Source organism: Phytophthora ramorum (genome assembly GCF_020800215.1).
Source record: "Phytophthora ramorum isolate Pr-102 chromosome Unknown Phyram_PR-102_s0001, whole genome shotgun sequence".
Lineage (NCBI taxonomy): Eukaryota > Oomycota > Peronosporomycetes > Peronosporales > Peronosporaceae > Phytophthora > Phytophthora ramorum.
The window spans coordinates 1,896,991-2,036,350 of NW_027150647.1; the positions used below are offsets into that span (position 1 = coordinate 1,896,991).

Sequence of the window (139,360 nt, forward strand, 5' to 3'; positions counted from 1 at the left end):
GGGGTGTCAATAGAGTGCAGCATCAAGTAGCCAACGCGCTCCCCGTTGGCGAAGTGCAGAATGCCCGACGCTTCCATGCAGATGAAGTCGCGGTTCTTGATGAGTCCCGTGGAGTTTAGCGGCAAGTCGATCTGAAGCCACTTGACCGTCACGGATCGAAACGGATCCGCCACCGTGGGGGTGATGAGGCTGGCCAATACGGCGCCGTCATCGTAGTCGTGTACGTATGAGGCCTTGACGTGCATGATGTCGTTGGTCGGGTTCACCGTGCCAAACATGAGGTCGTCCAGCTGCCCCTTGAAGGAGCCCACACTCAGCACCACAGGCTTCACGCCCCCGCCATCGTCACAGTCGTCGACCTCAGACTGGCAGCACGGACGGCATAGCTTGTCGCTCACCGGTTTCGCACGTTTGGCGTAAATGTGGAGGTCATCCTTGGATTTGATGTGCCTCCAGCGCTTCGTGTTAACTTGCGAGTTGCTTGTCACGTACGCCTCGTACTTGCGGAAGGTGTCCTCGACGAGCTCGTTCTCGAGCTCCAGTAGCGTCCTTTGGTCCTTGAGCGTGAGTGGCAGCATGTGATAGGGGCTCATGTTGAAGCGGTCCTTTGGCATCGTCCACGACACGGCGAGCGGTTTGCGTTGTGGTTGACAAGACTGCGAGTGTCGCGCGTCTGCTACCGCGTCAAGCTACACCACGGGCGCCGCTATCGACCGCAAGTGTTTGCTGACAAAAAAAAACTAATGTATGGAGCGCGTCGATAGTTTTGTGTAGCTCGACCAGCTCGCTGGCGTACCAGCTCGATCGAAGCTGCGTGCTACAGTCCAGACGCTGTTTAACGCTGCAAGTATGGCGCAGCACGGAGGAGAAGCAAGAGGAGCCGCTGGCTGCAGCCGCGTCCGCTTTCGATAGTGCGGACTGAGGCCACCACGAGGGACTCGCTCCGTCTGTGGGCGGGGTGTGGATTTGCATTGATGGCGCAGATTGATAGAAGATGCACTGCAGCGTCTTGAGGACCATTCTCAACCGACCCAGAGTGAGTCTGTAGGGGCTACAGATCTGGTACGAGGGAACTCGACGGCGTGTGCACCTGCTAAGCGCTTGCAAATGCCCTCTGGACCACGGATACCTCGCAACGACTCGACCAGCACGACCGACACCTACAGTATCTACATTTGGCAAACGAGTTGGTGTCTGCAGCTTGAAAGTTGTTGAGGGCAACTCAAGCACCACCGTCGACTTGGACTGCAACTACTAAACGCTCTGCACGATCGATACATCCTGTTTGTCCGTCACTGTTCGCTTCTATTCGAACATGGCTCTGATTCTCCCGCGACGCACCGACATCGCTGATCTGTGCCATCAAAATGATGACCCGAGATTGGGGATGTGCACCTTGCCCGTCTACCAATTGAGGTGTGACTGCCGCCCTTCACCACTGATTTCAACGGCGTCGGAGATTGCCCACAGCTTGCGCTTTTCTACGCTAGCCCCCAATTCGAGGAATATGCTCACGATACCAGCAGCCAGCTTAGTGATGTAGCCGACTGCTGCTCGTGGTGAGCATCGTGCTGGCAGCTTCATGATCGTCACAATCAAACCCCGCTTCAGAGCAACACAACACCTTCCTCCGTGCTACGAATCACCACCATGCTCTTGTGGTTCCTGGACAGTGACGACCCACTCAAGAAGTTCGGGCTGCTGATGCTCGGCGTCTTGATCGGTGCTGCGGTGGCCTCGCAATGCCTGCCAAGTGACACCACGGACAAGAAGCTGATAAAGCAGCAACAGAGTGTGACGCCTGGTGCGCACGGACCCGTCAGGGTGCCCTTCTTACCGTCGATGATCCCTGTCGTGGGCCACGCCGTCTTGATGGCTTACCACGCCGGTCGGTTCTTGGACTGGGTGACGGACGTCTTCGTATCGCGCGGCGGGGCTCCATTCACGCTCCGGCTGCCGTTCCAGCGCGACATGATCCTCACCGCCAATCCAGAGCACTACGAGCACGTCATGAAGATACAGTACGACAACTTCCTCAAGGGCGACCACATCTACGACCTGCTCGTGGACCTGCTGGGCGACAGCATCTTGATCGTCGAAGGCGACGAGTGGAAGTTCCACCGCCGTGTGTTCGTCAACCTCTTCAGCTCGCGAGCGCTGCGAGAGCACATGGCTCCAATCATTCAAAAGCACGTACGTGTGCTGCAAGGCGTATTGTCGAACGCGGCCCAGTCCAAGCAGGCCATCGACTTCTTCACGTACTCGGGTCGCTTCACGCTCGACGCGTTCGGAGAGATCGCGTTCGGCTTCAACATGAGCACGCTCACGCTGCAGCACGAGCACCCGTTCGAGCGCGCGTTCGTGGACGCGCAGCACATCACCGCGGCGCGATTGGTTGTGCCCACTTGGTACTGGAAGCTCAAGCGCTGGCTCAACGTGGGCAGTGAGAAGAACCTCCGCGAGGCGCTCACGACGGTGGATCAGTTCGTCATGGACGTCATCTCCAAGACGATGGACAAGCGCAACGCGCCTCCCAACGACGCAGAAGACAAGACGCGCAACCGCGACATTGTGTCTCTCATCCTCGCCAACGAGACGGTGGACGGCAAACCTGTCGACCCCATTCTGGTGCGCAACGTGGTGCTCATGGCGCTCATCGCTGGGCGAGACACCGCCGCCGACGCAATCGCGTGGCTCTTCCACCTGCTCACGCTCAACCCGCGGGTCGAAGCGAAGCTGCGTGCGGATCTCCTCGCCCGACTGCCCAAGCTTGGCACCGACTTGGACTACGTCCCAGACTCGCAGGACGTGCAGGGTCTAGCGTACTTGGAGGCCACCATCTGCGAGGCACTGCGTCTGTTTTCGCCCGTGGGGCTGGCCCAGAAGCTATGCGTGCACGACACGGTCTTCCCCGACGGGACGTTCGTCCCGAAAGGAGCCAACATCGCGCTGGTGTATCACGCCATGGCTCGGATGCCGAGTGTGTGGGGCCCTGACGCCGCTTCGTTCGTGCCCGAGCGGTTCCTGGACCCTGAAACGGGTGACCTGCTAAAAGTGTCGTCCGGCAAGTTCAGTGCCTTCAACACGGGTCCGCGCGTGTGCGTGGGGCGTAAACTGGCGATGCTGGAGATGAAAATGGTCGTCGCTTGTGTCGTGGCCCGCTTCCATTTGGACGAGGTGCCAGGCCAAGACGTGGCCTGCTCGGGTGGCATCACGATTGGCATGAAGAACCCGCTCCTGATGCGTGTGAATGAGCTGCTCCCAGCTGCGAAAAGCGACGAAGTTGCTGTCGGCGTGGCTGCATGATCCCGTAGCAATAGCTCTGCAACCAAGTGCATCGCAATGACGTTAGTAGGAAGCAAATACATATTTTATATACTAATCAAGTGCTTCGTCTTAATGTTACCTTTGCCACGCTTCATCTTAGCTTCACTGCTAGGACACTGCTCGATTCCGTGGCTCCTTCACTTGCAGATCGACATCGGATAGAATCGACTTGCGATTGAGGCAACGTCTTCTGGAGATTCGCCCTCCGTTCAGCATAACATTGACAAGCTGACGCATACCGCAACAGCTTTCCTCAAAATGTCGGCCATCCACTGGCCCACCGACGCTCTCGCGGACACCTGATCAGCGCTCGCCAGCGGATCCAGCTCGGGCAACTACTGTAGCAGAGGCAAATCGTCAACTAGCTGCCGCTGCATCAACTGCAGACTTTTTTCCGCGCGTACATTTTCACTGCGTTTGACTCATCAATCGAACGCGAAAACGCTGTCGACCCGAACCAAGCAAAGACGAAGCTGCTCCAACGCATTCATTCAAGGTTATTGGACCGTACATCGCGCTTTTCGCACGCATCGGTTGATACATGGTGCTGTCCTGATCACATTGCCGTCCGTCAAACGTTTACCAGTAACATTCGTCCATTACCAGCCCTGACTGCATTTTCTTCTCCTTCTGACGCAGGTTCCAGCTTTTCCAGTATTGACGGCGCCGAAATTCACCACATCTTGAGCCAGCGAGTGTCTACGCGCAACCATCAGTTGACGAAGAAGCTCAGTCATCTACTATGGCTCACAGCTGAACTACAGCGCTCCAGCACTCCAAGTCGTAGCCAGTTAGCCTTCATCAACTTTAAGTCACCAGCACCTCGTACTCATTCACATCAGCGCCGACGTTTCCAAAAGAGACGCTATTCGGTTCACTAGCCATGGAGACCAAGTCATTGATCTGAAGTCAAAGCTCCCACTGGGTCAAACAAGTAACCTGTGAGCATCCTCTTCGGCAAGTTCGTCACAGTTACCGCAGTTGCCGACAGATTCCTAGGCAAGAGCTGCAAACTGTGGACTGGAAATCTTCGTGCCTGCACCAGCGTGTATTGGCACTAAGCCAAAACTGCCACTTCGACGTACGCTGCCTCAAGCCCCAATACGCGCAGCGGTACGAAACGCACTCGAGGTCGTACTCAGTAACCGTACGCTTTTAATCAATTTTGTCTTGGTACACTCTGCACATGATCATATCTCAGCACCACGGGCCAGCGACGGTCTTCTTAATTAAGACGCTTCCCGGTGCAGTACTCACCTCAAGTAGCCTGCGAGCATCTCCTTCAACAAGTTCGTCACAGCTGCCAAGACCCAGTTCCCGACCGGCGACCAAGCAGCAGCACGTGAAACGCAAGACGCGGCGGACCGTGGACGACGCCGCAGTTCCAGGAGTTGGCGTGACATCGTGCTTGGCTAGCTGCAGAAGGAGGTGGCCGGCTGCTTCTCTCCAACTCGATTGAGTCTTGTAGTTCCCAACAGATTCCTTGCTCACCCGTTGCAAAACTCGGACTGGATAGGCTTCGTGGGTCGTGGGCATCAAAGACCAACAAGTGGCAGCGACGTACGCTGTATCACAACCCCAACATGCGCAACGATCCTTCCCTCGCGTCTCCAACCGCAAGGAGCAGCTAGAAGCGCTGGGCAGCCTCTGTTCAGGAATTCTTGGCGCATTGACGGCGTTGGTACCAGTATGTTGGTACTTGGTGTACAACACACAACTCATTGAAGTGGACAAAACTGGGGAATGGTGTATCTGACGAAGTTGTGCACTCGTCAAACGCTATGCCAGACGCTTCGTGGCCCGTGAGTCGCGGGGCTTCTGTGTGTCTCTCGTGTCGCTTCTGGTGCAAGAACTTGGTTGTACGAGGTCACAGGAACGAGCTGGAAGGCGTCACCGCGCTGATCGTCGTCATCGATACTTAGCCCAGTACCTCACACGATGAGAGAAGCAACAAGGCGCACGTGATGTTTCACGGCGAAGGACGAGGGGCAGGCTACGAACAAAATGGCGAGAAGCCGACCGCTTTCCTTGGCTGAAGCAGTTCCTCGCCTCCGTGCAGTTGTTCAGCGTCGGCAGCTTAGGGTTTAAGTGTTTGCACCGCCGTCGCTGTTCCTAAAAGTGAACATCAAAATTCGCGGTGTAAAGCGTGCGATCAAGACCTTCACGTACAACGTCTGTATCTCGTGCTGGTCTCATGAGAATGTAGCGGTCATAAAGCAAACGCTGCTTTGAGCGATTATGCCGCTGCGATTACTCTCATATTGGTTTTGGTCATCGTGGGCTGGTACGAATTGTTGAGGTCTCCTTCCAATCTCAAGCAGGGGCTAGTGGCAGAAGGTCTGCACGAAGGGCGAGATGCCGCCGTGTTGGTAAGAAAGATCTTCTGCGTAGATCAGTCGTAATAAGCACCTTCAGCAGCGATACCGAGAATACCGGGAGTAAAAATGTGGATTCTGTACATGGCCGTAGCGGAGGAAAATTTCGTTCGGCGCGCTGGCGAGGCACCTGGAGCTGCAGATTTGTATTCTTGCGAATTAGAGCAACGGACTTACCCATTGCTGTTCATGGATAAATCGTCTCTGCCAGCGAAAGTGAATGGCGACGACTAAAGTGCATTAGCAAAGTCGGTCTCGTGGAACAGAACGAACAAATACCAGAGCTGGACGTCATCTGCTCCTTCCTCTAAAAGGATGTGGGACTCCTCTTCACAATGATCATAATTGTGGGCAAGATGCACCTGTTTGTTTGGAGCTGCTCAAGGCCTGAACTTGTGCAAGCGCAATTGCCTCGTCAGTGTACGTAACCCGGAAATTGATGTGCCGTTTTACGACGCTCGCCCCGTCACGCATAAATTCTACTGTGAATTCCAATCATGGACCCTAGCAAGTTAATGATGAGCTCACATGTCAATGTGCGGCATTCTTTGCTGATATTACACGCTCGCAGTTCGACGTGTTGAATCGGTTTGGCTAAGTCGCCACTTCTTTCCTACAGTGGCCACGAGTGATCCGAGTATGAATCTGAAAAAGACGATGAAGTAGCTAGCGATGAAGCGTGCAGCAACTTGCTGGGATCGTACGCCTTGGTCATGTCACGCGCAACCTCCATCGCATCTAGACTCGATGCTTCACTTGCACACGAGGCGCAGAATGTGATCTTTGGCTGCAACATCTTGCCATCAGGAGCGATCATACTAACACGCTTCTGGATTTTACAGGAGAAACAGATCGCGTTGAAGCAAATCTTGCACGTACTGGACCCGATCCTGCCCAACTTTCGAGAAAAGTTTCTGGTGCACGTCACACAGACTGCGGCCTTCGTTGTGCTCCGGGACCTCTGGGCGCGTCTGCGTTGCATCAACCACGTCAACTTTGTCATCTGACCGCACGGCTCGTAATTTGTCGCCGAAAGGAGGCACTCGGCGGCGATGGGGAGCATCAGAAAACGCAAAAGCTCGCCACCGGGCTCCAGCGTGCTGAACGAGTGGTTGTCAATCACATGCTCGCATAGTTGTCGAAACATGCAGCAAATGGAGAGATTGCCTCGCACCACGTTCCGTAGTGGACGCGTCTGGGGGAAATCGATCGAGTGCATGAGGTGGTAGCCTACCCGTTCACCATTGGTGAAGTGCAGTATCCCTGTAGCTTCAACGTAGATGAAGTCTCGGTTCTTGATCAGGTTCGTGGACTCGAGCGGTAGATCTCGCTGCATCCATTTGACGACCACCGACAGGAATGGGTCGTTCCCGGTGGGTACGATGATGGGGGCGAGAATGGCGGCGTCGTTCACATCGTGGACGTAGGAAGCCTTCATGCGCATGGTGTCCAGTGTCGGGTTCATTACGCCCAGCATGAGATCATCCATCTTGCCAGGAAACGTCCCGACGCTCAACATGACTGGAGTATTGGTGCTTTGACGTGCTTGAAGTACCTGAAGCTCTTCCGGGTCTTCTCGGCGCACGTGAATGTGGATATCGTTGCGGGACTTGACAAGCTTCCATCGATCAAGATCAATCCTGCGCTTGTCGTGCTGTACGAAGTGTTGATACTTTTCGAAGTTCTGCTGAACCAGCGTGTTGGTCAGGTCCAGTAGGAGCGCGTGGTCTTCCTTAGAAAGCACCAGACCCGGATACGGGTTTGACTGGAAACGCTCCTTCCCCATACGTCTCCACTCAATTCTCTTTGTGTCAGAAGATCGCCGACGTCGGGAGTGGATAAGGCTTCAACGAACTTTGAATCCTCGGCGAGGTCCACATTCCGATCAGATCATGACGTGCGGTCTAGCACTGATGTCATCACTGCTGAAGAAAGTATTCTAATGCTGGTGTGCAATCGATGACCTCACCGTGCACGAGTTTGATAATAAGCTAGGTAAATATTACACGTACACCTTAGGACGCTTTGCTTTGCCCATGACTTCGTCGTATGGCTACCACGAGCTGGATAGGTCAAAGTGCACGTCGCTACTACCCTGTTGCGTTGAGATTTCGTTTCTCCGACGGTTTTATAAGCGCGCTGCAATTCAGGTTCAGAAATGATTCGCGAGCAGTTGTTTTCGTGGCGGTGCTCGCAATCTCGGTGGGTAGTGCTGTTGTCGGGACCCTAGACGTCCAGAGTCGGCAAGTCGACGACCCATAACACCGTCACTCTTTCGAATTAAGATGCAACAGGTTTTTTTACGGGCGCTGTTAAACCTGGATAATATACCTGGAAACGCTAGAATGAAGGCCTGCTGCCAAAACAAACGCTGCGCCGACATGGCCAGTTGGTGCAATACCAACGACCGATAGGCTCGGCTTCTACGTGTCTGCTAGCAGCACAGGAAGGCTGAAAGGAAGGTTTACTCATGGCACAAGTCACTCCTTCGATTTGGTAGAGGCCACATTCAATGAGCTCCTCCGTCGAATATCTTCTCCTCTCTTTGATTGGCCCCAGCATAATGTTTTTGTCCAATAAACGGGCTCGGACCGTCTGGATGACAAGCTAGCTATAATAACGTCGACGTCGACGTCGGCGAAGTCCAGTTTTCACTCCGACTCTTGACGTCGACAGCACTATCGGTGGGGCCACGCTGCACGAAGGCATTAACACTGGCCTGTGTTTGCCTAATGTAGATGCACGGGCTATTGGCTCGAATACTTCGTGACACAGCAATCGGGACCGGGGACTGACCGATACAGCTAGGATATTACGGTCTCACCCAAATCGCTGCCTACAAACACGCGAAGCCCGAGCTGCATTGAAGCATTCACCGCCGTCGTGACCTGACGAGAGTACATGTCCTTGACCAGTCTTCTTACGACAGTCAAACACAGAACTTCCCGAACTCCAGCACGCTCTACACCCTCGCCCACTGAACTGAACAATTGACCACATCTACTCGGTGACAATCGACGAAACTCCGCTTTAGCTCGTCATGACTTATTGAACACAGATTCTCTATGACTATCGACCCTTTTACAACATGCTGAAGAGCTCTTTCGTAGCCACATCTACCTTGGATGCAGGCCTACAAGACTAACCTTACTTGCTCGAATAAGACGCATCCACGCTACTGTCATCTGAAGACAACGTCCTTACGAAGCTGGCGCGCTGCATAAGTTCTTGCTTTCTGGTCGCAATCTGAGCTCGAGCGACGTCAATCGCGCCCATACTTGTCACCTCGCTGATGCATGCCGTACAGAACGTCACTTTGCGCTGCGACAAAAGGAGATCGGGGTCCACGAAACTCAACTTCCGGGTGATCTTGCACGCGTGGCACACGAAGCCGAAGCACAGCTTGCACGTGCTGTTACTCTTGCCAAAGTCGCCCAGTCCGCGGCTCGAGATGGGCGATGAGCACGTCATGCAGATGCGCTTTCTGTTGGGCGTACCACGCATCTTGGACTCTGCGTATTTCTTGTCCAGCATGAACGATAGCTTGCGCATTTGGCCGCAGTAGGCGTACTTCAAAGTGGACATGAAGACATCTGCGATGCTTGGGATCACGAGCTTTCTGATTAGCCCGTTGTCGACCGGATCCATGACTCCCGTTGCGTACATTTCCATCGTGTTTGATCCAATTTGGCGCCAGAAGCCAACAATGGACATGTTACCACGAACTCGGTTTGGGAGCTGGTGGGTTTGCGCGAAACTTACCGAGTGCAGCACGTGGTAGCCCATACGTTCTCCTTGCTCGTTTCTGACGTAGCCTGTGCCCTCGAGGTAGACGTAGTCCCGATTCTTTACCAAACTCGTCGAGTGGAAAGGGATATCAAGCTCCATCCACTTGATCACCAACGACTGGAACGGCTTCTCCTCCGTAGGCAAAAAGACGTCGTCAAGCACTGCAGCTCCGCTGATGTCGTCCACGTACGATGCTTTCAGGCGCATCGTCTCGAGGTTTTCACTGATGAGGCCGAACATCAAGTCATCCAGTTTTCCCTCCATGGTTCCGTTACAGAGAAGCATCGGCAGACCCGATCCCGTCGGCTCGTCGCCCGCAGCCGAGGCTTTCGTCGATACGCCTGGTCGTTCTGAGTAGACTTTGAGCTTTTCGCCTTCCTTGATCAACTTCCAGCGCTTCGGGTCGACTGTGCGCTTGGCAGTCGACGTGAACTTCGTGAAGAGCTCGAGGTTGCTCGTGATGCACTGGTTCGCCAGGTCTTCGAGCTGGGCACGATCATTTAGACTGAGTTTTAGCTCCTGGAACGGGTTAACGATGAATCGGCCTTTCATAGCGATTTGGACGTCAGAAAAGGAAGTGACAGCCCAAAAGCAAATACTGAAGTGAGAGAGATCGACAATACATAGCGTCCAGCCAGACAGCTACTGCTGGCTGCCATTCACAGTAACGTACATGTAATGATGGACGACTGGATGTAGCTCCAGCTGGCATGACGCCGCAACCTGTTAAACGAACCAAAAACGAGCCTAGATAATCCCTATGAGGCTTCAGCAAGTACGAACAATGTGCGTCGTCAGTGATTCAGGGCCTGAACGCCAGGCTAATTCATGGCTGTCTTAAAGCTTACCCATGGGTGATGACTCTACAACAAAACGTGCTCATGAGCTTAATGCCCACTGGTACTCGAAAGCACGTGCGTGTCAATAATGATACATGTAATACCAGAACTCGCTGTGCGACCACTTTTGGAAACAAGTTGAATGCAACAAGCCAGAGCTTGTTGGTGCATGTACCGGTACGTTGGCACCTTTGCTCACCTATCAACACCGCAAATCTCTCAGCTGGCGACCGAGAATCAGCTGGGATAGATTTTCGAGCTCCGATACAGTCATTTGAGCGCGTACCGAACATGGTTGTAAGTGAGCCGATGCTGTTGGCACCGCCAGCCTGGCAGTGTCGTGACAAGTGAAATGTCAGCTGTGGTCAGTTACACGATCAGCCAAGCAGAACGCCATGGCAGCATCACCCACTTCGAGTCGAAGTCGAAGTTCGACATCAATGAAATTTGGGGTGTATTGCTTGTTGTTTTATGGTATTTGCTGAAGGAGCTAATACTTTATGCATGTAAAGCTCATTATTATGCCGAGTTTTTCAGCATCGGACTGGGAGGGTGTCGATGAGGCTTTGTATGCCTGTATAGCTCACCGTTTCGTATATATTCTAGCTGCTTCTATCGCGTCACTTCTGGTAGATTTGTTCATGCTAGTACAGAAAGTGTGGGAGTGCTGCTACAACGATGAAGTCGATATTTCCACCAAACCCGCATTACTATGGCAGCGTTAGATCGCACAGACTCGGAGACATCCTTGTCAAGAAGTCACTCCTATGAAGGAATGAAACCCGTGGGAGATGGAGTTCAGGGGTAAAACGCAGGCTACTCTTAAAACGCCAACCGTGGGGAGGGTTGTCATTTCGGTGTAGAAATACTTGTTGTTAAACACAGCGCCCAATAGAAATCAACTTCTTCGATCACTAGCACATGATGAAATTGCCTCACGAACAGCAGATTGAAGCACGAATTCTTCGCTTCTATTCAGACGAAAAAAGGGAATGTATTAACAACTACAACTACAATACTCCACTAACCTTAGACAAAGAGCGATGTCTCTGTTGTATCAGATTGCGAAGAGGTCGAAAACGCTTTGTAAGCTCGATAACCCGTAGTTTGGTCCCTAGCAGCTACCTTTGCGTCACACGTGATAGCCTTGCTAATACATTTGGAGCAGAAGGAAATCTTGTGCTGAGTTAGCCGGCCGTCCAGCTCAATAAAGCTGATGCGTCTGCTGATCTTGCACGAGTAGCACACGCAGCCATAGCACAGCTTGCACGTACGCGAGCCAATGGCACCTCTAATTCCAGAAGCTGTCTTGCGATCGCACATCACACACCTCCCTTGGATTTCATGTTTGGAAACTGAGTTCTGCTGCTGCAGCATCCACGATAGTTTCTTCATCTGTCCGCAATATACCAGCTTGGTTGAAAAAAACAGAGCATCCGCAGCTACTTTGACTGAGAAGAAGCGCATAACGTCTCCTCCGGGGGCTATGGTATTGGACGCATACATGTCGATAGCATTGCGATCAAGTTGGCGGTAGCAGCCGAAGTACGAAAAGTTTCCGCGAATGGCGCCAGGCAGTGGCTTAGTTTGGGGAAAGTCAATGGAATGGAGTAACTGGTACCCGACCCGATTACCATCAGCGAGCTGTACGATGCCCGTTGACTCCATGAAGACAAAGTCACGGGCCTTGACAATACTCGTGGATTGCAGCGGCACATCAATCGTCATCCATTTAATGGCGAGCGAACGAAATGGGTCGTCCTCGGTTGGTTCCAGTAGTGTGTGCAGTATCGCAGCACTGTCAAAGTCGTGAACGTACGAAGCCTTGATTCGCATGGTGTCCAAAGTCGGATTTACAACACCGAACATGAGGTCGTCAAGCTCACCGACAAGTGTCCCGACACTCATTACCACCGGTACGTTTTCCAAGGTTTGGGTCGCGCTTGCTGTGTTTCCGGGTATGGCGGTCTTGCGATCGAATTCTTTTAGCCGTCGTTCTGCGTACGCATGCTGGTTGCCTTTGGACTTGACGTATTTCCACCGCTTGTCATCGATCTGGCGCTTGTCGACGACGACGAAGTCCTCGTACTTCTGGTATCCGTCCTGCACAAACGCGTCGGCGAGCTCAATCAGCTGCTTGCGCTCTTCTTCGGACACGCGAAGGCCTGAGTAGGGGGTTACGGCGAACCGGTCCTTCGGCATGGTTGGATTGCCCCCGCCGTAACAAATCGACAACTGAATCGAGGCCTAGCGTGCGATGGTACGGCGACTTGCCGTAACTCTTCCCATCATGAGGAGATTTGTCCCGTATGTATTGGTACAGCAAGGTGAATCCAGAATACACTGCCGTAAACTTGTGCTTTGGAAGCGCCTATCGGGTTGAGCAAGAGGAACCAGGAAGTTGCTAACGTTGGGCCCGTGGATTATACACGTAAAATGCTATTGGTATCAAATGGATGCAGCGATAAAGTCCTGCTACATTTCTCTAGTATCTTCGGAGACGAAAGCATGTAGACGACTTTGACGTGGTGTCCAAGTCGAAAGCATCCTGCAAGTTTGAACTACCGGTATTTGTCGTGCCTCCAGTCATTAAATAACTTGGCAAATCACACCTAACCCCTCTTGCTTAGAACCTACTTTTTGGGGTCAGATTGGCCAAAAGTCGGGAAAGGCACAAATATTTGTGCCCCCCCCCCCAAGGTGGACCTTATCGAAACCTGAAATCGATAAAGTTGAGTGGACACGATAGGCGTCATCACAGCGTCGATTTGATCATGTTTTGCCGTTTATTAGATGTAAGTGGTGGCGAATACGGACAAGCAACCTTCTTCACGCATTTTATACAGAAGGAGATCTTGCGCAGATTGTGGCTTCGACCTATGCCATCTCGGACCTTAGTTGCAACCTTCTTCGCGCATGTATTACACTTGTCACTCTGGATCAAGGTTTGCCGTTCAAAGGCCGAGTGTTGTCTGCAGTATCCATGACAGTTTCTTAATCAACCCACAATATACACATTGGTTGCACATAGCAGACCTTGCATGGCAATGTAAAATGCAAAATGGAGCTGTGGTGCTGGACCCGAAGTCGTCGATAACGGTGTGGTCCACTTGCCGGAAGAAATCAACGTACCAAAGGTCCTCAGTGGTAGTTTGGTGTGCGGGAGTTCGATAGAGAAAAGTAAATCGCTGCCGATGCAATCATCATTGGCGAAGTGTAACATCCTAGTCGCCACGATGTACACGAAGTCTCGGACCTTGGCCTGACTGGATCCTTGTTTATTGGGAGAGCCACAAATATATTTGGAAGGTAGTTTGACTAGTCAAAAAGAGACGATTGTGACGCAGTATCCGATTGTGAAGATGTCGAAAACGCCTTGTATGCTCGATACCCCGTCGCTTGGTCTTTAGCAGCTTCTTTTGCATCCCGTTTGGTCGCTTCATTGACACACTTGGCGCAAAAAGAGATCTTGCGTCGTATTAGCTGGTCGTCTAGGGTGATAAAGCTGATCCGCCTGCGAATCTTGCACGAGTAGCACACGCAGCCATAACATAATTTGCATGTGCTTGACCCTATGAGTCCTCTGATCCCCGAGGTCACGTTCTCCGTGCACATAATGCACTTCTCGTTATTCATTTGCGTTCGACGGTCAATAGCCGAGTGTCGATGCTGCAGCATCCACGATAATTTCTTCATCTGCCCACAGTACACGTAGTTCGTCGCAGACAGCAGCGCCTCAGCAGCTACCTGAATCGACAGGAATCGTGCGATCTTGCCTCCAGGAACCACTGTGCCTTGCGCATAAATGTCGATAGCATTTTGCTCGATTTGCCGAAAGAAGCCGAATACTGAAAGGTTTCCTCGAATCATGCCCGGCAGCGGCTTGGTCTGCGGGAAGTCGATAGAGTGCAACAAGTGGTAGCCCACTCGCTCACCACTGGCAAAACGGAGAGTACCCGTTGCCTCGATGTACACAAAGTCGCGACATTTGACAAGACTCGTAGACTGCAACGGTACGTCAATTGTCATCCACTTGATAACAAGCGAGCGGAACGGTTCTTCCTTGCTTGGTGTCACCACGGGACACAGAACTGCAGCGCTGTCGAGGTCACGCACATACGAAGCCTTGATGCGCATCACGTCCAGCGTGGGGTTCACGACGCCAAACATGAGATCATCCAGATCACCCACCAGTGCTCCTACACTCAGTACAACTGGTACATCTTTCTTGGGCGTGGCGCCATCCTTTGCGTTCTCCGGATTCCATGACACGACTCCTGCATCTCGCTTCTCTTTCCCACTGCGTTCTGCATACACGTGCTGGCTGTCCTTGGTCTTGACATGTTTCCAGCGCTGTTCATCCACTTTGTGCTTGTCCACGACTACAAAATCTTCATATTTCTGGAAATAATCCTGCACGAATCCGTCGACTAGCTCAATCAACTGCGTGCGCTCTTCCTCCGACACATGAAGTTCCGGGTACGGATTAACGGCGAATCGGTTGCTTGGCATCGTCGGCGGCTCGGACCTACGTGAGGTCGTTGGTACCGGAGCAGCAAATTGACGACTGCCTCCAACTTTCACGTCAGTTGCGGCAACGGTCCCCATCGTTTGATCAACAGACTGGGAACGTGCGCGAGGTTCGACCGAGGACCCATACGATGTTGACGACCAGTCTGCTGCTGGTAAACTTTGATCACTCTGTCAGATGGTGAAGACTGATCTATCGTACCCGACTGGGGGACTTGTTGCCCGAGGTAAAGTCTACTTGTTTCCAAACAGAAACTTTGATAATTGTGTAGAAAACACAATTATAAAAGACAAAAATAACGTTAGTCAAAATGCGGCCCCAAGTGTCCCCACTACTCTCCGTGACTCTTCTCTTTCGGCTCCAGGACGGCGTTCCTTGATCTGCCTCATGTCGTCGACGCTGTCTCCATCTACCTGGACACGTCGGTGGAACTGCGTCTGAATAAAGCCTGCGAGTTTGAATCTGTGAGGCTGCTGGGCCGCATCTGGGACAGCAGCCAGGTATACGCCGATGGATACACAGACGACTCCTGGACGCTGAGGAAGTTCCTCCGCACTGATAACCACTATAAGCAATACCCATTTTAATTGTGTCTGGAGGACGCCGTCCCTCGTAACAATCTGGAGATGGTCAAGTGGCTCTCGACGAAGCTTCAGGAGCTCACGGTCAAGTCGGAGGTGGCGATGGACATTTTACAGTTCTTTTGTGAGAACGGGGTGATTGGAGTGGGGCATCCGGTTGAGTGGGGAGGATTCACCATGTCGGCTGCTGTCCAGAGTCGACGGAGTGACATCGTGTGGTGGCTGTATCGCCACATTCCAGATGTAAATGTTAACTTTTGTGCGGCCTTGATGTCTGCAGTGACAACGGGGGATATCGTCATACCGGAATGGCTGATCCAACACGGTGCTGAGTGGCCAGAGGAGACGGATCTCCGTAATGTGGTTCGTGGTGTTGCGGCACAAGGGAGACTGGATGTGCTAGACTGGCTAGAGGAGCGCGGGCTTGTGACGGTATGACTGGGTTGGTGGCGTCTGCCGCTGGGAAGGGACAGCTCGAAACCGTGCGCTGGCTAGTGGTGCGTACTGCTCAGAATAAAGGCACCGACGATCATCACCTGGATTCAATTGAAGACACCGTCCTTGATATTCATGCTGCTGCCGTCCATGGTCATTTAGACGTGGCAAAGTATCTGCGTGAACGGACGAGGACTACGGGTGTAGCTGCACAGCGTTTAACACAGGATAGAAGGTAGCTTCTTGAGAGTCGGAATTTGTTGGAGCAGTGGATGGAGACTTCAGCAGTCAACGTGTGTGGTAAAACAATGGTGAAAGCTGCACAGAACGGCTATCTCGATGTTGTGAAGTGGCTGTACGCAGAGTATGGCGATGATCCTGATCTGAACCTTTTTGAGATCGGGGAGAAAAAGAAGCGGCCGCTTTCGATGCGATGGATGCAGCAGCACACTACGGCCACCTTGAAGTAGTAAAGTACTTGCATAACCTGCAGGCGTCGATCGACGCAAGTGGTAACAAGAGAAAGAGAGAAGGTGTTCAGCGGATCTCCAGACCAGCATGCACGAAGCTGGCAATGACTGGTGCCGCAACCAACGGTCACTTGAATGTCATCCAATGGCTTAGCAAGGAAGGGTGTTCTACTCAAGCTATGGATGTTGCAGCAACATTTGGACATCTTCAAGTGGTGCAATGGCTCCATGCGTACCAACCAGAAGGGGGCAGTACGTACGCTATGGACAACGCAGCATATAATGGGTACCTGAAGGTGTTAAAATGACTGCACGAAAACACAAAAGCTGGCTGCACAACGAGAGCGATGGATAACACGGCTGGAAGAGGTCATCTTGGTGTTGTAGAGTGGTTGCACGAGCATCGTTCCGAGGGATGCACGGTTAAGACCATGGATCGTGCAGCTCAGCAAGGCCACTTGAACGTCGTGAAATGGCTGCATGCAATCGACACGAAGGTTGCTCAGAGCTTGCAATGAGCGGGGCGGCCAAAGAAGGGCACGTTCACGTGATGGATTGGCTTCTTCGACAGGCTGCATGCCAAGTGCTATCGTCGATGCTGCGGCTTTTAACCAGTTCGAAGCTTTTCTGCTTCTCCACAAGCAACTGCACGAGAAATGCACCGAAGAAGTTGTTTCGTGGTCTTTTGAGAACCACTGCCCAGAGATCCTTGCTTGGATTCTTGATCACTATCCCGAACATCGAAGCATGTTTGATGAAGACGACTAAGGAACAGGGTTTGCGGACTATATCTCCATTTTCGACGTGCTGCCAATTGGCCAAGATGGAGATCTGTTCGTGGTGAGCTTCAGCGAACTTCTGGGTCTCCCCCATGTTCACTAATGCATTGGTGGATGCCTGGTGCATGTGATACAGTCTGGTGAAGGCAACTTCGCTGCCTTTGGGAAAGTTGGCCAGTATTGTTACTTTATGACGAGTACCTCGTTGAAAACAAAAAGTGATCAACTCACAAGTGCAACCGCCGATTGCGCTCGAAGACCCTTTCCAAACGCTCACATGGAGGTGGGCATCCCGTTCGTGTCGACGTGCCTCGTCAAGAACCGCGACTACGACTACCTCAAAAGGCACGGGTCACGTGAACGGTCCCAACGGGGAGCAGCTAGGCTTCCATTGATGCAATCGGTGAACTTCCCACAGACGCACGACGTGGCCAACCGCATCCTCGGCAACATTTCGGCGCTTGCCTTCAGGCAGCAAACCGGCCCCAACACACTCGGCATGTGGGGCTCTGCCGTCATAAACCCGGGTGGGGATCTGCCTCATCATCGTTCCGACCATGGTCGGAGTCTTCATGTCCAGCGTCAAGTACGCGTACTGCGGCCAGATGAAGAAGCTCGCGTGGATGCTGGAGCGGCACTACACCGAGTCCAAGCAGCACGGAGCCCCCAACAAGAGGAGCGTCTGCGTGACCTGTTCAGCACCGCTCACCGGTCGCAGACTTGGCGACTTCGGCAAGAGCAACAGCACGTGCAATTTTTTCTTCGGGCTTGTATGCCACGACTGCAGGATCGTCCGCAAGTTGAGCTTCGTGTGCCCGGACTTGCTGCTCTCCCAACGCAAGGTGACATTCTGTACCGGCTGCATAAGTGAAGTGGCGTGCATGAGGTCGCCCGATCCATGCTGTTGACCAGCAAGGGCCACGCCATCCCAAGCTCCGTGTCGTGGACGGGCAGCACGTCGTTAAGCATGAGTATCTACATGTAGCGCAGTTGTAGGTCCGCACTCCCCATAGTATGATGTCCACGCGTTCACTTCGGCTAACCGACAAATCCGGATGGATGACTATCGACGGACAATTGTGTCCAGTTTTCAACATCGTCTTATCTGGCCATGCGCTGCCCGAAAATCCACGGGGTCACCGGACTCAAAGTGCGGTGCAGTGCGGAGAGTGTCAAGCGTTCGTACTTTTCCACGAATTGCTACCTCTCCAAGCGCGCGAGACAGATGGCCAATCTCCTCTCTTGACTCCTTGACTGACGGCATTCGTGCCCGTCACTCACGGGTGCACGGAAGGCCGCTCACTGTCCAACCTTCCTCCCCTCGCCGACAGCTCGAGTAAGAAAACGATCACCCATGAAGGGCCGATTCATCGTCAACCCCTTCCCGACGGTGCCGTTGTCACCGTCGGATCAAAGCCAACTGCACGAATTGGCGAGCTCGCTCGTGAAAGCCGGACTCGAACGGTACACTGCGTTTCTTGAGACCGACCACCGCCAAGTGGATCTCCAGCGTTGGAAGCTGGTCAAGACCCGCGAAAAGGCACGAGTGTACTGCGAGAAACCTGCTGCAGGCAGCAACCAAACCGCGCAGGACCTGCCGTCGCTGTTGTGCGTTGGTACGGCGCCCGGGCAACTTGAGGACACCATGTTCGGCGTGGTGAACCCGACGCTGGAAGTGATGCGGATCAAGGCCTCGTACGTCGACGACCTCAGCGGCGCTGCGGTGCTGGCCACGGTCGAGGAGCCGACACTGGATGACCCGTTCAAGTCGCTCGTGGTCAAGTGGATGGAGCTCGACATCCCGCTGCACACGACCAGCTTCGTCAAGAACCGAGACTACATCTACGCGGAAGCGACCGACATCATAGAGCTGCCTAGTGGCGAGCGCGTAGGGTATCACTTGCTGCACTCCATCAACTTCCCACAGACTCACGAGCTGCCCAACCGAGTGCGGGGCAACTTGTCCATCTGCGCCTTCTTCCGGCAAGTCGCCGCGGACGTGACGGAGATCTACATCACGGGCATCATGGACCCAGCGGGAGGTCTTGTGCGCCACCTCGTGATCTCCAACATGGCTACGACGTTTCTATCGACGCTCAAGTACGCGCACTGCGGCCAAATGAAGAAGCTTGCGTGGATGTTGGAGAAGCGGTACAAGGAGTCTCGCCTGCTCGGTGCTCCGAGCAAGAAGGTGCAGTGCGTGACGTGTAGAGCAGCAATCACTGGCCGCAAGCTAGGCGACTTTGGCAAGACTGACGCCACGTGCAAGCTCTGCTTCGCCTACGTGTGCCACAGCTGCAAGGTCCACAAGAAGATCAGCTTCGTCGCGCCGGACATGCAGCTGACCAAGCGGAACGTCACGTTCTGCGGACTCTGCCTCGCGGAGATGAACAAGTCCGACGCGTTGGAAGCAGCGCGCGCGCAGATCCTAGACAACTACCCGGTGAACCACCACCACCACCAGTCATCCGCAACGTCAGATACGAGCAGTAGTAGCTGAGGATAAAGGAGGAGGTCGTTGACCACGTAAGTATGATAACACACTCGCTGTTTATTTCTCGAAAACCTTGACCAGACCAAGTACAATGAATGTGTAGAGTGAACGACGCACAGCCAACCATCCTTTTTCTCTGGGGATCAAATGACCCATAGGTCCAATGCGAACGCGCTTCCAATGGAAGTTTCAGCTGGCCTCGCGTGTCCGACGTCAGTGTCAACCTCTTAGAGCAGGTGCCTGTCGCGGGAAGGCACGACGGTCTTCTTGGCTGGGCAGTCAACCAAGTGAGCTGTCTTACGCCAGCATCCGAGTCAGCTTTAGGGAATTGCAGTCGTGTGGCCACCGCACCACACTGTGGTGCCGCTGCTCGAACAGCGATCCTCAAAAGATATCCTCGAAGATATCGATAGCAATCGTTGAAGCTTAACGCTCTCTGTATTTTCCGCCGATGTCAAACAACTTCAGACCTAACTGCAACAACGACAAGGTGCCGTCGGCTGATGGAGGCTCCATCGGGCTCGGACGCAGCCACGATCGAGGTCCGATCCTGGCGCCAGTCTTTCGTGTCACGAAGCGTGATGCTGACGTTCGATCATTTGCGCCACCATCTGCAAAGGTCGGTCCTACTCCACCAGCACGAGTGTACTCGCACGCGCGGAGAAATTTTTCTGCACGAAGTTCCGTTAGTTCTCTTGACTAGCAAATCCAGTTAAGGGCCACATAAACCGAGTGCTGCAATGCGAGAGCCAACATGGCGCAGCTCTTTTAGGCTATTTTGATATGGACATACAGCTACCGGCGCTCTGTGATCGCCGGCTCGTGGAGGCGCAGGGTCTCTTCCAAACCTGCACAACGAACCGTGCACATGTGACAGCTGGGGCATCCTCGTTGAAGCTGAAGCGCTTGACCGGCTTGCTGATAGACAGCGTGGACAGCGCTAAAGACAAGCTCGTCACACCCATTGCCACGTTTTTCGGAATGCCAGGGGCTGCAGACCACCCGACCGACGACGGCATTTGCGAATCACCTCGCTGTCGTCCAGACCATGAGGCACGAGCGATTCACTGCGAGCCCATTCGACGAGGTGGCGCTCACCATGGGGGACCGGTCTCAGCTGGAAGCGTTGGCGCAGACCTTCGTGTCCGACAACCTGCGCCAGTACTTGGCGCACTCGGCCATGGGGCTCGACAAGGTGGACGCGCGCCGCTGGAAGGTCGTCAAGGCCAAGGAGGCGCTGCGCGTGTACTCGGAGAGGTCGCAGCGTGACATGGCACGACGTACCAGGAAGCACGCAACGGAGACCAGAACGGAAGAGGAGGAGAGCGGAGACTACCTCGTCTCGGAGCTGCCAGTCATGTTCAGCGCCGGCACGTTGGTCGGTGACCTCGAGGAAGTCATGTTCGGCGTCGTGAACCCGTCACTGGAGCTCATGCGCATCAAGTCCTCGTACGTAGACGACGTGAGCGGCGCCGCAGTGCTCGCGTCCATAGTGGAGCCCACCATGGACGACCCGTTCTGCTCCTTGGTCATCAAGTGGATGGAGATGGATCTACCACTGCGCAGGTCGGGGCTCGTCAAGAACCGAGACTACGTGTACATGGAGGCCACCGGCATGGTGCAGCTGGGCCCTAGAGGCGACCGCATCGGCTACCACCTCATGCACTCGGTGCACTTTCCACAGACGACGGATCGCCCACACAAGGTGCGCGGCCGACTCTCCATGTGCAGCTTCTTCCGACAGACCAGCCCCGACGCGGTGGAGCACTACTCGTCGGGCACGATCGATCCTGGAGGCGCCATCCCGCGCTCCATCCTGGTGCGTTCTACTGCCACGCACATGCTGGCGCCACTACGCTACGCCTACTGCGGCCAAATGAAGAAGCTCACGTGGATGCTGCAGCAGAAGCGCGACGAGCGACGTCTGGAAGGGGGCGTCCCCAAGCTCCAGACGCCAGAGCACGTGTGCGTGACCTGCCGATCGAAGACCGGACACCTGTTTGGTACCAAGTGCCGTATCTGTCTTGGTGATCTGTGCATGTCGTGTTCGATCAAGAAGCGGCTGAGCTTCTTGTCGCCGAGCCGCTCACTTGTACGACATAAAGTGTCGGTGTGCACTTCGTGTATGGTGGAGAGTCTGCACACCAGCGCGGCCAAAGCAGCTCGCGACCAGCTCCTCGGACCGTCAACGTGCAGCGTGTTCGCCACGTGCTCCATGTCCGAGACGAGCTCCAACCTCTCGGCGTCGTCGACAGCGTTGAGCCGAAGTCGGTGCCCCAAGACGACAGTATAGGACAGGGTGCCGTCACAACCACACACTGCAAGAGCACCATCAACCACGATGGTCGTCGGTTCTTTAGTGCCGACGCTGTATAACCTAAGTATGAACAACTATCCGTACATTGGCGTTGCACTTCAAAGCAACATGGCCTCCCAGACAGGTTGCACGCTTATGCTAACGTTGGCAGTAGCACTTGGCTGCGTCCGACGAGGCGAAGAGGACGCGACCTGCTTGCTGCAACTTGACTAACGTTTGCAACATCATCAGAAGAATCCCGGCGGGCGTTGACAGCCACCAGCGAGGGGGAAATGTGCATTCAAAGCTGCTTGACGGTCAAGCCGTCCCACCGACCAGAGCCGTGCTCGGCCACGTTGAAGCTTGATGGATGAGGAACGTTCCCCACCACCAGGCAAATGCTGGGCTTGAGAGGGTCCCATTTCTTTTCTGCATAGATAACCAAGCTGTCACAATAAAGCCGCCGGCTGGCACTCCACCGGTCTTCTCCTTCGACACCCAACGCCACGGTGAAAAGGCGATCCCGTTCCCGGAGCGACCAACGGCCCAGTTAGAGAGACCTTGCGGGACTTTATCACCGAGATGAAGCTGATGCAAAAGGATGTATTATAACAGAGGCACGATTGCCAGTGCGTAGTTTACAAGGGGAGGGGATTTTTTTTGATAGCAGCCGTCAGTGCAGCAGCCTTTCATGGTGTGTCTGCAAGCAGGAGAGCTATTGTACTCGTCATTGAAGGTTGGACCATAACTTATTAACATGCCACACAAATGGCAATAGCTCTTCGAGTTTTTATCCGATCAGATTAAGACGGCCACAACACTGTTCCTTAGTGCGTTGTACGTGCATTACAACTTTTACTTCGCTAGCAACATGTCTGGGTCAAACACCAAGGCGCGAGAGCTGCCCCCATGTCCGAAGGGCTTTGCCGTACGGTGTTACGAGTTCATGACCATATCGAAGGAAGGAGGGCTCTTTAGGGGGAGGCGGGCCCGAGACCTTGTAGCTGCGTGTATGAAGATTGCTCGTGGCACCGCTACGACCGTAATAGACGAATACAGAGCCGACAACATTACCAAGTTCGAGGTCGGTGCACCATATTCGCGACGCCAGCACCTTATCAGGTGTATATCGTTAACCTGTGACATATGATACTGTCATCCAAGGCAAGCAAGCGTGGCATGAAGTGAGGACAAACTACCTCTGTAAATCGATGTTGGCTTAAATGATTTGAGCCCCTGGTTAAAATATCTATGGACGTTTTTTTACTACATTTGCACTTTCGCCTGTAAATCCATGTGTATCGCCCCCTCCTCCAATCAGAAGTGCTCCTCAAGAGCAACCCGTTTCCCGCAACTCTGAAGCCTCAGGAGTGCGTTTGTAAAGCGACCCGTAGCGCAGTAACGGCTGCGATTCAGCCGATTTTGACCTCATTTTTGAAATCTAGACCCAACTTTGCACCCTATATCTAAATGTCGCTATAGGTTTTAGGGCTGTGAATCTTCATAACCGATGGCTACATTTTGGTCCAACGACTTGTGACGAGTACAATAGTAATCCGATGCCATGCTGGCCGTACTGATACCTTCCGATGAAATCGAAGACTGCAAGGCTGAAGGAGCCTGGTGGATCTTACCAGTTGCCAACATTTGAGCACGAGCGACATCGATCGAGCTCATGCTCGTCACCTCACTGATGCAACCCGTACAGAAGGTCACCTTGCGCTGAGAGAGCAGCAAGTCTGGGTCCACGAAGCTCAGCTTGCGGACAATCTTGCAGGCGTGGCACACAAAACCAAAACACAATTTGCACGTGCTGTTGCTCTTGCCAAAGTCACCAAGTCTGCGACCGGTGATCGGCGCCGAGCAAGTCACGCAGACGTTCTTCTTGTTGGGCGCTCCATGCAGCTTGGACTCGGCGTACTTCTTGTCGAGCATGAACGCCAGCTTCTTCATCTGGCCGCAGTACGCGTACTTGAGCGTGCAGAAGAAGACGCCAGCCATGTTAGGGACTGCAATCATCTTGATCATGTCACCACCCGGGTCCATGACGGCCGTACCGAATAGCTCCATTGTGTTGGGACCCACTTGGCGCCAGAACGCCATCGCTGACATGTTGCCTCGGATGCGGTTGGGCAGGTCCGGTGTCTTCGGGAAGTTTACCGAGTGCATGAGGTGATACGCCAAGCGCTCACCGTTCCTCCAGCGAATGAAGCCCGTAGCGTCGATGTACACGTAGTCGCGATTCTTCACAAGGTTCGTCGAGGCGAACGGGATGTCGACCTCCATCCATTTGACAATCAGAGCTTGGAAAGGCTCTTCCAGTGAGGGCTCGACGATGCTATCGAGCACGGCAGCGCCGCTAAAGTCGTCAACGTACGAGGCCTTGATCCGCATGCCCTCCAGTGTCGGACTCACCAGGCCATACATCAAGTCCTCGAGTTTGCCCTCCTTGTTACCGATGCCCCAAATCAATGGCAAGCCGTTGCCGGTGAGGTTCTCCCCGGATGAAGCGGTTCCTTGTCGCTCGACGAACATTTTGATCCCTTGGCGTTGCTTGCAGAGCTTCCAGCGTCGTGAGTCGACTCCCTTGTTCTTCTCGTCCTGGTACGCCGTGTACTTTTCAAGGTTGGCCAAGATGAGCGAGTTGGCCAGTTCTCTGAGCTGCGCATGGTCGTGTTCTGTGAGGGCTAACTCGGTGAATGGATTGACGATGAATCTGCCTTTCACCATGGTTGCTTGAGTTGACGGGGGCTTGTTTGAAGAACGAGGTAATTCAAGAACTGAGTGTCCATCGAATCGTTTCGTGTCGAGTTCACGCGAAGCTCGAGCGGAGCTGTGTAATCTAGATAAGACAAAGAGGCTGCGGCCAGGACAATGGATAAGAACACGACTTCACTTTATGATTATGACCGTCCGCCAGTTTCTAAAACAAACCTGATCAGTGCATGGGGCTCATATCGTTCGTAAATCATAATAGCAGGAAGCTCACAGGCCAATACATTGTTTTTAAAAGCGAGAACAAAAGCGCTGTGCTCTGTGTACACGCAAAAAAAAAAATACTTTAGAAGTAATAAGCAGTACTTGGTTCTACCGCTGTGACAACCTTAGGCCTTAGTGGCTGCTAGCATACGAATACTCGGCACTGTTTCCGTCGGACGACAGAGTTCGCTCGAGACTGGAGTGGTTGACCTTGTGGCTCTTGAGCATTTGTGCACGTGCGCAGTCCACGGAGCTCACGCTGGTAACGGAACTGATGCACGCGGTGCAAAACGTCACCTTACGCTGGGATAGCAGCAAGTCCGGGTCCACGAAGCTCAGCTTTCGAACGACCTTGCACGCGTGGCACACGAAGCCAAAGCAAATCTTGCACGTGCTGTTGCTCTTGCCAAAGTCTCCGAGGCGACGGCCGGAGATAGGCGACGAGCACGTGACGCAAATACTTTTCTTGTTCGGGGCGCCGTGCAGCTTTGAGTCGGTGTATGCCTTCTCCAGCATGAAGGACAACTTGCGCATCTGACCGCAGTAAGCGTACTTCAGCGTGGAGAGGAACACGTTCGCCATGTTCGGCACCACGAGCTTGCGCACTAGACCGGCGTCGACCGGGTCCATGACGCCGGTGGCGTACATTTCCATCGTGTTGGGTCCGACCTGACGCCAAAAGCCGATGATAGAGAGGTTGCCACGCACGCGGCTGGGAAGGTTGTGGGTTTGCGGGAAGTTCACCGAGTGCAGCAAGTGGTAGCCCATGCGCTCTCCTTTGTCGTTCGTGACGTAGCCTGTGCCTTCGAGGTAGACGTAGTCGCGGTTCTTCACCAGGTTCGTCGAGTGGAAAGGGATGTCGAGCTCCATCCACTTGATCACCAGCGACTGGAATGGGTCTTCGAGGGTTGGCAGCACGACGGAGTCCAGCACGGCTGCTCCACTGAAGTCGTCGACGTACGAAGCCTTGACGCGCATCGTCTCCAGGTCCTCGCTGATCACGCCGAAAAGCAGGTCTTCCAGCTTGCCCTCCATAGTACCGACGCACAGGATCATGGGAAGTCCCGATCCGGTTGCCTCGTTACCGGCCGCAGCGGCTGCCGCTGCCCCCTCAGGACGCTCAGAATACACCTTGAGCTTTTCCTTCTCCTTGAGCGGCTTCCAGTGCTGTGGGTCCACAGACCGTCTCGAGCCCGACATGTACTTCATGCACAGCTGCAGGTTGCTGGAGATGCACTGGTTTGCCAGGTCTTCGAGGCTGGTGCGGTCGGCAGCTGTCAGGTTGAGCTCCTGGAACGGGTTGACGATGAATCGGCCCTTCATGGCAGTCGAAAGCGTAGACACCGAAGATAAGCTGGACTGGTTGTTGCCGAGCAAGAGTAGGAATGAAGAAGCTCGAGAGAGTACAAGACGGAGCAAATCACACGCACTTGATGGCTGGTTGACATATGCACACGCACTCGAAGCTGTATCGGGCGGGTAAGGTGCGAGGTTTGGATCAAACGCATCCACTGTCAGCTGGGGGCGACTTCCTATTCCAGCAGAGACGCTATCCGCCCCATAAAACGAGTCAAACGCAAGTACGTGACTCCATATGCTGCCTTTGAAAAGAGTCACTACATCAAGACTCTTGATACTCGACGAGCACGTGCCGTCCTACATAAGGTGGAGGTGGACATATACAGACACCCGCTGCTCAAATGCCTATCCTGGCGAGTGATCTTTCGGCTTCAACCTGGATGAGCGCTTCAAGCTCTCTATCATTGTCCGCGGCAAGCGTTAGAAGGGTGCCAGACACTGTTGATGTAGATCAGCCTTCGAGGTCGAGGGCGGCGTCTGAGAAATCGTTTAATGGCAGCTTCTTCGGAGCAAGACGACGTTTGCTTCCTAGTTCGGTTCGAGCTCTGAAGCACTGATCGAATGGAGAACTTATCGGCAAAACTCTTGAAATACACATAGATTACAGTTAACAGATCTACTTTTCAACCAACATCCAAATCCTTAGACCCAAGTCGCCTTAATGACTGCTCGTGGAGAGGTCCGTGCTGTTGCCACCTGAGGATAACGCCCTATCCGCGCTAGAGTTCGCGTCACGGTGGCGCTTTCTGGCCAGCAGATATGCCCGGGCGACATCCACGGAGCTCATGCTTGTGACCTCGCTGATGCACGCCGTGCAAAAAGTCACCTTGCGCTGGGAGAGCAGCAGATCCGGGTCCACGAAGCTCAGCTTACGGACGATCTTGCAGGCGTGGCACACAAAGCCGAAGCACAGTTTGCACGTGCTGCTGCTCTTGCCAAAGTCCCCGAGCTTGCGGCCACTGATCGGCGACGAGCACGTGACGCACACGGATTTACGGTGCGGGGCTCCGTGCAGCTTCGACTCTTCGTACTTCTTGTCGAGCATAAAGGCTAGCTTGCGCATTTGTCCGCAGTAGGCGTACTTCAAACTGGACAAGAACAAGCTCGCCATGTTAGGCACTACGAGTCTGCGTACGAGGCCATCATCGACGGGGTCCATGACGCCCGTCGCCCACATCTCCATCGTGTTGCTGCCGATTTGACGCCACACTCCGATGATGGAGAGGTTGCCGCGAACACGGTTAGGGAGGTGGTGGGTCTGAGGGAAGTTCACCGAGTGAAGCAAGTGGTAGCCCATGCGCTCGCCTCTCGAGCTTGTCACGTATCCCGTGCCTTCGAGGTAAACGTAGTCGCGGTTCTTTACCAGGTTCGTCGAGTGGAAAGGGATGTCGAGCTCCATCCACTTGATCACCAGCGACTGGAACGGGTCTTCGAGGGTTGGCAGCACGACGGAGTCCAGCACGGCTGCTCCACTGAAGTCGTCGACGTACGAAGCCTTCATCCGCATCGTCTCCAGGTCCTCGCTGATCACGCCGTACATGAGGTCGTCCAGTTTCCCTTCCTTGGTGCCAACACAGAAGATCATTGGTAGCCCCGAACCGGTCGGCTCGTCACCGGAGGCTGCGGCCGCTGCTGCACCCTCGGCCCTTTCAGAGTACACCTTGAGCTTTTCCTTCTCCTTGAGAGGCTTCCAGTGATTCGGATCCACCCTGCCCTTGGACTCGATGAACTTGACACACAGCTCGAGGTGCGACGTGATGCACTGGTTTGCCAGTTCTACGAGACTGGTGCGGTCGCCTGACGTGAGGTTGAGCTCCTGGAACGGGTTGACGATGAATCGGCCCTTCATAATGGTCGTATCTACTTGCACGCAGTCGCCGAAGGAAAGATAGTGGAGGCTACGAAGCAAGTGAAGAAGTGACCCTCAAGGCATGTTGTGCCCTTAAGGGGAGAGGTGGGGAGAGTTCTCAAGCCTCACGCACCCGCTTTTTACAGTAGCCGATCAGCTCGATAGGCGTTTGCCATATGAGATCAACACCAAAAGTCCTTGTTGTATCGGGTAAGACTCCGTGACACATTAGCGACTGATTTGCTCGACTCTCGAAACCTCAAAATCCTAGGAACGGCGCTGATGCGTGGATTCCCGTATGGTGAGAACTCTATCCGCACAACAGAACATGCTGCAACAAACGGTCAGAATGTGTCGCGATCACTGCTTGCACACCACAGCTCCAGCAAATTTGGGTGGGGCTCGCCAGCACCTTCAAATCAAGTGTATTGATCATGATGTTCACTTCAACATGCAGACGAGCTTCCTACTTATCAAGCGACGTTGGTGACAGTATGAAGAGCATCAAGAGTTATCAATATATGGACGTGTGCATTAGATTATGGAGCAGCGAGTTCGCCCTTACTGTTCGCAGACGATGACTGTGAATGTGTTGAGCTGCCGACGTCGATACTCCAGAGCAGAGCATCCTGTTCTGGCAGTGAGTCCGAGTCAGAATCTCGTACCGAGTGCGCGGCAACAAGCGTTGCGCTGGTATCTGACGCCGAGCGGATGCAACGTACGCAGAAGGTCATCTTCTCCGACGTCACGCCGGGCTTGCACTGCGAGATCTTCAGCATCTTTTGAGGAACGCGACAACTCGAGCACACGCGCGCACAACACACGCAGCAGATCTTGTGGATACCTCCAGGCGGGGCTGGCTTCACTGTGCGTTTACACAACGCACACTGCTTACAGCACGCTTCAGTCTTCAGTGGAGGGGTAGCATGTTTGACAAGGTACGCCAGCTTGTACATCTTGGCACACTCGAGGTTCTTGGGGATGGACATGACGATCTCCGTGACGGTTGTCACGACAAGCGACTTTGGCGCCTCGCCCATTGCACACACAAATCCACGCAGGAAAACATCCACCACGCGCTCGGAGCGTTGGCGGTACAGATAACAATACGACAATTTGGCACGCACGATGTTGTACTCGCTCAGCTCTCGGACGTCCGGGAGGTCGATCGAGTGCTTGAGATGGTACCCAAGCGGTTGTTTCCGACCGTCCGAGTCCGTGATAGTAGTGAACCCCGTCGTCTCGAGGTACACGAGGTCGCGCACTCGCATCACTGCACCGACGAGGAACGGGTGCGCTTTGACCGCCCATTTGATAGACACCTCGCGGAACGGCTGCGAAGGCGTGGCCTTCACGAGTTGACCCAGTACAGCCCAATCGGCGTAGCCGTCTTCGACGACAGCAGTCTTGAGCTGCATACTACGACCTGTGGGCGTTCGGAGACCCAGCAGACAGTCCTCGACGGTACCTTCGAGACTTCCGACCGCGAGCATGAGAGGGACCACTTGATCGCCCCGTTGGGGGTCACGCAGCCTCGATGCACTTTGCCGCTCCGCCGCCGCGGGCCCGTATTGCTTGTAGAGCGTGAACCGCTCGTGCTGCTTGAGCTTCTTCCATTCGCTCGCATTGACCTGTCCATGGCATGTCGTCAAGAAATCGTGATAGTAGTCGCGCGTCTCCTCCACCACGCTCGACGCGTAGTCCTCGAGGGCATCCGCCTCGTCCGGAGGGAGATCGATAGAGGGGAAGATGTTGCGGGGTAATGGGAGCTTCATGATCTGCTGCTGTGGTGGTTGCAACGCAAAGTCGCGAATGACCGAGCGCTAACGTGCTTCGGGTTCTTGCTCACGGACGGGACGCTCGGTCGCTGATGGCCTGCGTGCTCTTTGCGCTTCAGATGAAGAGACCGCCGCGCTGCGAGGGCTTTCAACAGACGAGGCCTGATCGTGAGCGAGGCTTTGGAAAAGAGCCAAGAGAGTGCAATGCAGTCGTGGCGTTAGTAGAACTGTCTAAGGCGCGCGTCGTGGCCGATGAAGACGGCGGAGGCTTCGACGAATGTTGGCCATGGACAGCACCGTCGTGCTTTCGCTGACCACCAGATAATGGATAGTGGGAGCCTCATTTCACCGCACGACCCTCGTGCACACGACAAAGGTGGCGACGGTATTCGTGTGGAGACCATCACGCGAGACTGCGTTCACCGTGATGTCGGTTGGCTGCTGTAGACGGCAGCAACCAAGGTGAACGCCTCGTTCAATGAGCAAGCCGGCGCTCTTGACGGACAAGAGCATCTTGTGTGCGCTAAATAATGTTGTCAACATCGTTGATTACCCTTCCGAAGCTCAGACCCGCCCCTCGAGGTGATCCAACGCCGGGTTTAGCAGGCTGAGTCGGTCATGATGCCCTGCCCAAATTACCTGCCGACAAGATTTGCTAAGTTTACCACCTCGCTTCAACTCGATCCTCGACTCTCTCCGGAGCTCCATAGCCATGCCTCGCCTCGATTTAGATCTTCTGGCTTGGACTCACAGAGACGAGAGCAGTGTGCAAGTTGCAAGCCAAGTAAAACTTCATCCAACGTCGACGATGACCCGGGTTGGAGAAAACAGTATCGCTTGTCCGGAGATGGACGAAAGACGCGAAGCTTCGTTGCCGGTCGATGGAGACGAGAATGTACCAGTCGCAGACGACAAGAGCGCTGTCGTGCTCACGACGGAGGAGTTGACGCCGCTAGCCGAAGTTTCAAGCGTCTCGGTGGATGACATCGTCCACATCCTGGCGAAATCTACGGACTGGCTGCAGCTGTACGACGCTGTCGTGACGCTGCGCCGGGTTATCGTGCACCATAGCGAGGTGATCTCGAGCAAACATATCGAGGAGCTCCTTCGACCACTCGCGCTAGAATGTGACAGTCTCCGCTCGTCGCCGTCCAAAAACGGTCTGCTGGCATGTGCCGAGTGTTTCCAGTTCCTACCTCGGTCGATGTTGGAGCGGCAGCTGTTCGGCAGTGCCCACCCGGAGGTCTTCGACGTTCTTCTCCGCCGCTCCGTGTGCGAGAAGAAGTTCCTGCGCGACGCCGCTGCAATTGCAGTGGATCAACTTGCTACCCACCTCACCGGTCTACCGCTTCTTGCAGCCGCTGCTCGATATGGTACAAACAAGAATGGGAAGCTGTGTGGTACGGCTGCCAAGACCATTGCGTTGAGTTTGCTACGCTTGAAGCAAGACCAAGACGGGGGTGGGCAGGTCTTGGCACTCAAAGGCGAGCCTCTGCGAGCAGTGTATCGAGCCTTGGCAGCATTTCGTGAAAGCAAAGATGGCACCGCACGAGCCGAAGCGACTGCAAGTTTCCAACGACTGGGCGAGTTACTCGGGCCGGAGGAGCTGGCGCTTGGCTTGAAAGGTGCTATGCCTGGTGCTGGGCAGGCTGGTATCGTGGCTCGCATTCTCAAAGACGCATCCCCCAAGTCAAACGCGTCCAAGGCCCGTCCTCGGAATGGGACTCTCCGAGACCGTGTGAGGCAAGACACCAACGGACGGACCGGAACTGTTGTAAAACACGAGCGTTAATACAAAACATTCTAATGCCTGTGTGTTGTTCGTTTATGAGGTTGTAGCACACTGCACGCTGTTCGTCTCAGTGCCATGAGAGCCTCAAACGTACGTCGCTTACTGGACGTCGGCAACGCCCATGACGATTTCCCGGCCGAGGTCGTCCGAGAGCTTGTCGCCGCTGATCACAACGACGCGGTCGCCCGAAGACAGCCATCCCATCTTCTTCGCCTGCGCAATGGCCTCCGCGGTGGTCGGGCGACGGGTGAGGTCGTCCGGGACCACCGGGTACAGGCCGCGGTGGATCTGGAGCTGACGGCCGACCTTGAGGTTGGTCGTGAAGCACATGACCGGCACGGTGGGCTTGTACTTGGCGACCTTGCGGGCTGTGTAGCCCGTGGCGGTCAGCACGATCATCAGCTGCGCCTTCATCTCGTCGGCGGTCTTGACTGCCGAGGACACGGCAGACTCGACGTCCGACGTGGGCGGCGCGAAGCGGAACTTGGCGCGGTACGTGGGCTGCAGCAGCAGCTCGTCGGCCTCCTTGATCACCGTGTTCATGGTGTTCACCGACTCGATCGGGTACTTGCCCTGCGCAGACTCACCGCTGAGCATGACGCAGTCAGCGCCATCCAGGACGGCGTTGCCGACATCCGAGACTTCGGCACGCGTGGGGCGCGGGTTGTTCTGCATGGACTCGAGCATCTGCGTGGCCACGATCACGGGCTTGCCGATGGCATTGCACTTGTCCACCATCATCTTCTGGTACGTCAGCACCTTCTGCGCGGGCACCTCGACGCCGAGGTCGCCGCGCGCGCACATGATGCCGTCCGAGGCCTCGAGGATCTCATCGAAGTTCTGGATGCCCTCGAGGTTCTCCACCTTGGAGATGATCTTGGGCGCGATGTAGTCGGGCTGGTGCGCCCAGTGCTTCTTGATGCACTCGTCCACGAACGCGCGGATCTTGTGCACGTCGCTGGCCTTGCGGATGAAGGACGCGGCGATGAAGTCGATGTCGTGCTGGACGCCCCAGTCTAAGTCGCGCTTGTCCTTGTCGGACAGCGCCGGCAGCGTCACGATGAGGCCGGGCAGGTTGACGCCCTTGCGGTTGCCGATCTCCTCCGTGTTCTCGATCGTGCACGTGACCTCGTCCTGGCCCACGGCCGTGCACGTGAGGCGGATGAGGCCGTCGGACAGCAGCACCGTGTCGCCCACCTGGACGGTCTGCGGCAGCTCCTGGTACGTGACGAAGAACTTGTCGGCCGTGCCCTTGAGCTCGAAGGCGGAGTCGGTCGTGAGCACCACGGACTTGCCCTTCTCGAGCCTGATCTTCTTGCCGTCCAGCATCTTGCCCGTGCGGATCTCGGGGCCCTTGGTGTCGTGCAGCACGGCGCGCAGGTTGAGCTGCGCCTTGCCCTCGGCGTGCACGCCGCGGCACGCGCGCAGGTTGTTGACGCGCAGCAGCGCCTCGTCGTACTCTGCGTGCGAAAAGTTGATGCGCATGATGCGCAGCCCCTCGTTCGTGAGCTTCTGCAGCATGTCCATCTGCTCGGACACGGGCCCGATGGTGGCCACGATCTTGGTCATGGAGAACTTGGAGCTGCGTGGGTTCTTGTACAGCTCCGAGGCAGACGCGAGGCCGCGCGCGTTGCGCATCGTCGTCTTGACGGAGCGGAGGGCCAGGCGACGCAACATGGTGGAGAGGTGGGAGCTAGACGGGGGAAGTCTGCGAATGGCACTGCGGTTAGTGGATCATGATGGAGCTCTGGTGCGTGTCTAGCATGTTGTTACCTGAGACTCGTTTTGGCTTGTGGTGGTGAGCCGTTGGAATCGTGCGGTGCAGCGTCTTTGGTGCTTGGAGAGGCGGATGACATGGGCAGTTGGCGATGTCTAGCATATAATGGACTAGATGTTGTGAAAGTGACCCCCTCTCCTTGTCTGCAGCGGCGGATCGCGACCCAATCACTGGACGGCGCCCATCTCTCGGGAGGTTGAACTTAGTCGATACTTATTCGAAATATGTGTGGAAGTATCATACCTACAAACGCGAGTCTAAACGATAATTACTCGAGGTGTGTATCTCGAACGATGGGGATGTTGAAGAGCGCTCCAAGCAGCACGAAAAGCGCGCCGTCAGCATGCTGCGCGTCACAAGCTCCAGTGCTTCACATACATGTACAATGAGCTTTGGCGTGGGTGCCTTCGAGGGAGTTGGCCATCACGTCGTTCAGCGTACCAGAAGTGGTTCATTGTTCTGTCGGCCTGGTGCTTGGTTTGGATAGTTTTGGTTAGGCTACCCTTCGTATATTCATGAGTACAAACACTATCCACGCGTCGCTTCCTTGGCTACGCGTACTCTGTGCTGCTCATCTCGTACTCGCAAAATCAACTGGTGCCTCTTTCTTCCTCGTGATACTCCAGGTAGGCGCCCGCAACGACCAAACCGAATGATGCGCTGGCCGAATCATCTCGGCGGCATCGTCTGTTTCCTCTACGAAGGAGAACTCGGAATCGTTGGCCACCATGACGTCGGTCAGACAGGAGAAGCAAAAGACGACCTTTCTGTTGGCCTCCTTTTGGTCTCGTCTTCGGAGCTTTATCTTCTTCTCGATCTTGCACGAGCTGCAAACGTACTCACGGCACAGTGTACACGAGTTATTGTAGTTCGTAAACCTTCGAAGACGCCACACGCGCTTGGTGCACGTGGTACAGTTGAGATATGAGCTCAGTGGTTTGCTGCTTTCCAGATCCCTGTAGCTTTTGCTGAGAACTTGTACCAATTTCTGCATTTTTCCTCCCCGAGCAGTGAACATCGACAGCAGCGCTTTCACAAAGCGAGGAGCAACCACTCGTCGGACTCGGTTGCTCATGGGGTCCATCATAGCCATAGCATACACCGATACCGAGTCCTCGTTAGTTTGACGGAAGAAAGAGCACACCGAAAGCTTTGCTCGCACTCTTCCAGGGAGGTCGTGGGCTGCTGGAACATCCACTGAGTGCATGAGGTGGTAACCGAGGCGCTCTCCGCTCGGTAAAGTCTCCACACCTGTAGCTTCGACGTACACGTAGTCGCGGTTCTTGACGAGCCTCACCGATCGACGACGAACGTCTAACTCCATCCACCTCACTGCAACAGACTGAAAAGGCTCGACTGGCGTCGGTTCCCTGATTGAGGAGAGTACGGCAGCGTCGCTGAAGACATTGGCGCCTGCCATCTCGATACCACTCGAGCCGACAATGCCGTACATCACGTCGTTGAGGCTACCTGGAGTAGACCCAACGAGCAGCATCGACTGCAAATCGGAACCATCGTCCACTTGGAATCGGTAGCTCCTTCTTTCCGTAGCCCGACTGCTGTAGACTCGCACCTGGTCCTTAAACTTGACAAGCTTCCAGATGTTCGGGTCCACGTCCGTGAAGCGCAGATATTGATCGAAGTTGGCATCGAGGATAGTCTTCGCGAGAACTTGCAGCTCTGTCATGTCAGCCAGCGACAACGACATAGGTCGGAACGGGCTGGCTGCCTCTCCCTTGATCATCTTTGCGCGGCAAGTCTACTGAGCGCGATGCCAAGTAAATGGATAAATGGCTTTCTTGTTGACGCAATTTTGTGAGCCGGAGGCGAACAGATCTTCATTTTTGCCCATGCGGACTGAAGAAAAGTTTTGGGGACACCGTGTCTCCACAATCCGTGGAGGTTCCAAAACCACATGCTATTGGTGTCGAGCATTACATCTGTATAGCTCGTGGTGAGTTTGGTGTCTCAAGTATCTGGGTCGATAGGGAGGATCCGAAATAAAAGCTCTGTTTTGCCTTTTGCGCTTGGTCGGCCAGTGGTTCGAACAAGAGCTTTCTGTTACCGCCACCGCTTAGTAGAGCTCATATCGTGCTTTATGTTGGTCCAAACAGGGGTCTCTAGCACGCTAAGACTTTCAGGTGCTTGGGTAAAGTCATCGTGTGCTCGAAAAGTCGATGGAGCCTCCAGACCGCTCATCACTGTCCACGAGACCCCAACGTGGAATCTTGGACGCCCAAACCGACCGATAGGCTGGACGAGTAGACCCAGAGGCGTCGCTTGCGAAGGAGAACTCGGACTCGTGTGCTGTCATCGCGTCCGTCAGACACGAGAAACAAAAACTGACTTTTCTTGTGGCCTTGTGTTGGCCTGCGGTCTGGACCTTCACCTTCTTGTCGATCTTGCACGCACTGCAAACGTATCTGGAGCAGACCAAGCAAGTGGCATGGCGTCTTGAGAATTTCCCTAGGCGCCACGCACGCTTGGTGCACGTGGCACAAGTCTGATTTGAGATCGAAGACTTGAGGTTGCTCACCTCCGAGCAACTCTTGCCAAAAGAATGTGCCAGGTTCTTCATTTTGGCATCTTCAGCAGACTTCACTACCGACAACAACGTGTTGGTGAAGCGAGGAACGACCACCCGTCGAACCCGGTCACTCATCGGAGCCAGCATCGCCATTGCGTACACCGACACTGACCTGTCATTTACTTCATGGAAGAAGAGACACGTCGATAGCATTGCTCGAACCCGCCCTGGTAGTTCACCAGCTCCTGAAATCTCCACTGAGTGCATGACGTGGTAACCAAGACGCTCTCCGGTAGCGAGATACTTGATTCCCGTAGCTTCGACGTAGACATAGTCACGGTTCTTGACAAGTCCCATTGATCGACGGCGAACGTCCAATTCCGCCCACTTGACCGTCAGAGCCTCAAAGGGATTCCCTAGCGTCGGCTCTTTGATCGAAGACAGTATCGCAGCGCTGCTGAAATCTGCCATGTACGACGGTTTAGCGTTCATTTCCTCGCTACTCCAGCCGAGAACGGTATGCAGTACTTCGTCAAGTGTGCTAGGGATCGACCCGACGCACAGTATCGACTGCAAATCTCCATCCGCTCGATCGCTTTGGAAAGGGTAGCGACTTCTTCGTTTCCTTTCTCGGCTGCTGTAGACTCGCATTTGGTCGTGAACTTTGACGAGTTTCCACTCGTTTGGGTCTGGACCCGAAAATTGCACGAACCGACCGAAGTTGGCGTCGAGGATTGTCTGCGCTATACCTTCCAGCTCGTTTTTGTCGGAACGAGAGAGGTGTATCGTCTCGAACGGGCTGTTGAAGAATTTGGTGTCCATCTCGAACAAGGTTTGGCAGTGCAGACCCAGCAGATTGGCGAATGGTCTCGGCGGTTCGTTGCCTATGGCAGAGCAGATCTCTCTTTTGCTCATGCGGAAAGGTGTCGGGTAGTGAACGCAGTCGATAGCCGTTCCAATCAACGCGCTGATAACCACTCCCTTTCGCCGCCCAACGCCGCCCGTCGATTCTGGCTTGGTAGGTAATACGCGCATGTGTACGCAATGTTTTCTACTCCATCCAAGAGCAGCGATCTACAGCACCCTGTTGGAGAAATGCGTGCATGCGTATTTTAGAGTGCCGACCGGGTACATGTAGTGCTCTATAGCGTCTACGGCGTTTACCAATCAGGTATGTTCTGTGTACGTCCAGCGCTTTGAAGCGCAAGTGACTATGGAGGCGCTGTTCTCGGCTCCGTAAGAGGACGACGAACGCAATATGCCAATTGTCTGATTACTGTTTTCATGCGTTATAGTACACCAACTTTTTACTTTGATTGAGAGTTCGAGTTTAGCTCCTCCGTTCTAGAATATGACTTTCCGTTGAGTCATCTTGGGCTCTTGCACGTGTAAATTGAGCAAAAGTTACACTGCGGTTTCCCAGTCGCCTTCCGGTGGGCGAGGGAGGGAGAGGTCTTCAGTTCTGCAAACGTTTGCTAAGAGTACGCGCCAGGCTTTGATCTTGCAGACTTGATAGCACCATCTTCGCGAAAAGAGGTAGAATCACCCGTCGGTCCCGATCACACATTGAATCTAGACGTCAGAGTTATGGCCGCCGTTTACTGCACTGAGACTGAGGTTCCATTTAGCGGAAGGAGCACACCGCTGCTCCGGATAGGACGTGGGCCGTCGTCGTTTTTGAGTCGGTGTGCCTTCTAAGGGGGGGGTTACTCGCCGAACCTTTTACTGAGCGATCTCAATTTACGGCGCAGTTTAATGGAATTTTCCGTCTTGGAGAATCCGTACGCGTCCGCGTCGCTCGCGCAAGATGAGCAAAAGATGGCATTTCGTTGAGTCATCTGAAGATCTGACGTCACGAAGCTGAGCTCCTTTACGATTTTGCACGAGCTGCAAACGTTGTCGGAGCAAACGTTGCATACACCGTGGTGGAGTGAAAAACTTCCGAATCGCCACAGCCGTTTACTGCAGGTAATGCAGGTATGACCTGGAGCTAGTCCCAGCATCTTCGAGTTGTTTTTTCCGGGAGTCTCTGTCACGGAACTCCGAGTTTTGTCGCAATGGGGACGCTTGGACAGCGACAACAGCATCTTGACAAAGTGAGGCACGATCACCCGTTGCGTCCGGCCATTCAGTGAATCCATCATTCCCATGACATAGATCGAAACTGAAGTCTCGTTCACTTGCCGGAAGAACGAGCACACTGATAGTTGAGCACGAACTCGCCCGGGTAGAGCGTGAGCTCCAGGAAACCCAATTGAGTGCATAAGATGATAGCCCACACGCTCACCACTTGGAAGACGCCGAACGCCAGCAGCTTCAGCGTAAACGTAGTCGTGGTTCATGACCAGCCCCATCGATTTCAGTCGAACGTCCAATTCTGCCCACTTTACGGCTACGGACCGGAACGGCTTCGTCGGTGTCGGTTCTTTGAGTGTGGAGAGTACGGAAGCTCGACTTAGGTCATTCGTAGCCCCAGGAGTCTGGGCCACAAGTCGGGGCATCAAATCCTCCAGCTTACCGGAAGTTAATCCGACGCACAGCATCGATTGCATCATGGTGGTATCGGCCTCAGGGACTTGAAATGAGGTGCGAGACGGCCAGACTTGACGCTTGTGGTAGACTTGTACTTGATCTTTGCTTTTCACGAGCTTCCAGGCGCTCGGGTTGACTTTTCCATCATCAGCGCCCCAGAAGCGTTGATACCGGTCGAAGTTCGCTTTAAGGATGGTCTGGGTGATAACCTGCAGCAGCTTCTTGTCCGTCGGTGAGAGCGAGATTGGCCGGAATGGGCCCGTGGAGGAGTCTTCTTTTGACATCTCCGTAGTGGTTTCTTGGGTGCCGTGACAGGAAGCTGTTCAATTGGCAAATAGCGTCCCCCAAAGTGCTGCTTCTTCGCTTTTGATGTGACGACCGACTATCCAAACCGCAGGTTCTGACCCGGTTAGTGCTCGCGTGCCACCTGTTTGCTTCTAGCCAACGCTGTAGGGCCATGGAAATGATATCCAGGTGTTCTACAATCAAGCGCGAACCACGTGGTCGACTTCAACATTATTTCGCGCCTATCAACAGCATAATGCTTGGAAGAACGAAGTAGTAGACTCCCAGCACCACCTTGAACATGCCTAGTGGCCACTCGTAGCCATACTTGCCTGTCTTGTGCAGCGGCGGACCGGCTCCCCGCTACGTCACATAGCGAGAAGCGTTGTGCGTCAGACGCGGTCAGTCCGACGGGGCTAAAGTTTGTCTTGCACGCAGACATCCGGTCCTGTTGCTTGTCCAACATGCGTTTCGTATCTTTTGTATACGTTACTCAGCCGTGACGTAACCACCAAAAGGCACCAATACCAATCAGCACCTGCACTTCCTGCTTCCGCAGCAAGCAACCTCACCAACACCTTTCTTCTGTCAACGTTTTTTGTTAAGAAATTACACAGCGAAGCTCTCTATGTGCGCGTGATTCACCCGCCTGCCGAGGCAACACCCTGTCCGACGTCCATTTACTTGGCCTTGGTCTGGTTGGCGACGCCGGCGATGCGTGCCTTGATCTCTTCCTGGTTGCCCACGTAGTAGCCCGAGAGCGGGCCGATGGCATCCTTGTGGGGCACGGGCTTGAAGTTCTCGTCCAGGTCGTACACGAGGGGCACGCCCGTGGGGATGTTGAGGCCCGTGATCGAGTCCTCGGGGATGTTGTCCAGGTGCTTGACCAGCGCACGCAGCGAGTTGCCGTGCGCGGCGATCACGATCTTCTTGCCCTCCTTAATGGACGGGATGATAGTCTGCTCCCAGTAGGGCAGCACGCGCTCGCCCGTGGTGGCGAGCGACTCCGCGAAGGGCAGCAGCTCCTTGGGCACGTCAGCGTACTTGGGGTCATTGCCCGGGTAGAAAGGACTGTCGGCCTCGAGCGACGGGGGTGGCGTCGCGTAACTGCGGCGCCAGACCATGACCTTGTCGATGCCGTGCTTGTCCACGGTCTCCTGCTTGTTGAGGCCCGTGAGCGAGCCGTAGTGGCGCTCGTTGAGGCGCCAGGAGCGCACCACGGGGATCCACATGAGGTCCGTCTCCTCCAGGATGTTCCACAGCGTCTTGATGGCGCGCTTGAGCACCGACGTGTACGCCAGGTCGAACTTGAAGCCCGCGGCGTGCAGCACCTTGCCGGCGTCGTGCGACTCGTGCTCGCCCTTGGCGGACAGCGGCACGTCGTGCCAGCCCGTGAACTTGTTGTCCACGTTCCACTGGCTCTCGCCGTGGCGAATGAGCACGATCTGGTACTTGGCAGCCATTGGCTTGACGATCTTTTGAGACTTGAGGGGAAGCTGGCAAATTGCGAACTGAGACTTGAGAGGAAAGATCGGAGGCGACGTGCGTGTTTTTACCGATTGCTTTAGTAAAAAGATGGAGTTTTGGGCCAATGATAACGCGTGATTTAGAGAAAGACCCGGCTATGTGATTTCCGTTTTTGCTTGCTCAGAAGAGCTATAGTGGGGGCAAGTGAAGTGCACGTGTCGCAGGCGGCGTTGTTTTTCTATGACATGGCTCCCAAGCGGAATACTTTAGTAAATCTTTGCGCTGATTGGCCACCCGCAGCGAATCAACGCCGCCCTCTGACGTGGCGGGGTCGCCAAGGAATCTGTTGCCTTGCTTGCACACCAATCGACACGCGCCACTGCCAGGCTTACTCGGAGGCTGGGTTCCCAGCGCTTGAATGAGCGGAATCGCGCGCGGCAACGAGCAGACCAGCGAGTGGAGGCAAAAAGACTGGAGTCATTGTGGCCTGAGGCAAAAGATAAAGATAACCATGAGTTGAAGGCTCCTGCTCACGACTGCGGTTCTCGTGAGGCATTCCAAGGTACGAGAGCTCAAGCAGGTCCCAGCGTGGTGGTGTGTCTGGCAATAACTTCAGTTAAGACGGACTGCATGAAGTTTGCCACTGTTCGAGATATTTCAATTGACGCAAGTTCTTCACCAAGAGAGCACTGAATTTGCTTGGCGTCGATTGAGGCTGCTCTAGAGAGGTAAGGAGAGATCAAGACGACGTTGTCGAAGACGTTGTGACGAACCAACCACGTGCTTTAACGGCGGCCTGTTGCCGGTTCGAATTGTTGTGACGAAGCTACTGCGCGTGGCTAAGATTGCAACTTCGGTTCGACTACGCAGTGAGAAGAAGGTGGGGTATTATATGTAGCCTAATTAGACCCGCAAAGCGACACTTACTTGCCGTTCGGCTGCAGCGAGGTTCTTACAGTTGATCAGCGATACAATTGTGATAGAAGATAAGGACTGTCAAAACGTTGCCAACTTTCCATCTGCATCGTGAATTGATCATGCACAACGAGGTAGTCATCACCACGAACTGCATTGCTGGTTTAAAAAAGGTGATGCACGAATATCCTGGGCCTCTTCCAACGAAGGCTCAACAGACGACTCTTACATCTGAGAGCGTTGACATCTTGCGTACGGTTCTAGATGCGCGAGATTTATTGCGGATCTGCCTTCTGCCCGCCTTATAGGCATCGCCATGCAATGCAACGTTCATGCACACAGCACAAAACTCCACCTTTCTCCGAACCAGGCGAAAGTCAGCCCCCACGAAGCTCAGTTTCATCTGAAGTTTGCAGGTGCTACAGATTTTGCCGAAACACAACTTGCAAGAGTCGCTGCATGTCCCCATGTCATCGCCTCGTCGAGAGACGGCCTTATTACATGTAACACAGATCTGCCCCCAATCGGGCGCTCCCACTCCCTTTGTCTTAGAGTACACAGTGTCCAGCGCGCAGGTAAGCTTCTTCATTTGACCGCAGAGGGCGTACTCAAGCGTAGAAAGTAAAGTGGTGGCCATGGTCGACACCACTAGACGGCGAACGTGGCCATTGCCGACAGGATCTACGGTCCCAGTGACGTAAATGCCTACTAGATCTGGACGCACTTGGCGGAAGAACGCACTGATCGACATGGTGGCGCGAACTCGGTTGGGCAAACTGTGAGTCTGCGGGAAGTTCACCGAGTGCAGAACGTGAAAACCAACGCGTTCTCCGTCGACTGTTTCGGTGATGCCGGTGGCTTCAACATAGACGTAGTCGCGATTCTGGACCAGTCCAGCCGATTGAAAAGGCATATCGAGCTCCATCCACTTCACCGTCACCGACCGGAACGGATCCTTCTCGCTCGGCATCACGACGTTTGCAAGAACGGCCTCAGAGCCAAGGCTGTCAGTGTACGACGCCTTGAGACGCATGCTCTCGAGAGTTGGGTTGACGGCACCCAGCATGACGTCGTCGATGGTCCCGGCAGCAGTTCCAACGCCGAGTAATGAAGGCAACGCGCAGCTGTCGTCGAGTTGCTGCTGGATATACGTGTTCATTGTTCGCCTGGACTTGATGGGCTTCCACTTGCTTGGGTCGAGCTTCCTCTTCTCCACCCACCAAAAGTTTTCGTACCGCTCCAAGCTCGTATCCATGGCGACGTTCACGACGTCGAGCAGGTCACTGGCATCGGAGGGTGCGAGCGACAGTCTCCTGAACGGACTTGCAGTGAAGTGAGCCTTCACCATTATGCCTGCGTTTTGGGGTGATATGGAATGAAGTGACTGGTTCGTGTCAAAATTGTGAATGAGGCTAAACCGCTAGCTTCTGTCAGATGGGTGTATCGACGCTGCATAGTATGTTGTCATTTTAGTAGACGCGCTCGGTACCTTGAACCAACCTTCGCCAGTCCTCCGGATATACATTTTATCCAGGTACCTGCGTGCATATGGTAAACTTATTATTTGATTTCGACCGCTGTTATCTAAACCCACACGGAGACGCGTTAACGAGCAAGGCGGAAATGATTCGTTTACAGGTTCTGGCCTTCCTTCCCTCTGAAGCTCACTGCTTCACTTCTCGTATTCACGGAGTTAACGTCCGAGTAATCCGAATATCGCTTGCTGCTCACACACAGCCATCTGCACAACGTCTCGCGGCTTGCAACCAACTTCCATCCACTCGTTCAATAATGTAAATGGAGCTCACCAACAGGTATCTTTTTTTGCAGAGAGCCGCTGAAGCAAGCCGCCAAGTGTTGTTGTCTGGCTCCGAATATGACGGGCGTACCAGGACCAACGATCGGCAGGATCACGCAGCGTGTATACCAGACCCCAAAATAATGGAGGGTGGTGTGGTTGGAACAGATTATTATTTACTTCACTTTGAAGTCCAGGTAACGAACTCCAATTGAAAAGCACATGTAGGAGAGCAGCTCTACAAGGTGAACTAGTTACCTGTAGATTCCCCGGAGACACGTGCGGCTTCATCGATCAGTCTGGCCTGTCCCGACTGCCAAAACAGTTGACTGGCTTTACTCAACGCTCCCAGCGCGGCGTCTGTCGCGAAATCGGATAGTTTTAATAATAAGGTGAGGATCTGCTTCCCGTTGGGGCGAAATCGGATACAGACGTCCCCGCCAAATCTGCAAAGGTCGGACCAATAAAGACTGCGAGGTTGCAAGATTCGCACAGGTGCCATATAGATGCAAAAGTACTAAGTTACTCTGAATTTATTGTTTCCATGTGCTAGAAGCTTCCCGCATCGCGACATTTTCCCTCCACGTTGCATCTACCTCAGTACATCCCATCCCGACCAGTTTCAAATCGCATGCGCATCTGTACTACCTGTGCGAGGTAAATTGCTGCTTGCAGTTGCACATTTGCCGGGGACATCTGTAGTTGGTCGGCTTTGCTGTCAACGCGTAGCTTGAGTACCGAGCGCACGACACACGAATGGAGCGGGTCAGCTGGTAGTGGCGTGATGGTGGTGTAGCCCTTTGAGCACAATTTCAGCCCTTACGAGCGCAGTAGCAGAATGTCGGAGCAGACCAGAGTAATCTTCTCTGGCTCGGAGAACTTTCGGATGTAGTGCAGCTTTTCGAACTGGAAGGTGTCTTCAAGATGCGTCACCGTCCATGGAACCATAATCTGTTACGCATTGGGTGTGCTCCCGGGTGTCTACGGTCAACAGCTGCAAAGTTAGACTGCGGATCAACGTGGGGAACCGATTAAGGGCATCCCCACCGACAAGTTCTGAGAACTCACCTGCTCTTTTTTGAGAAAGCTTCAAATCACGTCACAAGCATTAGCCACGGAGCAGGTCATCGGTGTTGCTCGAGCGCGTAGTGATGCCATCGCGACAGATTTTGCCCTCGATGATAAGAAATTCCGAACTGATGCTACTCCTGGTGAACAGTTTAGAAAATGGTTTCGTAGCAATGGTTACACTACTTTTCCCGCCAGATTGCCCGCCAAGAAAACGAATGGATGAACTTGAACTCAATCCGCAGATATTATGGCTCCAGCTTCAGTTGGCAACACCTGTCTGATTAATTGCGTGAGTTTTGGAGTCGTTCCCGAGCAACAATCACAGTGCGACCTCGCTGCCTACTTCGACTCGCTCTCGACTATGGATAATCCTTCCTTTTAAACGTTGTCGAAGATTCAAGGCGAAGATGCCGGGAATGTAGTACCTGCCCTGGTTGGGATCTCAATCTGGCGCGGGTAGCAACAGCAACCAGCGATTACTACACCGGTACGCTTAATAAAAGTTGCCTTGCATACTTGCAGACAGACTTTCGTTTGGCGGCTGTACCCTCTTTATGTTATGATGGAACAACAAAAGCAAGCAAAAATCAATGCAATTCTACAGGACTGGAGTAGCAGCTCCTCGTCGAATCGGCACCTACTCCTCTCTTTGGTCGGCATAAAGTCAGAGGGCGTAACTTGTGCAATTGGAGGCGGGTGCTGTTTTGGGGCGTACGGATAACTTGCTGTTCTAGCCACGGCTGATTACCCGTGCATGTTTGATACTACAATAGAGATTATCGGTTCACAGACGGATCGTTTTATGAAAGCAAGTTATTGTGTTGCTGCCGCTCAGCTTCAGCAGTCGTACAGTTTGGTTAAACTCAAACCAACGCCGTGGCCCCGGCCGAAATCGGGCTCTGGGTCAAAATCAGAGTGCATCAACCTCCCTCTTAAAAGGACGTTCGGAGATCAGAGTGAATGTCTATTACAGTGCAGAGTGATGGATGTTGAAGTGAATAGGCCTATCGTATACCTATATTGTACGTTCTTCTGACCGTGTGGTTGTCTCAGACTCTATAGATATGCACAAACTTCAGAAGAGCAAATCAAGACCGTACTTTTACAGGATCATTTCTATAGTACTCTCTATTCTACTTTCTTTCCAAAAGTAGACAATTTCAATAACTTTGATGATCGTATTCGACTTCATTCATTGACTCGGGATGTCGGTGGTTGCAGCGCTGGGTTCTCTTTTGGACTCGGCCCACCCCATTGATGAACGTCCGCTGTCGCTATTCCAAGGCAGCGTGAGTGAGTGGAGTGATATGAGAAGTTATTGCTACCCCTTCTTCCTTTTTTACTTTACCCTACAACAACTATAGCAACTACAGCAACCAGAACAATCTCCAACCATACTTTTACTCTACTTCGTACATGGAACCATGCCTACCGACACTTCGCCCCCTGTATACCACAGCTTCACCTGCTTCCGCGATCAAATGCAGCCAGCTAAGATACGTCGTCGTCAGGCTACCAAGCGGCTTGGTCCAAGCCTAACCGACAAGCTCGCCTGGAGTGAATGTATTTACTAGGCTTATGTATGAAAGTGAAGATCCCTCTGGTGCTGTGCTATAAAGCTGTTTGTTGCTGGGGCTACACGTTTAGCCTACAAAATGCTCTTGACTTCGCTGTAGTCTTCAGCTAAGGCCCATTCTCAACCGGACGCGAAGAAGTACGCGCCGATAGCAACCATTGCAGCTGCCGTCGCGATTCCCAATGTGGACGACACCTGCGACGCACTGCTCGAGCCTGACGCAGAAGCCGACGCCGCCGATCCCTTTAGTGAGCTCGACGAGGTCGATGTCGTTGAGGTGCCTGAGGAAGACGAGTCCAGCGTGGAGGAAGACGCAGTCGCCGCCGACGAGAAGCAGGTCGTGGTCATGCTGGATGCCTGTCGGTAGTAGCAGTCGACCCCGCGGTAGTAGTATCAATTCCGGACGCCGCCGTGGATGCATCAGCCGTCGCTGCTCCGGTGCTTGATGTCGCAGTGGAGGCGGCGACGAAGGTGCCGGGCGCTTCTGTGGTTGTCGCGGTGGCGCCCGCAGTCTGAGCAGAGGAACTGGCAATGGAAAGGGTGGTGAGGAGTATTTGGAAGACGTTCATGGCTGGGTAGATGGAGTTTGTTGACTCGGTAGCAAATGCGATATGGAGTCCATCGAGGCAGCGATCGATGCCGGCGCGATGACAAGCATCGGAAGCACTATAAGTATTCAATAAGACAACTCTCATTCGCTGTCGTAATTAAGCAAGAGCCGACAAACGGTATCTGATACGACGAGCCAGGCTGGTTGGCGCCTGCAATTCGGGCGCACAAGACACGACAGTGGTCTACAAAAATATGTAACTAGACATTCCTAGATGCTCAGCTACATCGATTGTTTCGACTTTTAAAACAGTCGAATGGCTCAGGTACATGTAGAAAATATTGCAAGGGAATACTTAAAAGTAGTTGGTGAAGCGATTTGTGGAAGCGGCGACCTTCTTTAATGCAGTGCAATTAACAAATTTAAGAGAGGAGGTGAGCTCTGTGCGACGGGCACGGTGTCGGCTACCTGCCTCGCGTTTACCACACAAGAATCAGCTTACCCTTCGCGTTCAAGATATCACTGCCAAGGCACAGAGGACCCGGTAAACTCTCTAGTGCTCAAGACTCACTATCAAGACGCAAGGACAAGTTGACCCCTCGCGCTCAGCTCAACACCAACGCATGGAGGGCCGGTGTCCTCCTCGTGTCCGAAATCTCATACCGACAGCGCTTCCGGCCTGGTGAGCCCTTCGCGTTTCCGTTCAAGCACCAAAGCACAGAGGACTTGATGGCCCTCCTGTGTACCTGCTCTCCACCGCGGCGAGAGAACTTGGTGACCCTCTTGCTTCCATACGTGACATGCCGAATCACCTGGCCTAGACAAAGAATTTCCGGGCTTCAAAAGCCCCCAGGGATCACGAGCTTCGACGCCGCAAGCGATACAGGAGTGTATAGCTAGCAATGACTGACGAAATAGATAATTCTCCCCCCCCCCCCCCCCCCCCCCCCCCCCCGGTGCAATTAACAAATGTGTCACGAATTACATATTATATTCACGTGCGAGTCGCCTATCCCCTTTGTCATACGATTTGACCTATTCCGCAGAATCTGAAGTAAACACGAAGCCACACAATCATAGGTTTCTAAACAGGGCCAGTTATCAAATACCTCACCAGGAGTAACGTTAGTTCGGAATTTCTTATCATCGCACCACTGGACGATGAGCTTCTTACCACAGGAAGGTGAGAACATCGTGACGCTCCAGGAAGCTTTAGCGTTCATCGAGACAAGCGCTGGCATCAACAGGGACAGTGCTACGTTCCCTCCGTTGGATGAGATCGACGAGTTCCTGGGCTCCATCATCGAGCATTCGCCGGAAGTGGTGAAGAGCCACGAAAGGAAGACACGAAAGCCACAAAACACCAGGCAGAAGAAGACGACGGAGAAGAAGAAGCGTGTGCGCAGTGCTGCCAGTTCGTCGACAGTGCTACAGCGTCGCAAGAAGGCCGAGATTTTGTCGCTACGGGAACAAGCAACGGAGATGCAGAACGTTTTGAACCAATTGCTGAGCCACGATGAGAACTCGAGAATTCCGAAACTGAACGCGAAGACATACGCCGACTTAAAGGCTCAAGGGCAAAATTTGTCCCGATGGCATCGCTGCGCGCTCGAGCAGTACGAAATGAAGTGCAACTCACACCAGGTGAATCGCCAACTCAAGAAATTTCTGTCCCAGCAGTGGAATACGTCTGAGTCCCTGCGCAGGATCCTTCAGAGACAATCTCTCGTCCAGGTGAGATGTTGGAGGTTTAGCTGTTGCGCCTGATATGCATACTCATTGTTGCTTCTTGATTGCAGGACATGGACTACTTGATGAAACACGAGTCACCAGCGCGTTTCCATGCATCGCTTGCAAATAGCGATGTAGGCAGGTGCATGGCACAGCTCGAGGACGCAGTGGATAATATGTTCCACCACTCTGCTTCACAGTTTGAAGTGGGCTCGGCTCCTTCTCTCTTGAGTCCCGCGCAGACGAGCTACAAGGAACAACGCAAGGGCGATCTCGTCGAGTTCATCGTGAGCACACCGATGACCTGCTCCATGGCTGACGCTTGTGACGTGATTTGGAATTATCTAAAACAAGAGCAGGTGAGTTTTAAAGGGCAAGTTCGGTTCCCCACGTTGATCTGCAGTCTAACTTTGCAATTGTTGACCGTAGACACCCGGGAGCACACCCAATGCGTTACAGATGATGGTTCCATGGACAGTGACGCATCTTGAAGACACCTTCCAGTTCGAAAAGCTGCACTACATCCGAAAGTTCTCCGAGCCAGAGAAAATTACTCTGGTCTGCTCCGACATTCTGCTACTGCGCTCGAAAGGGCTGAAATTGTGCTCAAAGGGCTACACCACCATCACGCCACTACCAGCTGACCCGCTCCATTCGTGTGTCGTGCGCTCGGTACTCAAGCTACGCGTTGACAGCAAAGCCGACCAACTATCCGATTTCGCGACAGACGTCGCGCTGGGAGCGTTGAGTAAAGCTATTCGACTGTTTTGGCAGTCGGAACAGACCAGACTGGCCGACGAAGCTGTACGTATCTCTGGAGAATCTACAGGTAGCCATCGCATCTTGTAGAGCTGCTCTTCCCGGACTGCGGCGATATTAAACTTCGAACTCCGCCGTCTGAATAATAACAGTCTTAGTATTTTCGTAATCAAAGTATCACTTTGCAGCAACACACGGACCATAAGAAAGACAGGTAAGGTCCGCTTGTGCAATTAATCGATGCCCTGCGAAACGCCAAAGCGACAAAATCGCTATTTGACGTTCATAGGCTGCTACAGTAGTTCCAATAACACCAAATCGAAGGCCAATTCTCATCGAAATAGTCCTAGAAAAAGTGTTATGTTTGTAATATGAGAATGTAACATAAATACTACCATATTACTAGTTATTTTAATATACACTGTACTGTTATTTTAGACAATTAATTGCGTTACGTACCAATTATGTTTCTCATCGTTCCCGCGCTTTTTGCTCAACAGCCACAACCGAAACTTTGAGGCAAGAATGGACTGGGATGCGGGTCGCGTGTCGGCCGTGGGCATGGAGAGCGCGCAGGCGTCAGACGATCGTCAGGGCGCGAGCCCTGCCGCGTTGCAGCGCCGCCTGCTGGCCTTCCTGCGCGGGTTCCGTGTGGGTCCGCTGTTTTACTACCGCGAGCAACTTCTGGCCAACGCGCGGCGCAAACACTGGTTCGTGACGGTGAACGTGTCACACGTAGCGGCTTTCGACCAGGAGCTGCAAGACCTTTTGCTCAAGAGCCCGAAGGAGCAGCTACCTCTGCTGGAGAACGCGGCCAAGGAAATGTTGGCACAGCTGCTCGTCACCGGCAACGGCAACCAAGAAGCTACTTCGACCGCATCTGAGAACCATTCCGCCAACTTGCCGGACATCCAGGCCATTCTGACTAGTGACCAGGCGCCTGTCGCACTTCGTCACGTGCACGCGCAGGAGATTAATCGACTGGTGAAAGTGCCTGGCATCGTCATCAGTGCCACTCGTGTCAGGACCAAGTGCGTGTCCGCGACGTTACGTTGCCGCAATTGCGGACACGTCAAGCGTGTTGCAGTCTCGGGGATGGGCGGCGTGAGCATCCCCCGCATTTGTGACCGCATGCGGGAGGAGGACAATGGCGTAGCTCCGGGAGACGCTTGTCCTAAGGACTCGTACATTGTACTGCCCGACAGGGGCGAGTACGTGGACCAGCAGACGCTCAAGCTGCAGGAGAACCCGGAGGTGGTGCCCACGGGCGAAATGCCTCGGAATCTGGCGCTGATTGCGGACCGCCACTTGGTGGACAGAGCGTCCCCCGGGACGCGAGTGTCAGTCGTGGGCATTACATCCGTCGTGAATGCGGGGGGCAAAAACGTCGGCGCTGTGGCTATTCGCACGCTGTATTTGCGGGTGGTAGGCATTGAGATCGACGAGGAAGGCGCTGGACGCGCGAAAGCCACGTTCTCCCCTGCGGAAGAGGAGAAATTCCACGAGATGGCACGAGATCCGAACCTGTACCCGAAATTGGCGGCCAGCATTGCGCCGTCGATTTATGGTGACTATACGGTGAATATGAAGAAGGCCATTGCGTGTTTGTTGGTTGGAGGATCGAGGAAGCGATTGCCGGACGGGATGATCTTGCGAGGTGACATTAACGTACTGCTGCTGGGAGACCCAAGTACGGCCAAGTCGCAGTTCCTCAAGTTTACGGAGAAAATCGCCCCCGTTGGCGTGTACACGTCGGGTAAAGGTAGCAGTGCAGCAGGTCTGACGGCGTCTGTGATTCGCGACTCCAAGGGCGAGTTCTATCTGGAAGGAGGCGCCATGGTGCTGGCTGACGGTGGAGTGGTGTGCATTGACGAGTTTGACAAGATGCGCGAGTCGGACCGTGTCGCTATTCACGAAGCCATGGAGCAGCAGACCATTTCCATTGCCAAGGCTGGTATCACCACGATTCTCAACTCACGCGCCAGTGTGCTGGCCGCTGCCAACCCCGTGTTCGGTCGCTACGACGACATGCGCTCGGCTTCGGAGAATATTGACCTCATGAGTACGATTCTGAGTCGTTTCGACATGATCTTCATCGTGCGTGATATCCAGGATGACGCTCGAGACAGACAAATGGCTGCACACGTCGTGCGGATGCACACAAACGCTTTGGCGTCGGCTGCTGGCAAATCTTTGGCCAGCGAAAACTCCTCCAGCGGCGGTGAATTCGAGCCGTGGCTGCTCAAGAAATTTATCACGTACTGCCGTACTCGCTGCGCACCGAGGCTGTCGGTTGGAGCTGCGCAGGCGCTTCAGGACTTTTACGTTGGTGTGCGTGACGACGTGCGTCGTACACAGGGCAGTGAGACCACGATTCCTGTCACTGTCCGACAGCTCGAAGCCCTCGTGCGTATTTCGGAATCGCTGGCGAAGATGCACTTGCTTAACGAGGCCACGCGCGACCACGTTCAGGAGGCGATCCGATTGTTCAGCGTGAGTACGATGAACGCTGCCAAGGACGGCGGCACCCAGGGACTGTTTGGCGGCTTCCACGAAAAAGCGCAGGAGGTGGAGCAGAGTATCAATCGCACGCTGCGTATTGGTACCCGCGTCGAGACCAGTGCACTGTACAGCCGCCTCGAGGCGCAGGGCTACAACCCCAACGCTATTCAACGCGCGATTCGAGCTATGGTGCAGAAGGGCTCCCTCCGACAGCTGAGCCAGTACAAGTTTGTATCCCGCGTCAAGTAGTCCTGCACTCGAGTCTAGCAGAGGACCAATGCTTACCAATAAACTATCTTTCGTGAACTTCCAGTCGGGTATGTTCTAACAGCTTCGATCAAAGTCGAGCGAAAGCATATGAAAAACGCTGAGACCACAATCTACGCAGCCACCGCATCAAGTCCACATGGCCGCAAATTTCTTGGCGTGAGGTCTCCGATCCCCACAAAGCTCGATTACGGTGAGAAGCTCAGTGCGACATCCTCGAGCAGTTTGGTTAGCGTACGTTGACGTAGCACAGCTCACCGAAAAGGCAAGTCATTCCTGAATCAGCTCACTGTTTGGCAGTTTGCTTTCGTGTACCAACAATGGTGAAGGGGAATTTCGCGAATCCGTTCCGGAGAATGTCTCTCACCCTCGCCGACATGAACGAACTGGAGGCCGTCGCCAAGACCATCGTCGAAGCCAACATGGACCCTTACCTGCAGTTCTGGGAGCTGGACAACCGTAGAGTGAGCCCGAACGACTGGAAGCTAATCAAGTCGAGAGATGGAATGCACGTCTACACCGAGCGTCGATGGCGGCGTCGTCCTTCTCTAGTCGACTCGGGTTCCGATCTGCAGTCAATCCTGTGCGTCGGATCAACTCCTGGCACGCTAGACGACGTGATGCTCGGTGTCATGAGTCCGACGTTGGACGTGACACGAACCAAGGCATCGTACATGAATGATCTTTGCGGGGCTGCCGTGCTCTCGACAGTCAAAGAGCCAACGTCAGAAGACTCGTTCAAGTCGGTGGCGGTCAAGTGGATGGAGTTGGACGTCCGTCGTCGCTCCATGAGACTTGCCAAGAACCGCGACTACGTTTACGTTGAAGCTACCGGAGTCAAGACCCTACCCAGTGGGGAGCGCCTCGGTTACCACGTCATGCACTCGGTGGACATTCCTGCTGCTCATGAACTGTCAGGACGAGTTCGAGCCAAACTGTCAGTGTGCTCCTTCTTCCGCCAAAAGCAAGGCAACTCGGTGGCGGTCTACGCCCTGGCAATGATGGATCCGATGAGCGACAGAGTACGCCGCGTTGTATTGCCATGCTTCATCAAGACGCTGTTATCAACTCTCAAATATGCGCACTGTGGAGAAATGAAGAAGCTCTCGCAGGCTCTTAGCGAGCGGTACGCAGAGCTGAAGCATGTCGGACCCCCGAGCCCGGACCACAACTGTATCAGTTGCATGAAACCAGTGCGTGTGTGGAAATTTGGGCAGTTGATGAGCATGCACGGCACATGCAAGCTCTGCTTCGGATACGTTTGTCACTCGTGCAAGATCGACAAGAAGCTGAGCTTCACGACACCAGACCTGAAAACGACTCAACGGAAAGTCACGTTTTGCTCGTCCTGCATCAGCGACGTGATGGCTGTCAGCCCGTCCGCGAGGCCAAAACCCAGCGATTATTGGGGCTACGGCGGTAGCTTCGGTCGACCACGCAACCAATCCGCTTTGTCGTCTGGCTGGGGCACCGCTCTGGAGAACGAGTCCTCAGCTGTGTCCTTCGACTTTGCCAATACAAGATAATGAGGACTCGATCGAAGAGTGTTTCGAAGATATTATAAGGTAACCAATATCATCGAGCTGTAATCTGTACGCTCGCTGCCTTTGGATATGATGCCACAGCGTTGCATGTGGACTTTGGGGCCCTCCTACATGTACTACGTTGTATGTCGCTCAGAGAAGCAGTTCGTCGCGAAAGAGAATGCGGAGAATGCACCGCGAGTCTTACCAGTACTGAACCTGAGAATAGAACAGTGCGCACAGTATCAGTGTCGACATGCAGCTGCAGTTTTCCACCAGGTGGACCAACAATAAAGTTGACAAGCAGGGCTTTCATCCAGACGATTCCGCCCAAACCCAGTCTGCCTTTGAGGAATCGTGTGTTCGTCTGCATATCTTGCACACAAATCACGGTTTAAGCATCGACCACACAACCAGAATTCAAGGTTTTGTCCTCGTTCCTCGGCCGAACATCCTACAAACCTGTGGACCTGGCACGTAAGCATATCAACGAAGTGCATAGCGCGAAACTTAACGGACTGTACGCAGCGTTCTACAGCTACAGATGAGCAACTTCAATGCTAACCAAAGCATGGAACATAGCGGAGACGTTCGGTGACCGGCTGTCAAGGTACACACAAGCACCTTCGCGCTTTGACTCCACATGGCCGCGTAGCTCACACCAAGGCGGTGCGACAACGACAATCGCAGTGCATTTTATCATGGTCCAGCCACCGAAAGCCATTCGTGCATTGTCTCGCTCTCTCCCATTCGATCAACGTCCAGCATGGCGAAGGAGGAATTCGTGCCGGGTCCGTTTCGACGTATGAAACTTGCTACGGGAGACGTCAAGGAGCTGCAAGTCGTCGCCAACGCGATCCTCGAGGCGAACCTCGAACGATATCAGCAGTTCACGAATGCCGAATTCGGCAAGGTTGATACGAATTCGTGGAAGTACATCAAGACCAAGGACCAAATCAAGGTGTACGCAGAGCGACGGCAGAAGCGCCGACGCTTCCAAAGCAGTCCGACGGCTGACTCGGACTCCGAGTTGCAATCGATGCTGTGTGTTGGATCAACTCCAGGGACGCTGGACGACGTAATGCTAGGCATCCTGGGCCCGACACTCGAGTCTGTCCGCACAAAATCTGCGTTCGTCGATGACCGCAGCGGATCCTCGGTACTCTCGGTCGCGAAAGCGCCAACAACAGAAGAACCGTTCGACTCTGTTGTCGTGAATTGGATGGAGCTGGAGGTCCGTCGACGCTCAATGGGGCTGGTGAAGAACCGCGACTACATTTATCTCGAATCTACAGGCATCCATTTATTGCCGAACGGAGGACGGCTGGGCTACCGTCTAATGCACTCGGTGGACTTCCCTCAAGCGCATGTCCTGGAAGGACGAGTCCGCGCGAAGTTGTCCGTATGCTGTTTCTTCCGCCAGGAAACTGAGTCATCGGTGTCAGTCTACATGATGGGGATGATGGACCCTATGAGCGACGGTGTTCGTCGCGTGATAGTGCCTCGGTTCGTCAAGAAGATGCTGGCCCCGCTCAAGTACGCGCACTACGGGGAAATGAAAAAGTTGACTCAAGCGCTTGGTGAACGCTACGCGGAGCTGAAAACGATTAAGACACGGGACCCAGACCACAATTGTACGGCTTGTATGAAGCATTTGGGACGCCTGGGAAAACTCGTGGGGCACCACAGCACGTGCAAACTTTGCTTCAGGTACGTGTGCAATTCGTGCCGAGTCGAGAAGGAAATGAGCTTCGTGACGCTCGACCTCAAGATGACCCAGCGGAAAGTCACGTTCTGCCCGGCCTGCGTGAGTGAAGCGACAACGATGAGTCTACCTGAGCTGCCTGACGTCGAGAATCGCACACCGGCCACCAGGTATAACCGCAATAACTCGGTTGGGTCGTCTGTATCGTCAGGGTGGGGTACACTGGTGGAGAACTCCCCACGATCAATTGCCTACGACTTTACAAAGAACCTCTAATCGATAGAAGAGGGTACAAGACTGCGTTTCATTGCCAATAAGCATTAAAGAGATCAATTTTTAAGTTCCCTAGGATCCTTGTTGCGTTCGTTTGTGGGTTCGAGATTGCATCGCGCAGAGCAATTGCCACATATGCTCACGGTAACTTCGAGGACTACGTCATGCCAAGACGAGCTAGATCACCATGGAGATCCCATTTATTGACTTGAGATTACCAGATCTGAAAATAGTGAAAAGATATTTTGCTGAGAACCTTGTCAGCCGTTGTCATTCACACCTGCAGACGTAAATTTGCTGTAAGAGGTAGTGCGATCTGTCGTTGACGCAAACCTGAACAGATTCCAGGAATTTTTGAACTAGGACAGCAGAAAAAAGGGACGTTTGTCAAGGCTAAGAGCCGAATGCAAGTCTACTTTGAACGTCAACAGAGGCAGTCCCGAAACGCTACCGGAGAGTGCCGATTTGCACACCTTCGTGCGCATCAGACCTACTCCAGGCGCATTGAACGACGGGATACTTAGAGCTGTAGGCTCGACTATTGAGGGCACATTTTCAAACTCATCGCACTTCCGAAACTTTTCAATCGATGGTGTTTAAATCGATGGAATTGAGTACCCGCCGTCGGTCGATGAGGCTGGTCAAGAGAACGTCGAAGCCACTGCCTGCCAAGTGTTCTACCATCCACACACTGAGCCTGATGAGCGGGGTCTGGATCAACAAATAATTGTCCCTCTTTTTGGGAATATATTGCAGTTAACGTTGGAGTGCGCGCACTCGAAAAATACAGAGAAGCTGGCACGCGGTATGAACGAACGCTGTGGACAGCTTAAGATCTTCCACTGTCTAATCTGGGCCGCACCTGCGTCGTTGCACGAAACAAGCACGACATCGTTTTGAAGTCGCCAGAGCGCATGCGCTCTTAGCTTTTGGTTTGCTTGCCGCTCGTGTAAGGTGAAGAAGAGAATGCCGTTCGTGACAGCAGATTTAAAGTTGACACGAAGGAAAGTAGCTCACCACTCAAATCATGGATGTGGACTTGCAGGCGATTGCTGCTGAGCTGTTATGAGAAAATCAACAGATTGAACCTCTTGGAGACATATTGGGCGTCCCATGAGGTTTTCCGCCACGTGGCTTGCCTTGGGGTTAGAAAGTAGAGCATATGCACTCACTAGTGGCCATGCCCAAGCGTCTGACGTCACATGGACGAATTGTCGTGGCTGAGAATCGAGCAGGCAAAACCAATCTGCAAATCGAGAAAGTCTGTACCATTGCGTCTCCTCTAACCACGCGGATGACCATCGACTACAGAGCTGCTCGAACGCTTCACGACCTCATTCTTGTATTTGACGCAGAGTTGGCGCATCGTTTTTTACTCTGTATCAAGCTCCATCGACGCGAAAATGGTCAAGGACAGATTCACAGAAAACCCTTTTGGCGCGCTAGCGCTTACCGCCCCTGATGCGCACAACCTTCTCGACATCGTCAATACCATTGTTGATACGAGTTTGGAGCGCTACGAGAATTTCTGGACCGTCGAGAAGGCGAAGGTTAATACTCACAAGTGGAAGCTCATCAAGGCGAGGGATGAAACCCACGTGTTCGTTGAACACCAGCAGAAACGCGCTTCCTCACGCAGCAAGTCGGTTGACTCTATCACGGAGCTACCTTCCCTTCTCACCGTGGGAACAACGCCAGGAAATCTCGACGATGTCATGCTCGGAGTCGTCAACCCCACTCTTGAGAGCACGCGTGTCAAGGCCTCGTACGTGGACGACCTCAGTGCGGCCGCTGTACTGTCAAATGTCGTGATGCCGAGCAAGGAAGACCCGTTCCGGTCCGTAGTAGTCAAGTGGATGGAGCTCAATATCCCATTTCAATCCACCGGACTCGTCCAGAACCGCGACTTCGTGTACGTTGAAGCGACTGGAATGACAGAGACGTTTGACGGCGAGCGCATTGGCTTCCACGTGCTGCACTCGGTCAACTTTCCACAGACTCCCAGCCTACCCAACCGAGTTCGTGCCAACATGTCGATCTGCGGTTTCTTTCGCCAAGTTCGTCCAAACCTTGTAAGCGTTTACGTCACAGGAATCATGGACCCGGTGGGCAACGACCGTGTTCGGCGTCTGGTGGTGTCGAACATGGCTAGCGCTTTTCTCTCGACGCTGAAGTATGCACACTGCGGGCAGATGAAGAAGTTGGCCTGGGCACTAGATGCCGCCTACACGAAGTCCAAGGTGGTCGGAGCTCCAAACCCAGAGCGGATCTGCGTCACTTGCAGAAAAGCAGTGTCTCGACGAGTTGGCGACTTCAGCAAGAGCGGCGACGCGTGTACACTTTGCTTTGGGCTTGTCTGCAGCACGTGCAGACTGCAGAGGAAGATCAGCTTCGTGGGGCCTGACCTCCGTCTATCTCAGAGGAAGGTTGTCTTTTGCGCCGTTTGCATGCACGCCACGGTGAAGGAAAACGCCTGCGAAGCCGCCAGGAGGCAGATTCGATCTGACGATCGTGCGTCCAAGGCTTCTCAAAGGCTATCGGTCTTCTCCGACCTCAGCACAGTTTCCTCAGGCGAACCACCAAGAGAGGAGCCTCCAAGAGTCTCCTACGGGTTTGTTATTTTTTAGATGTACAGTAGCGAATACTCGCTTAAACTAGCTGTGAATGAAAAGCACTTTTGAGTCACGCCTACCTTAATGAATTGGCCTCCCATTGAGTACTGCGTAATGGTTGGCAGTTGTTGTCTCCACTAGCTTTACACTGCTTCTAGCATTATAAGCGCTAGCCACTGTTACCCTTACGTTAGTCTCAATGGGTAAAAATGCAGTTGTACACGTGCGCAAAGTGTTGCATCAGTTCATTGTAAATGGATCATCTCGATTCAGGTTGACTGTCGTGGAGTTTTCCCGCAGAGGCGGCAGCTGAGCGGCTGGAGCTATCGCTGCGTGCTGATAGGTTGTGACTCCAACATTTTATCCACACAAGAGTCTTGGGGGTTTCCATGCCGTTGGTCTTATCCGAGTGAATGGTGGAGCGACGTCCGACGTAAGCAGGACGGAACGTGGCGACACTAAACCGGCTGCCGCAACCTTTTGCGCCTTTGTTCTGTGAGCTGCGGCGTCTTCGGCCACCTGAGCTGATGAACATGTGGCGCTGGTTTAACATGGAAGGCAGTTGATCGATCAGATCCCGGGATTCAGCACCTGTTTGACAGCTTCACCCTCAAGTTCGTCCGTGGGTTCTGGCACGAGGATCGAGGGAGAGTTTCCTACCAGGTGAAGCCATTCCGAGTTTTGCTTCATCCCTGACAAGTTCGGCGTTTCCTCCCAGTCAGATCTTCCTCGATCTCTCGCTCACCACGATGGTGAAAGGCCGCTTCACTGTCAACCCTTTCAAGGAGCTTGTCCTCACTGTCGAAGATGTCAACAACCTGCACGAAATCTCCAGCGCCATTCTTGACTCCAACCTCTCGCGGTATGAAGATTTTATCAACGTGGACAAGGGCCGAATTGATCCTCAGCTTTGGAAGCTCGTCAAGAGCAGAGACAACACCAAGGTCTACCAGGAAAAAGCCTCTGGAACAAGTCGCAATGCCGTGACTCTGCCTCAGACGTCAGGGTCCGCCGACTTGCCGTCGTTGCTCTGTGTCGGAACCACGGTCGGTGAGATGGAGGACATGATGTTCGGCGTTCTAAACCCGACGCTCGAGATCATGCGCATCAAGGCGTCGTACGTCGAAGACCTCAGCGGTGCTGCCGTGCTAGCCAACATTGTCGAGCCGACGGCTGAAAACCCATTCAACTCCTTGGTGGTCAAGTGGATGGAGATGGATATCCCATTACAGTCGATGGGTCTAGTGAGGAACCGCGACTACATCTACGTCGAGGCGACAGGTTTCGTGCACCTCGCGAGCGGCGAGAAGGTCGGCTACCACATCCTCCACTCGGTAAATTTCCCCGAGACGCACGACTTGCCGAACCGAGTCCGTGCGAATCTGTCCATCTGCGGGTTCTTCCGACAAGTGCGCCCCAACGCGAGTGAAATCTTCCTCACTGGCCTGATGGACCCGGGTGGCGACATGATCCGCATGCTGGTGCCGACCATGGCGAACGCCTTCCTCTCCACGCTCAAGTACGCACACTGCGGCCAGATGAAGAAGCTGCAGTACATGCTGGAGAAGCGCTACAAAGAGGCAAAGGAGCTCGGCACTCCAAACCGTGAGCACGTTTGCGTTACTTGCAACTCGCAAATCACTAACCGCAGACTGGGAGATTTCGGCAAGACCGACGCATCTTGCAAACTCTGCTTTGGCTACGTGTGCCACAGCTGCAAGATCCAGAGGAAGCTGAGCTTTGTGACCCCGGATCTGCTGCTTGCTCAGCGCAAGGTCACGTTCTGTGCTGTGTGCTTGAACGATGCAATTCGTGCGCCTGCTTCAGACGCCGCAAGGGCTCAGATTGGTGCGTTCGTCGGCGGACTGTCCAAATATCACTCTTACAACCACGGCTCGGAGGCTAGCACGATCTCCGAGTACGCTTCTAGCTGCGGATAAGGCTTTGTATCTAGCGAGCATTGTATTGGTTAATGAAATGTAAACTTCTGCATCCATGTTAGCGTAACCTTCCCTTGCGTCTTGTTGGCTTTGCAAGGTAAACGACTCATGCAAGCTTCGCTATGGCTAGAAATGCTACAAGTGTATGATTCATAAGAAGTTGAGTCTTGTGCCTCGCAGTTACAGTACGAGCAGCGCATGGTCGCAGCGGCTTCAGCAAAAACTCACATGCTGAGTACTGGAAGGTTCTCAAGGTAGCAAGCCTATTGCCGCGGGTCCAATGCATTTACAATTTGATACTTGGCATCAACAAGAAGACGGTAGATCGAGGGAAAACAAAAGTCGCTTGTATTAAGTAGGTTGGTAGAGAGGCTGACAGCCAATGTCACGCGCCTTGACCTTGTCGACGTCACCCCATCGTGCGTTGTGGGCATGACTCAGATAAGGTCAGCCTTGTCCCTTCAGGACCAACCTGGCCAGAATGTGAAGCAGTTGCTGTGTCTTATCGGCTCAGCAAGCAACAACTCTAGGGCTATTAGTGCCGATCACAGTACTATGCTATGCTTAACCACAAGCCTTGTTGTGGACAAAACGTCTTCACATGCCTGTTCTGTTGCAACAAGAGAACAGTTGGTGGGTGAACCTTATGGTATCCTCCTCGACAAGCGTCCAGCCATCCCATAGCATCTCATTCGTCTTCTTGCTTTCGTCTGAGCACTCCACCGCAACAAGTTTAACAGAAGCCAAGCCAAGTCCTCCAACTCAAGCTCTCAACATGGTGAAAGGAAGGTTCACCGTGAACCCGTTCCCAGAGTTGAAGCTATCTTCTTCGGACACTGGTAACCTCCACGAGGTCGCTGGAGCCATTCTGGAGGCCAATGTACAGCGGTATGAGAACTTCCTGACGAAAGAACACAAGAAGATCGACCCCAACAAGTGGAAAGTGCTGAAAACTAAAGAGAACTCGACGGTCTACACAGCTCGGCACCACGACGTCTACCGCACAGGCACGCCAACTCACAACGGGCACAATTCGACGCCTGGACTTCCGTCTCTGCTCAGCCTCGGAACGACTGTCGGCGCTCTTGAAGACATGATGTTTGGCGTCGTGAACCCCACGCTGGAGATTATGCGCATCAAGGCTTCGTACGTTGACGACCTGAGCGGGGCCGCCGTCTTGGTGAACCTGGAGGAGCCATCGTTGGAAGACCCGTTCCGATCGCTGGTAGTCAAGTGGATGGAGCTCGACATCCCCTTCCACACGACAAGTCTGGTGAACAACCGTGACTACGTGTACGTTGAAGCAACCGGAATGGTGAGTCTGTCAACCGGCGAGCGCGTCGGCTACCACGTTCTGCACTCTGTGAATTTCCCCCAGACCCACGAGCTCCCAGGCCGCGTCCGTGCCAACATGTCCATATGTGGCATCTTCCGCCAGGTCCGTCCGAATGCTATCGAGGTCTTCGTCTCGGGCGTCATGGACCCGGGCGGTGACATGATTCGCGTGCTGGTGGTGCCCAGCATTGCCTCCGTCTTCCTCTCTACGCTCAAGTACGTCCACTGCGGCCAGATGAAGAAACTGGCCTGGATGCTCGAGAAGCGCTATACGGAGGCCAAGGAGCTCGGAACGCCGAACCGAGAGCACATTTGTGTCACCTGCTCAGTGGCAATCACCAACCGCAAGTTGGGAGACTTTGGTAAGAGCAGCAGCACTTGTAAGTTGTGCTTTGGCTATGTGTGCCATAACTGCAAGATCGAGCGAAAGCTGAGCTTTGTGACGCCGGATCTGCTGCTGGCCCAGAGGAAGGTCACTTTTTGCGCAGTGTGTTTGAACGATGCGATCAGAGAGAACGCCTCTATTGCTGCCAGAGCGCAGATCCTCGCTACTGGTGGTGTCGTCAAGTCTCTGCAGCTGCATTCCGAGGCGTCTGATGCGAGTACCGTGTCAGGCTACTCGTCCTCAACATTCTGAGTGTCTGGCCAAGTTCTGTGATCGCGTAGTCTATGCTTTGTATAAACTATATTGTTTCTTGTTCATTGCGCTAGCATTTCCCCTCTCAAGTGCGTTGGACAGTAGTGAAGAAGTTGCCATTGCACGTCATTGCGATTGCTGACAAGACCTTTGACGACGGTTCCTACGCTTAGGCTGCTCAGTTACTGAATCATTAGCGCATCCATCATTAGCGTGGTGCGGGCTCGTTGCGTGAGCCGGACGTTGCAAACTAGGCTGTAGTAATAGAAGTAACATGCTACGACCAGCTCCACTTTGACTGTTTCAGCAGCAGTAGAGCATGATCACCAAGGTTTTAACGTAGTAAAGTGCTTGGAGTGCTTAGCAGCGAGAATAGACACAAGCTTTCTCTGTATCCACGATAACTAGTTTGCACTCTTATGCCTATTTAGGATGCTATTGCAGCAGAAACCATTTGCCAAGGTCAGCACCTGCAATTGGCTTCCAGCTCTGACCCGGATACCTGAGCCCGTCAGGTCCAAAGACAGCTGTAAGTACCTGTCCAGGTCTTACATTCTGCTCTATTCAAATACGTCAGTGATTTCCGGTTGCGTACCACAGTGCCTGCAGGCGGCAGTCAAACCCTACATCCTTGCGTGCCTATTCAGCAGAACAGGTGCAATTCCACCCACTCTCCAAACCTTACCATACGTCCTCTATCAGTCGTCGAGGACTTCGCTGTGAGCGTGGATCTCCCGGTCAGAGCCCTTGGTGATTTACTCCTCTCTCCATTGTTGAATTCGACTTCCGTATTGTAAACCATGGTGAAAGGCCGGTTTACCGTTAATCCCTTTCAGGAGCTTGTATTGAAGCCTTCGGATGTGACGGACCTGGAGACGCTCGTCGGACAGATCCTTGAAGCCAACATCGCACGGTATGAAGATTTTCTGTTCAAGGAGCACAGTCGGATCGATCCCGAGCAGTGGAAACTCGTCAAAAGCCGTGACAACACCAAGGTTTACTCGGAGCGACACTATGGCTCAACTCGAGTCGGCCCCCAGGTCCCTGCGACCACAGGACAGTCGTCGGACTTACCCTCGCTGCTTTGCTTCGGAACTGCCGTCGGCGGCTTAGAAGACATGATGTTTGGCGTCGTGAACCCCACACTCGAGGTCATGAGAATCAAGGCCTCGTACGTCGACGATATCAGTGGTGCCGCCGTGTTGTCCACAATCGTCGCACCCTCGCTGGAAGACCCGTTCAAGTCTCTGGTCGTGAAGTGGATGGAGTTCGATCTCCCTCTTCACTCGGTGAATCTGGTCAAGAATCGCGACTACATCTACATCGAAGGCACTGACGTCGTGACGCTGTCGAACGGCGAGAAGGTTGGCTTCCACATCTTGCACTCTGTCAACTTCCCCGAGACCCACGACCTTCATGGTCGCGTTCGCGCCAACACGTCAATTTGTGGACTTTTCAGACAGGTGCGGTCCAACGCGTGCGAGATATGGGTCAGTGGTCTGATGGATCCGGGCGGTGATATGATCCGCAGACTGATTGTGCCCAACATGGCGACGGCGTTCCTGTCAACACTCAAGTACGCGCACTGCGGTCAGATGAAGAAGCTCGCCTGGATGCTGGAGAAGCGCTACGCCGAGGCCAAGGAGCTGGGCACACCGAATCGAGAACTAGTCTGCGTGACTTGTTCATGTCCTATCACAAGTCGCCGACTTGGTGATTTTGGAAAGAGCAACAGCACGTGCAAGCTCTGCTTCGGTCACGTGTGCCACAACTGTAAGATCCAGAAGAAGCTAAGCTTCGTGACTGCGGATCTGCTGCTGGCCCAACGGAAAGTCACGTTTTGTGCTGTGTGCGTCAACGAAGCCATGAAGTCCCCAGCGTCCGAGGCAGCACGAGCACAGATCCTTGCAACAGGTGGAGGCTCCAAGAGTATCCTATATGCATCCAACACATCAACGGCTAGCTGTGTGTCGGAGGGTAGTGTGCACTAACTTTTAGATTAAAAGAGCAGTGGCCGATGTTTAAGGAAGTGCGGTGAGTAAGTTTTAATGATCAAGGCACGTTTATCCATGAGCTTTGTTTGCGGGGTATACTTTATAATGTTGACATTTGAACGCTTGCCTTGCTGAAATGAGCAATCTCCGCCAAGGTCAACCATGGAACTTCCCCAACCGGTTCTGTTGAGTCAGCAGTGTTAACAATGTTGACTAAGACGCATTTAGTGAAGCGTCAACAACTGCAAGCATGCTGCTGCGAGCATTGACTACTCCACAAAACAACTTGGCGGTTGCTCCACTATGAATGACCCAAAGATCAAGGCGAAGCTGGCGTGTTTGCTAGTTGAAGGCAATTCGGCCACCGACCGATCCAGGTTGAACGACTGTAATGCGTGAGCCTCTCTGTTACAGCTCGTGTAAAGCAGAACCAGCAATTGCGGGATACCCCCCGTATGACTTTACTTCATAATAAGTCGCTACGGGTTGCTCACGTAACCGCATGCTACGAATAAGATCGAGGGAAAACGATATACCCTTGGTTCTGAGGATTCTGGCCTAACGCCCAAAGTATGTTAAGCAACTTCAATGCTCCTCTGACAAACAAATCGTTACCACACTTTACCGCATCCACCTGTAGTTTCTTATCACAATCGACCAGACGACAGACAGTTGAAATTGAGGCTTGTCGAATTCATCTTTGACGTGCCAGAGCTTCGCTTCCTGAGCGTGGGCAGTGGTCTTAACAAGCTCACTTTTGCTTTTGCCTCCTCACCACCAGCACCCAAGTATCTTTTTCCCAAGTTGCCATGGGCAAGGGGCGCTTCATCATGAACCCGTTTCCGGAGATGCAGGTCTCGATGGCCGACCGTCTGCAACTGCAAGATCTCGCCAATGACATCATCATGACCAACCTCGAAAAATACAACACGTTCATGTCGGCCAAGCGAAAGGTGAACCCTGGTCGCTGGAAACAGATCAAAACCCGAGAGAGGCTAACGGTGTATGCAGAGCGCCCTGAATCAGCCCACGTCTCTGGAGGAGATGCGTTGAGTGGCGCAGGCTTGCCAATGATCCTGTGCGTCGGGTCAATGGAGGGCAAACTAGAAGACCTTTTGTACGGAGTCATGAGCGAAGACCTCGAAACAATGCGCATCAAGGCGTCGTACGTCAACGACGTTAGCGGGGCTGCCGTACTGGATCCAATCGTGCTCCCAACTCTCGAAGACCCGCTCCAGTCTCTCATCGTGAAGTGGATGGAGCTCGACATTCCGTTCTCGTCGACAAGCCTCGTGAAGAACCGCGACTACGTGTACCTTGAAGGCACAGGATTCGTCACTGCCCAGAACGGCGATCGTCTTGGGTATCACCTGCTTCACTCGGTGAGTTTCCCTCAGACGCACGAACTGCCGAACAGGATCCGTGGCAACGCGTCCATCATCGGCTTCTGGCGCCAGGTAACAACACGATGGAGATGTGGGCCACCGGCATTTTCGATCCGTGCGGTGACATGATCCGAATGCTCGTCGTACCCGGCATGGCGTCCGCGTTCGTTTCCAGTGTCAAGTATGCAGACTGTGGCCAAATGCGCAAGCTTGCATTCATGCTCGACAAGGCCTACACCGAGGCGAAGCAGCTTGGTACTCCAAACAAGAAGAGCGTTTGTGTCACCTGCTCCGCGCCGATCGGCCGCCGCCTCGGAGACTTTGCCAAGAGTGACAGCACGTGCAAGCTTTGCTTTGGTCACGTGTGCCACGCGTGCAAAGTGGTTCGGAAGCTGAGCTTCGTCGACCCGGACCTGCAGTTGTCGAGGCGAAAGGTGACGTTCTGCACGTCGTGCATCAGCTCCGTGACGAGCATGAGCGCAATGGATGTAGCCCGTGCGAGTATGCTGTCGGCTAAGAAGGGTGTTGCACATTACCCCAGCACCAACACGAGCTCGACTGTGAGTGGCGACAACGGCAGTGAGGTTTCATACAGCAGCTCTTCAATGGATGGTGCGGCGCTGCACCAGCCCTCTGCGTAAGTAAAATGCAATCGTCTGGTCTTCCGGTTTTACGCAAAGAAACACTATTCAATTCGATAACACAAGTTCATTGTCGGCAATACCTCGTACTGTACGTGCTACAACGGATATCTATCTCCTATTTCTCAACGGCGTGTTTTGTGAGCGGCAACAGAGCCATCTCGAAGGATAGACCCACGCAATAGACGAACGACGTGATGATGAAGCACATTCGGTATCCATACGCGTCGATCAAGAAGCCGCCGAGAACTGCACTACCGGACCACGAAAAGACCGACAGACCCTCCAAAGCATTCCAGCGCGCACGAAGGTTCTTGGGCACGTAGTCCATCAGGATCGACCGACGGAGAGGCTGCGAGCAGCGCATCATCCCGCCACGCATCAGGAACAGCGCAATCTGCAGAGCCATCGGCTGTGCGTACGCCATGGAGAATAGACACGCAACGGAGAATGCGCGGGTGAAGGCAATGATCGGCATGCGTCCGCACGGCTTGGACAACCGCTGCGCGATAAACGACAGGATCATGACGACAAGCGGCTGGCTCATGAAAAGCGCGCAGACGTGGATCGGCGTGAGTCCGTACTCCTCCTTGAAGAACAACGGGAAGAAATTGATCGTCATGCCGGCCCCGTTGCTGAGGATAAAGTCGGACACAAACAGGATGTACGGCACGTGCTTGGTGCGAAAGCAGAGGAACTTGGCGTCCAGGTGCGCCATGTATCCCTCCTCCTCCTCCTCCACCTCCTGTAGACGCTGCTGTCGTTCCAGATCCATCTCCTTGGCGGTCTTTCCCTTCAGCAGCAGCAGCGCCGTGTTCTCGGTCGCCGTCGGGGGAGACTTGTCGTCCACTGTGATGTCGTCTTCGTCCGAGTAGTCGTACACCATGTCGAATTCATTACCATTGCCTACCAGCTTGGGCGTGCGCAGCGGAGACGGTGCGATCATCTTCTCCAGCAGCACTTCCTCCTCCTTCTCCTCTTGAGTCTTGTCGACCAGATAGTCCTTGGCCCGGTCGTCATCGAACTGGAACAGGATGAGCGATCCCACGACAGCCAAGACACAGCCGAACTCGAGCACAGGCTTGAGCTCCGGCAGCTGCCACTGGTCTCCGTAGAAGAGGAAAGCATGATGCTCAGCACGGGCCCCAGCATCTGCGCCAAGTTGCTGATGTTGTACTTGATCATGAACGGGAAGCTGCGCTTGCCAGGGGGGATGGAGTCAGCGAACAACGCCTCCATGGCGGGGCTCTGGCAGGCTGCGAAGAGGCCCCAGAGCCCGAACGCCACGTAGAGGCCGTTGATGGACGTCAACTCCACGGAGACGAAGGTGATGACGGCGCCGACGATGCCAATGGCTCCCGAGAGCTTCAGGATCGTGTCGCGACGGATACGATCCGCGAAATAGCCGCCGGGTAGCGAGAAGACGAGCTGCGAGATGCCCTGGATGCCCTTGACGATACCCACGGGTTTGTTGGAGGCCGTGAGCACGAACACGTAGCCAGCCACGACCTGCTGGAACAGAATACTACAGTTGCGATGACGGACAAGGTGAGGAATGATACATGGCTACATTGCTACATTGGGGACGATTGATACCTTCGGGCGGACCAGAAGAAGAACGTGAAGATGTAGGCGGTCCACATTGTGCGTGACGCCGGCTTTGGACCAGAGACCCATGGCGGATGAAGCAGATCGGGAAGTGACGCCCAAAGAAGCGGTGATACACTCATACTTGAGCCGTAGACGAGTCAATGGACTCGTATGCGACATGTGTCGTTTCAAGATATTAGCCAATGGGAGAACATCAGATGTGTTTTACAGAGATCCTTCTCAATGAGACCACCTCGTCGTTTCGATATCCCGATATTTCTGATCATAAATGGAAACTAATCCAGTAGAGATCATCATGTAAATCAAATACCTCTTAAATCGAATTAGTAAACCCCTGCGCGTATTGAGAGGATTCTCTGTACCAACAGCACTCTAAACGTGAGAGATGATGTGGTAGGGATCCAAAGCACTGGTTCCGTGCGGAGGTACCCAACGTAACGTGATCTTAGTGTGGCAGACACTGAATTGTGTTCTTCACGCAACGAATTGAAACACATCCTGCGTTGAAGTGCCCCCTGGAATCAGTCCACAGCGCCATGGGTCTCACGTTCTCCGGCGAGCGTCGCCCAGTCTTCTACTTCATCGGCGACTCCATCACGGAGCACGCTAGCCAGCCCGACAAGAGCGGCTTCATCACGCTGCTGCAGAACCACTACGTGCGCTCGGTGGATTGTGTCAACCGAGGGCTCTCGGGCTACAATTCCAAGTACGTGCTTGCCACTTAAGAAAAATCATTTCTTATTTATAGATGTTATTATGGACTTGATGTTACTTAGATGGGTACTTCAACATGGCATGCCGGTCTTCGCCCAGGAGCTGCAGTTGCAGTACTCGGCGTCCTTCGTCACGGTCTTCCTGGGTGCAAATGACGCCGTCCTCGAGCATGGGCCGGACAAGGCGCAGTTCGTATCGCTGCAGAGTTACCGCGCCAATCTGCAGTCCATTGTCCAGACGGTTCGACCGCTGCTAGCCCCGGGCGGCCACGTACTGCTCATCACGCCGCCCTGCGTCATCGACTCGGCGCGCCAGGGCGACCGCAGCAACGCGTCGGCCGCTAAGTACGCCAAAGCGTGCGTGGAGCTGGCGGCGGCTGAGAATGTTCATGTGCTGGACCTGCACACGTACTTCAACACAACGTTCCCGGACGAGAGCGTCCGTAAGACGTACTTTGTGGACGGTCTGCACTTCTCCGGCAAGGGCAACAAGGAGGTGGGCAAGCTGCTAAGTGTGGCCATCAACGGCATGTTCGACAAGCAGGAGCTGGACAAGTTCAACAAGTGGCAGCTCCCAGACTGGCACGATCTCGTTCCGCATACCGACGCGCTGCAGTGATGGCAGTTTTCTCTACAGGGGTGCTAGAAGATGTAGTGGGAACCTCGATAATGTGTGCAGGATGCGGTCCTGACATTGCTGGACTGGCCTGGGGTTGAGCTGTGTTTTCTTCTTGACAGGTCAGGTTCAGGTAACCTCAAATACATGTACAATCATCGCGATCTGGTAAGCGCTGCGAAATTGGTGGATGCAGGCAATTTGCACAGTAGCAAGAGTCAAGGAACCCACTCTGGACATGTAGTGACGAGGCATTTTGCCCAGCGCAACAAGCCATCCTATCGCTTACCTACGCTTTGTATGAACGACATCGGCCAGATCGCGCTAATCTATCCCAACTGTCGAGTGTTTTCACCGAACCCCGATGCTGTGAATTTTCCATGCTGTCCAAGGCGTGATCGGCGGCTTCAATGGCCCGGGTTCTCGTTTGCTCGTGGCGATAGTCTGCTACTACCGCCCGTTTCACTTCCCAAGCTACCCCAAGGCTCTGCGTTCAGCTACGTGACTCGAAGCAGCGCACGATGCTCAGGAGCACGAGGAATGATACTCCGACAGGCGAGGACTTGAAAATCGGAGACGCAGAAACCCCCGCGGGAATGATCCAGTTGAGTGTGATCGAATCTTCGGACGCCGAAACCTCGATGTCGTCCTCCGATTCAGAGGACCAGACGTTCGTAGGACACGCCAACGTCAGTACCAAGTCTTCAGTGGAAAAGGTTCCGGAGCCCAAGCCAGTTTCAGCTCCGCCGACGAAAGTGCTATTCCTCGATGGCGTTCGTGGTCTTGCAGCGATTTTGGTCGTGACGCAGCACTCAAAAGAGTACATGCAGTCACTCAATCTTGGTGCTGTAGCAGTTGACGCGTTCTTCGTGCTGTCATCCTTCTTGCTGACGTGGCTTTTCATGAAAAAGTGCATGAAGCTGTTGACACAAGGTGCGAGTTTTCGTACGTGGGTGTTTGCGTTGATCGACTACTTCCAGAAGCGGTTTTTCCGTGTGTATCCTTTGTTCGCTGTGACAGTCATCGCGATCTCCCGCTGTCGTTCGAGGACCAGCATCGGTATTTCCTTGTGAAAGCCCCGGCCGATTTTGATCTCTACAAGACGTTGACATTCGATTTCGACCATCGCTTTCACGTGCTGTGGACGCTTCCATTGGAGATTGGATACTACTTCGTGATCCCGCTGTTCGTTTTGGCTGCTGCTTGGGTTGCGACGCGCCTGGTGCTTGGCGCTGCTACGTTGGCTGGGTGGATAATTCACGAGGGCTGTACGTGTATCGGACAAGTCATACACCGCTGGAGCCCCACCTCCCGACCTTCTTGTCGGGCTCACTGGCAGCTGTAGTATTCGTCAAGTTGGACTCGTCGATCAAGAAGACGGGCTTCAAATTCCGCTGGTGGCACACGCTGCTTCTACGCCTGATTGAAGGGTTGGCCATTGCTGTGCTTCTAAGTGTTTGCTTCCAAGGCCTCTTTTTTGACTGGGTGCACGTGAACCCCGTACCTGCTGCAAAAGGATTTCCGTTTGTAAGCGCCTTGCTGACGCTTGTGTTCGTGATCGAAATGATTCATCCGTCGTGCGTGTCCGCGATGTTCGAGTGGAGCATCCTTCGGTTCTGGGGCAAGATTAGTTTTTCGGTCTACTTGCTGCACAGTTTCGTCGTGTGGAACCCGACGATCAGCGCTCAGCCGAAGTATTTCAACCGATTATTTGCTCGGATGTTTCTGACTTTGGCACTCTCCACCGCAACCTTTTACCTGATCGAGTATCCGTCACAGGTGATGGCGCAAAGGATCTCTCGTTTTCTCACAGCTCAAGAGAAGAAGGCATCGCGTGGCTTGGTAAGTTCACGTGTATGGAGAATCAGCTTAAGAAAGCCAAGAACTGCCATGGAGCCGAAGTAGTGAGTACGTGTGTTTGTGTAGTATCATTTATAATTGCGTCGGCAGTAAACATCAAAAACCAAGCGTTAGATCTTTGCATACACTTAGCTATCAGTCCGATTGCTCGGCTGCTTTCATTTGTGCACTTACTGCTATACTATGAGTCGAATATCTGTCGCAGTTGATAACACGGAGGGCTGTCGCTTCCTCGCAACTCCGTGAATCAGGTTGCATGGTGAGGCTCAACTGCGTGGGATGAGAATATTTGTATTGAAAGTGAAGCAGAATACACAACACACTTTCGAAAGTAATGTTACTAGGTCAACATTTTCTGTTTACGAAGTCCAACGGCAAAACTTCGTTTTCAAGCAAGGTGATGAAGTACAGTAGGAAATCTCCAGCGCAGCGTCCACAGCACGAAAACCGGGGATAGAATTTTAAATTCAGCACTTCAAACAAGTTGAAAGCACTATCCTAGGAACTAGCAAGAGTGCCGCCACAGCAATTGATCTGACGTTAAAAAAAATGGATACACGCTTTGAGAAGTGGCCGAGTAACGCGGATCGATACGCTCGGAGAATCGTGATTTGGTTTAATTTAACAGCTTTATGTTTTTCTTCGTAAAGAACCGCATGAGGAGGAACGACGACGGCACAAAACGCCTCCATGGTAATTGCACCGAGATTGAGCGATTACAAGTACTCTTTTGGGTGTTGAGTGACAAGCAAGGCTTGGGAGGTCGTCGAGGAATGGTACCTTGGTCGGAGCTTTTGGCGTAAGAGGAGTGAATGAAGGACGCGTCAGGGCCGACTTCTTTGAATGCGGCTTGGGGACACTCTCGAATGTTCAGCATTAGTGCTGCCTTCATCGACACACCTTTTGTTGTGGATGCGGCTGACGTCCCTTGTGGCGAATATGCGTCCATGGTGAATAATGATTTGTCGTGAAGCAGACGTGTATCAATTAGAACTTGGCGTATTTCTTCACCGCTCGAAACCTCCGAGCGCGAAGATAAGCCATCATATTGGACAGCAAGATCCGCTTGCGTTTCATCCAACCATCAACGCTGGAGTCATTGTGAGTATTTTGCTGCTCGGGAACGCACCTTGCTCATCGGCGTGGTCAAACTCAGAGACGAAGATCAGTTGCATCGAGACGTTAATCTTTCGGCCAACTTTTGTGAGTTTGAGTTTGGTCCTCGGTAGCGTGGTGATGGTTGTCATGTGAGAACGGCCTCCTTCAAATCGCCTTCGAACACGAGCACGTTTCTCGGCTTCGTCATTTCTCCAGTTCTCAGGTCCCACTTGGAAATTCTAAGCGGAGCTGCGCCCCTCACCGAGCTTTGGTTTTATTTGGCCACCATTGCTTGCAATCTAGGACGGCGCAGTGCTACCGGGTCTGTAATTCCTGAGGCTGACCGCGACACGAAGTGAAGTATCAACGAACTGAAGACGTGCTCGGGGTTCAACCTCAGCGGATACCGCAGGTATTTGCCTACGCTGGATGGCATGTTTACAATCATGTTGCTAGTGGTACCTGGGCACATGCAGCAGATCCGGTAATTGTTCGTCCGGCTGCATCGAGAGAACGCTGGACTGCCGACTGCTCTTCCTCGTCCACCGGCTAGAATTCATTGCCGCGCGAACGTTGTGGGTCCTGCGCAGTGCTCGAGCACCGACGCCCAAGTTTTCGCACCTCGCGACGACGCAACAGGGACAAGTCTGACCTGACCGATTTCTCGTTCATGCGCACGTTCGTCCAGTCGCGGCGGCACCGAGCCTTTGTCACGGAGTACACTTGGAGTCTTCGTCCACAGTCCTTGAAGGAGAGCGGTCTGGAACCGATCAAGTCAAGTCCTGCACCGAAAGAGGGGAGACTATGAACGCGCACGAAAAAAAATCCTTGGTGACGATTCTGGCCACACCCAGCCGCGTTCATCACTGCTGGCTGTCCAAAGTCAGCTGGACGTCGACAGCAGATTGATCCTTCAAGCCGCTGGTGATCAAGGTATTATAGTCCTAAGTTTAATCCAGCGAGTACATGTGGACTTGTATGCGGTGCCCTAGTCTGCGCTCGTCATGGCCACGTGCGAACGGATATCAGCGCCAACTTGTTTTGCCATCCAGCCGCCTCGATGCAAGTGCAGCCGTTGCTCATACGCCCCAACAGGATCGGCGTCGACCAGCGTGGTGCCCGCCATCCAGCTGACTGACGGCCGAACACTGTGGAAAGCGACTCAGATTGGATAGGCAGTTGTTCACCGAGCGTCCGCAGCAGCAAACCTGAACAGGCAACATGCTCGCCCCGCTCTTGCCAGGCTGACAAAGCTGCTGCCTTGTCAATGCAAATCCGGCCTACCACTGCGTCGGGATCGGAATGAAGTTGGCGACTGGTTTCTTGCACGCGCGGTTGGATGCCGACCGCCGTCAGCAAGCGCCGGCGAGGTGTCAATGCGCCGCGGGTTCTTGCCATGCGAGCTCACTTTGCCAAGCTCGCGGCGACTGCGAGCCAAGAGAGCAGCTCAAGCGGATTCAGCTGTCACTCGCCAACTTTTTACACCCAGCTGGGCACTGGACGACACGGTTAGCTTACCAGCTGCCTCCTCTGCTTCCTCGAGTCTCCCTCCCTCTCCTCTCCGTAGCACTCGTAGGACCCCACTTCACGATTGACTCGCCATTCCGTCACGTGAATTCCACTTGGCGATTAACAGAGACCGCAGTCAAGCAGCGGAGACCTAGTGACGGACATTTGGAGACTTTGCGAACAGACCAATCGTGTAGACGAGCAGACAGACCATGCAACTGCGCTTCCCACTGCCGGCGGGTTACTTCGCCAAGTTCGATCTGCTGCCCACGGAGGTGCAGAGCTACCGGACGCTGGCGAGCGACATCGTCCGTGAGACGAAGCGGGACTTGGACCATTACGTCAAGGACGGACGCAATTTGATCGACGCGCACACGTGGAAGCTGGCCAAGTCCAAGGAACGATTGCACTGCTACCGGAAACGCAGTACGCAAAACGCGGCGCACCAGCTCGGACTGTACGGTACCGAGCCGTCGAATGGAGGCTCGTCCGCTTCGAGCGGTAATGATTCGTACGGATACTCAGCGCGGTCGCGTCCGTCGATGAGCGTCACGAGCTCTCACAGTCGTTCCGGACACGAAGACATGGGGCATCTGTCCGTGTCGACGCGGTCTTCAGATGACGGCGAACCGAGCCGCAAGAGCATTCAGCCGATGGTGATCGGCTACGGCATCGTGGATGGCTCCGTGGACGACCTGGTCTACGGACTCTACCAGTCCACGACCGACGAGATGAAGACTCTCTCCGCCTTCCTCGGAGACGACTCGCTCATCGACTGTGCCGCGTTGAAAACGATTCGTCAGACTCGGTCGTCATACCTCGGCCTCAAGTGGAAGCTGTCCCGCACGGTGGGAGGCAATCGTGACTGTTGTTACATGGAGTACGTGGGTGTGTCGGAAGACGCTAACGGCCAACGCTTTGGCTACCACGTGCTGGAGTCCGTTGCGGTCCGCAATTGCCCGCACTTTGATGACAACTCGATCGTGCGCACCAACTTGTCCTTCTGCTTCATCTTCCGACCGGGCAAGCTCGCTGACCAGGTAGAGGTGTTTATGGAGGGTGCGTACGATTCTTCGGCCGACGCGCTCACGGCTGGCGGAGTGGGCGACTACCGCAGCGCGATGGACATGTTGTTTAACCTTCCGACGTCGCTCGTCGGAGCCGAGGCCAAGAAAATCTCGGCAATGGTGGCTAAGCAGTCAGGTGCGCTGCGTGGAGCAAGCAGCAAGAACCAGAGCGGCAACCACTGCTCCATCTGCCGCGCCAAGTCGGGCCTGTTGTCTTCCCACACAAACTGCCAGACGTGTGGCGCTGTCATTTGCAGCAAGTGCCGCATTCGCAAGGTGACGTTTTCACGCCGAGGCAAGATCAAAGTGTCGTGCTGCAAGATGTGTATGGTCATGGTGAAGGATCAGTCGCCGTTCGCGGGAGAGCAGCTTGAGCAGCAGCCTGTGAAGCCGAAGAAGGCGTCAAGGGACGATGGCCGCAGCAGGAACGGCAGCAACAGCAGCAGCAGCAACACTAGACTGGACGTGATCAACGCGTCCGTGTCCACTATGTCGCTCACGGACTCGGAATACTCCGAGTCCTGGCAGTCCAGCTCGGCGTCTTCGCTGCAGTCCGACCTTGATGACAGTTTCTACAACTCGACCGGGCCTAGCAGTGCCATCGTCTCAAGTGACAGAAAGATGCCGGCGCTGATGGAGGGCGAGCTCCGTCCGCCACCTCCCAGTTATTACCAGAGCGAACAGCAGCGTCAGTACGAGCAACAACAGTATCAGCAGCAGCAGTTCCTGATCCGACAGCGAATGAAGCAGAGTACCGACCCCAAAATGCCTCCCATGCCAAGGCAGCGACAGCCCGCCACTCGCGAAGGAATGTACAACCAAATGCTAGAGCTGCAGATGCAGGCCGAGCGGGCCTACAACTTGACCAACCAGAACGCCACCATGATGAACACGAGGCGATAGCTTGCTAGAACAGAGACTTGAGGAATGCAGCAAAGGACCCCGCCTAGATATTAAACAGAATGAATTCGAGCTTGTTTGAAAATGACAGCAGTGTTTAAAGGTGGCAGCGCCAACCGAACGCGTGGCAGACAGGAAAGCTGCCCAGCTGAGTGAGAGCTTGATTCGTGCTGGCAGCGAGGGCAACCATCCTGTCGCGGCTATCGTTGCAGTTGCAGCTTCAAACACGTTGAGCCACTCGTGCAAAACGCGACGAGGCAGCCAACCAACACGGTTTAACAGGCGAGGGATCCTATCTTGCACTGCAAGTTGCAGTCCTGGAGCATGCAGCAGTGCAAGTCCGAAGGCGCCGAATCTTCAAGCGGCAAGATGTACGGAGCTGAGAACCAGCCGGACGGCGCTCGAGCGCACGACTGGGCCGAATTCCGGCGCGATGTTCAAGCGAGGGAAGCCAAGTTCAAGCGCCTGCACCCCGTCTATTGTTTCTCACCATCGCGCGGCGATCTGCTTCAACCAGTGAACCGCACGCGACGAGGCAGAGCTTTGCTCTGGTCGAACGCGCAGATTTGAAGGACCGCTTGCAGTTCGGGCGCAAAGGAACCGTGACGAGCCATTTCGATGAGCCAGCTGCGAGATGCGACGGTCGAGGTGGAGTGCACACGCTGGGCGATTGGTTCTGCGAGGCGCTGGATTTGACGACCAGCGACTTCAACTTCAAGGCGTGCGGTCAAGCCTGAACTTGATCGACGGTCGACCCATTTTTTGCCTGCCCAGCGAGGGAACCGTTGCTGGCTGGCTGTGCTCAATGACGAGTGGCCGCTAGAAGGTGGCAGCAACCTGCAGATATAGCGGGCTGTGGGCATCGCCAATGGTTTTGGTCTGGCCTCGTTGGCAGGATACGTTAGACTTGACTTTCACGTGTCGAAGCATCCGTGACAGACTGGTGTACCGCTATTTTTATTGCCCTGGGCAGTGCGATAATTGCGCTGTATTGAAGACAGTGAAAGACGACCGAGGAGAAAAGCTATTGTGCAGCCCACTACATGTACACCAGTCGATTTCTGCAGCGGAGACCGTGGTGCATTGCGTTTGCCATGAACGCCTCACACCGGTACATGGGATCGGCTCAGGAAGTGTGCATTGTGGGGCGCGTCGGTGGCAGCAGTCTGTTTTTTCGACCATGTTTGTCCAATCCGAGGGATGCCCATCCCCCTTTTCCCTCTTCTTTTCATGATCCTTTCGAAACCCATGTAATCTGCAGATATGCGCTTGAGCAGGGTGCGCAACTTACCAGTCTGTCTATTCGAGAAATGGAGCGTGCAGCCAGCGAAAATGACGAGTGTCCGCTCTCCGTTTCGCGCTCAGAGGATATATTTATACCGGGGTCGAGGGCGGCCGTTGAGTCGTCAGCGTCGCGTGGGTATCCAATTCCGACGGTCCACGCCCCACCTGCGAGAGTTGATTTCGAGCCATAGTGCAAAGACCAGGCCTTGGGGACCTTTGTGGGGACGTTTTCGAGATCGATCATGATACCCTCCTTAGCATCATTTCTGTAATATGATATTTCTCTACAATCTGTTCATTACCCTCTCAAGTGCAAAACATAATAAAACAATTTTCATATTTGTTTTAATTGCGCTCTGCGGTATTATTAGTCCTAGAAGGTAAAAGTGGCCTCGCGTTTTACACAGATGAGCATTCACAACGGGTCTCACGGCTCCGCTCCGCTTCAGCCATGTCATTCCGCAATTTACTCGCTCGCGCGCACTCGCTCCGGCCAAGAAGAACCACCCAGCAGAGCCCTTTAATCCCTGTACCGGTCCGTAAAATGCAGTCCGCCGTGCGCCAGCGCCTGGCCTCTTCCTCCTCCGCAGCGTCCCGCGCGACGTCGCAGCTGCGCCGCGCCGCGTCCTCCACGGCCGCCGAGCCCGTGTTCGCCAAACGCGACGGCTCCAAGGGCGAGATCAACAGTGCGCGCGCCTTCATCGAGTTCAAGCGCGAGGCAGACCCGTACCGCGACGTGAACGAGCGCGTGCANGCGTGCACGACTGGAACGAGATCAACTCGGGCCGTCGCGACCCCACGGAGCGCAAGATCCAGGCCGCGCGCTGCATGGACTGCGGCACGCCCTTCTGCCAGACCAACACGGGCTGCCCCGTGAACAACCTCATCCCCGAGTGGAACGAGCTCGTGTACCGCGACGAGTGGAAGGAGGCCATCGACCGCCTGCACAAGACCAACAACTTCCCCGAGTTCACGGGCCGCGTGTGCCCCGCGCCCTGCGAGTCTGCGTGCGTCGCCGGTCTAGTGGATGACCCCATCACCATCAAGAACACCGAGTACGCCATCGTGGACCGCGCCTTTGAGGAGGGATGGATCGTGCCCCGCATCCCGCGCCGTAACGGCCTCCGTGTGGCCGTTGTGGGCTCGGGCCCCGCAGGTCTCGCGGCCGCGGACCAACTCAACCAGAAGGGCTACCAGGTGACGGTCTACGAGCGCGAGGACCACGTTGGCGGCCTGCTCATGTACGGCATCCCCAACATGAAGCTGGAGAAGAAAACGGTGACCCGTCGCGTGGATCTTCTGCGCGAGGAAGGCATCGAGTTCGTCACGAACGCCGAGATCGGTGTCTCACTGCCCGTGGAGAAGCTGCAGGCTGAAAATGACGCCGTCGTCCTGGCGCTGGGCTCGACCGTCCCGCGCGACGTGGACATCCCCGGCCGCGACCTCAAGGGCGTCCACTTCGCCATGGAATTCCTCACCAAGAACCAAAAGCGGCTACTGCTGACGGTGGACGGCAAGCTGCAGAGCGGCTGGGACCGTAACTTCGTCACGGCCGAGGGCAAGGACGTCGTGGTCATTGGCGGCGGCGACACGGGCACGGACTGCATTGCTACGTCCATGCGTCACCGCTGCAAGTCGGTGGTGAACCTGGAGCACAACCCGGAGCCTCCCGTCCAGCGCGCCCCGCAAAACCCCTGGCCGGAGTACCCGCGTATCTACGGTGTCGACTACGGCCACGCTGAGGTGCGCTCCGTGTTTGGCGACGACCCGCGTAAGTACAGCCGCGTCACGAAGGCGTTCAAGGGCAACAAGGACAACGAGATCACCCACGTGGTGACGATCCTGGGCGATAAGAACCCGGAGACCAACGAGATCACGGAGATCCCAGGCACGGAGGAAGAGATTCCGTGCGACCTGGTGCTGTTCGCCATGGGCTTTGTGCACCCGGAGCAGAAGATCGCGGAGGATCTTGACCTGGAGGTGGACCAGCGCCGCAACATCCGCGCTGCATACGGCAACTACCAGACGTCAGTGGAGGGCGTGTTTGCCGCTGGTGACTGTCGGCGCGGCCAGTCGCTGGTGGTGTGGGCCATCAACGAGGGCCGCGGCGTCGCGGACGCTGTGGAGAAGTACTTCCTGCAGGAGGGTTTCCAGCCGGAGGTGTCCCAGAACCAGCGCTTCGGTTAAATTCATCCTCAGAAGACAGTATGTACCGGTAGACAATCGCATCAACAACTCACATCGATGCCTTCAAGTGGAAGGCGTCGCCTGCAGCCGACGACACGGCGGTAAAGTCGTAGCTGGAAGGGAATCAGCAGAGAACAGCGCGGCGATATGAGCAGCGAGCAGAGCGATGTAAAGATGAGGGATAATTATTGTAATAGCAGAGAGGTGAATCCGCTGGAAACGAGTTGCATCTGCTGTTTGATGCATCCGTCTCAAGACCAGCCAAGTGGTCGAGGAATCCGCGTCGAGACCGTCAATGCGCAAACGGAGGACATCAAATGAGCGTGGATATGAATGGAGCATCTACGTGTTACATCTCGGCTTTACTGGATGAGAGCTCTACATGCGGATGATGGGCACTCGGCCGCGCAGTTTCGCGACCCCGTCTTTCAGGACCTCGTCGTTCACCCGGTTGTAGCGCAGGTCCAGCACCCGGACGCCAGTAAGCATGCTCACATCCGTCACCTTGCAGCAGTCCGAGAGATTGAGTTGGTGCACGTTTCGCAGAGCCGACACGTCCTCAAGCTGCACGCAGCCGGAGAGGTTGAGCGTGTGCACGTTGGCCAACGCAGTGACGTCGCGGACGTTCGGGCAGTGGCGCAGTGACAGCGTGTGAACCGTTTCTAAGGCCGAGACGTCCTCGATGCGGGGACAGTAGCTGAGATCGAGTTCGCGGGCGTGTGCAAGCGGTGACACGTCCACGAGCTTGGAGCATCCAGCGAGCTTGACGATCCGAGCACTTTGGGCCAGCGGACGCACATCTTGGAGGGCGTCACAGAACCGCAAGTCGACGTCTTGCGCTCCGGCGAGGAAGCTGATGTCGCTGATGGCACTGCACCCGGACAGGTTCACCTTTGTCAGGCACTCGGCAGACTTCGCCAGCACTTTGATGTCCTCGAGCTTTTCGCAACGGTAGGCCCCAATGCTGTGCACTTGGCGCAGTGACGACCCGAGCGAACGCAGGTTCTTGCAGAAGCTCACGTCGAGCTCGCGTACGCGAGTGAGGCCATCGAGTTCTGTCAGTTGGGTGCATCGTGACAGCACAAGGCGGTCAAGTGCAGGCAGATGTTGCAGCTCGGAGCTTGTAAATCCCGTGCAGCCCGAGAGCTCGAGCTCGCGTAGACTGCAACTTGCTCTCAGCGCCGAGAGGTCCGTTACCGCGTCGCATTGCCGAAGCGAAAGCTCCTGTACACCACTGCCCAGCGCGGAAATGTCGCTCACGTGTCTGCAGAGCGCAAGCTGGAGCTTGGACACGCGTCCTAGTGCGCTCACATCCGTGACGTTGATGCACCCTGTGAGGTCCAAGTCCTGTACACCGCCGAGTGCCGAGACGTCGACGATGCCCGAGCACTTGCGCAGTTTGAGAGTGTGAACTGTGCCGAGGCCGCTGACGTCGGTCACGTTGATGCAGCCGGAGAGGTTCAACTCGTGGACATTGCCCAATGTGCTGACGTTCCTCACATTCGCGCAGCCACCCAGATTCAGCTCGTACACGTTGCCGAGTGCACTCACGTCACTTACGTCGGGACAATTACGCAGACTTAGACGGTGCACATGACTCAGCGGGCTCACATCGCTGACACCGCGACACACGTTGAGATGCACCGACTCGCACTTTGCCAGCGGTGTGAGGTCTGTAACAGTGTGGCAATAGGACAAGTCCACGTGCTGAGAATGACTCAGGAACGAAACGTCCTCAAGAAAACTGCAGTAGCTCAGGTCCACCTCGCGAATGCCGGACAACCAGTGCAATCCGTCGATCTGGCTGCAGCCGCTCAGTCCAAGCTCCCGCAAGCGATTCACCCCATCGAATAAATTCACGCGCACGATTCCTGACAAGTTCAACCGCCTCACTTGGCTGTTGTCGCCGACTTGGATGCAATCTCGAAGCACTTTGGGGCAGCTATACCGCATCGGAATGCTCACGCCGTCTTCGTCGGTGTAGCTCTCGTTCGACACTTGAGCTGGTTCAGGCTCTGGGGCGGGTTGGTTGTCCTGGTGGTCGACGATGAGGCCACCAGCAGCGTTCACGTTGTAGTGAATGCTTTCGTGTATCTCCGGTCCATCGCCGACAGGTTGAAAAGCCACGTTGCGCAGGTTGTGCCATTTCCTCAACACTCGGAGCAGCTCTGGAATGGTGCACACCAGCGAGGCCTCGGCTTGAATCTGAATCTGTTTGTGCACGATGTCGTAGAAGAATCGATTGAGCTCTGCCAACGCCACCGCTTCGTCCAACGAGAGGAATGGGATCAAGTGCCCATCCCAGAGCTCCACGGGCATCGTGTGCTGGAGGTGACACTCACCGTCACGACTCGATTGGTGTTGCATTGTTACGAGGTGGCGAGTATCTCCGAGAGATAATGTGGAGTGCGGGGTGCAATCGAATCGTGCAGAGTGAAAGCTTCCCAATGGTTTGAAAAACTTTCATATGGTCTCAACAATAGCTGTTTTTGCCACCTGGAGCACGCTATTGCAAGCGTCTCAGGAGCTGTATTCCGCCGGATGCATGTGGTGCGTGCGGGTCAAATCCCTGTGCGGCAGACAGCGGAAACCATGTTGTCAAGTAACGCATGGCGGCATGCATCCTCTGCCTCCCTAGCGACAAATGTCAAGTTTCAAAGAGGTCAAGGTGAAGGGGACATTTGAATGGTTAAGGTATTATTTCAACAGCATGCAGCAATAAACAAGTTCTAATGACTATCACTTCTGTCGCAGCCAGACCCACCAGCGATCGGTAGGCACGATGTGGACGGGTAAATGCTCATGATATTTACCATGACGGTCCAGCCCAACGAGATGATGAAGTACAATAATGTCACGATCCCCAGAATACGGCTAGAGCCGCCGTTGAGCTTGAGCTGCTGCGTCTCCGCTTTCTGGCGAGGCAGTAGCGGGAGAAAAAGAAGTCCGGCCAAGTTCATCGAGTAACGGATGATGAGAACGTACGTCACCTCCCAGCGCACGTGGGTCGAGTCTTCGACGATATCGGCGTTGGTCACGTCGAAATGGCTGCCCACGTTCTTGGAGAATGTGCTGGCCAGGGGGATCGCAATGTTGGAGATCGATCCCACCAGTCCGTACACAGCACCTTCGTTACCCTCACCGGCCAGCTCCACGATCACGTACGTTCCGATCACGAAAGAGATGCCATTCGGAAGGTTCTCCACCACGGGCACTCCGAGCCAAAACCACTGGTTGCGTATGACATTCCATGTCGTGAGCATCGTTACAATGAAGTCCATGATTGTCACCGAGACAATGGTGATAGCATGCATCTTTCGCCAGTTCCAGTGGAGGCCATTCTTGCCAGTATAGTACAGTGCGATGGCGAAAACGCCGTTGCTCACAATTGTCATAATTTTCTGGTTCAGCGGTGTGACTTCTGCCCAGTACGATTGCATCGGGTCTGCACATGTAATGGTGAAGTTCTCGAAAATGCCGGCCAAGTACTTGTACGCTATCACTTGGTACATCGGGCGTGTTTGGATGAGATACCAGAGCTCGGCCAAGTAGTCGCGAAAAATCACGCCTGGGTGATGTTCTTCCTTGATGCAGTACCATGAGAGAGGAATCACGGGGAAGCAACAAACACTGAGGATCACCATTAACTGAGGGAAGGACAGGCAGAAGTTGAAGTCTCCTCCATAGTGCGATCCGTTGAAAGCCAAACCAGTGAGAATGCTGGCGATGGTCACGAAAGCAGTTCGAACCATGTAGATCGTGGTCTGCGTGTATCCTCGCGTAGCCTCTGGCTCGCGTTGGGCTACTTCCACCATCATAGCATCAGCAGCAACATCGGCTCCGACGTACCCCACCGCAGCGATCATCATCAACGCGATAAATTTCCCACCCGCGTGGTGTGCCGACTCGTTGAAAGTCGCAACGAGTTCAGGGGTTAGCTCCTCTTCATCCATCGTCGCGTACTTGTTGTCTGGGTAATAAGGGTCGCCGGCATCCATGCAGGCCATAACGACTAGCATCGTAAAACACAACGTCCACCCCATGACCATGAACGGACGACGTCTGTAGCCCCAGATAGGAACACAGTCCGTGATCATGCCGTAAAAAATCTTGAACGACCACGGCATGTTGAGCAGAACCACAGCCGACACGACTTGTGTGCCTTCCATGTTGAGGTAGTTGAAGAAGAATGGATAGACTGTGCCGGGCAGCGTACCAAAGATCATGCCCACAGCGGCATATTGTGCGACAATGCCGATGTATTCGCGACTCCAAATGTTCACCTCGCCGCCATGCCGAAGCGCGCCACCTTCAAATAACTGCGGGGACTGAGTATCGAGGAACCATTCGTTTTCCTTTCGAGGCGAATAAGTGAATTCAGTTGTCGGTGCAGGCGCCAGCAAGTCGATTTTCTTGCGCGGCGTCGTGCGCATCGGGTCTTCGAGTATCGGTACTATGGTTGCCGTCTAGCACTGAAAAACGAAAGTGAGAAACTGGATCCAAATCCATCAGGTTACTCGTCACCGACAGTCTGCCATAAGCAGTCTTTAATCGTAAAAGGCGGCACGAAGATTGCTAGAAAACACCCAAGTGAAATCCTCCACCACACTTGCAGGACATTTGGGACCAAGAAATGATGGGGAGTTGTGCAGAGCCAAGGGCGGCGGACAGCAAAATCTTTAATCACCACTACGGGTTCCAAATCGCTGCAGATAGCAATCACCGCATGTTGCCTTGTGGCCGAATGTACCGTGTAGCTTATCGTGCGACGGACCAAGAGATTAGTCCCAACGCAGGCACAATGTCGGCAAACTACCGAAGTGTTCAAGAAAACATCACTACTGCGGAGAATATGCAGCTCTCGAACCAACGATTTTTATCTAATCGCTTTCGTGTATATGTAGCTACAGTACTGTACAGGTTTCAGCATTTGCAAGGCGCGATCCTGAAGGACTTGCCATCCTCGTCCGCTTGAAGCACCAAGACTCAACAACGAGACTCTTCTAAACTTCCATGTGTTGGATAGCTGGGCGAGTTTACGGGCAAAACGCTCGCTGAGCGATTGCCGTACACGTTGTAGCAAGCTGTAGCAGAATTGGCCGCACTACATTCAACTTAATATACAGCAGCTTTTCCTTTGTCAGATTTCCATCACACCACAACAGCTCCTTGAAATCGATGATAAAAGTTCCCACACAATTCGAGCAGCGAGTCTCAGATGAAACAGAAAGCTTAAGTACAAAATCCACGATTACCATTAAAAAATCACAGCACGACACAATTAAAAACGTCAATGTCTGTGACCACCGCTCGAGTCACATCCAGCGCCTCCAGCGATCGCTAGGCATGAGGTAGACGGATAAATGGACATAATGTTCACCATGACGGTCCAACACAGCGAAAATACGAAGTAGGATGCGGTCAGGATTCCCATAAAACGACTAGATCCGCCATTAAACTTGAGCTGCTGCGTCTCCGCTTTCTGGCGAGGCAGTAGCGGGAGAAAAAGAAGTCCGGCCAAGTTCATGGAGTAACGGATGATGAGAACGTACGTCACCTCCCAGCGCACGTGATGGGAATCTTCAGCGATATCGGCGTTGGTCACGTCGAAATGGCTGCCCACGTTCTTGGAGAATGTGCTGGCCAGGGGGATCGCAATGTTGGAGATCGATCCCACGAGGCCATACACGGCGCCTTCGTTGCCCTCGCCCGCGAGTTCCACCATCACAAATGTCGCGATCACGAAAGCAATACCATTCGGGAGAGCCTCAGCTACGGGCACTCCCAACCAGAACCACTGGCTACGCACGATGCCCCATGTCGTGAGCATCGTTACAATGAAGTCCATGATTGTCACCGAGACAATGGTGATAGCATGCATCTTTCGCCAGTTCCATTGGAGACCGTACTTGCCAGTCAAATAGAGCGTGATAGCGAATACACCATTGCCCAGGATCGCCATTACTTTTTGGTTCAGTGGTGTGACTTCTGCCCAGTACGACTGCATCGGGTCTGCACACGTTATTGTGAAGTTCTCGAAAATGCCAGCAAGAAACTTGTACGCAATCACTTGATACATCGGGCGCATTTGGATGAGATGCCAAAGCTCAGCCAAGTAGTCGCGGAAAATCACGCCCGGGTGAGGGTCTTCCTTGATGCAGTACCACGAAATGGGGATCACGGGGAAACAGTATAAACTGAGAACCACCATGAGCTGCGGAAAAGTTAACGAGAAATCAAAGTCTCCACCATAGTCCTTGCCATTGAAAGCGAAACCTGTGAGGATACTGGAGACCATCACAAACGCAGTTCGAACCATGTAGATCGTGGTCTGTGTGTATCCCCGTGTAACCTCTGGCTCACGTTGAGCTACTTCCACCATCATAGCATCAGCAGCGACATCAGCTCCGACGTACCCCACCGCTGCAATCATCATGAGAACGACGAATTTACCACCCGCGTGGTGTGCCGACTCGTTGAAAGTCGCAACGAGTTCAGGAGTCAGCTCCTCGGCATCCATCGTCGCGTACTTGTTGTCTGGGTAATAAGGGTCGCCGGCATCCATGCAGGCCATAACGACTAGCATCGTAAAACACAACGTCCACCCCATGACCATGAACGGACGACGTCTGTAGCCCCAGATAGGAACACAGTCCGTGATCATGCCGTAAAAAATCTTGAACGACCACGGCATGTTGAGCAGAACCACAGCCGACACGACTTGTGTGCCTTCCATGTTGAGGTAGTTGAAGAGGAACGGATAGACTGTGCCGGGCAGCGTACCGAAGATCATACCCACCGCGGCATACTGCACAACGAGTCCGATGTAGTTGCGCTTCCAGATGTCAACCTCACCGCCCTGCCGAAGCGCTCCACCTTCATACAGCTGCGGCGACTTGGTGTCAAGGTGCCATTCACTTTTCCGAGGAGAGCAGGTGAAGTCGCTCCACGGAGTCGACCCCAGCAAGTCGAACTTCCTGCGCGGCGTTGAGTGTTTCGATTCCTCGAGTATGGGCACTATGGTTGCTGTGGTTGCTCCCTAAAACGGAAAGTGAGAGTGACCGGGAAAAGGGAAACGACCGGGTGTACACATCTCGTGCAGCCCTCGGAGCTGGGATTGATAGTGCGGTGCAGTTACCAATACAGTACCCAATACATGTACCGTAAGACCTTTACAGCACAGCCACTACCTTGATGGACATTTGGGACCAGGAAACGATGGGGAGTCGTGCAGAGCCTCGGGCAAAGCAAACTGATTCGCACACTTCATCTCCACTGGGTGTTGCATACGTGTATTAATAATACCGGTAATGCGATCGCTCGATTGATCTGCTGCCTGTTAACTCTGTTGACAAGAACCATGACAGCAACCGCGGGATCATTTAATGCCAACGAAACTCTTCGGTGTATCACGAGCTTTTCGTTCAACGTGTCGTCGAGCGAGCCGTGGATCACGACGCCTTACTGCACAGTTGCTAAGTGAGACGAAGGCCCCAATGCTGAGCCGTGCAGGTGAGACGGTGACAACTTCCGCCAGTCGTGTACATGTTGCCGGCCTGAGACCCACACCTCATCGTATTTTTGCAGTATTAGCTTAACTCGCTCTTCCTTCCTTTGAGTACACTCCGCAGAGAACAAGTCGTACATGTATGCTCGTTCATCATGCTCTGCTTCGCGAAATATGGGTACATTTATGGAGAAAAACACAAGTCACTAAAGTGAACTACCACTGAAGCTGATACGTTCTTTGAAGCCAAGTGATCGGGACGCGATGGAGGTCCGGCGGCGTCACCCTGCCGCCTTCTCCTCCGCTTCCGAGTCGCGCGTACACACGTCCGAGTCTCTGTCTCGTCGGCGCCGGCCTCTGGTGCTCACGCGGCCGTCTCGTTCCGCGCTACAGCGTCTCTCCAAGCCAAAGAAGGTCGCCGCATATGAACCCAGTGAGCCAAACGCCTCTACACTAAGCGGCAAGCGACGTCGCAGTCCGGCGGAGGTCCTCGCGCCCGTCTCTGGTGGCCACTTGAAGCTGCAGCGTTTCGCCCCATCCCAGAACCTCGTGGAGGATAAAGCGGACTTCTGTTTGTACGCGGAGATGGACACCAACGTCCACCAGGATACGCTGGAGGACGCCCACGCTCTGGTGCAAGTGACCGCCAGCGCCCTGAGATCCGCCGGATGTCGCGTAGCTGTCCACATGCTGCAGACGCCCGACTCGGAGGTTCTGGCGGCCAATCAGACCGAGACACAGGCCTACGCACTCACGATTGGCAGTGAAGTGCCCGACCAAAGCGTCACGGAGAGCGGCGCGTGGGCCGGACGCGTGGCCACGCAGTTGGCCCCGTGGGTCACCCAGCACGCGGACTTCAGGAGCCATGTGCTGCCTCTATCGGGCGCGGCGCAGTGCCAACGACTGTGTAAATTGATCTTGACCGAGCTCAGGTTGCAGCTGGACGTGTGCTGCTTGCACGCGCAAGGGCACGGGAATGTTCCTGGCGCACCGGTGCTTCTGAGTGCACGAGAGAAGCTGCTGCCACAGGTGATGAACGCCAAAGGGCTCACAAATGTGGCGCTGTATCCGCTCCATCGAGACGAAGCGAGGCGGCAGCTGACGAGGAGATGGGGTGCGCAGAGCTCGTTGGCGCTGCCGCCGCTGGAGGATATTTACGCGTACTTTGGACCGAGGATCGCCATGTACTTCGCGTGGCTCGCGTTCTACACGAGGATGTTGCTGCTGCCGAGTGTCTATGGGGTTGTCGTGCACGTCCTTGGCATGCTGAATTTGGCGCCGAGTTATACCGTGCATTGTGTGCTGGTGGCGATTGGGACCTCTCTGATTGCGGATATGTGGCGTCGCCGACAACGAGAAGTGGAATTTACGTGGGGGTATGACGGTGTGTTGTCATCGCTGCACGCGACAACGCGGATGCAGTTTCAGGGCGAGTGGATGCAGGATCCGGTGACTGGTGCTCGGTGTTTCGACTTCCCGCACCACAAGCGGCTTCTTCGGCAACTTTTGGCTGTTCCACTGCTGGTGTCCATGTGCTGCTTGGTTGGTGGCTATGTCATTGGACTGCATGTGCTCTCAGAGCGTCTACGAGCGAGCTATAGTGAAAGCTGCACCCAGGCATGGGCTCAAACGGAGCATATCGAGACGGGTATCGCTGGTACTGGATATTGGAGTTACGTTGCTGATAACTGGATACCAAGTAACGACGCAGCAACGTGTGCATTCGTTTCGCACGGCCCTAGTGTGATAAATGCTGTAATCATCTACGTCATGGACAACCTGTACCAGTTGCTAGCACGGAAACTTACGGAGTTTGAGAACTACCGGACGCTCGATGAGCACGAAGCGCATTTGGTGGCAAAGAGAATGCCGTTTCATCTTGTGAACAGCAACGCGTCTCTGTGGTTTCTCGCCTTTTACGTGCGAAGGCTGGATCGAGTTCGTGAGCGTTTGTGGATTTTGCTGGTGGCAACGCAGTTACTCGACAATTTCAAGGAGGTAGGACTTCCACTCGCTGTGTCGGTGGGTGGGCAGGTCCTTACCGCGGAGAATAAGCGACGCCGTCGGCAGAGTCTTGAGAGCCTTGAGAGCGACCTCATTGAAGAGAGCCACCGCCTCCTGCGAAAAAGCTCAATCCCTCAACTGAGAGCCAAGCGGGAACGGGAACGGGTGGATGTCGTTAAAGCTGCTACTGAGCAGCGGTTAGCACGTGTGCTTATGCAAAAGCGGCAAGCTACGTACCGTGACTCCTTCGCGGACTACAAGGAGCTCATGGTGCAATTCGGTTATGTGACTCTCTACAGCCCAGTATTCCCACTGGCTGCAGCATTCGCTTGGCTGAATAACACGATCGAGAGTCGATCCGACTTGCTCAAGCTTGTGAACCGACACGGCTACCAGCGACCGGTTGCCCAGCACGCACGAGGCATTGGCGTATGGGAAAAAGTGCTCGTGAGCTTCGCAGGCGTGGCTGTTGTGGTCAATTGTGCGCTCGTGTGGACCTACGAGCTTGACGAGCTTCTGCCAACGTGAACGGATCTTCAGCGCCTTGCCTTCATCGTTGCCTGTGAGCACGTGATATTTGTTATCAAGGCTTGGTTGAATTGGGCTGTTCCTGAAGTTCCAGTTACCTCGTCACTCGGCAAGAATCCAGTGTTACCGCTGGCCGAAATTTCAGCAAAAAGCAATGAAGCCTCGCTTGCTGCTTTGCGGAGTTAACATCCCCATTGATGTGGGTGGCATGATTAATTATTACGGCCATGAAGCTGGGATATAGAACTGAAGTTGTTCAAACCAAAATAACGTCGACTTCAATTACAGAAAAATGCTACTACTCCCACACACTTTTTAGTGGTTTACTGGCTACCACTTGAGTCACAGCCGGTGCCACCAGCAATTACTAGGCATGAAGTGGATGGGTAGATGGACATGATGTTCACCATGACCGTCCAGCAGAGTGAAAACGCGAAGTAGATGGAGGTCAGGATTCCCATGAAGCGACTGAAGCCACCGTTTTGCTTGAGCTGCTGCGTCTCAGCCTTCTGGCGCGGGAGGAGCGGCAGGAAGACAAGTCCCGCGAGGTTCATAGCGTACCGGATGATGAGGACGTACGTCACATCCCAGCGCACATGGGTCGAATCCTCGACAATATCGGCGTTGGTCACGTCAAAGTAGCTGTCCACGTTCTTCGACAGCGTGCTGGCCAGGGGAATAGCGATGTTGGAGATCGATCCCACCAGTCCGTACACAGCACCTTCGTTACCCTCACCGGCCAGCTCCACGATCACGTACGTTCCGATCACGAAAGAGATGCCATTCGGAAGGTTCTCCACCACGGGCACTCCGAGCCAAAACCACTGGTTGCGTAGGACGTCCCACGTCGTGAGCATCGTTACAATGAAGTCCATGATGGTGACTGAGACGATCGTGATGGCGTGCATTGATCGCCAGTTCCAGTGGAGACCATATCTACCAGTTAAGTAAAGCGTGAGGGCGAAGATGCCGTTGCCGATGATGGCCATCACCTTTTGATTGAGTGGGGTGGCCCCAGCCCAGTACGACTGCATGGGGTCAGCACAAGTGATGGTGAAGTTCTCGAAAATGCCCGACAAGTATTTGTACGCGATGACTTGGTACACCGGGCGCGTTTGGATGAGGTGCCAGAGTTCAGCCATGTAATCACGGAAAATCACGCCAGGATGGCGCTCCTCTTTGATGCAGTACCACGAGAGAGGGATCACTGGAAGACAACAGATAGTGAGAATAACCATAAGCTGAGGAAAACTCAGCGAGAAGTCAAAGTCACCCCCGTAGTCTTTGCCATTGAAAGCCAAACCAGTGAGGATACTGGAAACGGTCACAAACGCCGTGCGGATCATGTAGATCGTGGTTTGTGTGTATCCGCGCGTAGACTCCGGTTCACGTTGAGCTACTTCCACCATCATGGCATCAGCAGCGACATCGGCTCCGACGTAGCCGATGGCGGCGATCATCATAAGCACGATAAACTTGCCGCCCACGTGGTGTGCCGAGTCGTTGAAAGTCGCAACGAGTTCAGGGGTCAGCTCCGATTCATCCATCGTCGCGTACTTGTTGTCCGGAAAGTATGGAGCGCCGGCATCCATGCAGGCCATGACAAGCAGCATCGCGAAACAAAGGGTCCATCCGATGACCATGAACGGACGGCGTCGATACCCCCAAATAGGGACGCAGTCCGTGATCATGCCGTAAAAAATCTTGAACGACCACGGCATGTTGAGCAGAACCACAGCCGACACGACTTGCGTGCCTTCCATGTTGAGGTAGTTGAAGAGGAACGGGTAGACTGTGCCGGGCAGAGTTCCGAAGATCATACCCACCGCGGCGTACTGCGCGACCAATCCGATGTATTCACGACTCCAAATGTTCACCTCCCCTCCCTCCCGAAGAGCACCGCCGTCATACTCCTGCGGCGACTGAGTGTTGAGGTACCATTCGTTTTCCTTTCGAGGCGAATAAGCGAATTCAGTTGCCGGTGCAGGTGCGAGCAAGTCGATTTTCTTGCGCGGCGTCGTGTTCATCGTTTCTTCGAGTAGCGGCACTATGGTTGCTGACTTTCGGCGAAAAGCGGAACTGAGCGAGTCCGCTGTTGGTCTTTTCAACTTTGATCAGCAGATCACCTGGCACGACTAGGAATGTCGGAGCACATGGTGCAACAACAGGAAACGCGGGTGACCTGACTGGACGTCTGCTATTGCCCTCCAGACCGAAAAGCCGTCAACACTACAACCTCAATCTCTCCAGGACGCTCGGCACCACGCCAACGATTGGGAGTCCAAGCTCCCGCACAAAGCCTGTAGTTTTGGGAGGCGCAACTTGGTTGCCGATATTCTGCCTATTGACCAGAGCCAACTATACCTAAACTTATACGTTTTATATACGTCAGCGGTCGTACGGATGCACATGGGACTCAGCAAGTATACATCTCAGCCCTGGTCAATAAAACGTGTGAGCAATGCAACGTGGCGCAAATCGCAAGACTAATGTTGCCACCTGTTGCTCTGCACTCGATACCTCCAGCGTCAGCCACCGAAAGGAACTTCTTATGTTCAATAGCTTCAACGTGCGGCTATCGGGCGACAGCAAGGCACGGTTCACGTTTATCCGACCCCGTTCGGCTGGTAGATAAACGCAGTTGCCGTGCCGCCTCGAAGCTCGGTCAGACGCGATTTTCAGTTCATGCCGGTTGTTGGAGGAGCTGCAGTAGCATACTTTACGCCATTGCTTGCTGAAAGTTCAGGCTTGCAACTTGTCTACTACTATACTATAGCCTTTAGACAATGGACCCGAGACCTTCGTGCGGTTGAAAGGAGACGCGACTCCATTCGGGAATTCTTCTGGGTCTCCAGCTGTCGAAAGTCGTCACTGTGAACACTTGGGTGTGCTTGTTCAAGGGCAAGTACTGTACCGTACAATAGAACTCTATGCCAAGTTCTTGGCACTTATCCTGTTATTGGCATTTGATCAATTCGGCTTGCGATAGGCACAACCTGTGAGACCGTGTGGCTCCAGCCTTCGACAGTCGTGTTCGACTGAAAAATTCTGTGCAGATGTTATTTTAATAGGATCTTTAGCCTGATGCCGATCGGGTGAAGGTTTAACAGGATTCATTTCCAAGGAAAATGCAAATGTACGTGTATCTACAATACCTCATGTAAAATATCATTTTCCTTTGGGATGCATTCTTCACTGCGTTGCCGCCGATGTAGCGATTGGTAGCGATCCGATTTGTCGTTCCGAGCAGACAATCCGCAGTGCATCTTCACCGAGACCGCGGAAGGCTTCCGGGAAGCCTTCAAGGCTTCATGCTTTGCTTTCTTACGGAATCCATCTCGTGGGAATTACATGTGCGTGTAGTTGTGGCTCAGCTTGTCTAGCTGCTTTGCCGCTTCCCGCACATGTTCTGGTCAACAGCTTCAATTTCTACATGAAGACGTGCGTGAACTCTTTCCTGTTGGCGAAAAATTAAATCCCGTTCGAGCGAGGCCAAAGCAAAGACTTGAGGCCGACACCCTAGTTTTTCTTGCTGAGCATGCCGGGTCTCACCTAGATGAAAGAGTTCGTAGGCCAAAAGCAAAATCTCGAGAAACAGCCTCGCCTGAACTGGCAGTTGTTGTGAATACACTCACAAGAATTAAAAGAACAGATCTCCAGAAAATACCACAGTCACCTCTCTAACGCTAATCGATTTAAAAGTGACGAAAACTACCGGTAGTTGGACGACGAACTCTACGTAAATGAGATGCTAGCAGTGAAAAAGACAGCGTAGTTGGCACCTCAGCTCCACAGGTCGCTGACACACCACTGCTCTTTCTAGCAGGGCGAATACACCTTCAACGGTGAGAAGTAATTAAAAACGCTTCCAGACGCAATTGGCCCGTTCAGGGACAAATAGCATTCGACGAGGACGCTTCTCTGTCTTATCAGGCATGGATCTAGTTTTGTCATCGTGTGCCAGCAAAGTCTTCCATACCCGAGAGAGCACTGGTATTCACGCACATATGTAGCAACAGTTGTACAACGATAGGTTTGCCAGCAAATTTAAAGCAATCTCATTCCATGAGCTGAAGAGAGGAAGACTCGAATATACGATCACAACAAAACATCAGATATTTACTATCTGGTATTAAAATATTTAGCACAGAAGAATGCAACAATCACTGATTGAGAACAAGAATGAGCAATAAACCTAGATGCTTGGCACGTCAAGAAAATTGTTAACGTTAGCTCGAAAAGCTGTTGGCCTGCACCAACTACACTTGAGTTCCTACACAAACGATATAATAATTGGTACAATGGAGAAAACGCGAACTTGCGGCGCCGAAAAATGAGAATATTTCAAAGTAGATGCGAGCGGAATGGCATTTAAATGAGGGTCAAATACTCGCAATGGAAGAGCAACTGTAATCCCTGCACGACCAGTTTCTTGGGTTCTTTAGCCAGCAAACGATTTTACGAGACCGTCAGCCGGTCACCGACTCCGTTTATCACTGTACCCGGAGATGGAGCACTTGAGGTTGGTGGGAGATACTTGGAACCATTCGGCTCGGATCGTACTCGTTGACTTGTCTGATGCCTTCATATTTACATGTGCTATACACTGGAATAGTGTGCGGTAAGCTCGTAGCCTCACATTCCCCAGCGAAGCCACATCAAATACAAGTACTGCTGGGCTCTGAGCCACAGGGAGGACCAGAGGCATTATGTCGTGTGTCTCTGGTTTGCCAGCATGAATTTTCTCTGTGAGGCTGAAGATCCCGTTGTTTTCGGGCGGTCGTAGTCATAATGCTCGAACTATTGTACATCTCGCGAAGCTCCAAATACGGTCATTAATGTGCATGGCCATACAAGACACCCCCGTGAATCAAAAGTTGGAGAGAGCACCAGTGGAAAACTAATCGCATTTCCCAAGGTGGGGCGGAAGCCCGTTTAGCCCGTTCTAGTGGACATCATCAGTCTAGGAGCTACCGTGAACCGGTACATGTACGATGTACAAGTTGATCAGGAAAATCGTTGCGGTCTATAGAATTCGAAAAAAAAACTTTATCCAACGAACCGACTGAGGGCCAGCGCAGGTAACGGGGTCAGTATGTAAACCAAGATGGCGCGAATGACGGATGTAGTTTTGCAGTAGCGTTCGATGGCCCTGTCGACCCACTAAGAGCTCGTTCCACCTCTTTTCGAAATGAATCGGTGGATCTCTCTCATTTCAAACGCACGGCCCCGCAAGATTTTTATTGTTGCTAACTTATCAGCAAAGTGCATGTGGCTCGATGGCAGTTCGAACGAGTCCCGTCGATCAGGTCTCCACAAAGGGCAGACCAGCCTATTTGAGCTCTTTTGCCTTCCGCGAGGCCACGACTCTGGATTTTACGTGTAGAGCACGAATCGCGCCCCCTCTCGGTCGTCTTCTCGATTCAAGTTGGTTTCCTGACGGAGTCACCATGCAGATTGAATTCACAGAGCCCTCAATCCTTCAGCGAAAAATCGCTCGCACCATGCGTTCGTGTTGCTCGGCGGACCAATGGTGATTCCCATTGGGGACGCCGTGTATGCTTTTGTCAGTAAGCGTGCATGTAACCTACGACGATGACACTACATGCACCAAAGCGTTCAGGTACATGCAGCGGTATACATGTACAGACAATCCTCTCCTTTGTGATAGCGTCGGGAACCACCACATTATCACTCGCTGGAGTTATTACAAGGCAGAAATGTGCCGTAAAATTGGTACATTTGAACTTAACAGCTCTACAGCGTCGACGTACAGCAGGCAGTACTGTGGAGCATCGAGAGCTGGAACGCCCTGCTTCCCAGCGTCTTCAGTAACTGCTGGAAGAAGACTGGCTTGCTTGACTACTACACGTGCGAGTACGCCGAGCCGGGCGTGGAGGATGACATCGTGAACGAGCTGGCAGAGATGCTGACGCGTCTCCACCCCTCGAATCCGATGTCGGTTGAAGAGCTGCTGAACCCACCGGACGAGAACATCCTCGCGGATGAACCAACGGACGAAGATTTCTGCCGGGTCGAGTCTTCAGAGCGCGAGAATGGGTGCGGTCAAGATGTCGGTGATGGCGGTATCGAGGACGAAGAAGAAGAAAGCACTTCTTCAACCTATCCAACGCCCGAAAACCTGTCCACAGAGGAGCTGAAGGAGCGTCTTCAATGGATAGCACAACTTTTCGTTACCGCCGGTGCGATGGGGGTCCGTTCAAGGGACGTTATCGGGCTTCGAACGATGCAGCGAGTATTTAGAGAGGAGCTTGCGTGTAGACAAGGCCACAAGCAGCAAAAGTCGATGCTCGACTTCTTCGGACGTCCTGCACCAAATGGACCTTAACAATAGTTAAGCACCTTTGAATAGTGATAATGACGTGTTTTGTATCACAAACCAGTAACTAGAGGGTAGAGGTATATTTGACTCGTGCTTGTATGGTGACGGTCATCGGGAGCCCTCCCCATATCTCTCCGTGGAGGGTATCACTACTCAGGATATCACGACCGAGAGGATTGTCTGTATGTATCAGCGACCCGCCTATTTCTTTACGAAGCGCTTCAATCAAAGTGAAGGTATCACCGCGTGCATCGTCTCGATTGCGACTCACCATCTTGCTTGCGGTGCCGGGCGTGCGCACCACACGCTCGCTGCTGTCAACCTTTCGCGTCGTCGCCGATAACCGGGCGCTTGATACAGATCCCAAATGGCGGGTGCCTCGAGACTGCCTCCCTATCACCAGACGATACAAGCTAGGCAAAGCAACGTGGAGCGGGATCAACCTAACGAAGCCTCCGCGTGACAGACAGACCGGCTGGGTGGCTGTCGTAGATGCGTCTTCTTTCTGTAGCATCACAGGCACTTGATGCCATGCTAGCGGTGGCTGCTGCGCCGGACCCTCTCACGAACTCACTCCCCAATTGGGCATCTCCGAGCAACGTTGACCTCTTGACGTCTCGACACCAGCGCCATGGCAAGTCCAACAAACAAACTCGACGTGTTGTCGCCCGTGGCCGCTGGCCTGTCCCCGCATGGCAAGGGCTTCGAGCCGATGAAGACCCCCGACATCGACATCGAAGGCGGTGCCCTGCGTGCCGGCGGTGCCATCAACGTCTGGAGCCGCGAGTACATCGGCATCATTGTGCAGTACGCCGCTGTGGGTATGATCTACGGCACACTGCCTGGTACGGTCTACCCGTTCCTCTTCAACTACCTCAACATGGAGAGCACGCAGGTGGTGTCGGCCACCGTGCTGCTCAACCTGCCGTGGTCTTTCAAGCTCTTCTACGGCATGATCACGGATTGCCTCCCCATCATGGGTTACCGTCGTCGTCCGTTCATGATCATCGGCTGGACGTTGTGCTTCATCATGCTGCTTGTTATGGCCTGCATGAAGGCCGGAGACCCGTACTACCCGGAGTACGCCTACGCGTCGATGAACGTCACGACCTTATCCCCTGAAGTTGTCGCTACCTTCAACACGGACGCCCCCTCCACTGGCAGCAAGTTCATCGTGCTTATGATGATCGCCGCCATTGGCTACGTTGGTGCTGACGTTGCTGCTGATGCCATGATGGTGGAAGTAGCTCAACGTGAACCGGAGGCTACGCGCGGTTACACACAGACCACAATCTACATGGTTCGCACGGTGTTCGTGACCATCTCCAGCATCCTGACGGGTTTCGCCTTCAACGGTACCCACTACGGTGGCGACTTCGACTTCTCGCTGAGCTTCCCACAGTTGATGATCATTTTGACCGTCGTCTGTCTACCCGTGATGCCTCTCACGTGGTTCTTCATTAAGGAGGAAAAACACGAGGGTATGGTGTTCGGCAAGTACCTGAACGATCTCTGGGTTCTCGTCCAGACGCGCCCCATGTACCAGGTCATTGCGTACAAGTTTTTCTCCGGCATCTTCGAGAACTTCACTATCACGTCGTCTTCGGCAATGCAGGCCTACTGGGCTGGCGTGACGCCGCTGAACGAGAAGGTCCTTGCTATCATTGGCAACGGTATCTTTGCGCTCACGCTTTACCTCACGGGTAAGTACGGCCTCCACTGGAACTGGCGGTGGATGCACGCCACGATGATCATCGCGGTGACTGTGCTGGATGCCTTTGTGACCTTCCTCACGACCTGGGACGTTGTGCGTAACCAGTGGTTTTGGCTCGGCGTCCCCGTCGTGGAGAACCTCCCGACCGGCCTGGCCTTCGTCATCGGAACGTACGTCATCGTGGAGCTGGCCGAAGAGGGCAACGAAGGCGCCGTGTACGGTCTCATCGGCTCGGTCTCAAACCTCGCCACTCCGTTCGCCAGCACCATCACCAAGAACGTCGACAGCTCGTTCGACGTGGCCAACGCTGATATTGCTAGCGACACCAACCACGTGCGCTGGGAGGTGACTTACATCCTGCTCATCCGCTACGCCATGAACCTGGCCGGCCTGCTCTTCCTGCCGCTGCTGCCCAAGCAGAAGGCCGAGACGAACGAGCTCAAGCGCAACGGTGGCTCCAGCCGCATCCTGGGCTTCGTCACGCTCGCTTACTTTGTCTTCGCCCTCGTGTGGTCCACCATGGTCAACATCATGTCCATCTTCCCGTCCACCTCGTGCCTGCGCATCGCTGGTGGCACTGGCTGCTAAACACGCAGTGAACGTAGAACTCGTGCCTCAAAGTAACAAGGTCAATGTAACCCACGTAACTCGTATGAACAACACTCTCATTCTGAAAAAGGCAACTTCAATGCCACTCCCTCGCGGCAGTGACATATGTGAGTGATGGTCATAAAACAGTTTGGTTATCGCGTTTTGGACACTTACTTGGCTATCTTCCGCCTTCCGCGCACTCGTCTCCAGCGCCATGAGCACCAATTCCTCGTCTTCGTCTGCATTCGCACCCCGTTCCGCTCGTCTGTCCGAGGATTTGCACCGCTTTTTGGACACTCTGGAGCTCAATAGAGACTCGAACGCAGTTGTGCACATGCGCACAGGACGTCGCCAACTCGAGACTTTCCTCCTGCAGCAGCATGGAGGCGCCAGAAGCTTCGAGCAAGTGCTGCAGAAAGAGTCTTTGCAATGGGAAGAGCTCGTGGCTCAGGCTCGGAAAGACGAGGACGTGAGAGTGCAGGAACGCCCCGTGCTGCCGGAGCTGCTCACGGGTCTGCAGGTCGTCCACGACATCAAGGTGGGGAGACCAGGGAGACCTGATGACGCAGTGTACCTTAAGTCGCAGTATGCCAGGGAGAAACTGCCTCGAGGCAATTGCATTGCAGAATGGCAGGCCCCAGATGGGGAGAAGTTCTTCTTCCCTCTTGTTCGAGGCTACAGGAAGTTCACAGGCCAGGAAGACGACGGAGAGCTCAAGAAGCACAAAGGAAACGAAGAAGAGGAGTTGTCGAGGTTTTTCACCAAGCCTCAAGCTCAGAGTAAATGGGTGATCTCCACTAGCAAGGAGAACGGAGAGGCTGGACACCTGGCGGTGCTGAAGCGCAGTGATGGCGAATTTGTGTTCGTGCTGGGGTCGAAGAATACGCACTTGCTGGTGCAGTCTGTAGAGGACATTGAGCGCGCAAGAGAGGCCCAAAAGAAAGATGGCGGTAACGATCCGTTCTTCGCAGCGGCGCCAATTGCAACCGCCATCTTGCGCATGCTGTTTGCACTCGAGCCAGCCAAGCGTACGCTTTTGTGCGAGTTCTTGTGGCAAACACGTGCCACTGCATCGTTCGAGGTGCTTTGCCCGAGTCACCAGCACGTGCAGCTCCTGGACTACCTGTCGGAAGACACTCCCGTGTTTTACGGTCTGTCGTTGATGGGATTTGATCCACCAGTGGGTGCTGATGTTTGCGTGAACCCCGTGCTGTTGTACGAGTTCATGCGCGCACTCGGGGTGCGCACCGTGACCTACGACATCGCCGAGTTCAACCTGGCTTCCTTTGAGACTGCGCTTGAGCGTAGTAAGTGCGCGTATCAACATGAAGGTGGTGTTCATTTGTTCCTGGACGAAGACGCCACCGTGATTGGCATGCAGAAGCACAAAAGCATTTGGTACGTGTGTTTGCGCGCCATTCGAGAAAAGTCCAAGACGTTCTGCCGCACACTGAACTCGAAGAAGCCCCCCAAGGGCCGAGCCAAACCGAAGTCACCGAAGGAAGCACTCGAAGACGGGAAGAGGTCAGTACAGAAGCGTTTTCAAGCTATCCCAGGTTTCCTGCGGATTTCGGTCGAGCTCTCCGATGCCTACGCGGCGCTGGGAAAACAGTTTCTTGAATACCTGTTTGAAGAAGAGCTTTTTCGTGGAGCTGCGACTGGTGAAGAGCAGGAGGAGAAGTGCAAGCAGGTTACCAAGGACGTTGCTGACCTCTTCCCGGTTGTGTGGAAAAGGTTTCTTGAGCACACAGGTCTGAACGATGCCATCGAACAATAGTAATAGACAATAGAAAACACCATAGATTTTTATACTACACGCCTGAGCCGAAGTCGAAGATCAACTCGTTGTTAAGAGTCAACTAATACCTACCACTTAGCTACGTGTAGTTGCTCTTGTCCTGCCACCACCATGTCTTGACTGTGCCGTCGTGTGAGCTCGAGGCAAGCAACGCCTGTTTCTCATGCCAGCGGGCATTATAAGTCACTCCACGGTGACCAGCAAGCCGTTCCAGCAGCTTACCTGTAGCCACTTCCCAGACATATACGTAGCCATCCTCGGAGCCGCCCAGCACGAAACTCTCTCGCGGACCAAACGAAGCCCGCACAATGTTTTTGGCCGTATTTTGATGGCCCTTAAAGCGCTGTAGCGGTCGTTGTTCTGCATGGCGGCTGCCTGAGAAACTGCTGACTCCACCGCTGATGCTGCCGCTCGCACTCAGGTTGCCGCTGCTGCCACCATAGCCAGCACCTCCTGAAATGCCAACACCGTTCGCTGAAGAGTATCCAGACCCGTAACCATTAACGATGCCGCCAGTACCCCCTAGGGAGTAGCTACTGAGAGATCCACTCGATCCACCACTTGACGCTCCACTGTTCAGCCCCGTGGATAAATGAGCACGAGGAGTATGAAGCATGCGCAAATCCCACAGACGATTACTGTTATTTCGCGAGCCGCTCAGCAGCGTATAACCATTGGAAGCCATCGAGATCGACGTGACCTCACCCAACGTTTGGCGCAAGGTATGCACACACAGTCCACTCAGAATATCCCACAACCGAATGGAGCCGTCCTTCGAACCACTCACGATGAAGTTGGCATGTCTGTTGAATTGCACATCGCACACGGATGCAAAGTGCCCACGGAACGTCTTTGCCACGGCACCAGTGGCGATATCCCACAAACGCACACTCTGATCGTAGCCTCCAGTCACCAAGTGCGTCTCGCTGGGGTGCAAGTTCACTGTGTACACGTCGCCGCCGTTTGGACTCATAAGCGTGGCCAAACACTCTGCCGATGTCACTGAGTAGTTGTGAGGCAGGGTTGAAGCCGCCGATATAGCAGCAGTGGCGCCCGAGGCGGCAGCGGCAGCAGCCTCAACTGCAGACTGCATGACGTTGACTCCACGCTGGCCATTCAGGAGATCGTCATCATCACTCTGAGCCTGTTGAGCCGCTGCACGCTCAGCAAGAGCAGCACGCAAATCCCAAACTTTTACTGTGCCATCACCCGATCCAGAATAAAGACGTTCGCCCGACGCACTGGTTGCAAGATACCAAATTCTTGACGAGTGGCCAAGCAAATCGCGTGTCCATTGCCGGCAAACACTGCCCGTGGTTTCGCCCGCTTCCTCCTCACCACTTTCTTGGTGTGTCTCTGGGAGCTCTGTCGGCCAGAGCTTGATTGTAGCATCACTGGACCCTGAAGCCAGCAGCTCGCCGTCCGTGCCCACAAATGTGACGAATTTTACATTCTGTGAGTGGCCGACGTAGGTGCTTTTGACGGCGTTTGGCAGTACCTCACACTCAAAGTCCCTCAGCAGCGTGGAAACCTTGGGGATCGTCTTGGGATGGTATCGACTGAACTCCATCTGGTACGCCACGCTTTGGTGTAGCAATTGCACCAGTCGGTTGTCGGGCATAGCCACGGGTGGGGTCGTCGTGGCCGTGTCTCCATCCTGCTGGGGGGAGATGACCTCTTCCAGAGCGAACGTGGCTCTCAGCTGCTCCACGAGCTTCTCTCTGGACCTGACGACCCCCTCCCAGTTTCGGAAGGCGTCCGACTCGCCCACGGCTTTGCACGTGAGCAGGTAGCAGAGCTCCTTGAACTCGTGGCGACTGGAGCTCGTGGCGGCCGCCACCTTCTCGAGCGGCTTGAGGTGCGTGGTGAGGAAGGTGAAGGCTTTCTGGTACTCCTGTCGGTCGATGAGCTCGAGGTACTCCTGCTTGCACACGGCGTAGAGGAAGCCCTGGTGGGCAGCGTGGAACTTCTTGAGGTGTTTGCCCAGCAGCTTGGCCACGAGGTCCCAGTCCCCATCCATGATGGCGGCGCCCAGTCGTCGCAGCGCCTCTCGCTCCTGTAGTCGCCCGTGGCGCTTGACGTTGGCCTCGTCCTGGATCGTGGCGCTGGACATGGCGAACCCTTCTTGCTGCAGGTACTGCGTGATCAGCGCCAGCAGCTCTTGCTTGATCTGTGCGTCCTGTGAGTCGAACGTGGCCTCCGGGGGAATGCTCGTGCGGTGGTGGCCCACGTGGGACCACTGCGCGGCCGCGGAGCTCACGGAGCTAGTGCTGGCCCGCCGGCTCGGGGGGGGCAGCGGGGGCGTCGCGTCGCTCATGGCAGCAGAAATCACCGTATGAGGCGAGAATCGAGGTAATACGTCACTATTTGGAAGAATGACTGGCGGGATGCTATCATTAGGGTACAACATGGCTCATTATTAGTACAACTTCAACTTGTTGCAGCACTTCCGACGGTGCTGCTACTACATGATAAATCTGCCTTATGCGACGTCGCTGCCGCCTCGGCCGATGAGGCTGTGGCGGTTGAAGCTGCCGAGACTGCCGAGACTGCTCTGTCGAGAGGCGACGCTCGAGTGGCAGCTGGAGCTCACAGTCATGGACGACATACGCGCCCAGTAGGCCGCGTCGTCGTCGTCCTCTTCCTCCTCTTGGTGGCCCACGAGTTCCTCCCTCGCAATAGACAGGACGTCGCAGCTCTCGACTGCGGTCATACACGACACGCAGAACGAGCGCTTCCGCTCCAGTATCGTGTGCTGGTCCGGAGCGAGAGCGACGACCGTCTTCTTGACTGCGCACTTGGAGCAAACCGGCAGCTCGCAGCTTGTGCAGGTGCGTCGCATCGACACCAGGAAACTCGACCCTTTGTTGCACACGGAACACCTCGGAGGTTCGCTGGAGCTCTGCGGGTGATGCCGATGCGTCGGCGCTATGAAATCGTCTAGGTCGTCCGCGAACGAGTACGTTCGAGTGGAGCGAGAGCTCCAACCGCAGTTCTTGCGCACCCGCCAAGACAGTTTCTTGGTCAGGGCACACGTGCTCTTCCGTGCGTAGGCCGACCACTGTGTGGCGATGGCTTGGAGCGACATGTTCTTGAGCACCTCGTTCTTCGTCTTGAAATCGAAGAAACCCCGCACGTAGCACTCCACCGTCGTTGGGGTTTTCTGACGGTACAAGGCACACACGGACATATTCCCCCGCTCGATGCCGTGCGTGCTCTCAAAGCTTGGAATCTCCGACATAGCAACCGAGTGCGAAATGCTGTACCCGACCCGTTCGCGTCCGCGGACGTTGGCAATTCCTGTCGCGTCGAGCGACACATAGTCGCGGTCCTCGTACAGCCGCCATTTCACGGCCACGGTGCGAAACGGGTCGTCAAAGCTGGGGCGGACGACCTCGTAGAGCACTTTGCTGTCGCGAACGCTGTCCTTGGTGCAGGCAGATTGGATCTTCATGGCCTCGTCGGTAGTGGCCACTACCCCGTACATGATGTCCTCCAACTTACCCTCGATGGTGCCGAGGAGCAAAAGCTGAGGCGTGGCGGGGCACTGAGCTGAAGGCGAGAGGCGCTCATTGTAGATGCGCACGCTGCCTCGCCGTCGGACTTCGCGCCATCGATCGGGGTCGGCGCGGCCGTCTTTAGTCACAACAAGGGTGTTGTACTGCGCGATGTTGTGTCCTGCGAGAGTATCTGCTAGGTTCTGCAGCATGTGGCAGTCCTGCCTAGAAATGGTGGGCTCTGGTAGCAAGTGAACGAGCCGCATGTTTGCTGCTGGGTTCTAAAAGGACAGTGACCATGTCGCCTAAGGAAGTCGAGCGAGCACCTCCATGTGTGCAAACGAAGCAAGAACAAATTATCGCCTCGGGGTCAGTGCTTCAGCTGGATCTTGCCGTCGTGCTTCATTTATCAAAGAAGAGTCAGCAGGCAAGAATAATAAGCCGCATTGCGAGCATGTGCTGTACATGTTGTCGGAGCTCCGGACTTTATGGTGGCGTAACGTAGCAGAAAGTTGACCATGGACACAACTTCTTATCCCAAGTACGGAGCCGAGACTGGGGTCGGAACGTCTGCCATATTCATTACTGGCGACGAAACCCCGGTGCAGCTGACACGGGGCGCAAGGATGGCACGCTGGCCAGTGGAGGCACGCGCGAACGTATCAAAACTGCGGAGCTGGGCCGAACTGCAAAGCTGTTTGCATGGCGTTATCTGTTTTGCACAAACACCGAGCTGTAGCATCCTCGACCAAGGCGAGCTTGCGCCTCGGCAGAAGTGCAGGTCAAGGCCAGCGGATGGATCCAGCATGCCATGACTGTGGGCATGACTAGCATCGCACCGGACCTGGCAACAGTGACTCCGTCACTCGAAAGCGATCTGACTGCTCCTGGACCGGGACACCTTCCACTGGAAGTTCCAGGCTGCCCGTCAGGCACGCGGCCGAAGCCGGCAACGCTCTGGAAAGGCGGTGCAACACGGTGCGCCTATAAACCCGCAGGCACTGGTCTCGAGACTCCCGAAGGCCCCTGTCTGCATTGACACAGTCGACCATCGAGAAGCTCGATTCGTGCTGGGTGCCGGTAGTTGGATAGCATCGACCTCGGTGCACGAGTACCGATACTGAATCGATCGCTGACCACTCGCTGCGCCAAAGTTTCGGCGCCGTAGCGCTTCCCGCGAAGCTGACCACCACCACGTCCCGGACGCTTGACTCCGGGACTCACCCACCTGCGGTCCGCAGGCTGCGGGGCTTGGTGGGGTTCGATAATCGATATGGGCTCCGGGACTAAACTTCGAGCTAGCTGTCGACTACCATAGTGCCGGAGAAACGAGCAAGGCGGTGACTCGACTCAGAATCGCTTTCGATCAGTCGATGACAACCTACCCTAGCTGCAACCACCGCACCGAACTCGAACAATGCGTCTCTCTCCGCAGCTCCCGACGCTGGAGGTGACCAAGCAGCACGCCACCATGTTACACAACCTCGCAGAAACCTTGGCGACCCACAACATCGAGCAGCACAACACGCTGCTAGTGACCAAGGACGGACTGGCAGACCCGACCAGGTGGCGCGAAGTCCGTCGGCGAGACGGCGTGCGCATCTACAAGGAACGCATGGGGGCGACGCAGCAGGGCCCGACCACGCCTCAGCTTCTGCTGCTTGGCACTTTCGAGGGCAAGCTGGACGACATCATGTACGGCGTCGTGGCCACCTCGGACGAGGCCATGAAGATCAAATCTGCCAGCACGAACGACGGCGTCCAGGACAGCAAAGTGCTGTGCGAAATTCGACGCCCAACATTCGAGGACCCGTTCCGCCACGTCAGCGTCAAGTGGAGGCTCTACGACTCCAAAAGTGACTTCGTATCTTTGGACGCCTCTGGAATCGTAGAGACGACCAAGCGCGAGCGGGTCGGGTACAGCATTTCGCACTCGGTTGCATTTCCAGAGCTCCCGAGCTTTGAGACTGTCCACGGCATCGAACGCCTGAACATGTCGGTCTGCTCACTTTACCGCCAGAAAACCCCTACGACCGTCGAGTGCTACGTGCGGGGGTTCTTCGAGTTCCGTACGCAGAACGAAATGCTTGGCAACCTGACACTCCAGGCGATCGCTTCTCAATGGTCTGCATTCTCACGGAAAAGCGAGTGCGCGCTGACGAAGAAGCTCGCTTGGAAAATGCGCAAAAGCTGCGGATGGAGCTCTGCTTCGTCAAGGACGTACTCTTTTGCCGACGATCTGAGCGACTTTCGAGCCCCGTCGACAAAACCTACTCACGCAGCGGTAAGGCTCCTCGTTGCCGCTCGATGCAATGTATGCCGCAAGCGATCACGATTCATGGGCACCTGCAAGGGCTGCAATCGAGAAATCTGCTCCAAGTGCTACACGAAGAAACGCGTGTGTGCAGTAGCTCCCGACCGCTTCACAGTACTTGAGAAGAAGCGCACATTCTGTTCGGAGTGCATTAGTGAGGTGCAGAACACCAGCGCCGTGGAAATTGCGCGTGAGGAGTTCTTAGCAGAACACCAAGAGCAAGAGGAGTCGTGTTGGAATTCCTCTGGCCAGTTGTGGAGCAGTACCACAGCAACAAACAACTCTGGCATCCGTCCGCGATCTAACAGCATTTCTAGCATGGGCAGCGCAGACTCTCGTCGACAAACCGACTACTCTTTCTAACTCGGCAATATAAACTAATTCAACATGTTGTATCCTACATGCCAAAAAAATATTGGTATCCGCTGCCGGATATTATAATACACAAAGGTGAACAAGGGCAAATACAAGAACGAGCACTATTATTCTTGTACGTGCTGCCACAATATTGTTAGGTGCTTTCATAAGAGCCATCGAAAGCTGTTTACATACTACTTTGCAGATACGCTTGATACATCATGCTGTTACTAGATCAGGCCATGGAGTTCCGACCAATTTGACTTCGACTGCTCATCCGGCTGCGCCGAGAGACTGCACTCTGCATGAAGCTAGCCTGGGAAGCCCGTGCCATTTCCTGTGCCTTGGCGACGCACGCGTCGTGATACGCTTTTGAGCTAGCCAACTCTTCCTGGGCTACTTCCCGAGCGTCACACTTGGCTGCATCTGTGAGGCACGTGGAGCAAAAGCTTCGTTTCTTCCCCAGAACAGTGCGCTGGTCTGGAGCCACGATACAGACGAGTCGCTTGGAGCAGCAGCGGGTGCATACATGTCGTAGGCAGCTCTTGCAGCTCTTGTGGTTCGCGCCGAGAAATCCGAAGCTCCGAGAACAAACTGCACACCGGCCTCGGGTGGAAGCTGGAGGCTGTTGGGTAATAGACGGCCGGTCGCCAGGAAGAGACAACGACGCCGTGCAGCCGGAGCTTTTCCGCATGCGCCATACCAACTTCTTCATCAGCGCGCAGTCGCGTTTCCGTGAAAAGCACGCCCACTGCGCCGCGATGGCCTGGAGCGACATGGTGTTGACCATCTCGTTTTGCGTGTGGAAGTCAAAGAAGCCACGAACGTAGCACTCAACCGTCGTCGGGGTCTTTTGGGTATACAGGGAGCACACCGACATGTTGCCCCGCTCGATGCCGTGCGTCTCCTCCATGCCGGGGATCTGCGCGAAGGCCACCGAGTGGGAGATGTTGTAGCCAATGCGTTCGCGCTTGACCGTGTGCGCGATGCCCGTGGTGTCGAGCGACACGTAGTCGCGCTGGTTGTTGTAAAGGCGCCACTTGACGCTAACATGGTGGAATGGGTTGTCCACTGTGGGTTGCACGAGTTCGTGCAGCACCTTGCTGTCGATGACCCCGTCCTGGATGTAGGTGGATTTGATGCGGATGGCCTCGTCCGAGGTGGCCACGCCGCCGTACATGACGTCATCCAACGTGCCCTCCACCGTGCCGAGCAGCAGCAGCGAGGGCGTGGTGGGGACACCGTTGTGACGGGCGCGCTCCCGGTAGATGCGCACGCCGTCCTTGCGACGCAGCTCCTTCCAGCGACGGCTGTCCGCGAACCCGTCCTTGGTCTTAAGCAGCGTGTTGTGCTGCTGGATGTTGTGCACTGCGAGCGTCTCGGCCAGCTCGCGCAGCAGGTCCCCGTCCTGCTCCGACATGGCCAGCTCTGGTGGGGCCAGCTCCGCGATCGATTTCATGGTTCGTCTGCTACAACGAGCGAGAAGAGTTCGTTTCCGCGCTGTGCGGCGGCAGGGCGTTTCGCGCTGCTCGACTCAAATGTGATTGTGAGCTGCAGTCCGCCGTCGAGCGCTGCGGCTTAGGCGCCCACCATGCTGGGGGCCGAAGGACAGGCGTTGATACATTCGTGCCCCCCGCAAAGTTTGACTCGCGAGTGGCACCCGCTGACTCGAGCGTCTGAACCGAAACAAAAGTTCGACCCGTCTATGGTCGGACTAAGATTTAGACAGGTCGCGCACTGAAATGAATCCGGAAGCGGCTGCTCAATGCACAAACCACCGCGGCAGCGCCGGCAGATCCACCGTCAACGCCGGCAGTGCCGTGGATCGCAAAAACATTGGCAAAACATTCGAGCTCCGCGGAGATTGGCGTCTGCGGCTGACTGGCCGGCGCATTGGTTGCGACACCAAGGCGGCGGCGCAGTCGGCCATGGCTGGCACTGCCAGTGGCAGCGAAGACCGCGCCGCCGCAGCTTCAACCGGGACAACATTATTCTTCGCACTACGTGCGGCGTTGAAGTCAATGCTCTCTCGCGCTGGGATGACCGTCAGCATAAACAGTGACCTCGTCATAGTCGTCGTGAGCGACAGCCGCTTACTGGTCTCGTGGACTCGGGTGCTTCAAGACGAGGATAGCGGAGACCGGACGTATCTGCTTCCTGCTCTAGACCACCAGCGAGGTTGAGCTGCGACTACGACTACAGGAGCTCTGGTCTTGCCAGGCTTTCGTGGCAATGGGGGCCCACGCGATCCTGCAAGGCAAGCTTACGTGTATTGCTGTGGTTGCTATCGTGGAGTTGCCCTTGGAGAGCTGAATTGCCTCACCGAAAAATAAATGCGTGCTGATCGATTGTCTGGATACGGGTAAATGATCGAAGTAGTATGTTAAACATTTGTTTTGAGCGATGCGAACTCAGATCAAGGTCTGACTTGGGGCGAGCATGGCACGAAGGCACAAACACTCTGCATAAGCACTTCTTTGCTTTCCTTTGATGGCGCGCCCACAACCCTTGCATGAGTGTACGACGTGCCGCTTTACTACCGCAAGAATCGCCTGCTACACCACTTGGAAGTCGACCAGCGAGCTGCAGCTAGTAATGCACGAGGTGTTCTCAACGTCATTCGCGTTCCCAATTGCTCCGGACACGTACTGTAGAGCATTGCTGCTCTGCTCGGGAACAGTGCTAGACTAGCACTGCTAGTACGAGTCATTGACGACGAGTCATTGCAAGGCGGGGTGCACTTGTGTACATTCGCGGCAGAAGCGACGCTAATGAAACTTTTGTCGAGGCATACGGGTATGGGAACTGCTTCAACGTTGCAAAGGACCGCGCGCTGAACAGTTCCACTCTCGGCGGAGACGGTCATCAGTATGCGGCGGTCTCTGTTGTGTGCGCAACAACACAGTCGGCAGACTCGGTATTGCTGCACGACTCACAGTGACGACGGACGCCTTCTGCTGGGTTGCGTAGCACGCGGCGGAACACTGCCGTCGCCGAGCGCTATGACTCATGAACACTGCCGTCATCGAGCCACACCGCGCGCTACGCCCAGGTGTTCGCTGAGGAAGCAGATTCCTGTAATACAAGGAGAGAATACCTTGCAATCGCGCGCTGTTTATTACTCAAGTATTCGGCCCGGCCTCGCGACGAACCTCCTTCACCGCAACCTCCCTTGCGTCACTCAGCAAGGTTTCCTGGATGCATCTGGCGCAGAACGGCCTCTTGGTCTCGATCAGCGAGCTCGTCGTGGGGTCCTCAACGCACACGAGCCTCTTCACGCAGCAACGAGAGCATATTGCGTTCAGGCAGATGCCGCAAGCTTTGGCACTTCCCAGCAGCCCGAAGGACTTGTTGCATATTCTGCAATTTGAGCACGAGCTTAGCGGTTTGCGAGCCTTGGCGATCGGCTCGCCGCATGCGACTTGCTGCTTCAGTCGCCATACGATCTTCTTCATCTGCGCGAGCTCCGTGATCCGCGCGTGAGAGAGCCACTGGTTGGCGATGATCTGCAGTGCGACGCTGTTGGCAACCGGATCGCTGTTCGTCTCGAAGTCGAAGAACCCGCGCGCGTAGCACTCCACCGCGTTCGGCGTCCGCTGTCGATACAGCACGCAGACCGAGCGGTTGCCGCGGTCGATGCTGTGGCGATCAAACTGCGGGAGCTGTTCGTCAAAAGCGATGGAATGGGACAAGCTGTAGCCCATGCGTTCGCCTGAGGGTGCGCGCGCAAACCCCGTCGTGTCCAGACACACGTAGTCCCGCGTGCTGTAGAGCTGCCACTTGACGCTCACTTGTCGGAACGGATCGCGGTCGGTCGGCCGCACGAGACAGCGCAGCACTTTGCTCTGTTCGGCGCCGTCCTGAAGCACCCGCTCCTTTATCCTCTCGTCGGCGTCCGTAGCGGCCACAGCGCCGTACATGATGTCGTCCAAGTCCCCCGCGACGGTGCCGAGCATCATGATGGAGGGGATACTGGGCGTGTCGGCACTACGCTCCTCGTAGATGTGGAGGTCCTCGACCTTGCGCATTTCGTGCCATTTGCTACCTGGGACCACTTTGGCCACGACCTTCTCTTTCGCCTTGGGGCGGTGCAGTAGCTGGGAGTACTGCTCCAAGTTCCTCGCCACCAGCACCGCCTCGAGCTCCAGCAGTCCCTCCCCGTCTGCCTTGGTCACCTCCAGCTCCGGCAATTGCTCCATGAACGTCGGAGCCGGCATAGTCTCCGATGCTTCTCGTGACGAAGAGTATTGTGAAATGTGAGTGCACGGGTGAAGTGATCTGGCCAGGCTATGATGACGTCGGTAACGACGAACCCTCTGGAGATTCAATCACCATACAAAAGACCGTGTTCTGGCGGACTCAAGTGGAAGTGCATCACCGAGGCACCAAATGCTTCTAACGACGATGATAGTAAACTCAGTGAATTCTCTTCTGGGTCTATATCGATTGGCTAATTCCTCCCGCGGATGCGGAGTGGGTGCGCCTCCGTGTTGAAAACGTATTTGTCGAGGGGAATGAGGCTCTCGGGCGCCTGCAGCAAGTAATGGTACTTGAGCGTCTCGGCCAGGAAGAAGCTCTCCATCTTGTTCTCCGTTTGCGCAGGCAACTTTGTGACGTCCAGAATGGCGGCGTAGCCGTGCTTGACCTTGGCGTGAGTTTCCAGCGCCTCAAAAATCTCCCAGCCGAATTCGCGGTACTTGGGGTTCTTGGTGACGCGGTAGAGGTAGAAGAGGCTCTCGATGGTCTCCGGTCGAAGACGATACTTGGGGTCCAGCACTTTCATTTTCGGGAAGCTCACAATGTCGGGCGACAGCCCCGTCGGCTGGCGGTGATACAACTGGTAGCAAGTCTCCATGAGCTTCTCGGCCAGATCAAGGTGCTTGGCGTTCTTCGCATGGTCCTCCGTCTCGGAAAGTGTCCCCAGCGCCAAAAGTCCTGGAACGAAGCAGAGGAGATGATCCATGCGCTGAATAGCCTGCAGACAGAATCCAACAGATACGACGTGAGAGACCGCATCTTCGCGTTCGCAACCAATGCACCAGAGGCACGCACCGAGAACGATGGCACTTTCATTTCCTGCAGGAAGTACAGGTCATCTGGGATGGAGAAGTACAGCAAATGTTCCTCCATGCCTCGCACGGCGTCGTCGTACAGCTCGCGGAGGTATTCGTCTTCCTCGCGCTTTCCACTGAAGATGTACACTTTCAATAAATACTCGTAGAAAGAGTCACCCAGCGCACCGAGCGTGATAGTGCTCCCTCGGGTATCGAACTTCCCGCGACCAGCGTCGAAGTGCACAGGAAACAAACCCGTATTCTTGTATGATCCTTCGCGCTTCAAAATCTCGTAGAAGGCATCACCCTGCGTTGTGAAACAAGCAAATATAAATCGTTAAGCGCCAAACTGTAGCTGGTTCCACTGGAGTTTCCCTACCATTTTGGCGTATTTCGGATCGCCTGTAATATCCGACAGATATCGTGTCTCGAGCTGCAGTGTACCGACATCTGCAATATGAGCTCTGCAACACCAAACATTAGTCATCGATTAGAGATTGCTGTGCATTGAGGACGCCCACTTACCGGTAGCCAGCCCACGAAGCAAAGCTTTTCTCCTTCGTGTACGGATTAAACAGAGTGTAGAAGACGCCCTCGTTTTCATCGTAGGCAGGCGTCAGAAGGTCCATGAGCTCCTTCGCCTTTTGTTTGAAAATGGTATCGCCAGAGAGGTCGAAGGCACTCAATAGCCCTCCCACTTCACGGATGATGGTTTCAAATACAGAGACTTTGTTGCCATCGCGCCCCAGATGCGAGAAATCGAGCTCATTAGCCACGTAGTCTCTGGCGCGTTTGAACTCGTCCTTCAAGTCCATAATCCAGAGCGTGTCGATGCCGTCGACCAGTGAGCAGGCGATATCGCCCCACACGTTACTGAGCTTCACGCCGTTCTTGGGGTCCACCTCGTCTCCACCAAACGCGTGCTCCTCGTAGTTTCCCCAGGCGAACTTCATGGCCTTGCGCACAGCTAGACGTCGTGCCTCTTGTTCCTCCGAGGGCACCGCCGTGACGGTTTTGTTGGGGTCTTCCACGTCGCCTACGTCCTCGTCCGCCAGCATCTCCCCCATGCCGTCACCTCCTGCCGCCCCTTGATTGGCTGCATCATCTTCCACCCCGGTTGGTTTCTGCTGAAGGTGTTCGTTGCCTCGGAGATGCGCCTGCTCGTTGGCGTCCGGATGCTGCGAGTCCTGCTGCGTGGCACCCTGCAGTTCGCCCACGTGCGCCGGGACGCCGCCCAAGTTCGTGGTGACGATAGTGTACTGCACCCAGACGAACAGAACCAGGATACAGACGACGCCGATGAGCCCCACACGCTTCCAGAGCTGCAGCTGCTGCGAGCGCTTGCGGCCTTTAGGCGAGTACGACGGCAGCATTGAGGTTTGCTGTGACGTGTTGAGCCGATAAGATGACCCTTTGAATTTATTACAACAATAGCCAAATGTGTAGCCATTTGAGACCGCAAAAAAGCAACGACTGATCGCTACACGTAGATGAAAGGGTGAGGGTGAATTGTGCGCGCGCACGCTCACCGGTAAAGAGGCTGAGGTGCCGGACTACCTCATTAAGACGACATGGATGTAACTTCGCAACCGGTTGGAGGAAGCAGAGCTGGCGCTGAACTGTTGATAAGCTAAGCTCTGCGTACACGGAAAGGAATTTCTTCACCACGTATGGTCTAGCAACCTCATCAAACGCCCAGTATGTACCTCCTGCATATATTGGGGTTAAAAAATACATGGAATTAACACAGGAGAACCTCTCATGCACTCGTGTGGGCACTTGCATGCTCGTCAGGGCGATTCCCGATCTACATGGCCAAATTGTGCCTCCGGAGAAAGCTCTTCCTCCAAGGGCCGGAGGCCGTGAATAATGAGTTGTCAATACCCAGCTCTTTGGCCACCTCCAGCGCGTGCTCGGACAGCATGGCTCCTGTCACTGGCACGCCCAGCTTCAGCAGTGAGCGCAGCCACACCACGATGCACTTCTCGGCGTCATTGCTGAGCGTGAGGCCCAGACCTGGCTTGCGCAGGCGATGCGCCTTGGCGGTGCTCACCGACTCGCAGGCCTTCTCGATCTTGCCGCGGTCCTTCATCCAGCCGTACACGACGCGCTTCTTGTTGCGCTTGGCCTCCGGCGTGAGCGCCGGGAAGAAGCGATCCACGGTGGACGTCATGTTGCCGCTCTCCTCGAAGTGCTTGATCGCTGCCAGTCGAGTCTCGAACGTCGTGGACGTGCGCACATTCTTGCGCTCCTTACGTCCGCCGCCCTCCTTCAGCGGCTGCCGCCCCATGCTACTTGGTTCAGAATGGCAACCCACTTGGTTTCAGTATGAAGCATTTATGTACGAAACATACATTTTCAAAGAAGTTCTAATGGCGATGTTCACTTATCATTGTTAAGCGTTTCCGGCAGCGGCTCTCGCTTTGGCTAGTGCCTTGGCCTTGGCTCTGGCTTTCGCATTAGCTTCTCTCAGTGATGCCAAGGCGTAAAAGTCGTTCTTGTACAGACCAAGCGCGCGGTAGTTGATGTGGCTCGTCAGCTTGGCCCCCGACAAGCCCGACAAGCCCAGCGTCGTGGCGATGTAATCGATTGAGTACCCCTTCATGGCCCACTTCGTTATCGTCTCCTTCGCCTCGTCAATGCCTCGAAAACTCTTGTCGAAATACGCGAACTGCGTTTGGTCCTTTATTTTCTGCAACCCCGTCTCGTATTGAACGAACATTTTACGGTAGGCTTTGAACGCTCTCCAGTTTTGATGGAGGAGTTGCTCGCTCTTTGGCAATCCCCACACCCCCAGGTATTTGCCGACCCCCTCCACTGATTTTCCGGAAAGAACCCACCCCAGAAGCACCTCGTGCGTGTTCTTCTTAGTTTGCTCGCCCGATCCAAAAACAGCGTACGGGATCTCTTTGCGGTTGCCCTTCTCATGCACCAACCGCCAATATCTGTCAAAGGCATTCCAGTTCCAGTGCTTCATCATACTTTCCAACGATAAGCCCTTCAAACCCAGGATGCCCTTCACGTCGTCGACGGACGTTCCCTTCTGAAGCAACGAATTCAGCCACTCCTTCGTTTGGGCTTTGTTGCGGATAAGGCCTCCTGCAATCGTCCAAGCCCGCTCTTCGTCGTCAGCTTCGGTAGAGGCGACACCAGTTGTCCTCGCACTTCTCAGGAACCGAGTGTGGGTCGTATCGGACGACATTGGAGAGGTCCCAGCCGTGTTCGAGTTTATGGAGGCGGCTTCGCTACACGCCAGAAGACCAGCCGCAGCCACTAGAAGGAGGTAGCCGAGACGCATTCTTGGCGTTACGCTTGTACTTCTGAAGTAGTTGTCGTTGACTGTGGAATTGCGGAGTGAATTGGGAATCGCCCTCGTCCACTGGACTATCCAGGACGAGGTCACACGTTAACTGTACATGTATACATGGACCTGTACAGTACCAACTACAATCATCCCTGGCAGTGCCATAATACAGATGGTGTGTCGTAAGAGCAGTGGGTATAGATCACCCCACACATCACAACGTGTATTATTGTACGATAGGTATTATCTGGTTGTGGATAGAGCTGAGGTCACCCGATCACTTTTGGTTTGCAAATACCTGTGAGACTCGATTATAATGACTATACTTCGAGGTAGCCAAGGCCGTAGTTTGCAATGCGTTGCCGGTGGAGACGCATAACTTGCAGACAGTGAGACTCGCTCTGCTTTTGACTCGAGGCAATTGCTGTAGCCTTGCTTAACTTATGCTTACGGGAGAAGAAACTCATGACACCAAGGGTGGGGACGTTTAGTCACGTAAAGTTCCCATCCATAGCAAATCGCGGAAGGTATTTTACGTAAATTTGACGTAAGTTTACGGCAACCAGAACTACCATAGTTACTAATTGTCTGAATATGAGGCTGTAAAACAGTGGAGCGTGAGGTCGATCTACTAACATATGTAAGTTGCAGAAGGAGCATCCGTCCAAGCCGAAATTGCCGGTGTCTCGAAGGTGGACGGCTCCGTCGTAGCATTCGCAGCAGCAGGAGTCTCCGAGGTCGTGGCGATACTGTTGGAAAGTAGAGCTTTGAGCGCGTGGGGTTGTGGAATCGTATAATGTGACGTGGAGAGTGGTGTTTGGAGCAGTAGAGTCCTATACGTGTTGTTGTGGAGCTTGAGTCGCTGGAGTGTGAATCGTTTATGCTGGATACATTTGCGTCTAAAGCGGGTGCGACATTGAACGAAAGCAGGAACGCACTATTGTAGTATCTTTACTACAGTGTACTCAGGTTGGTGAAAAATCGGAGGGTGGGCTGGGGATATAGCAGGCACATATGGGTCTGCCAAAACCGAACCAGAACCCGTGCTTGAAAGGCCACGTGTTCACAAGGAGTCGTACTGGTCATTTATCGTCCACCTACTCGAGCGCACCTTCTCGGCAAAAGCGCTAGCACCGGGGTAGCCTCAGCACTGCAACCCTTCTTCTTAGAGCACATCACGCTGAACGCAGTTGGTGATGAAGCTCTGGCTCACGCGCTCGCGCAGCACGGGCACGGAGATAGAGGAAGCGACGCTGATGCTGTTCGACTCGGGCAGCTTGTTCTTTTTGCTCGTGAAAACTAATAATAATATAAATGCATCTCTCAGACTTTATTTTTTACTAAACGGGAACTTACCTATGAAAAAAAGCTAATGGGAAGTTTGTAAGGTAACGGGAACCATCCTTTTTAACGATAATGGGATACACGTCCCCATCCCTAATGACACCAAACAATCGCAATAATGAGACTGACTTGATTTCCAGGCACAGGCGGAAGACCATCCCAAATCCTATCACGGTGCACATATGAATCCGCATGTACATGTTCAGGCTGGGCGCGTATACTCCCGGCCCAAAAAGTATACGGCCAGACGTCAGATGCCCCGGTAAATTTGCAAAGGTCGGACCAATAGAGACTGCGAGGATGCAAGATTCGCACAGGCTTCATATGGTAGATGCAATAGTGCCGTACTGAGTCGCTCAGAATTTATTGCTTGCATGTGCCCGCAGGCTGCGCGACATTTTCCCACTATGCTCCCTTAACTTATTAGTAGTACATCCCATGATGCCCAGTTTCAAATCCCATGCTCATATGTACTACAAAGTAACACCCGTGTGACATAAATTGCTGCTGCCAGTTGCAAATTTGCCAGGGACAGCTGTACCACGACCTGCATTTATAGCGTTTTGGTATTTCAAATTTATAGCGTTATGGTATTTCGAAACGTCGATGCAGGTTTTAATCTCCAAGAGACGCTCGATTGATATGTGAAGCCATGCCATGCAATTGGTTCTGCTTTGCAAATTTTGAGCAATCGATTCAGCCCCACGGCTGTTTTTATCCCGATACGTTGTGACTGTAAACTGTGCTTTGCGGCGCAGCACGGTAATCTATCAAAAGCGGGTACCACAGCGGGTACTACTCTATTATCCCTCGAAAAGAGACCTCCCTCTACAAGATCATCTATTTATGGCTTGAGCCAAAACCATCAAGCGTAGATGCACAACCTGTGCTACAACTCGCGGGCGAGCAATGTGAGCAACTCTTGGCCAACAATAGCAACCACCGTTGACTGGTACTAGTACTGCCTTTAAGAATTAACTCTGCAACCTTTATTATGATAATTAAGAAACTTGCTAGCAACGTCATCAGGGCTGGTAAAACGTGTAGTTTCCCCCCAAAAGCAATCACTTGTGTCGAGCATTCGTACGACAGTTTGACGACTGTGCTAACTAAGTGATATCATTGGTCAAAAGTATCCGGCAAAGCGTTCAAGTAAGTGCATTTATACTTGGCGTCCTCTCTTCCGCTGCCTAAATGCTAATTTGCGAGCGTTGTTGCTCTGTTCGTGTTCTGTCTCTCTAACTAGACGAGGCGTTGTGGTGATCTTGAGTTGTGTTAACCGACGAGAGGGACGAGAAGAGCTAATCGGCAGACCGTTCACCCCAGTAATACACAGCATCGCTACTTGCTGTACAGTCATAGAGGTAGGTAGGTGGTTGCGCTCCACTCTCGCGTTTAATTGCTGCAGAAACGTGCTGCATCATAATTCGCCACTCTGAGTAGGTTTGCCGCTTCCTCCTCGTAGATAGATCACCTGTGCCTGCTCCTCCCTGGTTGCACTCAGCTTCGATGCGCTTCAAACCAGCGAAAAAGGTGTTCATGTCATCAATGTAGGTGACAGCGAGTGGCAGTTTCTTCTGCCGGAAGATGTCTTTAATAGTACTTCGATAGCCGCTGAGGGTTGTAACCTTGAGAGTTTTTTCGGTGTCGTCCATCTTAGCTGGCAAAAAAGTCTCAAAATCTTTCGGCGTAAATACATTGACGTCAATTTCACCGTTAGAGTCAAAGTACCTCGCAGAGTCCGTCTTAACCGCATGAATCCATGCAACAATGCCGCGGCGATAGCTGCGGTAAGCCGTTTGAGTCCTGGATGGTGTATATGCGCGGCGAACGTTCTCCGCGTTGAGAGACTCGGTGGGTGGCATTGAGGAGTAGTACCATTGCTTCTCGCAATAATGGTGGGGTCTTCGGGAGAGGACAATCGCGCAGAACGGGATGGGGGCATGGGGAAATGCTGGGGGCTGAGGACTGGGAACTGGAGGCTATGTGAGGTGCCCTGAGCGATTTTTGTCAATGATATAGCTCAGTCTGTCGTATGACGAGTTGTTGTACGATATGCACATCGAAATCATTGATGGCAAAACATATGACACGGCAGCTCTCAAAAGACAATATATGTCGTACGAAAGCGCATGAATCAAGTTTATGGGTTTCTTTGGTTTAAACAATTATAACCTAGTTCACTACGCTGCTACGAACGTTGTTGGGCTTGCGCAGGGTTCTGTTGGTTCCCTTTGCGGTTCGGCACAACGGGGTCTAGTCGAGGCTCCACTCTCGCTGAGTACCAATCCAAACTCCAGAAGCTTGCCTGAGCGGGGCAGCTTCCGCTCCTCAAACACTGTGTGTAGCGGGGCTACACAGTCGGTTCACCTCCTACCTTAGTGCAACATTTTTTTTTTTTTTTTTTTGGGGATTGAGGTGTATTGTGTTACTGTCTCCTTCTGGAGGTGAACTCTAATAACCATTCTAATCTAGCATTTGCATCTTGACCAGTGTTGTGTGACCTCCGTGTCACCCGTGACCCCCTCTCCTCCTCCCTAGGAGATCACGCTATTTCGTCCCGTTTCTTCTAACCACTGCTGTATGTCTCCATAAACTCTCTCCTCCAGTCCGCGGCGCAGCGCAAGCGCTGCGCCGTCCTCCGCCAGCTCCACCATTACACTCCGTCTAGTGTCCATCGCCACATTGGCGAGCCAGTCCGCCGTTTTGTTGTGTCGTCTGTAGTGGTGTGACCACCCGGCCACTCTGCATATGTCCGCCAGTCTTCGACAAATGCGATACCAATGACGCATTTTAACTGACTTCGGCTCCGTTCTGTTCCTCATCATGCGCAGGATCATGGCGCTGTCTCCGACAATAAAGATCCCTGTGATGCCTCTCTCCACTGCGTGTGCCAGCACCCTGTGGAGTCCAATAAATTCCGCCTCGTTGTTTGTGGTGGTGGCCTTGCCAAGCGCAGTCATCGCTACCCACCTCGGCCTTGCCGATGCTGCCTCCGCGCCAACGTCAACGATGACACTTCCACTGCCCCCAGGGCCAGGGTTTCCTCTAGATCCGCCGTCGAAGAAGCCCACTGTCGACTCGGTTGTCAGTGTGTTGCTCCCGTTACAGCTTCTCCGATCCATATACCCCAGCCTCCACTTCTTGAGGATGAAGTCCGTAACTCGCAGTTTTGGTTCTGTTTCCGCCGTGAGCGGAAATAACCCCCCTCGGTACCGTGCCATCGCCTCCAGCACACCGCTATGTGCTTCTGTGCTCGCCTCTCTTACTGTCTGTCCTTTCCTTCCGTCAGGGTGCACTCTCTCCACATTCCGCCTCCAGATGTGCGTCAGAGTGACTGCCACTCCGATCTGCCATAAGTCCTGCGTTACTTGAGTCAGCAGGTCCCACTGCTCGAACTTTGTGTGTCTTCCCCACCTCGTCAACCATGCCGGTATCAGTCGCATTTTGAAGCCGAAGATATCTGGTACTGCCCTTGCTCGCTCTTGACCTCTACTAATGCTCTCCTCCGTGCCCAATCTCCAGCCCTCCAAAAACCTATTCCAGAACTCCTCCGCCTCCTTGCATGTCCATGCAACATGTAGGGTTCCCTGCGACTCATCTCGCTTGCATCCAGCCACCGTGCACCCGTAGCCATGCTCCGCACCCGCCCACATCTTGAGCCTGTTGAGCTTGAGCTTTATTATGTTCTGTGTCTGGTAAGGCGTTACGCCCTCCATTCGTTGTATTTGAGTCCACGCTAAACATTTGAGCGCCTTCGCCACTTGCTCATGTCCCTGCTCCAATTGTCTCTGTACTCGCTGCAGTGCTTCTTCTGCTGCTTTCCTTCGGTCCTTGTTTATAAGTTTCTTATATTGTTTCCTGCTTTGGGTCCATCTCCGCTTCCCTGCCCAGATCGGCATGCACCTCTGTAGCCATGGGTGTGGGGCAATCCACACCGTCAATTCCCCGACCCCGAGGAACCGGGCACACGCCTGCTCTGCCGATTCTTGACTCCGATCCCATGGCAATCTCGTGAGTTCCGCCCCCCACGAGTGATCAATCTGCACCCCGTTTCCCCTATCCAGTATAAAGACATGGTGCGGGTCCTCCGACCTGTGATTCACCTGCAGCACATTTTGTTGGGGTCTGTTGAAAAGTAGCTCTGGGTAGTTGGCAACCATATTAAGGCATACTTCCCTGAACACATGTGCCACTCTGCTTTCCATTGGCATGCTGTGAGTCTGCGGGTGAAATAACACTCCGCCATCTTCTGCAATCCCGAAGCTCAATACGTCCTTGACCTTTAGTCCCCTCACCGTCTTGAGCAACTTGACGCATTCTTTCCACGTGTGTTGGATCCCCTGAGCATTTCCGAGCCATATCTGCTGCAGTGGCACCTCCGCGATGGCATCCACCCTGCATTCCCCCCTCTCTGCGTATCTTCGGTTTCGTCGTTTGGCTAGTAGCTGTCTCGCCTCCCCCTCACACTGTACATGCAGTCCTGCGTTGGTCCACCTGGTTGTGACCCCGTTGCTGGCTCTGAGAGCCACCCTGATCTCCATGAGTTCCTCTCCGTTTTCATGTGCTTGCCGCTGGCCGTCATGCAGCTGCAGCTCCACCCATGATCTACCTGTAGCCCAGATTGTGTTCAGCGTCTCCTGCTTCGGTGTGCCCTTCATCGGGACCAGCCAATTAGCCGATCCGGTGTCTCTAGTTTGTAGTATGTCCCCAAGTCGCTGCAGTTGTTCGTTCTGTGTCAGCGCCCACGTTCCAACCATAGACGCACTGAGCGCCATGAGATCCACTTTTATATTCGGTACCCCGATGCCGCCGTGCCTCGGGTTTTGGCCAGCCACTGCCGACTGTATCCATCCAGCCGGTGCCCTGTCTGGGACCGAGAATTTGGACTTCCAGACGTAGTGCCGGATGCAGAGGTCAGCTTTTTTGACGATGTCCTCTGTAGGCCACGCGTGACGGGCAACGTACAACATTTTTGGAATGATGATGGCGGCCGCTATTGCTGCTCGTTGCTGCACCGAGTTAGTTTTGGCTTCGGCTAGCACCAATCGCACTCTAAGTGCAGCAAAGGCTTTTTCCCAGGCCTCCTCTGCGGTGTCACCAGACCCCGCTATGTGCCCAAGATATCGCACAGTGTCTGTTGGTTCAATCACAGTGTTGTTTGCTTCCTCTCTCATCGGTGTCTGGCCTGCGTCCTCTATCTGCTCGTCATCCCCTTCCTGGGTTTCTTCTCTTCTGTTGCATCCAATGTCTATAGCTGCCGATTTTTGGACGTTCAGTTTGAGCCCCGAGATTGCTGAGAACTGGTGCACTGCCTCGATCACTCTCTTCTGCATGTTCCTGTGCGCCACATAGATGGCTGTGTCGTCCGCGTATCCTGCAACTTTCAGGGGCTGCCTCGTTAGGGACCCTCCTAATTGTATACCTACCAGCCCCTCCATTCCTTCAATCACATCGTAGAGCAAGTCTACAGCGATGATGAAAAGTAGTGGTGCTAGAGGGCACCCTTGCCTGATGCCGCTGGTCACCACTACTTTGTCGGATAAATGCCCATTGGCCAGGAACTGCACTGTGGTATTGGTGTGAGTGGCGCTTATGATGTTGCACCACTTTGGCGGGAAGCCCTTTGCATTCAGTATGGCCATGAGAAAGTCTCTGTCAAGCGAATCATAAGCCTTCGCGAAGTCCAGGAGCAGCACCTGGGCCTCCGTGAGTTCACTGTTTTCTTTGCATATTTCTTTGGCCGCTTCGAACATGTCAATCACTTCGTGAATTGTTCTGCCAGGTACAAAGCCACACTGCCTACGATTTACCAGTTTCGAAATGAATTTCCTGACTCTCCAGGCTAAGATCCTCGTGAAAATCTTATAGTCCGCGTTCAAAAGAGCAATTGGGCGGTAATTTAACGGATCCGATGTGTCGCCTCCTTTGCCAATGCTAAATATGTAAGCTTCAAGGAAGCTTGAGGGTGTGTGTCCGTTGTCTAGGCAGTCATTAAACAATCTCGTGAGTATTGGTGTGAGCATCTTCTCGTGGTCCTTGTACCACTCATTGCCGAGCAGGTCTGGGCCACATGCTTTGCCCGCCTTGCATCTTGCAATTGCCGCCGCCACTTCCGCTTCAGTAATCTCGTCATCCAGTACAGCTAAGTCTACCTTTTGCCAGTCCTGACTGTATTTCCCAATGAATGCAGACGTATTGTCTGGCATTTCCGCTTTCCCGCTGAAGATCTCTGCCCAGCTGTCTGCGAGAATGTTCGCTTTATCGTGGACGTTCCGTTGGCAGTCAGCCCTCCTTGGTTGCAGTGTTGGAATCCTGTTGTCTCCAAATTTTGTGCACACCCTCCTGAAAAAAAGTCGAGTGGACGCGTTCGCGCTCCACGCATGGTTAGCCACTAATACCCTCCGTTTCATCCCCCTGCGGGTCTCTTGAATCTGCATCAGGGCATCGATTAAGTCTGCTCGGGTGTTGCCCTTCTCCTGTCCCTCTGCATCGAGTTTCACCAGTTGCCCCTTGATTCTTTGAATCCTCTGCCTGAATCCTGAGGTCATTCGTCGTCTGGCCTCTTGCTTCAGAGTTGTCATTTTAGTTCTCAGTCCGCTTTTGAGCGACTCCCATTCCGTGACAGAGCTCTGGTTGGGTTTTTCTTCAATCCGGACCCCCATATCCGTGATGGTTTGTTCGATCAAGCTGGTTGTTGCTGCCTGTACGAAAGCAGGCGGCGGATACAGTTTGGGTCTCCTCTTCACTCGAATGACCCCTTTCGGCGAATGGAGCTCCAAAAGTACCGCCCTGTGGTCTGATCTACATAGTGATTCCTCTGTTGCAACGCTTCTCACAAGCATTTTGCTTGCCGCGCTGACGTAGAACCGATCCAACCTTGATGAGCCCTTACGTCCACTTGCAGCAGTGTGAAAGTGCGTGTGGCACTCTCCGGCGTACTTCCTCCGCTCCTTGGTTCCGTTGACCCTTGGTAGATTGTAGTATCCCGCATCCCAAAGTGTGTGCTTGGCTGCAAAGCATTCCAGTTCTTTGATGCCTAGTTCACTTTTGCGGGATCCGCCAATTCGGTCCAGTCCATTGCTCGGCACACAGTTAAAGTCTCCTCCACATATAATCTCCACTTCCGTCGGTAGATTTAGTTGCAGCAGTTTTCTGAAGAATTGTATGCGTACTGCTCCGTGCACCGGTGCGTATATGTTGATGAATAAAAACGTTTTCCCTGCAATCTCTCCCATAACCATAATGAGGTGTTCTGTCCAGAGCTCTTCCTTCCATGGCTGCACGTTGCGCACTGCACCGTAAGGATTTACCAGGAAAGCCACACCCGCTCTCCTGTCCGGTCCCGACGCCCAGAAGGAATACTTCTGCGCAGTGGTGTGGTTGAATCCCCACATTGCGACGTGCTGACTTGCCGCCGCTGCATGTTCTGCCGGGTGTATATGTGTTTCCTGTATAAAAACAAGGTCTCTATCGCCTCTCTGGTGCTGCTCCTTCAGTCCTTGGAGTTTCCCTTCCAGATTCCTCATGTGCGAGGCCAGGCCCCTCACATTTAAGGTCGTAACCCCAATTGTGCAATCCTGCTTATGTTGTTTTGCCTTACCGCTGCCTTCTTGTCGTATCTCTCGTCTCCTGCTTCGCTTTACCTGTCTCCCGAATCTTCTGAATGCGATCCTGGACGCTCTCCCCCATTCATCCGTGGTCTGTACTCGGAAGTAGTCGTTGATCGATCCTTGTCTGTTCTTCTTTTTGTTTTTGATTGGTTTCTTGTTCACGCCCACTCCGGCAATCTGTCTTGGGAGGCTACTCATACTATTGAGTGACCCCCTTTCCGGACTCATCCATTCTCCTTTGAGGCGATGTCGTGGTCTTGCCTGTGCTTGGTGCTGCGCCTTCGACCAACCTCGGAGTCTCTGCTGTTCGCTCTGGGTTACTCTCTGTTCCGGCCTCTCTCGGTGGTTTACCTGGTCCAGCCTCTATGATTCTCACCTCACCCTCTGAGCTGGCCACTTCCGGTGCACTCTTTGCCTGCCCAAAGGAGCTCGTCCTGCTGGGTTTCTCTGGCGAGAGGTGTGCCTGGTCTTGTTGTCGGGACTCAATGTAAGTCGTCATCTTCAGTCTGCCTTCTCCTTCTACCCTCGCATGCCCTGCCGCCTCCTGCTGTAGTGCGCTCCTAAGTGATCCGTGCATTCGCGGTTTCACTTCCTTCGCCGCTTTGATTGCTCTCCTCACGGCTTTGATGACTTGGGCAGCGTCCTTCGCTGTGACGTTTTCATCGTACGCAATTGCATCGAGCGCTTTCCATCCGTGCTCCATTAGAATGTCATTCCTCACCTTCGCCAGTGTGGCGATGGTCTCCGCGTAGTGACTGTGGAGTTCCGTTGGGTAGTGTACTGCCTGAAAATGATTGCCTGTCTCATTCCACCTCAGCACCATGACAGGGGGGGTGATTCCGGCCTCCACCAAATCGTGAAGTAGTATTTTCGCTTGACTTTTCGGCACTGTGCAAACTGTACCGATCTCCACCGGTTTCCCTTTTGCATCAATGACCTCCTTGTAGGCATAAGCCTGGATCCACGCTTGTCCATCTTCATGCACGTCCAACACATAGATGGTCTCCCTCGCGAACTGTGCCATCGCCTTTATGTGCGCGGGACGTACCCAAAAGTGCATCAGAATCTTGGCCTTCACTGACTTGTCTCGTTGTGCTACAAGGTGGTTGACTAGTGCACAAATTTGCTCTTCGTAGCTGCCATTTGCCTCCTGGTGGTAGCCACTGGCATTTAATTCTATCGTCAGCTCCTGCGGGTGAAGTTGCATTTCTTCCACGATATTCGCAATCATTGAGTTCAGCACCCTCTTCTTCAGTATGTTCGCGCCTTCTGCCACTTCATTCGAGATATTGACGAGCCCCATATTCAGGTTGTACAGTGCCGCGTGAAATGCCAGCCAGCCGCAGTGTCCGTTGGCTGCCACGTCTACTGTTGTTGCCTTTAACACCTCGAGCCATTCTGCGAGCGGTGCTCCGTTGTCCGTTGGTGGCGTGACGTGTGTTATGTGGCAGTCTTCTTCTGCCTTCATCTCTGTGGATGTGCTGCTGTTTCCGCCGGCATCCGTGGTGCTGTTGTCATCGGTCCACCCATGCTGTTCTTGCACTTCCGTTTCACCATTCTTCACTCCCTGCGGTAGCACAGGTGTTTTTTCTTCTTCTGAATCTGGGTTCCCGGTTGATGCTTGCATGTATTGGTGAATGAATTTCTGCGTTGTCATCGTTTCACCCCTTCGTGCCGCTTCTGTCGTTCTTCTCTTCGGTGACAGTGAGCGAACGACCCCTGCATGTCTTGCATTGTCCGTCCGTTCCACGATGTCTTCCGCCATGTCTTGCGTTCTATCAGTGACCCAGTGCGGTGCTGCTTTGCGCTTTGGGGAGAGAGACACTTTGCGCAGTCTCAAACCCTCGCCTTTTGCTCGCCCAGCTACCAGATTTAACCTGGCTTCATTCGATTCTGCCTTCCACTCCGCTGTGCCCATCTTGCGTTCGGCAGCCTGACTGCTCTGCCGGAACTCAGCCTGTAGCTTGGTCCTGTTGATCGGGCTCCTTGGAGCTCTCTCAGTTGGAGAGCGTCCGCGTTGCAATACCCTGCGACAACTTCGTGGTTCTGCCTTCGTTTCCTTCTCCGCTGCTACCGCTGCAGCCAATCCTTCTGACTGCGTTGTCTCCTCTGCTTCCTCTGCCATTTCAAAATCCACTGGTGACTCGCTGGGCGAACCACTCTCGAGCTTTTGCTCAGTTTCTGCTTCCCGGCCTCCTGTCCTGCTTGCATCTTCGAAATTGGAAGTGAGGGACTCCCCTCCGCTCAGTATGGTCCTGGTTTGCGCAGTTTTGCTGGCCTCAGCCTTTTCTTCTCCTGCATCCCCTCCCGTTCCTTCTGCATGCTGTCGTCGCTCTTCCTCGTTGATGTTCGACTGGAGTTGTTCGTCCTGTAAGTCCTGCGTGCTGCTCTCTCCATTGTCCTCGCATCCGTTGGTGAAGGTGTTCGCCACTGTTGCTGTCACTTCTTCTTTGCTGTGCTGGTTCCCCTGAGGGCTTGTCTCCTCTGCTCCGGCTATCACAGTCTGTCCCCATTCGGGTGGGAGGGTCAGCTTGACTACGGGGGCCGTGGAGCTGCCTCTGACTGGTGAACTCGGTCTGTTGCTTTTTGGTAATTTAGTGGCTTTGAGTGCCACCGGTTTTTTCTGAAATGCATTGCTCTCTTTGCGCAGGATTGCTTCGAGTTCTGACATTGTCTTGGGCTGAATTCCTGCTGTATATCCTGTGCTGTTCTGCCCCAGGGAGGACGGCAGCTTCCCGTCCAGTTGTATGGTGCATTTGGCCTTTTCGGTGTCTACTCCAGCATCCACCGTTCTGCAGAACTTGGCGGGGTGTTCTGGTGAATAACACCGCCTGCAGGGCCAGTTGACATGCGTGTTCATCAGGTGCAGCACAATTTCTGCCGAGTCCACCTTTACGGTGCTCTTCTGTCTCAAGATATCTGGACAGGTTGATGCGTGGATCCTTACCTGCCACTGCTGCGCCTTGACGCCTGTTGCTTCGGTGACCGTGTGGGTCATCTCTTGCACCCTGAGTCCTAGTTTTTTTGTAAGTACCCAGTACATACCTCTGGATGTCATCTCTCCTTTCCGCACTTCGACTTCAAAAGAGAAGTAGTCCAGCAGCACTAGTTCGTGTGTGACTGCCGCCCGTTCTCTAATGCCTTCGTAGTCGATAAGTGTGAGTGGTTTTGAGGCAAGTGGCATGTGCCACCCAGCCCAGCGTGCAGCCGACGGTCGTCCCTTGAAGGTCACCTTCACGAGTCTCGCCTCCATGTCCAGGGTGACCCTCGATACTGTTCTCTTGAAGTCCTCAATATCCCTCTTTTGAGCCGGTGCTGCCTCTCCCCCCCCGTAAATCTGCATTAAAATGGCTCCTTTGGTCATGTTGTCAAAAAATCTCTGGCCCGGCGCTAGGTGTGCATACAGCGGATACTCGAGCGCCATGAAGATGTCCGCAAAGCATGCCAGCTCACTTGGGTCCATGGACTGCTTTAAGAATGGAGGTACTTTGGGGACCTCGATCTCGTGGTTGAGAATCATCACAATGGCTTTGGTTTCATCCTGCGTTCGTTCACGAAGTTGCGTAGTTGGGTCCGCCGGCCTCAAACACAGTTCCTTTAGTCTTGTTCGCTCCTGCACGAGTCCTGCTTCTTCTTTTCTCCCTTCTTCCTCCGCTACCGCTGCTCTGTATGAGCTTTTATGCGTGGTGTGGTCATTCGTGTCAAACTCATTGTCGTCGTCCCTGCGTTCAACTTTAAAAAATTGCAGTCGGTCCCCCACTTCTCTTTGCTCCAGATTCCCCTGTAGCACCCATTGCACCATGAGTTGGTGCAGGCGTCCTCTGTGCTCATGCTTGTCCAGGTGCCACACGCTGCTCAGGCCTGCATACTTTTCCTGCCGGTTGGGCGGCGCTTCGTCCTTCCAGGCTTTGCGTAACTCCTCTGAAGTCGCGTCGTTTCGCTCCAGGATCGTGAGCGACCGCTCATGTGCTCTGAAACGCCGTTCTCGAGCAAGATCGCTCAACCTGAGCACGGTGTGGATGACGTAGTTCTGGTCCGCTCCTGTGTTCAGGTACTGCTGTAGTTGGGTGAATACCCTGCTACCGTCACCTTGGTCAGTCCCTCCACTCTGCTTAAGACCTGCCACCTTATTCGCCTCCTTCTGCTTGAACGCCAGCTTCAGACGAACCGGCGAGTGCTTCCTGGTGCGAGGTGGAGCCCCTTTGTGTCCAGCCCGACCTTGCTGTCTCTGGTCCACTCCTTGCTGCTGCTGGTTGAGTCCTTTCTTGGCCTTATCCCCCACCGTCTTCCAGCCGTCGTCATGTTGCATGTCGCTCCTCGCGGCCTCCCGCTCGGCTGTCGGCGCCGCTGCCGTCGTTGCCGTCTTCCTCTCCTTCTCAGGCACCGAGGTGTTCATGCTTCTCGTTTCCTTTCGCGCTTTCGCGCCTTTTCCTCTATTATACTTGTCCTTTGTGTGCCAGGGGTTTCTGTAGCCTTCCAAGCGCCCCCCCAGGTGAAAGATCGGTTCGCCACCTGTCTTGATTCCGCGGAGTCTTGAGCAGTTTGCGTCCGATTTGGAAGTGCCTTAGTGCAACATGCACTAAGGGATACATTCAGGGGGTGGTCCACATTCATAGCAAAAAGGCATATGACTGGTAGAAAGTAACACCTTTCTACCAATGAGAGTCATTCAATAGATAGGGGTTCTGCCAGCCATCCAATGGCAGAACCTCTCATTAGAAATATCAGTTTTAGGAGGAAACCCCATTTACAATCAATACAGTTCTCATTTGGCACCAAAGCTATCGTTCGGTTCCTTTGTCTTAGTTAAGGTATACTTGCGGATACAAGTATACCGAACTTAAGTTAAATACTCCTACACGTCCTCATACATGTGCGCACACATGTAAGCTATAGCAGTGGGTCAAAGCAAACCCATTACACCTGGTAGCACTTTGTAGTCCGTCCAATGACCGACTATGAACACGTTCGTATGGAATACGAACGCGGGGCTGAAAACCTGCCCTCAGACAGTAACATGTCCGTGGGTAGCCCAAACACGTATGCAACGCATGTTGCGCGTGCAGACTGCCCCCACCTGTTGGAGCCAGGGTGGGAGGCCCTCCAATGACTGTCAACAGTCATTGGGGAAGCGGCGGTAGCAACGATGTTGCGAACGCTATCACCGACGGAGCAACACGGTGTTGCTCTGGGTTTCATCGTGAAGGAACAGCGTGAAACCGCTGCTCGAACTTCGGTGTCGCCATCGGCCACACCGCGCGTGGAGTCATTGAAACTCTACGTAAGTAGCTACGTTGGAAGAGAGGGGGAACCTCTCTTCCGTTGGCTTGTCGAGGTCGACACTGCCATTACGGCTCGACGTATCGTCGACCCGTTGTCGAAGGTTGCGTTCACCATGTCATGTCTTGGCGGACGAGCAAGGAGCTGGGCGTATGGACGCCGACTCGCGGACCCTACGTGCTTCAACACGTACGAAGAGTTCAAGGAGGAGCTCAAACTAACGTTTGAGCCCCTGCAGAACGAGTTCCGATCGAGGGCAGAGCTCCTCGATCTGCAACAGGGTAAGCATGACGTGCATGCTTACGCCCAAAGAGCACGGTCCTTGGTCTCGAACATCGTGACCAACACGATTGACGAGGCGACAAAGGTCGTCACGTTCATGAAAGGCCTTAGAGATGGGCCTGTGAAGACCTATCTCTTCCGAGAGTATCCAGATACTCTCGAGGCTGCAATTACGCTTGCAATGCAAGAAGAGTTTAGCCTGCGGCAGGCTAAACTGCATGTGAACGCCCCGCGGCTGATGCCACGACCGGTGGTAAGGCCGTCGGGAGGTCCCGAACCAATGGACCTCTCGAGTGCGACGGCTGCTGGTTCCCAGTGTGGCGTTGGGTTTTGGAGCCGAACTGTCAAGACCCGACGGACGTTGCACCTTTCAGTGAACGACAACAGAGTGTCTTGATTGGCGGGTCTCATTTCCCGCGCTATAGTGACCTAGGAACAATAGTGACCGAGGTCTCGGCTGGGCCTAATAAAACCCCGGCCGAGGTTAAAAGCCTCGTTTGTACCCATTTCGTGTCGTACCCTCGGCTGTGTAGAGCCGGCTATACGATTTCCCACATAGATCTGTTTACACTTGATATTTGTATAGAGATATAGGACTAGCCAAATGATGACCTACAGAGGCTCCCAGAGCTGTAGGATAAAGAGAAATAAATCAGCAGTCTTCCCCACAAGCCACCAAGGGTCAAGTCCGTCTTCGGTAAGTCTAGCTAGCTTGTCTTAGGGTCTGGATACGCTCGGCTGCGTGGGATGCCTGTCAGCGAGCTTGAGGTACATTGAACCGAGAGTTTGTTGCTGGTCAGTCCAAGAGATAGGAGTGGCCGAGAGTTAGGGGCGACAAGGAGTGTCAGTCCCTATATATTGGAGGAGCCCGAGTGTTCCCAAGTGTATTTCACTACCCGCCGAGGTTACCCTCGGCAAACCCGTATTAGGCGTGACTGCCGGTACCCTTACTTCTGAGGGACTGCGGGGGTTCGCGCGAAAGCGCAATATTGCATGCTAGCCCTCGCTCGTGGCTAGTAGTGCAGGTTTTAAGGTTGACCGAACTCAACCTTGGTATACAGAGGTGCTTACAACCAACCCGGTGTAAGGGATCGCTCCTGGTCTTCAGGTGTAGATCCAACGTTCGCTGACCTTTCGCGAGGGAAGCGTGTGTTGTTGGTGGGACTCATACCGTTCGGTAGTGAGATTTTCTGTGTGTTCCTACACGAGACAACGATGAACACGTCGTCGTCTACATCGACGATCAACACATCCACCGCACACATAGGCTCCTCGAGCCCGGCAGCAGTGTGGATTATCACATAAATACTTGTATTGAACACAGCGTTCACCGGTGTAGCACCAAACGTTTCAGTTCGTACAGGTACGTCGAGTCGCACCTCTTCCACACTGGCGTCCGCAGCGCACAGCAATTTGTGGTGAGAACGGCCAATCACCGTACAGTCTGATCCGCTGTCGGGACACTAGGGTTGGTAGGGTCAGCACTCCGTTCAAAGTCACTTTTCGTTCAGAGTCTGGCAGCGTCTCGCCAAGGCGTTTCAGACGCGCATTTTTTGAAGTCCTGGCCTCGTGTAGCTGCTTGAGCAACTTTTCCTTCTCGTCCTCCGTCGCCTTGGTACATTCACGTAGCCAGTGCAGTTCCTTGCACTTGGGGCATGGTCCAGGCGATGGGCGTGAAAACGAAGTCGTAGAATCACATTTTGACGTTGGTTTTACTGCATTGGTAGGAGGTGGTGAAATCACCGAGGTCAACGTGGACTTCTTGTCGTTCAAACGTCTCTTCCGCTTCTACTTCGCAGGTTCGGCAGGTTTGCTTCCTCCTTGGCCACGGTCTGCTATCTCCTTCATCTTCTGCTTGAGCTGCTGATACTGGTGCTCGTGTTCAGTCGCTTTCCCACTATCAGCTCGAAGAGTAGTCTCGGATCCGTCGCAGTGGCCTTATTCGTGAAACGACCACACTGCTTCATCTCCTTCTTCAGCAATGCTGGCAGCAGCGATGCCATCAGGCGTTTGCGGTTTCCGTCGTTTCCGCTGAAGCTCTCGGACAGTCCATTGTCCATGACTATCTTGTTCATCTTCTTGAAGAAATCAAGGACGCGGGCTTCGACATCACTTTCGCCCACATCCATCTTCAACTCGATCTTGAACAAGGCCTTGATGTCAGGCATCGTGTTGTTCTTCACGCTGGTAACGATGTTTTCGATCTCTGCAGTCAATATGACCGCCTTAGCTCGGAAGTTATCAGCAGAACAAATGTTGCGTTACTTGGCGCAGCGCCCGTTACAGCGATCGCTACCATGTGTTCCAGTTCGATCTGATCATTCGAGTCACTCAAAACGGCACGCGTTATCACCCTAAATGAAGGAATGCCAAGTAATTCGGGGCCAGATAAAGTACACCTATAAAGCTGCATGTTGGTTTACAGCTACAGTCACCAAAATGCCGCTCTTGTGAACGACTTCGACTTGCAGCTTCTACGAAGATGCCGTCGGTGTATCCTCCAGATCACGACACATTACTTTCATGACCCATCGAAAAAAAGGGATTCGAAGCACGTATTCTTTCAAAGCATAATTGAACCCGGGGACGCCATCGAATGGAAGCACTGCAGACTCTAGGTCACACGTCTCCACCGCGTGGTTTTATACCATCACACCGCACCATCATAAACTGAGCCCACCTCGCGCACATATGTGGCCCAGTTCGTTGCCGCCGACCTCAGTCGACATGTCGATGATGCACATCCGAATTCATGGTCTCGGATCAGCGTGGTCGTGCCGGGTGGCCCAGCGCCACCATTGTTATGTCGGCGTGTGGTTCGCTCAGCAGTAGAGTCGTGAGTACACATACAGCATTGAACAGCGGAGGAATAACTAGCGTACCACAACTTTCTCGTTTTCGCCGCAAGTGGCGAAAACTTCTGCCTCACACCTCGCGATACTATATGTAATTCCAAATTTTCCATGATAGCAACGCACCATAGTTTGACAATATAAATTAAGTGCCCCAATAGTTACTACTATAGGAAGAGAAAGTTTACACTTGGCTCGTTAGACGTGCTCTGGAAGAGAAGACCTCAAATACACTTTCCACAACCCTAACCGCCCACGATCACATTGAAGATCGGAATTGCCAGTACGCTGTCTCTGCAACTTCCACTTATTAACAGATTGAGCTGCTGTACCGTCACCTATGATCAACAGCTGAGAATCGTCCACCAACTCCTTCAAGTCCTGGTTCTTGGCCAACACGCGGAAGTCGCCGTGAGGGCTCGCGATCAAGCGAGGACCGCGCCCACGTACCATGGACACACCCAACACCTCGGCCTGGAACTCGATATCGTCCATAATCAACGAAATTGAATGCTATTACGTAACCTATCGCCAGGTCCGTCTCTGAAAAGGCATCGTGTGCAGTTATTCCGAGTTCACGATGGAACAATTCCACCGTAAACAACGGATGCAAGGCTATTTGGCTTGAACCGGCAGCGGACAATCACGCTCACACTCCTGGTACTGTAGCAACAACAAAAAAACGCTAGAGTTGCAATGTGAACTGGAACCGCTGCTCGACCTCCTCCAACGGATTATCGAGACGCTGTTATTGCAGTGGAAGACTACCGTCTCGATACACACGGCGTCGTGACGATTTGTGAATAAAAATCACCTCCCAAAATAAAATAACCACGACTGTAAACAGTATAAAACTCTCGGCCAGTGTTAATGTTTGCGCTACCAACAAGGTAAACTCGGTGCGTCTCTGCTTGACATTCTTCCAAGTAGCAGTTTTTCCATTTCCTTTGGCGTATAATATTTGTTTCTCCTGATACAGACTCCCGGTTCTCATTTCCTGATTCACGAAACTTCCGTAACGTTTTCCTGTGATTACGGATTATATTGAAATAAAATCCTGTCGTGTAGGAACACGCAGAAAATCTCACTACCGAACGGTATGAGTCCCACCAACAGCACACGCTTCCCTCGCGAAAGGTCAGCGAACGTTGGATCTACACCTGAAGACCAGGAGCGATCCCTTACACCGGGTTGGTTGTAAGCACCTCTGTATACCAAGGTTGAGTTCGGTCAACCTTAAAACCTGCACTACTAGCCACGAGCGAGGGCTAGCATGCAATATTGCGCTTTCGCGCGAACCCCCGCAGTCCCTCAGAAGTAAGGGTACCGGCAGTCACGCCTAATACGGGTTTGCCGAGGGTAACCTCGGCGGGTAGTGAAATACACTTGGGAACACTCGGGCTCCTCCAATATATAGGGACTGACACTCCTTGTCGCCCCTAACTCTCGGCCACTCCTATCTCTTGGACTGACCAGCAACAAACTCTCGGTTCAATGTACCTCAAGCTCGCTGACAGGCATCCCACGCAGCCGAGCGTATCCAGACCCTAAGACAAGCTAGCTAGACTTACCGAAGACGGACTTGACCCTTGGTGGCTTGTGGGGAAGACTGCTGATTTATTTCTCTTTATCCTACAGCTCTGGGAGCCTCTGTAGGTCATCATTTGGCTAGTCCTATATCTCTATACAAATATCAAGTGTAAACAGATCTATGTGGGAAATCGTATAGCCGGCTCTACACAGCCGAGGGTACGACACGAAATGGGTACAAACGAGGCTTTTAACCTCGGCCGGGGTTTTATTAGACCCAGCCGAGACCTCGGTCACTATTGTTCCTAGGTCACTATAGCGCGGGAAATGAGACCCGCCAATCAAGACACTCTGTTGTCGTTCACTGAAAGGTGCAACGTCCGTCGGGTCTTGACAGTTCGGCTCCAAAACCCAACGTCACAGTATTCTGTACACCTGCCAACCTTCTTCAGCGCGACTGTATAACCATCGCGATTGATAACCTCCTGTACAATCGACCTATCACATGGTGTGATGACATCGCCCTTGGTAATCCGCTGGATTGCATAAAGCCGAATATCAGTACCTGGAATCATGAATGGACCAATCGCTACACATAGGGAAGCACATCCATGTACTGCATCCATACCCGCATCTGATGTGTCAACCATGCTGGCCGCGCATTGATTGGTTGCGTGAAGAAGAGCGAAGCCGCCTCGACATAGATACTTCCTTTTTCCGCTCACGACAACCTTGATGTTGCAATACAGGAACGTCGTTTCAATTCAGTTGTGGTTAAATCTGTCGACTTTACCCGAACGCGAAGACAATAATTTTCCAGACAGTGCTTATATACATAATGACGCGATGAATGTTTACCGGGGTCCCTTGCCCCCCCCCCCCCCAGTATTTTGGGCCTCCGGGTCCTCAAAACATGTTGCTGGAATGGATGAAAGCAGAGACTTCCATCCCATGTACCACACTAATCCTACTATCAAGCATATTCATTCATTATGATAAGCTATGGTAACTACACAATAGGATGTGCACTACACAATGTAGCCACACACACCTGAATGGCCATGAGAGAGGTCAGCTCTCCCGGCAAACTCCGCCAACTTAATCTCCCAATCACAACTCAATTTCTCCTCTTCCTCGCAAGTCTTCTTTCCAGCAGGCTAACCCCTTGATAGGTTATGAGCCCAACACACGCGTCGCCCACTGACGACCGTGACTTCCAGCGCCTCAACGGCCAGAACTTCGTGACCTGGAAGACACGCGTCACCGCCGCACTCGAAGGCAAGAAGCTCATCGGCTTCGTCACTCAAGCCGTCTACGCGGGAGTCTGAATCCGACTTCAGCGACGACGATGAGCTCGATCCCAAGTACTCCAAGTTCTTCACGGCTGAGGACAACCAGGCTATCAAGACGACCCTGGACGAGATTGGCGCTCCAAGTGCAGATGCATCCAGCTCCTCATCGAGTGAAGCCTCGGGCGACAGCACCGCTGTGGCCAATGAAGATGGAGACGGAGAGATTGAGATAGACCAGGAGAATCTCCGTGTGATCCGTGTGATCCAGTCCTTCACTGTCAAGAAGCAGCTGGACCGTCAGAAAGCAGAGAGGCTAAGGGTCCGACGCCCCAAGCTGAGCTCCAAGACGCTTCGCCGGATGGATGCGAAAGCTAAGGCGTTTCTCATGAAGACCATTGACGACCAACATGTCCTCATGATCAAGGAGAAAAAGACGCCGTACGAGATCTTCACGACTCTGTGTGCCATGTACGAGGACACTGCCATCCACAGAGACCCGTACTACATCATGAACTATCTGATGGCTCTGTAGTACAATGAAGGTACCGATCTCAACAAGTTCATCTACGCGGTGGAAGAGGGAATGAAGGCAGCCTCCGACACCACCACAGCGTGATGACAGATAAACAAAAGACCATCTACCTGTACCACGCCTTCCCTGATGTCTGGAAAGTTGAGATGGCAGATTGGAAGGGCAGTCGCAAGTATGTTCCATACGAGGAACTCAAGCGGCACATTGAAACCAAGGTCCGCAACGAGATGGAGCGCAGTCGCTACACTCTAAAACAAGGGACCCCAGAATCTCGGGAGACTCAAGCTGAAAACGCCCTGCAAGCTGAAGCGCCAGCCAAAGTGGAATTCCCACCGAAGAAGGCGACAGCTCTTGTGACGGCACACAAGTGCTCATACTGTGGACGCGATAACCACGACACGGTTGACTGCTATATTCTGCAGCGTCATATCCAAAGCGGCCAAGTCAAGGAGGGAACCATCCTACCAGCCAAGTTCAAGCTGAAATCTCTTCAAGGAACGCAACTCCAGCATTCTTACAAGGAAGACTACAAGAATCGCGGTGGAGACCGCCAGCCTCGCAGCCACCACAACAATGGCCGCGGAAACGACAACCACAACGAGAACGACAGACGCCACAATAATCGTGGACGCCCCGACCGTCATGGCCATCAAAGCTTCGACAAGTTCCACGGAAGACGCAACCAAAAAGGCAACGGCTCTGACAGGAGCGATTATGGCATCATTGCTATCACCACGCTTGATCTGACTCTGATGAAGAACAAGATCAGGCTTACGGCTCAAGATGGGCCCCATGACCCCGCGTGGACGATCGACTCTGGTTGTACCCGCCACGTCACGTCCAGTTCGCACTGGTTCGAGGACTTGAAACCCATCATTGGTAAAACCATCATTGTTGGTGGAAACCACTAGATCCCAATTCTGGGCACGGGCACTGTGAACATGACTGTCACCGACACCAAGGGAAGCAAGCGCATCATTTCACTGAGCGACGTGCTCTACGCGCCCGAACTCAAGTTCAATTGCTCTCGGTGCGCCAAGCTGTTGATGGAGACTACAAGATTAACTTCCCCAACGCCAAGAAATGTGTTCTGTTCTACGCTCACCATACCAAATTCGAGGCCTAGACTGGAGAAGGAACCAACCTGTACCTGTTCAAGGCCCTCCCAACTGACAGTGACCAAGCGGCCCACGTGGCCAACACAGGTATGTCGATAACATCATGCTCTGACACAGACGAATGGGTTATTCTAACTTTCGCATTATGCAGGATCTGGCTAAGACCGACAAAGTTAAGGACATGGGACTGTCGAGATTCGACTCCAGCAAAGACTACTTCTGCTCATCATGCACATACGCAAAGTCGCACCGTAACCCGTTCAATAAACGATCCGTTGAAAGGGCGAAATTCCCTCTTGAAAAGGTCCATACCGATATAACTGGACCATTGCTAGTTGCAACGCTCTCGGGCTGCCATTACTTTCTCACTTTCATCGATGACTTTTCACGCTATATGTTTATCTACATCATCAAGCGGAAGTCAGACCTCTACGAATGCTATTAGAACTTCAGAAGGAAGCTCGTAACGTGTTTCGCGCTGACGTAGGCCAGATCGAGTACACCGAGAACATGTACGATGAAGAAATCCGTCACCTCCAAAGCGACAGCGCCCGAGAATACGAAAAGCTCGGTCGAATCATCTTTGAGAAATACAACACACACACACAATTCACGAATGCCTACACCCCTCAGCAAAATGGGGTCGCAGAGCGAAGGATGCGCACACTACTTGAACGAGCACGAGCCTTCCTAATTGATGGGAACTTACCGCACGTTCTCTGGGGAGAATGCGTGAAACATGTCACTGATCTCCTGAACATCACTCCAAGTTCTGTTACGGACAATATCACTCCCCAGGAAAAGTGGTTCAAGCGCAAACCATCCACACACTACATCAAAGGCTTTGGGTGCGCGGCATATGCGCACATTCCAGAACTCTATCGAACCAAATTCGAAAAACGAGCAAAGAAATGCATATATCTAGGTATTCCGTCGAATAATAAGGGGTACAGTCTTATCGACATGACCGAAAATCGGATAATCTACAGTAGGGATGTTCAGTTCCGAGAATAGGAATTTCCTAAGATAGAGTTTCTTCAATCTCCAACCACGGGAGACCTACTCAGACCTAGCGCTGAAACTACAGCACCCACACGACAACCACTACCATCTATCGTTGAAATGCTCAAACGCAGCGCGACAGCACTTGCAGCTGACGACAGCAAAGGTTCGAACAAAAAGGCAAAACACGCCCAAGAACACATGGATCTAATACATCCCCTCAATGATCAACTCGATGTGGAGGAACGACGAGCGCTGGAGAGACAAACGCACTCGTTGCTGGCGATCCGACACATTTCGGAACCAAAGACATACCGAGAAGCAATGCGTCTACCGGAAGCGACGCCGGTTACAACATCCCTAAAACTTGTTATAAATTTGTTCTAAATGCACTAAAATACAGGTAAGCTTTCACAGTAGGCTATCGGTATTAGAACAGTTTTTTTTAGAAAAACGTAGTAGAGCTCTATTAGTGCAAATTCCGTCTGACTACCTTTCACTCGAATTCATCGTAGTCGGGAGGGATTACGGGATCGACGCACGCAGCATGTGGAGGAGGCTCACGGCGATGGTTCTTGACATCGTCAATGAGGCGAACGAAGCGACGGGCCTCCTCCTTCGTGATTTCCACACACGTCACCAGGCTCGGATGCTTCACGCTGAATTTTTCGCTGAACAATCTGTTATATGATTCTAACGGGTTGTTTGTGCGGTTGTGCACGTCAATACCTTCCTCGATCATGCTGTTCACGTTCCATAGATCAGCGTCGTAGTTTTTCATCCACGTCGACCGGAAATAGCGCCAAAAGACGTCCCATTTGGTTTTACTTCCAGTTTCCGTGATTCTGGAGCGTACAAATCTAATTCCCTACAGAGAAACAAAACTTATTAACCATAAATCTTAATCAAGAAATATCATAAGTTGAAGTGGATACAGTACCTAGTCAGCAATTTCAGCGACGGGAATTATGGTGAGCACGTCCACCATACCTGAGCTTAGAGCTGCAGCAATCTGGTCCTGGGGGATACGGAGCTCTACCATCTTGCGGCGGAGTGCCTGTTTCCAATGAAACAGGCAACCCACGATTTTGACTAGCGGGAATTGCTCGATGACAGCATTCATTAGCCCCCTTTCAAAATCGCACGTCACAGTCGCTGGCTCCAGAAGCCGACCCGTCTGGATGATCACAAAATTCAGTGCATTCCAGTAGGCGTCTTGATGCTTGGAGTCCATCAGCACGTACATGGCAGGTACGTAGACATCCACGCCGAGGTCTTTCACCATCACGATCAGGCACTGCCTGAACGGCGCCGGCACCATTTTGAACGTGCCATCAATGTAGATGGCAGCATTAGAGTACCGTAGCAGACGGATAAGTTCCGGGTGCCCAAATCCGACGCCTCTATGCAGGCCGCACCCAATTGTGTGCACCACACTGAACTGCAAGAACGGTCTGGGGTCGTTTTCGGCAACGTTCCGTGTCGGAGAGCTCTCGATGGCGCGAAACGCATCACTGCCGGTAGCTTGGGTGCGCGCGTACTTGATGATCGCGATGCTGGGAAGCCTGGCGATCGTTTGGAGCGTGGCATTGGGGTGGGCTTCGTGGAGGGAAGCCATTACCTGCTCCCACACCAAGCTTGGTGGCAGGGAGAGGTTGGCGATGCCAGGCTTCTGCAGCTCAGAGCGCATCCTGCTGCGTACGTCGGTGAGAGTGGCAGCTTCCTCGTCCTCGTCACAGCTGTGGCTGTTGCGGGCCTTGATAACGCTGTCCCGGAGGATCAGCCGAGCCCTGCAGCCCGACCGAGCGGGAGCAGATGAAGTAGGTAGTGCCGGTCTCGGCGACTTCGCGCTGACGGTAGAATTGGTAGCCTTTGTACTCCATCGCAAGATTCTAAATGCTGCTGCTGGACGTACTGGCGCTTATCAAAATGGGTGGTTTTGAGTGTCTCAAGGAAATTTCTTGAGTTTTGTATAGATAAATTACGAAATTTATAGCAATTTTAGATCAAACTCGCCAGATCATTCCCTGATTGGTAATTTATTTTAGAACTTTTAGATCGGTTTAGATCAGTATTATGCATGTTTTCTCCTGACCCCCGGAAGTACTCCAGTGGAAAAGTGCCGCACGCTCCGAGTATAAGTCACTGATGGAAAACAAAACGTAGCTACTCACAAAATTACCCAAAGGAAGACGAGCCTTACAGTGCCGATGGGTGTTTGTTGTCAATTACAAAGGCGATGGCACGATCGATCGCTACAAAGCACGACTGGTGATTAAAGGATTCCTTCTGAAATACGGCATTGATTATGACGAAATTTTTTCTCCCGTTATCCGCATGGAAGTCCTCCGGCTACTACTCACCATAGCAGTTCTTCTTGAACTAGAGATCCATCAAATGGATGTCGAAACGGCTTTCCTTAATGGATTCCTCGACAAAGAGATTTACATGGAGCAACCCGAAGATTTTGCCACTCGAGGGAAAGAAAATGTGGTATGTAAACTACTGAAGAGTCTTTACGGTCTCAAACAAGCACATCGGATCTGGTACCTTACACTATGTACTTTTCCGGTAACCATGAAATCCCGCAAACTCTCCAAAGACCAATGCGTTTTCGTTGGAGAAGTCGATTGACATACGTGCTACATCCTAGTCTACGTTGATGACCTTCTTATCATTGCGCCTACGGTTGCTATCGTTACCTCCATTAAGGACGCGCTCAAAACGCGCTTCAAAATGCCTGACCTTGGCGAAGCTCAGTACCTCCTCGGTTGGTCGATCATCCGAAACCGGAAAAACAGATCCATCTTTATCCACCAGGAGAAGTACGCTGAACCGCTTCTCTCATCTGAGCTCCTACACCAACCGATTTGAGTACCAAACTCTCACTTAACATGTGACCTGTAGCGCAGGCAGAGAAGGATGAGATGTCTGCGATCCCGTACAGAGAGGCAGTCGGTAGCTTCATGTATTTGATGATGGGAACTAGACCAGACCTAGCTTCCTTCCTTCGACAAGTCAGTCAATTCCTCGCAAATCCAGGTAAAACACATTGGAATGCGGTCAAGAGAGGCCTAAAATATCTCAATGGCACCCGCAACTTCGGTATTATATCCAAAATGTTGATCTTTATAAAACGCAGCACTACCTCTCAGCCTTTTCAGATGCGGACTACGCCAACTGC

The 139,360-nt window shown here is 53.7% G+C and overlaps 25 protein-coding genes across 25 annotated transcripts; 13 read left to right on the top strand and 12 right to left on the bottom strand.

Annotated features, from left to right (window-relative positions):
- Positions 1-1,650: 1,650 nt before the first annotated feature.
- Positions 1,651-3,439, top strand: KRP23_347 (Cytochrome P450 94A1; the record flags this gene model as incomplete). The annotated part of the gene is made up of 2 exons (XM_067888105.1): positions 1,651-2,475; positions 3,428-3,439. The coding sequence occupies 2 exons, from the start codon at positions 1,651-1,653 to the stop codon at positions 3,437-3,439; spliced, it is 837 nt and encodes a 278-aa protein (XP_067750904.1).
- A 12,048-nt stretch (positions 3,440-15,487) lies between these two features.
- Positions 15,488-15,880, top strand: KRP23_348 (uncharacterized protein; the record flags this gene model as incomplete). The annotated part of the gene is made up of 1 exon (XM_067888116.1): positions 15,488-15,880. One exon carries the CDS (start codon positions 15,488-15,490, stop codon positions 15,878-15,880), a length of 393 nt encoding a protein of 130 aa, XP_067750905.1.
- Positions 15,881-20,668: 4,788 nt separating this feature from the next.
- On the top strand, positions 20,669-22,150 carry KRP23_349 (uncharacterized protein; the record flags this gene model as incomplete). The annotated part of the gene is made up of 2 exons (XM_067888127.1): positions 20,669-21,069; positions 22,042-22,150. 2 exons carry the CDS (start codon positions 20,669-20,671, stop codon positions 22,148-22,150), a joined length of 510 nt encoding a protein of 169 aa, XP_067750906.1.
- A 6,492-nt stretch (positions 22,151-28,642) lies between these two features.
- Positions 28,643-29,878, bottom strand: KRP23_350 (uncharacterized protein; the record flags this gene model as incomplete). The annotated part of the gene is made up of 1 exon (XM_067888138.1): positions 28,643-29,878. One exon carries the CDS (start codon positions 29,876-29,878, stop codon positions 28,643-28,645), a length of 1,236 nt encoding a protein of 411 aa, XP_067750907.1.
- Positions 29,879-30,728: 850 nt separating this feature from the next.
- Positions 30,729-31,673, top strand: KRP23_351 (uncharacterized protein; the record flags this gene model as incomplete). The annotated part of the gene is made up of 1 exon (XM_067888149.1): positions 30,729-31,673. One exon carries the CDS (start codon positions 30,729-30,731, stop codon positions 31,671-31,673), a length of 945 nt encoding a protein of 314 aa, XP_067750908.1.
- A 99-nt stretch (positions 31,674-31,772) lies between these two features.
- Positions 31,773-33,529, bottom strand: KRP23_352 (Pyruvate kinase; the record flags this gene model as incomplete). Its single annotated transcript, XM_067888160.1, has 2 exons — positions 31,773-33,381; positions 33,447-33,529. The coding sequence occupies 2 exons, from the start codon at positions 33,527-33,529 to the stop codon at positions 31,773-31,775; spliced, it is 1,692 nt and encodes a 563-aa protein (XP_067750909.1).
- A 5,945-nt stretch (positions 33,530-39,474) lies between these two features.
- On the bottom strand, positions 39,475-40,257 carry KRP23_353 (putative phosphoglycerate mutase; the record flags this gene model as incomplete). The annotated part of the gene is made up of 1 exon (XM_067888171.1): positions 39,475-40,257. One exon carries the CDS (start codon positions 40,255-40,257, stop codon positions 39,475-39,477), a length of 783 nt encoding a protein of 260 aa, XP_067750910.1.
- Positions 40,258-47,332: 7,075 nt separating this feature from the next.
- Positions 47,333-48,751, top strand: KRP23_354 (uncharacterized protein; the record flags this gene model as incomplete). The annotated part of the gene is made up of 3 exons (XM_067888182.1): positions 47,333-47,905; positions 47,971-48,261; positions 48,332-48,751. The coding sequence occupies 3 exons, from the start codon at positions 47,333-47,335 to the stop codon at positions 48,749-48,751; spliced, it is 1,284 nt and encodes a 427-aa protein (XP_067750911.1).
- A 435-nt stretch (positions 48,752-49,186) lies between these two features.
- Positions 49,187-51,412, top strand: KRP23_355 (DNA replication licensing factor MCM5; the record flags this gene model as incomplete). Its single annotated transcript, XM_067888193.1, has 1 exon — positions 49,187-51,412. One exon carries the CDS (start codon positions 49,187-49,189, stop codon positions 51,410-51,412), a length of 2,226 nt encoding a protein of 741 aa, XP_067750912.1.
- A 14,181-nt stretch (positions 51,413-65,593) lies between these two features.
- KRP23_356 (uncharacterized protein) lies at positions 65,594-67,118 on the bottom strand (the record flags this gene model as incomplete). The annotated part of the gene is made up of 3 exons (XM_067888204.1): positions 65,594-66,499; positions 66,616-67,000; positions 67,072-67,118. 3 exons carry the CDS (start codon positions 67,116-67,118, stop codon positions 65,594-65,596), a joined length of 1,338 nt encoding a protein of 445 aa, XP_067750913.1.
- A 504-nt stretch (positions 67,119-67,622) lies between these two features.
- KRP23_357 (Isoamyl acetate-hydrolyzing esterase 1-like protein) lies at positions 67,623-68,418 on the top strand (the record flags this gene model as incomplete). The annotated part of the gene is made up of 2 exons (XM_067888216.1): positions 67,623-67,792; positions 67,863-68,418. 2 exons carry the CDS (start codon positions 67,623-67,625, stop codon positions 68,416-68,418), a joined length of 726 nt encoding a protein of 241 aa, XP_067750914.1.
- Positions 68,419-68,936: 518 nt separating this feature from the next.
- KRP23_358 (uncharacterized protein) lies at positions 68,937-70,320 on the top strand (the record flags this gene model as incomplete). The annotated part of the gene is made up of 3 exons (XM_067888229.1): positions 68,937-69,364; positions 69,436-69,683; positions 69,755-70,320. 3 exons carry the CDS (start codon positions 68,937-68,939, stop codon positions 70,318-70,320), a joined length of 1,242 nt encoding a protein of 413 aa, XP_067750915.1.
- A 2,774-nt stretch (positions 70,321-73,094) lies between these two features.
- KRP23_359 (uncharacterized protein) lies at positions 73,095-74,852 on the top strand (the record flags this gene model as incomplete). Its single annotated transcript, XM_067888240.1, has 1 exon — positions 73,095-74,852. One exon carries the CDS (start codon positions 73,095-73,097, stop codon positions 74,850-74,852), a length of 1,758 nt encoding a protein of 585 aa, XP_067750916.1.
- A 1,825-nt stretch (positions 74,853-76,677) lies between these two features.
- Positions 76,678-78,320, top strand: KRP23_360 (Glutamate synthase 2 [NADH], chloroplastic; the record flags this gene model as incomplete). The annotated part of the gene is made up of 2 exons (XM_067888251.1): positions 76,678-76,869; positions 76,944-78,320. The coding sequence occupies 2 exons, from the start codon at positions 76,678-76,680 to the stop codon at positions 78,318-78,320; spliced, it is 1,569 nt and encodes a 522-aa protein (XP_067750917.1).
- A 378-nt stretch (positions 78,321-78,698) lies between these two features.
- Positions 78,699-80,639, bottom strand: KRP23_361 (putative adenylate cyclase regulatory protein; the record flags this gene model as incomplete). The annotated part of the gene is made up of 1 exon (XM_067888263.1): positions 78,699-80,639. The coding sequence occupies one exon, from the start codon at positions 80,637-80,639 to the stop codon at positions 78,699-78,701; it is 1,941 nt and encodes a 646-aa protein (XP_067750918.1).
- A 5,452-nt stretch (positions 80,640-86,091) lies between these two features.
- KRP23_362 (Anoctamin-10) lies at positions 86,092-88,359 on the top strand (the record flags this gene model as incomplete). Its single annotated transcript, XM_067888274.1, has 1 exon — positions 86,092-88,359. One exon carries the CDS (start codon positions 86,092-86,094, stop codon positions 88,357-88,359), a length of 2,268 nt encoding a protein of 755 aa, XP_067750919.1.
- An 8,862-nt stretch (positions 88,360-97,221) lies between these two features.
- Positions 97,222-98,784, top strand: KRP23_363 (uncharacterized protein; the record flags this gene model as incomplete). Its single annotated transcript, XM_067888285.1, has 1 exon — positions 97,222-98,784. One exon carries the CDS (start codon positions 97,222-97,224, stop codon positions 98,782-98,784), a length of 1,563 nt encoding a protein of 520 aa, XP_067750920.1.
- Positions 98,785-98,884: 100 nt separating this feature from the next.
- Positions 98,885-101,122, bottom strand: KRP23_364 (Vegetative incompatibility protein HET-E-1; the record flags this gene model as incomplete). The annotated part of the gene is made up of 1 exon (XM_067888296.1): positions 98,885-101,122. The coding sequence occupies one exon, from the start codon at positions 101,120-101,122 to the stop codon at positions 98,885-98,887; it is 2,238 nt and encodes a 745-aa protein (XP_067750921.1).
- Positions 101,123-101,287: 165 nt separating this feature from the next.
- On the bottom strand, positions 101,288-102,514 carry KRP23_365 (uncharacterized protein; the record flags this gene model as incomplete). The annotated part of the gene is made up of 1 exon (XM_067888308.1): positions 101,288-102,514. One exon carries the CDS (start codon positions 102,512-102,514, stop codon positions 101,288-101,290), a length of 1,227 nt encoding a protein of 408 aa, XP_067750922.1.
- Positions 102,515-103,719: 1,205 nt separating this feature from the next.
- On the top strand, positions 103,720-104,979 carry KRP23_366 (uncharacterized protein; the record flags this gene model as incomplete). Its single annotated transcript, XM_067888319.1, has 1 exon — positions 103,720-104,979. One exon carries the CDS (start codon positions 103,720-103,722, stop codon positions 104,977-104,979), a length of 1,260 nt encoding a protein of 419 aa, XP_067750923.1.
- Positions 104,980-105,098: 119 nt separating this feature from the next.
- KRP23_367 (uncharacterized protein) lies at positions 105,099-106,432 on the bottom strand (the record flags this gene model as incomplete). The annotated part of the gene is made up of 2 exons (XM_067888331.1): positions 105,099-105,113; positions 106,073-106,432. The coding sequence occupies 2 exons, from the start codon at positions 106,430-106,432 to the stop codon at positions 105,099-105,101; spliced, it is 375 nt and encodes a 124-aa protein (XP_067750924.1).
- A 1,663-nt stretch (positions 106,433-108,095) lies between these two features.
- Positions 108,096-109,190, bottom strand: KRP23_368 (uncharacterized protein; the record flags this gene model as incomplete). Its single annotated transcript, XM_067888342.1, has 1 exon — positions 108,096-109,190. The coding sequence occupies one exon, from the start codon at positions 109,188-109,190 to the stop codon at positions 108,096-108,098; it is 1,095 nt and encodes a 364-aa protein (XP_067750925.1).
- Positions 109,191-109,423: 233 nt separating this feature from the next.
- KRP23_369 (Mannosyl-oligosaccharide 1,2-alpha-mannosidase MNS2) lies at positions 109,424-111,400 on the bottom strand (the record flags this gene model as incomplete). Its single annotated transcript, XM_067888353.1, has 4 exons — positions 109,424-109,948; positions 110,026-110,334; positions 110,407-110,491; positions 110,553-111,400. 4 exons carry the CDS (start codon positions 111,398-111,400, stop codon positions 109,424-109,426), a joined length of 1,767 nt encoding a protein of 588 aa, XP_067750926.1.
- A 434-nt stretch (positions 111,401-111,834) lies between these two features.
- Positions 111,835-112,317, bottom strand: KRP23_370 (Major centromere autoantigen B; the record flags this gene model as incomplete). The annotated part of the gene is made up of 1 exon (XM_067888364.1): positions 111,835-112,317. The coding sequence occupies one exon, from the start codon at positions 112,315-112,317 to the stop codon at positions 111,835-111,837; it is 483 nt and encodes a 160-aa protein (XP_067750927.1).
- Positions 112,318-112,422: 105 nt separating this feature from the next.
- Positions 112,423-113,325, bottom strand: KRP23_371 (RxLR effector protein Avr4; the record flags this gene model as incomplete). Its single annotated transcript, XM_067888376.1, has 1 exon — positions 112,423-113,325. The coding sequence occupies one exon, from the start codon at positions 113,323-113,325 to the stop codon at positions 112,423-112,425; it is 903 nt and encodes a 300-aa protein (XP_067750928.1).
- Between the last annotated feature and the right edge of the window lie 26,035 nt (positions 113,326-139,360).